This window comes from Salvelinus fontinalis, chromosome 19, assembly GCF_029448725.1.
Source record: "Salvelinus fontinalis isolate EN_2023a chromosome 19, ASM2944872v1, whole genome shotgun sequence".
In the NCBI taxonomy this organism is placed as follows: Eukaryota; Metazoa; Chordata; class Actinopteri; order Salmoniformes; family Salmonidae; genus Salvelinus; species Salvelinus fontinalis.
In genome coordinates, this window is record NC_074683.1 from 27,566,852 (window position 1) to 27,711,030 (window position 144,179).

Here is a 144,179-nt window from a genome sequence, read left to right on the forward strand (position 1 = left end):
TCACCCACAGACATAATTAAAACGGTTTTAGAAACTAGGCAGTGTTTTCTATCCAATATTAGTAAGGATATGCATATTGTACGATCAAGAATTGAGCAATAGGCCGTTTAATTTGGAGACCAAAATATGCTAATGCGGAACAGCACCCCCTATAGTTGCAAGAAGTTAAGATGGTGAGGAAATTACTTTTAAAGAACAACCAGGCAACCTCTCGGTCAAACGATCACCCTTCATCACTGTCAAACGCTCCCTGAAACACTTCTGCGAGCAGGCCTTTCTAATCGACCTGGCCCGGGTATCCTGGAAGGATATTGACCTCATCCCGTCAGTTGAGGATGCCTGGTTGTTCTTTAAAAGTAATTTCCTCACCATCTTAAATAAGCATTCACCTTTCAAAAAATGTAGAACTAAGAACAGATATAGCGCTTGGTTCACTCCAGACGTGACTGCCCTCGACCAGCACAAAAACATCCTGTGGAGTACTGCACCAGCATCGAATAGTCCCTGCGATATGACACTTTACAGGGAAATCAGGAACCAATACACACAGTCAGTTATGAAAGCAAAGGCTAGCTTTTTCAAACAGAAGTTTGCATCCTGTAGCTCTAACTCTAAAATGTTCTGTGACACTCTAAAGTCCATGGAGAATAAGAGCACCTCCTCCCAGCTGCCCACTGCACTGAGGCTAGGAAAAACTGTCACCACCGATAAATCTAAGATAAACGAGAATTTCACGAATAATTTCTCTACGGCTGGCCATGCTTTCCTCCTGGCTACACCAACCCTAGCCAACAGCTCTGCACCCCCCACGTTTCTCCTTCACTTATAACCAGATAGCAGATGTTCTGAAAAAGCTGCAAAACCTGGACCCGTACAAATCAGCTGGGCTAGACAATCTGGACCCTCTCTTTCTAAAATGATCCGCAGCCATTGTTGCAACCCCTATTACTAGTCTGTTCAACCTCTCTTTCATATCGTCCAAAATTCCTAAAGATTGGAAAGCTGTCATCCCCCTCTTCAAAGGGGGAGACACCCTAGACCCAAACTGTTACAGACCTATATCCATCCTGTCCTGCCTTTCTAAAGTCTTCGAAAGCCAAGTTAGCGAACAGATCACTGACCATTTCGAATCACACTGTACCTTCTCCGCTGTGCATTCCGGTTTCCGAGCTGGTCACGGTGCACCTCAGCCATGCTCAAGGTACTAAACGATATCATAACCGCCATCGATAAAAGACAGTACTGTCCAGCCGTCTTCATCAACCTGGCCAAGGCTTTTGACTCTGTCAATCACCATATTCTTATCAGCAGCCTCAACAGTCTTGGTTTCTCAAATGACTGCCTCGCCTGGTTCACCAACTACGTCTCAGATAGAGTTCAGTGTGTCAAATCGGAGGGCCTGTTGTCCGGGCCTCTGGCAGTCTCTATGGGGGTACCACAGGGTTTAATTCTCGGGCTGACTCTCTGTATATATCAATGATGTCACTCTTGCTGCGGGTGATTCCTTGATCCACCTTTACGCAGACAACACCATTCTGTATACATCTGGGTCTTTTTTGGACACTGTGTTAACAAACCTCCAAACAAGCTTCAATGCCATACAACACTCCTTCCATGGCCTCCAACTACTCTTAAATGCTAGTAAAACTAAATGCATACTCTTCAACCGATCGCTAAACTCACCCACCCGCCCTACTAGCGTCACTACCCTGGACGGTTCTGACTTAGAATATGTGGACAACTACAAATACCTAGGTGTCTGGCTAGACTGTAAACTCTCCTTCCAAACTCATATTAAGCATCTCCAATCCAAAATTAAATCTAGAATCGGCTTCCTATTTCGCAAACAAAGCCTCCTTCACTCACGCTGCCAAACATACAGTCGTAAAACTGAGTATCCTACCGATCCTCGACTTCGGTGATGTCATTTACAAAATAGCCTCCAACACTCTACTCAGTAAACTGGATGCAGTATATCACAGTGCCATCCGTTTTGTTACCAAAGCCCCATATACTACCCACCACTGCGACCTGTATACTCTCGTCGGCTGGTCCTCGCTTCATATTAGTCGCCAGACCCACTGGCTCCAGGTCATCTATAAGTCTTTGCTAGGTAAAGCTCCACCTTATATCAGCTCACTGGTCACCATAACAACACCCACCCATAGCACGCGCTCCAGCAGGTATATCTCACTTGTCATCCCCAAAGCCAACACCCACTTTGGCCGCCTTTCCTTCCAGTTCTCTGCTGCCAATGACTGGAACGAATTGCAAAAATCGCTGAAGTTGGAGACTTATATCTAACTAACTTTAAGCATCAGCTATCTGAGCAGCTTACCGATCGCTGCAGCTGTACACAGCCCATCTGTAAAAAGCCCACCCAACTACCTACTTCATCCCCACATTGTTTTTATTTACCTTTTTCTCCTTTGCACACCAGTATTTCTACTTACACATCTTCATCTGCACGTCTATCACTTCAGTGTTAATTTGCTAAATTGTAATTACTTTGCTACTATGGCCTATTTATTGCCTTCCTCCTTACTCTATTTGCACACACTGTATATAGATGTTTCTATTGTGTTATTGACTGTATGTTTGTTTATCCTATGTGTAACTCTGTGTTGTTTTTTGTCACTCTTCTGTGCTTTATCTATACCAGGTCGCAGTTGTAAATGAGAACCTGTTCTCAACTGGTCTAACTGGTTAAATAAAGGTGAAATAAAAAATAAAAATGCATGCTTATTCTCAACGTCACCACCAGGGGGCATAGTTGCTTCAGCATTTTACAATTGATTCCCTGACATTATTAACCATGGTCCATGTCAGGAGGATATTACATTGAAACACTTTGCACTCTCTCTATGTCTTCATAGAACAGTTATTGGTTGAAATTCCAAATGATTTTCCAGTCTCCACATGGCGTGTTACCCCTGATGTTTGTACAGATCTTGTGTCAAATGATCTTGTATTAGAGTGGTTCTTTCTTTGACTTCTGTATCTCACTATCTGCCCAGTGATTGTTTCTTGTTGCTATGATACAACAGGATCTGGAGAGAAATTATTTGTGGTCTCTTTGAGAAGACAATACAAAGCAATTAGTTATGACCATGCTGTACACAACATGTCGCACCCAAAAACAACAACACAGAACAGAACCAAAGGATGAACGACCCCATACTGTGATTCTAAATAGTGCCAATCCAACAACGTGGTGAGCTTTCAACAACACAACACGCTAACACATGAACTATTATCATCTTCTTGGCAGACTAACAAACAAGCAAAACGGAGTGGGGAGCCTAGTGAGAAGAAGGGAAGATCAGACAGAAGAGGAGGACAAATAGAGCTAACTGGAAAGGGACAGATGTCATTGTAGCCCACTACTCAACCCGTAAACGAGAAGAAAATGAAACAAAAATGGAGTGGGGAACCTATAGAGAAAGACAAGAAAGAAGTGAGATGAAGATGATAGAGAGAGAGGGGTACAATGTCGCTAGCTCCACTAGTACACTGCTCAAAAAAATAAAGGGAACACTTAAACAACACAATGTAACTCCAAGTCAATCACACTTCTGTGAAATCAAACTGTCCACTTAGGAAGCAACACTGATTGACAATAAATTTCACATGCTGTTGTGCAAATGGAATAGACAAAAGGTGGAAATTATAGGCAATTAGCAAGACACCCCCAATAAAGGAATGGTTCTGCAGGTGGTGACCACAGACCTCTTCTCAGTTCCTATGCTTCCTGGATGATGTTTTGGTCACTTTTGAATGCTGGCAGTGCTTTCACTCTAGTGGTAGCATGAGACGGAGTCTACAACCCACACAAGTGGCTCAGGTAGTGCAGCTCATCCAGGATGGCACATCAATGCGAGCTGTGGCAAGAAGGTTTGCTGTGTCTGTCAGCGTAGTGTCCAGAGCATGGAGGCGCTACCAGGAGACAGGCCAGTACATCAGGAGACGTGGAGGAGGCCGTAGGAGGGCAACAACCCAGCAGCAGGACCGCTACCTCCGCCTTTGTTCAAGGAGGAGCATTGCCAGAGCCCTGCAAAATGACCTCCAGCAGGCCACAAATGTGCATGTGTCTGCTCAAACGGTCAGAAACAGACTCCATGAGGGTGGTATGAGGGCCCGACATCCACAGGTGGGGGTTGTGCTTACAGCCCAACACCGTGCAGGACGTTTGGCATTTGCCAGAGAACACCAAGATTGGCAAATTTGCCACTGCCGCCCTGTGCTCTTCACAGATGAAAGCAGGTTCACACTGAGCACATGAGCACATGTGACAGACGTGACAGAGTCTGGAGACGCCGTGGAGAACGTTCTGCTGCCTGCAACATCCTCCAGCATGACCGGTTTGGCGGTGGGTCATTCATGGTGTGGGGTGGCATTTCTTTGTGGGGCCGCACAGCCCTCCATGTGCTCGCCAGAGGTAGCCTGACTGCCATTAGGTACCGAGATGAGATCCTCAGAGCCCTTGTGAGACGATATGCTGACACATGCACATTTGTGGCCTGCTGGAGGTCATTTCGCAGGGCTCTGGCAGTGCTCCTCCTTGCACAAAGGCGGAGGTAGCGGTCCTGCTGCTGGGTTGTTGCCCTCCTACGGCCTCCACGTCTCCTGATGTACTGGCCTGTCTCCTGGTAGCGCCTCCATGCTCTGGACACTACGCTGACAGACACAGCAAACCTTCTTGCCACAGCTCGCATTGATGTGCCATCCTGGATGAGCTGCACTACCTGAGCCACTTGTGTGGGTTGTAGACTCCGTCTCATGCTACCACTAGAGTGAGAGCACCGCCAAAATTCAAAAGTGACTAAAACATCATCCAGGAAGCATAGGAACTGAGAAGTGGTCTGTGGTCACCACCTGCAGAATCACTCCTTTATTGGGGGTGTCTTGCTAATTGCCTATAATTTACACCTTTTGTCTATTCCATTTGCACAACAGCATGTGAAATGTATTGTCAATCAGTGTTGCTTCCACAGAAGTGTGATTGACTTGGAGTTACATTGTGTTGTTTAAGTGTTCCCTTTATTTTTTTGAGCAGTGTATATGCATAGTCACTTTAACTTTACATTCATGTACATACTACTACCTCAATTGGCCCGACCAACCAGTGCACCCGCATATTGGCTAACCGGGCTATCTGCATTGTGTCCCACCACCCGCCAACCCCTCTTTTTACGCTACTGCTACTCTCTGTTCATCATATATGCATAGTCAGTTTAACCATACCTACATGTACATACTACCTCAATAAGCCCGACTAACCGGTGTCTGTATATAGCCTTGCTACTGTTATTTTCAAATGTATTTTTACTGTTGTTTTATTTCTTTTCTTACCGACACACACACACACCTTTTTTTCGCACTATTGGTTAGAGCCTGTAAGTAAGCATTTCACTGATGTATTCGGCGCACGTGACAAATAAACTTTGATTTGATTTGATTTTACTTTATACTTTGTCCCCATCAATACACACTCAAACGAGGTGCTATATCCACCCACCCCCCTCATGTCACTAATGTTTGAGTTTGTTCCATATATTCCTTTCCAGCCATTACAATGAGCCCATCCTTATATAGCTCCTTTCAACAGCCTCCTCTGCCCCCAACATACACCAATCAGTCACCCACACCATCCAATCCTTACTAATACCTATTTTTCTCCAATTTAGACTTCAAGCCTTGCATGAACAATCAACTAAACCTCCATAATACAAAACATGTAGCCTTGTAAACACACCAACTATGACAACAAGACACGACATGTTAATGCCTAGCTCCAGTATATTTATTTGCTCGTCTTGGAGTCATGGTAAGTTTAGTAGATTCTAGTAAGATTCCAGAAGCTGACTAACACTAGTTCCTGGTGCTGAGCTTGATGTTGATGCCACAGCAGATGTTGATGGGAGCGGACTCTAACTGGAACACATAACGTTAGTCACGTTAGCCTCTGCGGTAGCGATTTAGCTAGCTAACGTTAGCTTGCTAAGTTACAAATCAAATCGCCAGATAGCAGCTGGATAATTACATTGATATGCTTTGGAATGTCTAGCCAGCGTATTATGAAAGCTAGCTAGACTAGATTTTGGTTTAGATAAACATATGTAGTTCGCTAGCTAGCTAGTTAGCTAAGTAACGTGTCTATAGCTAGGTTTCCATCCAATTGGCGACAGATTTATGCGAATAATCTGTTAAAACAATATGCTCATGAAATGTTCTTGTTGCAGATAAGTCTGTGCGTAAAGATGTAGTGCACATAAAAATAACTAAAATAATACATGATGTTTGCCTCCTGAGTGGTGCAGCGGTCTAATGCATTGCAGTGTTGAGACGTCACTACAGTCTGGGATTCGAAAGGGCGGCGCACAATTGGCTCAGCATCGTCCGGGTTAGGGGAGGGATTGACCGGGGGGCTTCCCTTGGCTCATCATACTCTAGCGACTCCTTGTTGTGGGCCGGGCGCCTGCAAGTTGTCGTCAGTTGAACAGTGTTTCCTCCGACACATTGGTACGGCTGGTTTCTGGGTTATAAGAGCGGATGTTAATGTGTGAAAGTTAAATATAAAAAAAAAATAGATTTTGAATTTCGCGCCCTGCACTTTGAGCTGGATGTTGTCATAAGTGTACCGGTGTCGGGCTGCCCCCGTAAAAGGTTAATAAAAAGCCATGAGTCATGTTTTGGATGGCGCATGACTTGACCTTCGCCTCTCCCGAGCCTGTTGGGGAGTTGCAGCGATGAGACAAGATTCGATCGCAGTTGGATATCATGAAATTGGTGAGAAAAAGGGGGTACAATTACAAAAAAATATAATAAGAAAAGGTTACACGGGTTTCCATTGCTTTTTCAACTCTAGGCCTACTGATGGTTTTGTCACAAAACATTTTGAGAAGGTATAGCGAATGTGCTCACTCTGGTATTGGCACGTGAGTTCTAGTCAACTGCTCGCAGATACAGTGCAGGTAAAGTCTAAATGATGAGTTTTTATGGATAAAAGTGTGAGATTAAGCATTATCATCATCATGTCACCAGAATAAGGCCCTCAATATTTATTAAAAGGAGCATCAAACTCCTCACCGTGCACTTTCAGCACACTTTGAAGATCATCAGAATTTATTTAAACTGTATCCTAATAAACTACATCTTTCCTATGATGTCGTGACATTTTTTTATCCAACATACTTTACTTGCATAAAAAGGTTGGATGGAAACCTGGTTAATGTCAAGCCATTTTGAGGAAGCTGGGAATATATTTTGGACTAATGTTCCTGAGTCTACAGGACATTGTTGAAGCAACCGAACCAAATTAAAACATTGTGAATGGTTGTCTTTTCTCCACATATAAAAGGTTATAAACTCAGCAAAAAAAGAAATGTCCTTTATCAGGACCCTGTCTTTCAAAGATAATTCGTAAAAATCCAAATAACTTCACAGATCTTCATTGTAAAGGGTTTAACCTTTGTAGCGCAAGGCGTTCCGCTAGCGGAACCCCTCGACAACATTCCGCTGAAAAGGAAGCGTGGGAAATTCAAAAATATTTTTTTGAAATATGTAACTTTCACACATGAACAAGTCCAATACAGCAAATGAAATATAAGCATCTTGTTAATCTACCCATCGTGTCCGATTTCAAAAAGGATTTACAGCGAAAACACAACATATGATTATGTTAGTTCAGAGCCAAGTCAAAAAAACACAGCCATTATCCAGCCAAAGATAGGAGTCACAAAAAGCAGAAATATAGATAAAATGAACCACTAACCTTTGATGATCTTCATCAGATGACACTCATAGGACATCAAGTTACACAATACATGTATGTTTTGTTCGATAATGTGCATATTTATATCCAGAAATCTCAGTTTATATTGACGCGTTACGTGCAGTAATGTTTTGATTCCAAAACATCCGGTGATCTTGCAGAAATCCCAGAAATGCTCATAATAAACATCGATAAAAGAAACAAGTGTTATTCACAGAACTAAAGATAGACTTCTCCTTAATGCAACCGCTGTGTCAGATTTCAAAATAACTTTACGGAAAAAGCATAATCTGAGTACGGCGCTCAGAGCCCAATCCAGCGAAAGAAATATCCGCCATGTTGGAGTCAACAGAGGTTAGAAATAACATTATAAATATTCACTTATCTTTGATGATCTTCATCAGAATGCACTCCCAGGAATCCCAGTTTGACAATAAAATGACAGATTTGTTCCATAAAGTCCATCATTTATGTCCAAATAGCCACTAGCTGTTAGCGTGTTCAGCCCAGTAATCCATCTTCATGAGCCGTACGTCCAGACAAAAACTAGAAAAGATCCGTTACAGGTCGTAGAAACATGTCAAACGATGTATGGAATCAATCTTTAGGATGTTTTTAACATAAATCATCAATAATGTTCCACCCGGAGAATTCCATTGGCTGTAGCAAAGCACTGGAACGAGAGCTAACTCCATCGGGTGCGCACATCACGAGCCTGAGCCACTCTGCCAGACCCATGACTCATTCAGCTCCCATTCCCCCCTCCTTTATAGCAGAAGCCTGAAAAAAGTTTCCAAAGACGGTTGACATCTAGTGGAAGCCTTAGGAAGTGCAACTTGACCCCATAGACCACAGGTGTCAAACTCATTCCACGGAGGGCCGAGTGTCTGCGGGTTTTCGTTCCTCCCTTGTACTTGATTGATGAATTAACATCACTAATTAGTTAGGAACTCCCCACACCTGGTTGTCTAGGGCTTTATTGAAAGGAAAAACCAAAAACCTGCAGACACAAGGCCCTCCGTGGAATGAGTTTGACACCCCTGCCATAGACACTGTGTATTCGGTAGGCCAAGCTGTGAAAAACTACAAACCTCAGATTTCCCACTTCCTGGTTGGATTTTTCTCAGGTTTTCGCCTGCCATATGAGTTCTGTTATACTCACAGACATCATTCAAACAGTTTTAGAAACTTCAGAGTGTCTTCTATCCAGTACTACTAATAATATGCATATATTAGCATCTGGGACAGAGTAGCAGGCAGTTTACTCTGGGCACGCATTTCATGCAAAAGTGAAAATGCTACCCCTGTAATAAATACCATTTAAAATAACACAAGCATATTGCTATTACATTGTTATAACTAACTTCTTTCTAAGCAGGGTTTCTCACACACCCAAAGACAGATGGCTGGCACAGACCTTTCATAAACACTGATAAGGAAAGGCCTTGATCAAAAGAGTGCTTGGGTCCGCATTTCACGAGATAATGAGACACACACACATACTCAAGGGCAGAGGGCTGACTACGCACACACAAAATCTCCTGTTTTAGCTGAACATTTGATAACAAAGAACTTTTGCTATAAGACTCAGAAGGATGACGCCCAGCTCATCAGGACCAATCTGAGAAGACAACAACCTGTCCAGAACAAACCAAAGGACCAGAACTTCCAGACTCAACCTACTTTCTGTGTTGTATGAAATGTCTATGCATTCTGTCATCTGGGCTTTTTCTGGAGGTTCTCTATGAGCCGAAGGAACGAGACCGTATACGCTTGTACCAGATATCTTTACTCATAATTAAACTGTCGCTTGTCATACAATTTATCACCTTGTCTGAATCGATCCTTGACCGGCTCGCCCTTCTCCATATCCAATTATCAACACCCCCTATCCCAAACAGGTTATTAAACACTGTTTCCTATGCTTGTTCAATTAACCATAAACAATGAATGAACATGCACCTGTGGAACGGTAGCTAAGACACTAACAGCTTACAGACGGTAGGCAATTAAGGTCACAGTTATGAAAACTTAGGACACTAAACAGGCCTTTCTAGTGATTCTGAAAAACACCAAAAGAAAGATGCTCAGGGTCCCTGCTCATCTGCGTGAACGTGCCTTAGGCATGCTGCAAAGAGGAATGAGGACTGCAGATGTGGCCAGGGCAATAAATATGAGACGCCGAAGACAGGGAGACAGGACGGACAGCTGATCGTCCTCGCCGTGGCAGACCACGTGTAACAACACCTGCACAGAATCGGTACATCCGAACATCACACCTGCCGTACAGGTACAGGATGGCAACAACAACTGCCCGAGTTACACCAGGAATGCACAATTCTCCATCAGTGCTCAGACTGTCTGCAATAGGCTGAGAGAGGCTGGACTGTGGGATTGTAGGCCTGTTGTAAGGCAGGTCCTCACCAGACATCACCAGCAACAACTTGCCTATGGGCACAAACCCACCATCGCTGGACCAGACAGGACTGGCAAAAAGTGCTCTTCACTGACGAGTTGCGGTTTTGTCTCACCGGTGGTCGGATTAGCATTTATCATCGAAGGAATGAGCGTTACACCGAGGCCTGTACTCTGGAGCGGGATCGATTTGGAGGTCGAGGGTCCGTCATTGTCTGGGGTGGTGTGTCACAGCATCATCGGACTGAGCTTGTTGGCATTGCAGGCAATCTCAACGCTGTGCGTTACAGGGAATACATCCTCCTCCCTCATGTGGTACCCTTCCTTTTTATTTATCCTTTATTTTACCAGGTAAGTTGACTGAGAACACATTCTCATTTGCAGCAACGACCTGGGGAATAGTTACTGGGGAGAGGAGGGGGAAAAATGAGCCAATTGTAAACTAGGGTTTATTAGGTGACCGTGATGGTTTGAGGGCCAGATTGGGAATTTAGCCAGGACACCGGGGTTAACACCCCTAGCTCACGTCCTGACCATACTAAACAAAAACAAAATAAAGGAAATAAGATCAGGAACGTGACAGTACCCCCCCCCCTCAAGCTGCGGACTCCGGCCACAAAACCTGAACCTATAGGGGAGGGTCTGGGTGGGCATCTGTCCACGATGGCGGCACTGGATCAGGACGTTGTCCCCACCCCACCTTAGTCAATCCCCGCTTCCGTAGCCTCCTCCCAATGGCCACCCTCCAAATTAACCCACCTGGATTAAGGGGCAACACTGGGATGAGGGGCAGCACCGGACTGAGGGGCAGCACTGGGATGAGGGGCTCTGGCTGGTCATGGCTGGCTGACGGCTCTGGCTGCTCATGGCTGGTTGACGGCTCTGGCTGCTCATGGCTGGTTGACGGCTCTGGCTGCTCATGGCTGGCTGACGGCTCTGGCTGCTCATGGCTGGCTGACGGCTCTGGCTGCTCATGGCTGGCTGACGGCCCTGGCTGCTCATGGCTGGCTGACGGCCCTGGCTGCTCATGGCTGGCTGACGGCCCTGGCTGCTCATGGCTGGCTGACGGCCCTGGCTGCTCATGGCTGGCTGACGGCTCTGGCTGCTCATGGCTGGCTGACGGCTCTGGCTGCTCATGGCTGGCTGAAGGCTCTGGCTGCTCATGGCTGGCTGAAGGCTCTGGCTGCTCATGGCTGGCTGAAGGCTCTGGCTGAGCATGGCTGGATGACGGCTCTGGCTGACCATGGCTGGATGACGGCGCTGGCTGACCATGGCTGGATGACGGCTCTGGCTGAGCATGGCTGGATGACGGCTCTGGCTGGTCATGGCTGGATGACGGCTCTGGCTGGTCATGGCTGGATGACGGCTCTGGCTGGTCATGGCTGGCGGACGGCTCTGGCTGCTCCTGTCTGGCGGACGGCTCTGGCTGCTCCTGTCTGGCGGACGGCTCTCGCTGCTCCTGTCTGGCGGACGGCTCTGGCTGCTCCTGTCTGGCGGACGGCTCTGGCTGCTCCTGTCTGGTGGACGGCTCTGACGGCTCGGGACAGACGGGCAGCTCTGACGGCTCGGGACAGACGGGCAGCTCTGACGGCTCGGGACAGACGGGCAGCGCAGGCGGCTCTGGGCAGACAGGCAGGACAGGCGGCACTGGGCAGACGGGCACACCTGTAGGGAGGACGGAGAGACAGCCTGGTGCTGGGGCAGCCACAGGACCCACCAGGCTGGAGAGACCTACAGGAGGCTTGATGTTAAGAGGAGGCGCCTGAAGGACCGGGCTGTGGGGGAGCACTGGAGCTCTGGTGCGCAGCCTTGGCACCACTCCCCCAGGCTGGAATAATACTCCAGCCCGGACCCTCCAGAGTGCAGGCACAGGTTGAACCGGGCTGTGGATGAGCACTGGAGATCTGGTGCCTACTACGCGCACCTCTCCCTTAGGCTCCACTCCCACATTTGCCCGGTACGAGCGGAGCGTAGGCATAGGACACACTGCACAATCCCAGCGCCCTGGAGACACAGCACGCAGAGCCGGCGCCGGATACCCTGGACCGAAACTGCGTACCGGAGACCAGACGTGCTGAGCAGGCACAATACGCCCCGGCTGGAAGCCCACACTCACATGATACTTTCGGGGGACTGCCCTATAGCGCACCGGGCTATGGGTCGCACTGGCGACACCGTGCGCTTAACCGCATGACACGGTGCCTGACCAGTAACGCGTTGCTTATGATAAGCACGAGGAGTGCGCTCAGGTCTGCTACCTGGTTTAGCCACACTCCTCTCTAGCCACCCCCCAAAAATTTTCTGGGGCTGCCTCTCGTACCTGTCGTGCTGCCGTGCTGCCTCCTCATATCGCCGCCGCTCAGCTTTCGCTTCCTCCAGCTCAGCTTTGGGTTGGCGATATTCCCCAGCCTGTGCCCAGGGTGCTTCTCCGTTCAAAATCTCCTCCCATGTCCAGGAGTCCTGGGATTTCTGCCGCTGCTTTCTCCCACGCCGCTTGGTCCTTGGTGGGTGGGTGATTCTGTAACGGTTGTTCTCCTCCTCGTCTGAGGAGGAGCATGGATCGGACCAAAACGCAGCTTGTGTGGAATACATGATGAATTTATTTAAACAAGACGAACACGAAACACACTTGATAAATTACAAAATAACAAAACGACGTAGACCGACCTGAACATGAGAACTTACAGAACATGAAGAACGCACGAACAGGAACAGACTAGACAAACGAAACAGTCCCGTGTGGTAAAAAACACTGACACGGAAGACAATCACCCAACAACAAACGTTGTGAACAGCCTACCTTAATATGGTTCTCAATCAGAGAACCATATAAGGCTAAATAACAATGAACCCAACATAGAAACACATAACATAGAATGCCCACCCAGCTCACGTCCTGACCATACTAAACAAAGACAAAATAAAGGAAATAAGGTCAGGAACGTGACAGCAGGGTGGTATACTGCTGGTGCAGCTGGTGGCCACACCAGATACTGACTGTTACTTTTAATTTTGACCCCTCCTTTGTTCCGGGACACATTAACCTATTTCTGCTAGTCACATGTCTGTGGAACTTGTTCAGTTTGTGTCTCAGTTGTTGAATCTTATGTTCATACAAATAGTTACACATGTTAAATTTGCTGAAAATAAATGCAGTTGACAGTGAGAGGAAGTTTCTTTTTTTGCTGAGTTCACATTTTATAAGTTAAAATACCAAATTTTTGTCTATATTGAAGCGTCAGGTTCTAGATGCATAAGGCATAGCCCGCTTGGAGAGGAGGCAGAGCGCTTTTCTGAATAACTGGGCCTGCAGGGAGCATATGTGGCCACATCATTACTTGGGAGAATGATAATCTGCAACAGAAAGCACATCTCAGTATCAGAAGTAAGAATACAGCCAGACTGGCCTGCTACTGTGCATTTCCAGACCTTATAAACTGTACAGAGTAGTGTTGTGGATATTCAGTACTGAGAGAGACTTGGTCATTTCTTCAAACAATGATCTATATTTAGTATTGATTAATTATTGCAATAATGTAACCATTCAGCCGTACAGTCTTGACTGTTTAGCTGAGCAGCCTAAATGAAAATGAAAAAAACGGATATTATGTAGGACCTAAAAATGCTTAGTCAGACTGGTTCCATCTCCCATAAGCCACCTTGGTTATCTACACAGCATGGTGTTTTACCCCCAACCCGGCTTAGTTTCCCAGATGCCAGGAAGATGAGACAATGAGGCATTGTTCTAAACTCTTCCAGGCTATCTCTATCTCGGGTCACACACACCACATCTTGTCTATGGAATGCCAGCTTTTAGATTTTTATCACCATTGTCAGCTCTGTCATTGTCAGCTCAAGCTCTCTCTAGCAGACTAACTGCAGGAAACTAGAGCGGAAACCATCTCTTTACAGAAACACAGAATTAAACTGAACCGAAATGTCTTGCTATTAATTGCTAACTATTAATACCAAACAAACCAGGTAATATGTAATTTCTCTAATATCTATCACAGTAGACCCACAACTGATCCAAATGAAATGAAACATTCAAATCCCAGTGCTTTTGATTCGTTATTCAAAGGCCATTTTCACTGCAGCCAAGAGTAGAATTTTGTACTCACTTGAAATATTAATGCAATTATTCATTGGATTGTGGTGTTGTAGGCTAGTCTAGGTAGGATACTTGTATTGTCCCCTAAACAACTTCAATATAGGAGCTCTTTGAGCTGTGTCTTCACTGTTGCATGCGCAATGATGCATCTGGTCTCAGATCTGGACAAATACCACTGTTGTCACTATGAATGGTGGATAGAGGGCAGGACAGAGTTAGACTGGTAGACTTTATTGACCTGTGGCGTAGTAAAAGTTAACACGCGGAAAAGCCTAGTGCATAAGGGAAGAACCAAAACAATGGAGGCACATGCAAGTAACTTAGGATATTTGGCTAGGAAGGCAGAAATTATAGTAAAACCTGCAATAGAGTGTAAACAATGGAAAAAACACACTACCCTCCCCTGTGTCCAATAAAAAACCACACAACCCTCCCCAAAGCAAAAAGAAAAAGTTAAACAAACCTACCCTACTTTGGACCACCCACCTCCACCCTTAGATGACGTGAGTGTCCGATCCCTATTCTATAGTTAAACACTTTGAGGCAGACCAAATCAATCACCATCTGTACGGGGAAACATGTAAGTAATGGACGCAGGAATGAAGTTGAAATTATGCAAGCTAGACCTCTGATTATTTGGGATGAATCGCCACTCAGCCCTTTCCTTTATATTTTACATACAGAGGAAGCACGAAATCAAGTGTGTTTTGAACATACTTCCTCTCTAAAAATGCCTCTCTTTTATTTTCAGAACCTGTACTAAAAATGGATGGCAATACTGTGGTTTTAATCCATTTCGCATTCTATTTTAAATGAAGATCACAGTGGGTTTTATTCTAAATCAAGATTACAGTAGGTGATATGATATTCTTTTTTTTACAATAAAAAAAGCAATACAACCACACATGGATACAATGCATTTAAAAATTATACAAAAATGTTTAGAAACGTATTTCCATTGTGGTCCTCTTGTTAACAAAATACATCATTCATCAACGAACAACACATTTGATATGGAAAAGGAATGGAGTTGGGCGCATTGATGGTACTTTACAGCCAGGGAGAAGGTCAGGAACTCTTCATCAGGGCCCATCTATTTGTCCGACGTTCCCAGTTCTTCAATAGTAACCGCTCTTCCATAGGTAACTGATCCTCCATTGCCAACAGTGTAGCACCCAACTGAGTGAAGCATCGGCTGCAGTAAAGTGGCAGAAATTCAACCACACATCAGCAGTGGTCAGGAACAGTTCCTTTGCGTCTCTGGCGTCTTAGACACAGCAGTCTCCACCTTCTAACCGGCAGGTCAAACAAAAAAGCCGGAGCTGCTGCTGCATTATTGAAATTAAATAATTTGCCATCCAGCTAGCGGCCTAGCCAAGGCAAACACACAGATTTAACAGCAAAGTTTTGTAACTTTGACATTGAAGACCACCATATTTGTATGTGATCAAAAAATAGATGTGTATATCTTTTTTTTTAAATAACAATATAATTATTCAATATTTACAAAATGGACCTAACGGCACCATGGCTTTTGAATATAATCAAAATTATCTTTGACTGGGTGGCTTGAAGGTCATTGTAAAGCATTTCCAACTGTGTTACTGGGAAAATAGTTCAGCAATGTGAATAATGTGTTTGGAATGAATTAATAATATCACAGTTGGTATTCGAATTCATAGCCTAAATGTTAAAGTTCTGCCTAAATGTATTCTCCTCAGGTCTAGGCTGAATACATCCTTTCTGGACCTGCATTTACTTGAGGTGGTTAGATCAATTCCACATGGACACACAATCCTCACATTCTATTTGTTCAGTGCCAGGAGTGCGTGTTCCTTCAAGTCTCTCAATCATTTAAAGCTGCTTCCTTGTCCATGAGACAGTTTCTACCTCCGCCATTGAGATTTCCTCTTCTCTCTCTCTCTCTCTGAATGTTTTGCTCAGTCTGGCCTGTTGGCCGGTAACACACTCTGCATTAGAAAATAGTTGTTCATTATGCTCTCCATGAGATGGAATCAGATAAAGTGTCTTCCCTGCAATTCATTTGTGATTATTGTACATGTTGAATCATACATGTATTACTGGTCCCTCGGGACTGATGTTTAAAGACTGTCAAAAGCTCTCTACTCTGTGATTTGATAATTAGGTCCAAAGTAGCACACACATTAGTGGTCAGAGCGTTGGGCCAGGAACAGAAAGGTAGCTGGATCGAATCCTAGAGGTGACGAGGTAAAAATCTGTCATTCTGCCCCTGAGCATGGCAGTTAACCCACTGTTCCCCAGGTGCCGAAGACAGGGATGTTGATTAAGGCAGCCCCCCGCACCTCTCTGATTCAGAGACAGTACATCACATGACATCCCTATGCCACCACATGTCCACAACACAAAATGTTCAATACCAACATAAACAATATCACATTGTGTGTGTGTGAATGTGTTTGTACCTTTGTGTGTGTCTCTTCACAGTCCCTGTTGTTCTATAAGGTGTATTTTACCTGCTTTTGAAATCTAATTCAACTGCAAGCATTAGTTACCTGATGTGGAATAGAGTTCCATGTAGTCATGGCTCTATGTAGTACTGTGCACCTCCCATTGTCTGTACAGGACATGGGGACTGTGACGAGACCTCTGGTGGCATGCCTTGAGGGGTATGCATGGGTGTCCGAGCTGTGTGCTAGTATTTTAAACAGACAGCTTGGTACATTCAGCTTGCCAACACCTCTCACAAAAACAAGTAATGGTTAAGTCAAACTCTCTTCCACTTGGAGCCATGAGAGATTGACATGCATGTAATTAATTATACATAGTAGACTTGCATATCTGGGGGAATAGAATGTGTTGAAAAAAACGAGGCCGGGCCTGAGGAGGTATTTGGCGTAGCAGCTAGCCTAGCTGCTAGCTAGCTGCCTATCAAGCTAGCAAGGTTTTCTTGAGGACTTGAACACAGCTCGTGACGCGGTTAGCCATTGTGGCCGGGACCATGGATTGTACCGGGTTTGTTGCTGTCTAGATCCCTGCTGTTTGTTTTTTTCAATCTTCTCTGAGACCTGCCCTTTCTGGAACGGCAAGGGGTAACAGCAAAACCTACGTTGCTAGCTACCATGACAAAGACCTGTCACGACTTCCGCCGAAGTCGGTCCCTCTCCTTGTTCGGGCGGTGTTCGGCGGTCGCCGTCACCGACCTTAGCCATCACTGATCCACTTTAAATTTTCCATTGGTTTTGTCTTGTCTTCCATCACACCTGGTTCCAATCCCATCAATTAGATGTTGTGTATTTAACCCAACAAAGTTGCGATTGTTTGTGAGAATGCCAACAGGTGTGGTTCCCGTTGGGGAAAGGTTCCTGTGGGGGTTGCCATGGAAGCCAAGAAGAGGACTGAGGTGTGTGTGTGTGTGTGTGTGTGTGTGTGTGTGTGTGTGTGTGTGTGTGTGTGTGTGTGTGTGCTCAAACACATGCATGTGGGGGTCTGGGAGAGGAAGTGTGTCCATCTGATGAATGGGCATGTGCCTGAACTCAATTTTATACACTAATTGTAGATTCACCCATTCATTTCTAATGACCGGTCATTTTTGACTGGGAACACCACAGGTGTACAAAAGTTAAATAAAACATCCAACATTTTATGAAAATCATCAAAATGTTTTTTGTGTGTTCAGATGCCGTGTGGACAAAGTCATGGAACCTTATGACAATCAGATTAAATTAACTACATTTTTCAGAGAGAACTTGTATATCGGTCTAATTCGACCGGAACACAGCAGGAGGGTTAAAAGAAACATTAAGGTTTTGAAAATCGCAAACTGTTTGCATAGTCAACTTACACACAGCTCTGACACACAAACTTACCATACCCCAAATCCAGGACAAATTCAAGTGTACTGTGCTACAGTGCCTTGCAAATCTATTCACCCCCATTGGCGTTTTTCCTATTTTATTGCATTAAAACCTGTCATTTAAATTGATTTTTATTTGGATTTCATGTAATGCACATACACAAATAGTCCAAACTGGTGAAGTGAAATAAAAAAAATAAAAAGTGGTGCATGCATATGTCTTCACCCCCGTTGATATGAAGCCCCTAAATAAGATCTGGTGCAACTAATTACCTTCAGAAGTCACATAATTAGTTGTGTGCAATCTCAGTGTCACATAATCTGTCACATGATCTCAGTATATATACACCTGTTCTGAAAGGCCCCATAGTCTGCAACACCACTAAGCAAGGGGCACCGTGAAGACCAGAAGCTCTCCAAACAGGTCAGGGACAATGTTGTTGAAGTACAGATCAGGATTGGGTTATAAAAATATCCAAAACTTTGAATATCCCACGGAGCACCATTAAATCCATTATTAAAAAATGGAAAGAATATGGCACCACAACCATCCTGCCAAGAGAGGGCCGCTCACCAAAACTCACAGACCAGGCAAGCAGGGCATTAATCAGAGAGGCAACAAAGAGACAATACTAAAGGAGCTGCAAAGCTCCACAGCGGAGATTGGAGTATCTGTCCATAGGACAATTTTAAGCCGTACACTCCACAGAGCTGGGCTTTACAGAAGAGTGGCCAGAAAAAAAGTAATTGCTGAAAGAAAAAAATAGGCAAACCCGTTTGGTGTTCGCCAAAAGGCATTTGGGAGACTACCCAGATATATGGAAGAAGGTACTCTGGTCAGATGAGACTAAAATTGAGCTTTTTGGTCATCAAGGAAAACGCCATGTCTAGTGCAAACACAACACCTCTCATCACCCCGAGAACAGCATCCCCACACTGAAGCATGGTGGTGGCAGCATCATGCTGTGGGGATGTTTTTCATCGGCAGGGACTGAGAAACTGGTCAGAATCTAAGAAATTATGGATGGCGCTAAAAACAGGGAAATTCTTGAGGAACACCTGTTTTGTCTTCCAGAGATTTAAGCTGGGATGGAGGTTCACCTTCCAGCAGGACAACGACCCTAAGAATACTGCTAAAGCAACACTTGACTGGTTTAAGGGGAAACATTTAAATGTCTTGGAATGGCCTAGTCAAAGCCCAGACATCAATCCAATTGAGAATCTGTGGTATGACTGAAAGAGTGCTGTACACCAGCAGAACCCATCCATCTTGAAGGAGGTGGAGCAGTTTTGCCTTTAAGAATGGACAAAAATCTCAGTGGCTAGATGTGCCAAGCTTATAGAGGCATGCCCCAAGAGACTTGCAGCTGTAATTGCTATATAAGGTGGCTCTATAAAGTATTGACTTTGGGGGGTGAATAGTTATGCACACTCAAGTTCTGTTTTTTTGTCTTATTTCTTGTTTGTTTCACAATAAAAAATATTTTGTTTCTTCAAAGTGGCAGGCATGTTGTGTAAATCAAATGATACAAACCCCCCAAAAATGTATTTTAATTCCAGGTTGTAAAGCAAAAAATTTGAAAAATGCCAATGGGGTGAATACTTTCGCATGCCACTGTATATGTGTGAGTGTGTGTGCTCATGTCTGTGTCTGTCTGTATGGGGGTTTGCACCTAGTGGTGATCCATCACAAACAGAACAAAAGATATAGCCATAAAATACAGATTACAATGAACACATTCAATTGGTCAAAGACAATCAGAAAGTAGAATTCTTGGAAGCCATGAAAAGGAAAGGCGCCATTGTTCTTCCTTTTCAGATTTGTGTGACCGACCAGTCGTCTAAACTTCATGTTGGCATTAAGATACATGTCCTTATTTCCCTGCGTCAATAGTCGTGGATACAATGTGCTGCTTCTCTGGCATCGGTCTTGTTTTACTTAGATACTGTTTTTGCATAACCTTAATCCCAATTCTAGTAAGGAAGCATATGCTTGATTCCAGTCTGTTTGATATGCAGGCTAGGACACATGAGTCTGTCATGATCCAATTCTCTCATTGGATCATAGTGTCTGTACAAGTATGTGAGTGTAACGATAGTCCTCCTCCTCTTCAACCGAAAAGGAGGAGTATTGAGGGAACCAAGGCGCAGCGGATTGTGAAGACATAATGATTTATTAAAGACAAGACGAAAACACGAACTTCACTATAAACTAACAAAATAACAAAACGAAAGTAGACAGTCCTGAACGACGAACTTACATACAACGTGAAGAACGAAATGAACAGACTACATGAAATGAACAAACCGTATACAGTCCCGTATGGTGCAAACATTGACACGGACACAGGAGACAACCACCCACAAACAAACAGTGAGAATGCCCTACCTAAATATGACTCTTAATTAGAGACAAACGCAAACCACCTGCCTCTAATCAAGAGCCATACCAGGCAAACCAAAACCAACATAGAAACAGATAACATAGAATGCCCACCCAACCTCACGTCCTGACCAACTAACACACAAAAACTAACATAAATAGGTCAGGAACGTGACAGTACCCCCCCCACAAGGTGCGAACTCCGGACGCACCAGCACAAAGTCTAGGGGAGGGTCTGGGTGGGCATCTAACCACGGTGGTGGCTCAGGCTCCGGGCGCGGTTCCCACCCCACCATAATCCATCCTAACTTCCTCCCACAAAGAATGTCCACCCTCTTTTTTCCCCCACACAATTCTCTTAATAATATATTTAATAAGGATAACACCAGGACAGAGAGATAAATCAAGATAGAGGGATAGATAAGACTATAGAGATAGATGAAGATAGAGAGGGAGATTAGGATAGAGGGGCAACTCCGGACTGAAAGGCAGCTCCGGACAGAGAGACAGCTCTGGAATGATGGGCAGTTCTGGGTATCCAGCTTTTTCAGGCTGAAGGGCAGCTCATGGCTGACTGACGACTCTCGATGCTCATGGCAGGCTGACGGCTCTCGACGCTCATGGCAGGCTGACGGCTCTCGACGCTCATGGCAGGCTGACGGCTCTCGACGCTCATGGCAGGCTGACGGCTCTCGACGCTCATGGCAGGCTGACGGCTCTCGACGCTCATGGCAGGCTGACGGCTCTCGACGCTCATGGCAGGCTGACGGCTCACGACGCTCATGGCGCTCTGACGGCTCTGGCTGCTCATGGCTCTCTGACGGCTCTGGCTGCTCATGGCTCACTGACGGCTCTGGCTGCTCATGGCTCTTTGACGGCTCTGGCTGCTCATGGCGCTCTGACGGCTCTGGCTGCTCATGGCTCGCTGGCGGCTCTGGCAGATCCTGTCTGGTTGGCGGCTCTGGCAGATCCTGTCTGGTTGGCGGCTCTGGCAGATCCTGTCTGGTTGGCGGCTCTGGCAGATCCTGTCTGGTTGGCGGCTCTGGCAGATCCTGTCTGGTTGGCGGCTCTGGCAGATCCTGTCTGGTTGGCGGCTCTGGCAGATCCTGTCTGGTTGGCGGCTCTGGCAGATCCTGTCTGGTTGGCGGCTCTGGCAGATCCTGTCTGGCTGACGGCTCTAGCGGCTCCTGTCTGGCTGATGGCTCTAGCGGCTCCTGTCTGGCTGACGGCTCTGTAGGCTCATGGCAGACGGGCGGCTTTGCAGGCTCATGGCAGACGGGCGGCTTTGCAGGCTCCTGGCAGACGGATGGCTCAGATGGCGCTGGGGAGACGGATGGCTCAGATGGCGCTGAGGAGACGGATGGCTCAGATGGCGCTGGGGAGACGGATGGCTCAGATGGCGCTGGGGAGACGGATGGCTCTGGCCGGATATGGCGCACTGTAGACCTGGTGCGTGGTGCCGGAACTGGAGGCACCGTGCTAATGATAAGCACCTTCCTACTAGTGCGGGGAGCAGGGACAGGGCACACTGTATCCTCAAAGCCTACTCTACCCCTGATGCGTGGTACCGGCACTGGTGACGCCGGGCTGAGGACAAGCACATCAGGATTAGTAGGGGGAGAATATATAGTGTGTACAGGGCTCTGGAGACGCACTGGTAGCTTAGTGCGTGGGGCCGGAACTGGAGGCACCGGGCTAGATGCACGCACTACAGGGAGAGTGCGTGGAGGAGGGACAGGGCTCTGGAAATGCACTGGTAGCCTAGTGCGTAATGTAGGCACTGTAGGTACTAGGCTGGGGCGGGGAGGTGGCGCCGGAAATACCGGACCGTGCAGGCGTACTGGCTCTCTTGAGCATTGAGCCTGCCCAACCTTACCTGGTTGAATGCTCCCGGTCGCCCTGCCAGTGCGGCGAGGTGGAATAGCCCGCACTGGGCTATGCAGGCGAACCGGGGAAACCATGCGTAAGGCAGGTGCCATGTATGCCGGCCCGAGGAGACGCACTGGAGACCAGACGCGTTGAGCCGGCCTCATGACACCTGGCTCAATGCCCAATCTCGCCCTACCAGTGCGGGGAGGTGGAATAACCCGCACTGGGCTATGCACACGTACAGGAGACACCGTGCGCTCTACTGCGTAACACGGTGTCTGCCCGTACTCCCGCTCTCCACGGTTAGCCTGGGAAGTGGGCGCAGGTCTCCTACCTGCCCTTGGCCCACAACCCCTTAGCCCCCCCCCCAAGAAATTTTTGGGAATTACTCACGGGCTTTTCGGGCTTCCGTGCAAGACGCGTCCCCTCATAACTCCGGTTCTTCACTCCAGTAGCCTCTGCTCTCCTCAGTGCCTCCACCTGTTCCCATGGGAGGCGATCCCTTCCAGCCAGGATCTCCTCCCATGTGTAGCAACCTTTACCGTCCAATACATCGTCCCAAGTCCATTCCTCCTTCTTGCGCTGTCCCTTACTCCGTTTAAACCGCTGCTTGGCTCTGGATTGGTGGGTGGTTCTGTAACGATAGTCCTCCTCCTCTTCAACCGAAAAGGAGGAGTATTGAGGGAACCAAGGCGCAGCGGATTGTGAAGACATAATGATTTATTAAAGACAAGACGAAAACACGAACTTCACTATAAACTAACAAAATAACAAAACGAAAGTAGACAGTCCTGAACGACGAACTTACATACAACGTGAAGAACGAAATGAACAGACTACATGAAATGAACAAACCGTATACAGTCCCGTATGGTGCAAACATTGACACGGACACAGGAGACAACCACCCACAAACAAACAGTGAGAATGCCCTACCTAAATATGACTCTTAATTAGAGACAAACGCAAACCACCTGCCTCTAATCAAGAGCCATACCAGGCAAACCAAAACCAACATAGAAACAGATAACATAGAATGCCCACCCAACCTCACGTCCTGACCAACTAACACACAAAAACTAACATAAATAGGTCAGGAACGTGACAGTGAGAGTGTGTATATGTGTTTGTGTGTGTGTGCAGACGTGTGCGTGTGTACATTATCCAATTCTCTCTCCCCTGATGCTCGCTAGACTGTTATTCCTAGTTCTACAGTATGAGACAGAATATGCCAGATTGCCTCAGATTGGACCTGGTCACTCAAGAGCATGACAATAATGAGATTCAAATCAATCAAGTTTATTTTATATAGCCCTTCGTACATCAGCTAATATCTCGAAGTGCTGTACAGAGACCCAGCCTAAAACCCCAAACAGCTAGAATGCAGGTGTCAAAGCACGGTGGCTAGGAAAAACTCCCTAGAAAGGCCAAAACCTAGGAAGAAACCTAGAGAGGAACCAGGCTATGAGGGGTGGCCAGTCCTCTTCTGGCTGTGCTGGGTGGAGATTATAACAGAACTATGCCAAGATGTTCAAAAATGTTCATAAGTGACAAGCATGGTCAAATAATAATCATGAATACATTTCAGTTGGCTTTCATAGCCGATCATTAAGAGTTAAAAAACAACAGGTCTGGGACAGGTGGCGGTTCCATAACCGCAGGCAGAACAGCTGAAACCGGAACAGCAGCAAGGCCAGGCGGACTGGGGACAGCAAGGAGCCACCACGCCCGGCAGTCCCGACGTATGGTCCCAGGGCTCAGGTCCTCCGAGAGAAAGAAAGAGAGAAGGAGAAAATTAGAGAGAGCCAAGATTTTCAAAATGTTCATAAATGACAAGCATGGTCAAATAATAATCAGGAATAAATCTGTTGGCTTTTCATAGCCGATCATTAAGAGTTGAAAACAGCAGGTCTGGGACAGGAAGGGGTTCCGTAACCTTATCTTTTTAAAATCTATTGCATATATCAATATCCTGTATTGATTTCAGTGTGTAAAGGTTTTCTTCCAGGGGTGAAGGAGAGGACCAAAGTGCAGCGCGGCTAGTGTTAAACATGTTTAATACAAACACAAGTGAAACACTACAAACAACCTACAAAATAACAAATGTGCAAAACCGATACAGACCTATCTGGTGCAGAACACAAACACAGAGACAGGTAACAAACACCCACAAAATCCCAACACAAAACAAACCTCCTATATATGAGTCTCAATCAGAGACAACGACTACCATCTGTCTCTGATTGAGAACCCACACTAGACTGACATAGAAACAGACAAACTAGACACACAACATAGAATTCCCACCCAGCTCACGTCCTGACCAACTAAACACATACAAAACAACAGAAAACAGGTCAGGAACGTGACACAGTGGCCTTAAATCTTATCTAGTACTACACCCTTTGACTGATTGATTGAGCGAGTGAGTGTAGAAATATTGTTGTGATTTATGGACAGTGGTATTACATGATTATGTTGGATACTGAACAAATGCGTTATTCTTAGGTTTATGTGGTTTTGTGAATTTTCTGATTTGTTTACTGTGGCCTGTAAGTTAGGTATGTAGATGCTGTTTGTTAGTATATGCTTGGCCTGCACATATTTATATTGAGTTGTTTATCGATTTCTACTTTTTAGTATGGACCATCTACTCTAGGATACCATTGCAGTCAGGGCACCATTCATTGTCATTTTTACACACCCAGTCAGTTAGCCATTCACTGTGGAGTCATATCCACTACCTAGACACCCACAACTTTTATCTATGTATTCCCTATCGCTTTCACACACAAGGTTCAACTGTCACTGGCAGGTTTCAATATCAGAGCCTGAACCCTGACATGTCTTCACGTCTTCCTTTGCATGTTTGTTTGTTGCTTTGTAAGTATCATACTATAACCTTGACATTCTCTCCTGGAACAAGATAGAATTCAAAATTATATGTTACCAATGTAGTCATAAACACTATGATTGCATTTTTGTAGATCATGCCGCTACCATATTGAATGATAAAAATATGTTTCAAGTTTTATTAGTCGTTTGGCAGGATACACATGGCATACACCGTCCAACAAAATGCTTACTTGCAGATTCCTTAAATAAATGACTAAACAGGATGTCCAAGATTTATTCCACTTTCGGAGATATAAATCTGATCACATAATATATCACATGTTCTTATTGAGGGGCATGACCACAGCCCAGAGCCTATGGGGAAAGGTTATATATATACAAGCCTAACTGCCCTGGGCTATAACAAGAAACATGTTGCTCAGCAACATTAGTTTATCAGCCAAGTGTAGCTGGTCAGTATTGTTAGGCACCAGCATATCTCATTCCTTGACCTCAGCAGACGTTCCAAATGAAGAAAGGGAAGTAATAGGAAGTAGGAAATATGGGGCTATGACACAGTAAGAGATTTATAGATGTAGATTAGAACAATAAATACTAGTCCAGAGAGAGGGAGAGGACAGATGGATGAGGCTACTTTAATCCACGTTGATAATTATTGAGAGGCTGGTGATGCCAGGAGCAAGGTTTATATACTGTATGGTGTTCTAGGGCTGAATTAAGGGATTATATGTCATATGTCATCTAAACTGACTGTACACACAAAAATGCTGTGTTGTTTGGTTGACTCAACTGCTGGGTTGCAAGCGTTGGGTTGTTTTCTTTAACCTGTCTAGGATCAGCGTGGCGCTAGCGGCACACCCCCCCCCCCCCCACTGAAAAACCAGTGCCGCGAAATTCAAAAAAAATATTTTTTTAAAATATTTAACTTTCACACATTAAAGTCCAATACAGCTAATGAAAGACACAGATCTTGTGAATCCAGTCAACATTTCCGATTTTTAAAATGTTTTACAGGGAAGACACAATATGTAAAGATGTACATCTATTACCTAAAAACACATTAGCATAATCCACCATCTTTTATTTGTCCACCAACACCAGTAGCCATCACCAATTCGGCGAAACTAAGATATTTATAGCCCCTAACCAACAAAAAAACTCATTAGATGACAGTCTGATAACATATTTATGGTATGGGATAGGTTTTGTTAGAAAAAAGTGCATATTTCAGGTATATGGCATAGTTTACAATTGCACCCACCATCACAAATGGACTAGAATAATTACAATGAGCAACGTGTTTACCTAACTACTAATCATCAAACATTTCGTAAAAATACACAGCATACACGAATCGAAAGACACAGATCCTGTGAATACAGACAATATTTCAGATTTTCTAAGTGTCTTACAGCGAAAACACAATAAATCGTTATATTAGCTTAGCACATAGCAATTAGCAGCCCAGCATTGATTCTAGCCAAAGTGAGCGATAAAAGTCAACATCGCCAAAAGATATTAATTTTTTCACTAACCTTCTCAGAATTCTTCCGATGACACTCCTGTAACATCACATTACAACATGCATATACAGTTTGATCGAAAATGTTTATATTTAGCCACCAAAATCATGGTTAGACAATGTGAAATGTAGCTCAGCTGGTCAGAAAATGTCCTTGCACCACTTAGACAGTGATCTACTCTTATACATAAATACTCATAAACGTGACTAAAAAATATAGGGTGGACAGGGATTGATAGACAATTTAATTCTTAATACAATTGCGTTATTACATTTTTTAATTTATCCTTACTTTTCAATACAGTTTGCGCCAAGCGAAGCTACGTCAAAAAACATGGCGTCCTAAGCCACTAAAATGTTTCGACAGAAACACGATTTATCATAATAAAAATGTCCTACCTTGAGCTGTTCTTCCATCAGTATCTTGGGCAAAGGATCCTTTCTTGGGAGAAATCGTCTTTTGGTGGAAAGCTGTCCTCTTGCCATGTGGAAATGTCAACTGCGTTCGGGATGAACTGAAAAGCGTGCCCAACTTTTCACATCGTTGCAAAAATAAATGTCCCAAAATCGCACTAAACGGATATAAATTGCTATAAAACGCTTTAAATTAACTACTTTATGATGTTTGTAACTCCTATAACGAGTGAAAAGATGACCGGAGAAATATAACAGGCTAAACTAACGCTTGGAACAGGAGAGGGTCGGTGTCTTCCACGCGCGTTACGCAGCAAGAAAAGACTTGCTAGCTAAAGGTTTTTTTCATTTGTAGGGCCTGTGAACGCGCAATCGACCCCGTTGGAATCGTCATCACGTAAAGGCATCCAGGGGAAGACGTAAGAAGTGTCCGTATAGTCATAGCAACGACAGTGCCCTTTTAACCTGTCTAGGATCAGCGTGGCGCTAGCGGCACACCCCCCCCCCCCCCACTGAAAAACCAGTGCCGCGAAATTCAAAAAAAATATTTTTTTAAAATATTTAACTTTCACACATTAAAGTCCAATACAGCTAATGAAAGACACAGATCTTATGAATCCAGTCAACATTTCCGATTTTTAAAATGTTTTACAGGGAAGACACAATATGTAAAGATGTACATCTATTACCTAAAAACACATTAGCATAATCCACCATCTTTTATTTGTCCACCAACACCAGTAGCCATCACCAATTCGGCTAAACTAAGATATTTATAGCCCCTAACCAACAAAAAAACTCATTAGATGACAGTCTGATAACATATTTATGGTATGGGATAGGTTTTGTTAGAAAAAAGTGCATATTTCAGGTATATGGCATAGTTTACAATTGCACCCACCATCACAAATGGACTAGAATAATTACAATGAGCAACGTGTTTACCTAACTACTAATCATCAAACATTTGTAAAAATACACAGCATACACGAATCGAAAGACACAGATCCTGTGAATACAGACAATATTTCAGATTTTCTAAGTGTCTTACAGCGAAAACACAATAAATCGTTATATTAGCTTAGCACATAGCAATTAGCAGCCCAGCATTGATTCTAGCCAAAGTGAGCGATAAAAGTCAACATCGCCAAAAGATATTAATTTTTTCACTAACCTTCTCAGAATTCTTCCGATGACACTCCTGTAACATCACATTACAACATGCATATACAGTTTGATCGAAAATGTTTATATTTAGCCACCAAAATCATGGTTAGACAATGTGAAATGTAGACAAGCTGGTAAAGAAAACGTCCTTGCGCCACTTAGACAGTGATCTACTCTTATACATAAATACTCATAAACGTGACTAAAAAATATAGGGTGGACAGGGATTGATAGACAATTTAATTCTTAATACAATTGCGTTATTACATTTTTTAATTTATCCTTACTTTTCAATACAGTTTGCGCCAAGCGAAGCTACGTCAAAAAACATGGCGTCCTAAGCCACTAAAATGTTTCGACAGAAACACGATTTATCATAATAAAAATGTCCTACCTTGAGCTGTTCTTCCATCAGTATCTTGGGCAAAGGATCCTTTCTTGGGAGAAATCGTCTTTTGGTGGAAAGCTGTCCTCTTGCCATGTGGAAATGTCAACTACGTTCGGGATGAACTGAAAAGCGTGCCCAACTTTTCACATCGTTGCAAAAATAAATGTCCCAAAATCGCACTAAACGGATATAAATTGCTATAAAACGCTTTAAATTAACTACTTTGTGATGTTTGTAACTCCTATAACGAGTGAAAAGATGACCGGAGAAATATAACAGGCTAAACTAACGCTTGGAACAGGAGAGGGTCGGTGTCTTCCACGCGCGTTACGCAGCAAGAAAAGACTTGCTAGCTAAAGGTTTTTTTCATTTGTAGGGCCTGTGAACGAGCAATCGAGCCCGTTGGAATCGTCATCACGTAAAGGCATCCAGGGGAAGACGTAAGAAGTGTCCGTATAGTCATAGCAACGACAGTGCCCTTTTAAATGACTTCAGAAAAGTGGCCAACGTTTCTCAAATCTGACTCCATGTCAGGGAAATTGCTGTAGAATGGGCTCTGTTCCACTTAGAGACAAAATTTCAACTCCTATAGAAACTATAGACTGTTTTCTATCCAATAATAATAATAATATGCATATTGTACGATCAAGGATTTTGTGGGAAGCCGTTTAAAAAATTAGCCACATTAGCATAAATAGTCTAAACAACGCCCCCATCCCCAACAGGTTAACTGACTTCAGAAAAGTGGCCAACATTTCTCAAATCTGACTCCATGTCAGGGAAATTGCTGTAGAATGGGCTCTGTTCCACTTAGAGACAAAATTTCAACTCCTATAGAAACTATAGACTGTTTTCTATCCAATAATAATAATAATATGCATATTGTACGATCAAGGATTTTGTGGGAAGCCGTTTAAAAAATTAGCCACATTAGCATAAATAGTCTAAACAGCGCCCCCATCCCCAACAGGTTAAAAAGAAACCTCTCTAGGGTACGTGAGACGGTAGCGTCACACCTCTTCAACAGCCAGTGAAACTGCAGGGCGCCAAATTCAAAACAACAGAAATCCCATAATTAAAATTCTTCAAAACATACATGTATTTTACACCATTTTAAAGATACATTTGTTGTAAATTCAGCCACAGTGTCCGATTTTTAAAAGGTTTTACGCTGAAAGCAAACCAAACGATTATGTTAGGTGAGTGCCTATTCACAGAATAACATAATAATTTTTCCAGCCAAAGAGAGGATTCACAAAAAGCTGAAATATAGATACAATTAATCACTAACCTTGGATGATCTTCATCAGATGGACCTCATAGGACTTCATGTTACACAATACATGTATGTTTTGTTCGGTAAAGTTCATATTTATATCCAAAAATCGGAGTTTACACTGGCGCGTTACGTTCACAAGTTCCAAAACATCCTTTGATTTTGCAGAGAGCCACATCAATTTACATGAATACTCATAATAAACATTGCTAAAAGATACAACTGTTATGCATGGAATTTTAGATGCACTTCTCCTTAATGCAACCGCTGCGTCAGATTTCAAAAAATCTTTACGAAAAAAGCAAACCATGCAATAATCTCAGTCGGTCGCTCAGAGCCCAATCAAGACACAAATATATCCGCCATATTATGCAGTCAACAGAAGTCAGAAGTAACATTATAAACATTCACTTACCTTTGATGAACTTCATCAGAATGCACTCCCAGGAATCCCAGTTCCACAATAAATGTTTGTTTTGTTCGATAATGTCCGTCATTTATGTCCAAATTCTTCCTTTCAGTACACTTTCTAAACTCACAACGCGCGGGCAGGTCCAGCGGAAAGTACGGACGAAAAGTTAAAAAAGTTATATTACAGTCCGTAAAAACATGACAAAGTATTGAATCAATCTTTAGGATGTTTTTAACATAATTCTTCAATAATGTTCCAACTGGAGTATTCCATTGTCTTCAGAAGTGCGATGGAACTGAGCTCGCTCTCACGTGAACGTGCTTGGTCAGGGCATGTTCAGGTCATGATAGACCTGACTCATTCCTCTCTCCTTCGGCCCCACTTCACAGTAGAGGCATCAGACAAGGTTCTAATGACTGTTGACATCTAGTGAAAGCCTTAGGAAGTGGAACATTACCAATATCCCACTGTATCTTCAATAGGAGCTGAGTTGAAAATCGACCAACCTCAGATTCCCACTTCCTGGTGGATTTTGTCCCAGGTTTTTGCCTGCCATATGAGTTCTGTTAACTTTTTATGGCTGCAGGGGCAGTATTGAGTAGCTCTGATAAAAGGTGCCCATTTAAAACGGCCTCGTACTCAATTCTTGCTCGTACAATATGCATATTATTATTACGATTGGATAGAAAACACTCTCTAGTTTCTAAAACCATTTGAATTATATCTGTGAGTCAAACAGAACTCATTTGGCACAAACTTCCTGACCAGGAAGTGGAAAGTCTGAAATCGAGGCTCTGTTCTACTTCCTGCCTATAAATGGGCATGATACGTTTTGGTATACGTGCACTTCATACACCTTCCCCTAGATGTCAAGAGGCGGTGAGAGAAGAAATTTAGTGTCTATCTTGGTCTGAAGTGGAATACAAGCTCTTTGTATGACGTCTCCGCCAATTTCCTGTTTTCTGGAGAGCGCGAAGGGGTACTTGGATTTGCCTTCTGTTTAGCTGCCGTTATAGGCGACTGTCACGCGGGACTAGGTTGGTGAAAGAACCAGACGCAGAGAGAGAGAGCAGCTTGGAAAAATATTCCTTATATTTTTACTTAACAAAACTGAAATAAGCCCGAACATCCAGGGCGCAGAGAGAACACTTGCCAAACACCCAAAAATCACACACGTAACAAAAAAACAATCCCGCACAAAACAAGGGCGGGTTAAACTCCTAATTATAGGGAAGCTAATTACGAAACAAAAAACAGGTGCAACTAATAAGACAAAACAAACAGACAAACGAAAAAGGGATCGGTGGCGGCTAGTAGGACGGTGACGACGACCGCCGAGCACCGCCCGAACAGGCAGGGGAGTCAACTTCGGCGGAAGTCGTGACAGCGACTAATATCTCCGGCTTTGATTTTATTTGATACATGTGACCATATCATCGTAAAGTATGTTTTTTCAATATAGTTTCATCAGATTATTGAAAAATCTTCGGGAGTTTTGCCGTGTTCCGTTCTCTTCCGTTTGTTGACATGGAGAGCTTCGAGCCACTTGGCTAGTGTGCTTGCTAAATCGAGAGGGAAAATGGACGTTCTAAATCCAAACAACGATTGTTCTTGACAAAGGACACCTTGTCCAACATTCTGATGGAAGATCACCAAAAGTAAGAAACATTTTATGATGCTATTTCATATATCTGTCGTGCATGTGAACTAGTCGCCGGCGCCCAACTTTGAGGTACTCTAGATATACCGAAGCTGGATGTCGTAATGAAGTTATTTTTTAGAATTCTAACACTGCGATTTCATTAACCTGTCTAGGATCAGCGTGGCGCTAGCGGCACACCCCCCCCCCCCCCCCACTGAAAAACCAGTGCCGCGAAATTCAAAAAAAATATTTTTTTTAAATATTTAACTTTCACACATTAAAGTCCAATACAGCTAATGAAAGACACAGATCTTGTGAATCCAGTCAACATGTCCGATTTTTAAAATGTTTTACAGGGAAGACAATATGTAAAGATGTACATCTATTACCTAAAAACACATTAGCATAATCCACCATCTTTTATTTGTCCACCAACACCAGTAGCCATCACCAATTCGGCGAAACTAAGATATTTATAGCCCCTAACCAACAAAAAAACTCATTAGATGACAGTCTGATAACATATTTATGGTATGGGATAGGTTTTGTTAGAAAAAAGTGCATATTTCAGGTAGATGGCATAGGTTACAATTGCACCCACCGTCACAAATGGAATAGAAAAACTACTTAGAGCAACGTGTTTACCTACTTACTAATCATCAAACATTTCGTAAAAATACACAGCATACACGAATCGAAAGACACAGATCCTGTGAATACAGACAATATTTCAGATTTTCTAAGTGTCTTACAGCGAAAACACAATAAATCGTTATATTAGCATAGCACATAGCACATAGCAGCCCAGCATTGATTCTAGCCAAAGTGAGCGATAAAAGTCAACATCGCCAAAAGATATTAATTTTTTCACTAACCTTCTCAGAATTCTTCCGATGACACTCCTGTAACATCATATTACACAATCCATATAGAGTTTGATCGCAAATGTTTATATTTAGCCACCAAAATCATGGTTAGACAATGTGAAATGTGGACAAGCTGGTCAGAAAATGTCCCCGCGCCACTTAGACAGTGATCTACTCTTATACATAAATACTCATAAACGTGACTAAAAAATATAGGGTGGACAGGGATTGATAGACAATTTAATTCTTAATACAATTGCGGAATTACATTTTTTAATTTATCCTTACTTTTCAATACAGTTTGCGCCAAGCGAAGCTACGTCCAAAAACATGGCGTCCTAAGCCACTAAAATGTTTCGACAGAAACACGATTTATCATAATAAAAATGTCCTACCTTGAGCTGTTCTTCCATCAGTATCTTGGGCAAAGGATCCTTTCTTGGGAGTAAACGTCTTTTGGTGGAAAGCTGTCCTCTTGCCATGTGGAAATGCCAACTGCGTTCGGGATGAACTGAAAAGCGTGCCCAACTATTCACATCGTTTCAAAAATAAATGTCCCAAAATCGCACTAAACGGATATAAATTGCTATAAAACGCTTTAAATTAACTACCTTATGATGTTTTTAACTCCTATAACGAGTGAAAAGATGACCGGAGAAATATAACAGGCTAAACTAACGCTTGGAACAGGAGAGGGTCGGTGTCCTCCACGCGCGTGACGCACCAAGAAAAGACTTGCTAGCCTCAGGGTTTTTTGATTTATAGGGCCTGTGAACGCGCAATCGACCCCATTGGAATCGTCATCACGTAAAGGCATCCAGGGGAAGACGTAAGAAGTGTCCGTATAGTCATAGCAATATCAGTGCCCTTTTAACTGACTTCAGAACAGTGGCCAACATTTCTGAAATCTGAATCCATGTCAGGGAAATTGCTGTAGAATGGGCTCTGTTCCACTTAGAGACAAAATTTCAACTCCTATAGAAACTATAGACTGTTTTCTATCCAATAATAATAATAATATGCATATTGTACGATCAAGGATTTTGTGGGAAGCCGTTTCAAAAATTACCCAATTAGCATAAATAGTCTAAACAGCGCCCCCATCCCCAACAGGTTAAGAACTAATGGATCTATCATTTCCTATACAACATGTATGTTTTAGTTATGTTTACGAATAGCTATTTGGTCAGAATATGTGTGTCAGAAAAAGTGTCCGAAAAATATCGTTGCTGTTTAAACGTTGTGGAAAAAGTAGCTAAGATAGCAACATGTATAACCACTGATTTCAGCTCTAAATATGCACATTTTCGAACAAAACATAAGTGTATGTATAACCTGATGTTATAGGACTGTCATCTGATAAAGAATATCAAGGTTAGTCAAAAATTATATATCTTTTACTGGTTTGTTACGATCGCTATCTTTTACTGCTGGGAAATGGCATGTGTTTCTGGCTATTGTGGTGAGCTAATATAACACTATATTGTGTTTTCGCTGTAAAACACTTAATAAATCGGAAATATTGGCTGGAATCACATGATGCCTGTCTTTCATTTGCTGTACACTATGTATTTTTCAGAAATGTTTTATGATGAGTAATTAGGTATTTGACGTTGGTGTCTGTAATTATTCTGTCTGCTTTCGGTGCAATTTCTGATTGTAGCTGCAATGTAAACTATGATTTATACCTGAAATATGCACATTTTTCGAACAAAACATAGATTTATTGTATAACATGTTATAAGAATGTCATCTGATGAAGTTGTTTGTTGGTTAGTTTGGTTGGTTCTTGGTTAGTTAGGTTGGCTTTGTGCATGCTACCTGTGCTGTGAAAAATGTCTGTCCTTTTTTTGTATTTGGTGGTGAGCTAACTTAAATATACGTGCTGTTTTCGCTGTAAAACATTTTAAAAATCGGACATTTTGGCTGGATTCACAAGATGTGTACCTTTCATTTGCTGTATTGGACTTGTTAATGTGTGAAAGTTAAATATTAAAAAAATATATATTTTGAATTTCGCGCCCTGCACTTGAGCTGGCTGTTGTCATAAGTGTACCGACGTCAGGCTTGCAGCCATAAGAAGTACTAACAGACATCATTCAAACAGTTTTAGAAACTTCAGAGTGTTTCCTATCTAATACTAATAATAATATGCATATATTAGCATCTGGGACTGAGTAGAAGGCAATTCACTCTGGGCACGCTATTCATCCAAAAGTGAATATGCTGCCCCCTATCCCAAATAGACCTGGCCACTAGCAGCGCCGCTTTTGGATGAGCATTTTCTTGTTTTCTTATGGGCTTTTACAGCTCGTTGAGTGCAGTCTTAGTATCAGCATCAGTTTGTGGGGGTAAATAGATGGCTATGAATGATATAGATGAGAAATCTCTTGGTAAATAGTGTGGTTTACAGCTTATCATGAGGTACTCTACCTCAGGCAAGCAATACCTTGAGACTTCTTTATCATTAGAAATTGTGCAACAGCTGTTATTGACAAATAGACACACCATCCCCCGCCCCTCGTCTTACCACGTTGTGACTGCTCTGTCCTGCCAATGCAAAGAAAACCCAGTCAGCTCTATATTAGAGTTGGTGAAACATAAGATATTAGAGTTTTTGATGTCCTGTTGGTAGGATAGTCTCGACCGTAGATCATCCAGTTTGTTTTCCAGTGATTTCACATTGGCCAGTAGAACCGATGGTATTGGCAATTTACTCACTCGCCTACGAATCCTTACATTGCACCTGACATATCTCTGTCTTTTCTTCAAGCGATTGATGGGGATTTGAGGCCTATTCTCTGGGAAGCAATATATCCTTTGCGTCAGACTCATTAAATAAAAAATATTTGGCCAGTTCGAGGTGAGCATTCGCTGTTCTGATGTCCAGAAGCTCTTTTCGGTCATAAGCGACAGTAGCAGCAAATTTATGTAAAAAATAAGTTACAAACAATGCAAAAACAAACAAAATAGCAAAGTTGGTTAGGAGCCCGTGAAACGGCAGCCATCCCATCTGGCACCATTATATTATTGGTATTATATTGGTGATGAGCTGTGCCCGGTTTTCTCCAGACATAGTGCTTTGCATTGAAGCCACAGAGTTACATTTTTGTCTCATCAGACCACAGAATCTTTTTCCTTATCTCTCTTTCACAAGCCTTTTAGCAAACTACAGGCGTGCTGTCATGTGCCTTTTTATCAGCACTGGCTTCCGTCTGGCCACTCTCCCATAAAGCCCAGATTGGGGAAATGCAGTCAAGAAATTCAATAGTTCTGTCAGAGTGGTCATTGGGTTCTTGGTCACTTCCCTGACCAAGGACCTTATTGCCCATTGCTCAGTTTGGTTGGAGGGCCAGCTCCAGGCAGAGTCTGGGTAGTTCTATATTTTTTCAATTTCCCAATAAAGGAGATCACTGTGCTTTTGGAAACTTTCAACACTCTAGAAATTGTTTTATGCCCTCCCCATATACATGCCTCATCACACATCTCGGAGATCTACGGACAGTTCCTTGGACCTCATTGTATAGATTCTGCTCTAGCATGCACTGTCAACTTTTGAACCTTATATAGACCGGCGTTTATTTCTAAATCTTGTCCAAACTATTGAATTGGCCACAGGTGGACTCTAATCAACTTGTAGTGATATCTCAAGGATGATCAAAAGAAATTGGATGCACCTGAGCTCATTTTGGAGTGTCATAGCAAAGGGGTGTGAATAATTATGTAAATGAGATATTTCTGTATTTCATGTTCAATAAATGTGCAACAATTTCTAAAAACTTATTTTCACTCTGTCATTATGGGGTATTATGTGCAGATGGGTGAGAAAAAAATCGATTTAATCCATGAATTCAGGCTGTAACGCAACAACATGTAGAGTAAGAGGTGTAAATACTTTCTGAAGGCACTGTAGTTGGCCGAAATAGCTGCATGTAACTCCCCTTCTGAAAGAATAATTGGGAGACACCTTGTTTGTTTCTTGCCTCTGTTTGCAATAGCCTACTGTAACAATATACACAACTATGTTCGTACAAACTGTTTTGTGTACAAGCGGCAGCGGAGTCCGGAGCAGCTGAAAGGAGATAGGCTAGTGATCCCGCATGCGCAGAAATCTCTGTATTTTTAGCAACAGTAAGTTGGGTTCAAGAAAATCCAGAACCGTAGCCACTCCATTGTGATGTGAGGAGCACAATGGCTGACAGAGCAAGAAGAAATTGTCAAGAAATTTGAGTTGTGATTGCATGGCAGATGTCTGTAACAGGGTCTACACTGTGATTGATGAGGTGGGCCTCAAGAGAAAATATTCAATGTCTCTGACAGTCCAATTGCCGTGGCTATAAATCTATATAGAGAAAGGTTGGATGGATCTCTGGGTGTGTTCCAGATGGCACCCTATTGCCATTAGGTCCTTGTCAAAAGTAGTGCACTAAAAAAGAATAAGGGGCCATTTGGGAATTTGGATGCATTCTGTCTGTCCGTGGTGTTGTGGACTGTCTAGTAATGGTAAAGAATACTTCTCAGAAGGGTGAGAAGAGGGAGAGTAGAGGTGGAGCTTTGGGAGAGGAGAGGGGGAGAAGAGGGAGAGGAGAGGGGGAGAAGAGGGGGAGTAGAGGTGGAGCTTAGAGGGAGCTTAGGGGGAGTAGAGGTGGAGTTTAGGGGGAGGAGAGGGGGAGTAGAGGTGGCGCTTAGGGGGAGGAGAGGGGGAGTAGAGGTGGCGCTTAGGGGGAGGAGAGTTGGAGCTTAGGGGTAGGACAGGGGGAGAAGAGGTGGAGCTTAGGGGGAGGAGAGTGGGAGTAGAGGGGGAGGAGAGGTGGTGCTTAGGGGGAGGAGAGGGGGAGTAGAGGAGGAGCTTAGGGGAGAAGCATTATTGTACCCTACTCTGCCTGGGTAAGGAGATGCACCTCAATGTACTGTACCCCATCAATCTTTCACAGTGCCAACCTGGCATCATCCACTCAATCCCATTCCCTTTTAACCTCTACAGAGTACCTAACCCGGATCCGGGAGCACCCCCCACACCCCCCACACTGATTAGCATCGCTAGCATAGCGTCACAATTAAATAGTAGCATCTAAATATCATTAAATCACAAGTCCAAGACACCCAATGAAAGACACAGATCTTGTGAATAAAACCACCATTTCAGATTTTTTAAATGTTTTACAGGGAAGACACAATATGTAAATCTATTAGCTAAACACGTTAGCAAAATGACACCATTTTCTTACTCCAACAGTTTCTTACTCCATCAGGTGCTATCACCAATTCGGCTAAACTAAGATATTGATAGCCACTAACCAACAAAAAAATTCTTAAGATGACAGTCTGATAACATATTTATGGTATAGCATAGTTTTTTTTTTTAAATGTGCATTTTTCAGGTATAAATCACAGTTCTACATTGCAGCTGCAATCTGATATAGTGCTGATGCAGCTAGAACAATTACAGAGACCAACGTTATATAACTAATTACTTGTCTTAAAACATTTCAGAAAAAATACACAGCGTACAGACATTGAAAGCCCAACATCTGGTGAATCCAAACAATATTTCAGATTTTTTAAATGTTTTATAGCGAAAACAAAATGTATCGCTAATTAGCATAACCAGGCCAGCCAGAACCGGCTGGACGCGCGCGACCAGTTCACATGCACGACAGATATATGAAATAACATCGTAAATTGGGTCTTACTATTGCTGATCTTTCATCAGAATGTTGATCAAGGTGTCCTTAGTCCTGATGAGTCGTTCAATCCATTCACAATGGCAACTTTCCCTCTTCATTTAGCCTGGGTATTGGTCGACTAGCACGGCTCTGTCCAAAGTTAAAAAACTCACAGAACGGAACACGGCAAAACTCCCGAAAAAATTCTAATAATCTGATTAAACTATATTGAAAAAACATACATTACGGTGATATGGTCACATGTATGAAACAAACTTCGACACGGAGCTAGTTTTCATCCGTAACGTCAGCATAACAAAAGACAATGCCACCTCTGAAAACGCGCATCTCAGAAACCGGAAGTTGTCGGTCACGCTAAAGAAATAAGTCTTATTTCACGTCAGTACAAGATAAACAAAAAATTTCTCCTCTGACGTCTTCCAGACACCCAGAGGAAGAAGAAGGAAGTGTCATTCGGGTCATAGGTGGCGTGACCATATATAGGCAGAGCTTTGAAGCGAGCATACACATCTTGCAATCTTTTTCAGGCTCAGGGAAAGTGCTGTGAAATGACCTGTGTTTGACTCAGAGACTCAATTGGAACGGTTTTAGAAACCATAGCTTGTTTTCTATCCAATGCTATATGGTTATATGCATATAGTAACAGCAATAATTGAATAAGAGGCAGTTTAGTCTGTAGAGGCAATTATGCTAATGCGAAATAGCACCCCCTGTATTCTCAAGAAGTTTTAAAGTGTCTTTGTGAAGGACAACAGCAAGTCAAGCAAACCTTAGCTTGACTGTACAGTGGGTTTCTGTCTGTCTCTGGGGCTGCATTCCAAATGGCACCCTATTCCATTTATAGTGCACAACTTTTGACCAGGGAAAACAGGGCTCAGGTCTGAACTACTGCACTATATAGGGAATAGGTCGTCATTTGGGATGCAAACTGGGCGTCTGCTATACATATGCCTGCTCGACAATAGCCGTCACCTCCACAATGCAAGGTTGACAGGACCTGTCAATGACGGTGATATGAGGGTTCTAATGATGATTGATCAACCTTTTAGAGAGAAGAGCTGCTGCTGAGTGAAAGGAACATTCTGAATGAGCTGAAATTGTATACATTTCAAATTGAAATACTTTGGCAATCATTTGGTGTTATAGAAGCTCAATGACAGACAGAAATCCACCCACATGTGTGGCATGGTAGCCAACTTGATACAAAAAACCTTGAGAACATTGTAACACCAAAATGTTACAGCCTTATTCTAATTTATTTTTATCCCTAATCAATCTACACACAATATCCCATAATGACAATTTTGGTGTATATGTATTATGTATATGTATTAAAAATAAAAACATAAATACCTTATTTGAACTCAGGTGCATCCTGTTTCCATTGATCATCCTTGAGATGTTTCTACAACTTGATTGGATTCCACCTGTGGTAAATTCAATTGATTGGACATTACTTGGAAAGGCACACACCTGTCTATATACTGCAAAACCAAGCCATGAGGTCGAAGGAACTGTCCGCAGAGCCCCGAGACAGGATTGTGTCGAGGAACAGATATGGGGAAGGGTACCAAAACATTTCTGCAGCATTGAAGGTCCCCAAGAACACAGTGGCCTCCGTCATTCTTTAATGGAAGAAGTTTGGAACCACCAGAACTCTTCCTAGAGCTGACCGCCTGGCCAAACTGAGGAATCGGGAGAAGGAACCCTATGGTCATTCTGATAGTTCCTCTGTGAAGATGGTCGAACATTTCAGAAGGACAACCATCTCTGCAGCACTCCACCAATTAGACCGTTATGGTAGATTGGCCAAACGGAAGCCACTCCTTAGTAAAAGGCACATGAGAGCCCGCTTGGAGTTTGCCAAAAGTTTGCCTAAATGACTCTCAGAAATAAAATGATCTTGTCTGATGAACCCAAGATTGAACTCTTTGTCCTGAATTCCAAGTGTCCCGTCTGCACAGCTCATCACTTGGCCAATACCATCCCTACGGTGAAGCGTGGTGGCGGCAGCATCATGCTTTGGTGATGTTTTTCAGCAGCAGGGCCTGGGAGACTAGGCAGGATTGAGGGAAAGATGAACGGAGCAAAGTACACAGAGATCCTTGATGAAAACCTGCTCCAGAGCGCTGGGGCAAAGGTTGACCTTCCAACAGGACAACGACCCTAAGCACACAGCCAAGACAACGCATGAGCGGCTTCGGGACATGTCTGTGAATGTCCTTGAGTGGCCCAGTCAGAGTTTAAACCCTATCGAACATCTCTGGAGAGTCCTGAAAATAGATGTGCAGCGACACTCCCCATCAAACTTGACAGAGCTTGAGAGGATCTGCAGAGAACAATGGGAGAAACTCCCCAATTACAGGTGTGAAGCCTGTTGCGTCATACCCCAGAAGACTCAAGGCTGTAATCTCTGCCAAAGGTGCTTCAACAAAGTACTGTGTAATGGGTCTGAATACTTACCTAAAAATTACATTTCAGTTTTTTTAAACCAGTTTTTTTTGCTTTTTCATTACGGCGTATTGCGTGTAGATTGATGAGGGGGAAAAAGATTTAATAGTAATGCTGTAACAAACATTTTGTGGAAAAAGTGAAGGGGTCTGTGCACTGTACATATAACCCATCATGATTTTTCTCATTCAATAACACCTTCAGGCGGTGGCGGGGTTATAATGACAGAAATATGGAAATTACGACATCATAATCCCAATCAGATTGCGTTCTGTCTGCTCTTTGGTTTATTGAGTGCATGAGGCTTGGAAATCTCTCAGTAATTGCATACTGCACATCTGTTAATTCCTGCTCTATATACCGACAAATCCTCAGGCCCCTGTTGTTTTCACCAAGAGTTTATGTCTCTCTCGCTCTCTCTAAGAGGAAACAGGATTCTGGGTGCCTTTCTGTGGCATTTCTCTGGCATTTTTTATTACCTCATCCCCATACTGTATTTTTTTTAAATGTATCTTGCTCCTTTGCACCCCTGTATCTCTACTTGCACATTCATATTCTGCACATCAATCACTCGTGTCTCTAATTGGTATATTGCAATTACTTCGCCACCATGGCCTATTTATTGCCTTACCTCCCTTTTCTTACATCATTTGCACACACTGTATATAGATTTTCTTCAACTGTATTATTTGCTGTATGTTTTGTTTATTCCATGTGTAACTCTGTGGTGTTGTATGTGTCGAACTGCTTTGCTTTATTCTTGGCCAAGTCGCAGTTGTAAATGAGAACTTGTTCTCAACTTACCTACCTGGCTAAATAAAGGTGAAATTATTTAATTAATTCATAAAAGACGCTCTCTCAAACAATGAAGTGGAACTGCAATATGTTTACCGAAATAAGGGAGGGTATTTCAGGTAGGATAGAACGAAGGGTCCTTCAAAATATGAAGACCTTTCCATCACTGTCGATAACTCCATGGTGTCCCCCTTCCAGAGTGCAAAGAACCCTGTTGTTCTCTGCAAACATCAAAGCTCCTGCTGGTTTTGCTCTACAACGTCCGTACAGTACAACCCTACCTCACACAGGAAGCGGCACAGATCCTAATCCAGGCACTCGTCATATCCCGTCTGGACTACTGAAAATCTCTGTTGGCTGGGCACCCCACTTGTGCCATGTAACGCCACCCCATTTGGGAGGTCTGTTAGTAAGAGGTACTACATTGACGTATTAAGGGAACGCCATTCCCTTAGTAAATGTGATGTTTCATTCAGCCATCCTGCTACTCAGAGAGAGAGAGAGAGAGATTCAGTCATCTGTGACTCAATTACAACAGGAAAACAATGGAACAGGGAATCTGTCTGACTGGAATCAGCAAAGCATTCATATTTGCTGCTTTGTTGAATTGAACTATGGACCCTGGTCAAAGGTAGTGCACTGTATAATTAATAGGTATAATTTGGGATGCAGACAGAGTTCAAGCTGCTATGATCAACGGGCTGTGTTCTCTGAGCTGCTCATCAGTCTGCAACCTTTCTGCACTACTGACTCACTCCACTCACTGCTCTCTGTAACATAAGTGTGTCCCAAATGGCACCCTATTTCCTACCTTTGACCAGGATGCCATTTGGGGTGCAACCAGGGCTGAGACTAGCTGCATGGCAGAACCAACACTTTGGGTCTTCATGGAATACCATACTTGTAAGCAAAGGCATCTACATACTAGGCATATGATATGACTTTTGTTTGTATTACCGCATATGCTGTACCTCATGCCAATATCAGTGCAACATATGAACAAAACCACTGTCGGACTGTACTTATCCAACACAAGCCTGTGCACGTGACAAATACATTTTGAAACTTGAAACACAACTTCACACCACCACCAAAAACAAGGCCATAATATGCATACAACATAGAGGAAGTATCCCAATGGCACCCTATTCCCTATATATTGCACTACTGGCCTTGGTCAAAAGTAGTGTACTTTAAATGGAGTAGGGTGCTATTGGGATTTTCAACACAAAAGTAATAAAATAGAGGGTGCCTCCTACTGCCCCTGAGGCAGATAATTGAGCTAAACTTAGATTGCCAACGCAGACAGGACTGGAGATGCCTAAACTCAATGATCGTAGAGCTGAGCTAAACTTAGATTGCCATGGCAGACAGGACTGGAGCTGAGCTAAACTCAATGATCGTAGAGCTGAGCTAAACTTAGATTGCCATAGCAGACAGGACTGGAGCTGAGCTTAACTCAATGACCGTAGAGCTGAGCTGAACTAAGTTAAACTGAACCTCTTACCATTGCCTCTAGATCGGTGTCAGTCCCAATGATATTTTAATCTATTTGTAATCTCACCAGATAATATTAGTTTACTGTTTATCTTTCTTCACCGTTTGTTTTAGTTTAATTGTTTGGGACATGCAGTTATTGTTGATTATAGTTTTTTTTCATCCACTTCTCTCTTTCAGTTTGTATACTGTATACCTACAGTTGTATATCTGATACGATACCTTACATGCAAAAATGTATATTTGTTTTGCTCTGCAAGCACCGAAAATAGTAAAGTTAATAACATGACAGTGAGAGATAAGGTGCTTAGTGGTAAATACCTGGTTAAATTCCACAAAGATGACAGTCAACGATTATTTAGAGCTCCCTTTATCTTCTCCCGGTTTCCAAGAAATAAACATTTCTTTTGAAATGCCTTCAACATGGTCTGATATCCCTGCTTGTAGATGTGCTAGCTACGTTAGATTCCAAGAATTTTGTAGAACCTTCCAAAGACTTCAAAGTTCCGCTGGAAAAGGAAAAGTTCTGAAGATTTTCATTATGCCTATGTTACTGTTCACTCTGTATTCCCAGTGGGAAGACCATATCAATTCTTCATGCACTGTCTATGTTAGCCTTATTGGTATATTTCTTACCTGTCTTTTTAACTATTGTATGGCATCACATTTGATGTGTGTTTCACATAAATACAATGATGTTAAATAAACATGAGCTTTAACCTTAAAGATTCATACAGGGTTCTGAGAAGAGCTTCAATATGTTTTAAATTATATATTATATGTACTGTATTTATTGATCTGTTGACCTCCACTTAAACCAACAAAGGCTTATTCTCACTCTTCTAAATTTCCGTGGTTCCGTCCTCTTCACCCTCCCTCTTACGGTCATGACTTTTCCTGGTAGGACAGGTGTCGGTAACACTTAACTTGACACCCAGCGTCATAACACGTTATGACATGGTCATTACCATGTCATAATATGTCAATACAGCTGATATATGATCCTGTCATGACACATATATTTACACCTGTTTTGACATACTGTATATTAACATTATTTTTGTTGTGGTTCTGACAACTACATAAGATTGTAAAAAAAACACAAAACCTACCAACACTAGGCAAAACATGGCAAGGCAACATAGCCTACGTGTCAACAGTAGGTTTATGTTATATATTTTTAAAATTGACCATATTAAATTATCATTGTAATTGCGCACACATTGATGTCAGACATGCACCTTTCCCAATGCTCTGTTGCTGATGACTGGGATGAATGCAGGAACTTATTTCAAGAGCAGGACAAGACACCCTCTTTTTGACTGATGACTGACATAAGAGCATGTATGTGATAAGCCTATCTGGCTTATATGCTCTTTAATAGTCCTTTGTAGCTCAGTTGGTAGTGCATGGTGCTATTAATGCCAGGATAGTTGGTTCAATTCCCGTTACCACCCATATGTAAAAATGTATGCACACATAAGTCCCTTTGGATAAAAGTGTCTGCTCAATGGAATATATTACATATGTACAGTACCAGTCAAAAGTGTGGACACACCTACTCATTCAAGGGTTTTTCTTTATTTGTACTATTTTATACATTGTAGAATAATAGTGAAAACATCAAAACTATGAAATAACACATGATGTAGTAACAAATGATGTAGTAACCAAAAAAGTGTTAAACAAATCAAAACAAATATTTTAGATTCTTCAAAGTAGCCACCCTTTGCCTTGATGACGTCTTTGCACACTCTTGGCATTCTCCCAACCATCTTCACCTGGAATGTGTCATATTTATGATTTGGAGAAAAGACCAGGCAGGAGACGGAAGTACAGTTAGTCTCGTTTAGTCAACCTCTCGTGCTCCACAGCCCCCGGCCGCATGTGCATTTCCTAATAGGTGTTGTAACATAACACTGCCATAATACATTAATGCTTAGTAACAGCACAGTACCTAATATAAACAGATGTAGATCACAGATACTACAGAACGATTTTTCAACAGTCGTGAAGGAGTTCCCACATATGCTGAGCACTTGTTGGCTGCTTTTCCTCCACTCTGCTGTTCAACTCATCCCAAAACATCTCAATTGGGTTGAGGTCAGGGGATTGTGGAGGCCAGGTCATCTGATGCAGCACTTCATCACTCCTCTTCTTGGAGGTGTGTTGGGTAATTGTTCTGTTGAAAAACAAATGATAGTCTCACTAAGCGCAAATGCTGTGGTAGCCGTTCTGGTTAAGTATGCCTTGATTTCTAAATAAATCACAGTGTCACCAGTAAAGCACCCCCACACTATCACACCTCCTACATGCTTCATGGTGGGAACTACACATGCGGAGATCATCCATTTACCTACTCTGCGTCTCACATAGACACAGCGTTTGGAACCAAAAATCTCAAATTTGGACTCGTCAGACCAAAGCACAGATTTCCACCAGTCTAATGTCCATTGCTCGAGTTTCTTGGCCCAAGCAAGTCTCTTCTTGTCATTGGTGTCCTTTAGTAGTGGTTTCTTTACAGAAATTGGACCGTGAAGGCCTTATTCCCTCCGTCTCCTCTGAAAAGTTGATGTGTCTGTTACTTGAACTCTGTAATTTGGGCTGCAATTTCTGAGACTTGTAACTCTAATGAACTTATCCTCTGCAGCAGAGGTAACTCTGGGTCTTCCTTTCCTGTGGCAGTCCTCATAAGAGCTAGTTCCATCCTAGCGCTTGATGGTTTTTGCGACTGCTCTTGAAATGTTCCAGATTGACTAACCTTCATGTCTTAAAGTAATGATCGACTGGCATTTCTCTTTGCTTACTTGAGCAGTTCTTGTCATTAAATGGACTTGGTCCGGGATGCTGGCCATCTAGGCATAGTTTCTCTGTCCAGTGTCTGTGTTCTTTCGCCCATCTTAAGCTTTTATTTTTATTGGCCAGTCTGAGATATGGCTTTTTTTCGCAACTCTGCCCAGAAGGCCAGCCTCCCGGAGTCGCCTCTTCACTGTTCACATTGAGAATGGTGTTTTGCGGGTACTATTTAATGAAGCTGCCAGTTGAGGACTTGTGAGAAGTCTGTTTCTCAAACTAGACACTCTTATTTACTTGTCCTCTTGCTCAGTTGTGCACCTGGGTCTCCCACTTCTCTTTCTTGTCTGCTAACCTACAAAGTATTACATGGGCCTGCTCCTACCTATCTTTCCAATTTGGTCCTGCCGTACATACCTACACGTACGCTACGGTCCCAAGACACAAGCCTCCTAATTGTCCCTAGAATTTCTAAGCAAACAGCTGGAGGCAGGGCTTTCTCCTATAGAGCTCCATTTTTATGGAATGGTCTGCCTACCCATGTGAGAGACGCAGACTCGGTCTCAACTTTTCAGTCTTTACTGAAGACTCATCTCTTCAGTGGGTCATAAGATTGAGTGGTCTGGCCCAGGAGTGTGAAGGTGAACGGAAAGGCTCTGGAGCAACGAACCGCCCTTGCTGTCTCTGCCTGGCCGGTTCCCCTCTCTCCACTGGGATTCTCTGCCTCTAACCCTATTACAGGGGCTGTTTAACTGGCGTACTGGTGCTCTTTCATGCCGCCCCTAGGAGGGGTGCGTCACTTGAGTGGGTTGAGTCACTGACATGATCTTACTGTCTGGGTCCCCCCCCCTTGGGTTGTGCCGTGGCGGAGATCTTTGTGGGCTATACTCGGCCTTGTCTCAGGATGGTAAGTTGGTGGTTGAAGATATCCCTCTAGTGGTGTGGGGGCTGTGCTTTGCAAAGTGCGTGGGGTTATATACTTCCTGTTTGGCCCTGTCCGGGGGTATCATCGGATGGGGCCACAGTGTCTCCTGACCCCTTCTGTCTCAGCCTCCAGTATTTATGCTGCAGTAGTTTATGTGTCGGGGGGCTAGGGTCAGTTTGTTATATCTGGAGTACTTCTCCTGTCTTATCCGGTGTCCTGTGTGAATTTAAGTATGCTCTCTCTAATTCTCTCTTTCTTTCTCTCTCTCGGAGGACCTGAGCCCTAGGACCATGCATCAGGACTACCTGGCATGATGACACCTTGCTGTCCCCAGTCTGTGATTATTATTATTTGACCATGCTGGTCATTTATGAACATCTTGGCCATGTTCTGTTATAATCTCCATCCGGCACAGCCAGAAGAGGACTGGTCAACCCTCATAGCCTGGTTCCTCTCTAGGTTTGTTCCTAGGTTTTGGCCTTTCTAGGGAGTTTTTCCTAGCCACCGTTCTTCTACACCTGCATTGCTTGCTGTTTGGGGTTTTAGGCTGGGTTTCTGTACAGCACTTTGAGATATCAGCTGATGTAAGAAGGGCTATATGAATAAATTTGATTTGATTTGATTTGGTTACAGCCAGTTTGAGCTGTTCTGTGAAGGGAGTAGTACAAGGCGTTGTATGAGATCTACAGTTTCTTGGCAATTTCTCACGTTTTAGAAGAAAGTCAGTTGTTTCTGGACATTTTGAGCCTGTAATCAAACCCACAAATGCTGATGCTCCAGATAGTCAACTAGTCTAAAGAAGGACAGTTCTATTGCTTCATTAATCAGCACAACAGTTTTCAGCTCTGCTAACATACAGTTGAAGTCGGAAGTTCACATACACCTCAGCCAAATACATTTAAACTCAGTTTTTCCGCAATTCCTGACATTTAATCCTAGTAAAAATTCCCTGTCTTACGTCAGTTAGGATCACCTCTTTATTTAAAGAATGTGAAATGTCAGAATAATAGTAGAGAGAATGATTTATTTCAGCTTTTTTTTATTTCATCACATTCCCAGTGGGTCAGAAGTTTACATACACTCAATTTGTATTTGTTAGCATTGCCTTGTATGGACATGGCGCCTCTTGGCGCCTCGCACGCAGCAGCGCCTCTTCAACCTCAGGAGGCTGAAGAAATTCGGCTTGTCACCAAAAGCACTCACAAACTTCTACAGATGCACAATCGAGAGCATCCTGTCGGGCTGTATCACCGCCTGGTACGGCAACTGCTCCGCCCACAACCGTAAGGCTCTCCAGAGGGTAGTGAGGTCTGCAGAACGCATCACCGGGGGCAAACTACCTGCCCTCCAGGACACCTACACCACCCGATGTCACAGGAAGGCCATAAAGATCATCAAGGACAACAACCACCCAAGCCACTGCCTGTTCACCCCGCTATCATCCAGAAGGCGAGGTCAGTACAGGTGCATCAAAGCAGGAACCGAGAGACTGAAAAACAGCTTCTATCTCAAGGCCATCAGACTGTTAAACAGCCACCACTAACATTTAGCGGCCGCTGCCAACATACTGACTCAACTCCAGCCACTTTAAAAATGGGAATTGATGGAAATTATGTAAAAATGTACCACTAGCCACTTTAAACAATGCCACTTAATATAATGTTTACATACCCTACATTACCCATCTCATATGTATATACTGTACTCTATATCATCTACTGCATCTTGCCATCTTTATGTAATACATGTACCACTAGCCACTTTAAACTATGCCACTTTATGTTTGCATACCCTACAGTACTCATCTCATATGTATATACCGTACTCTATACCATCTACTGCATCTTGCCTATGCCGTTCTGTACCACCACTCATTCATATATCTTTATGTACATATTCTTTATCCCTTTACACTTGTGTGTGTATAAGGTAGTAGTTGTGGAATTGTTAGGTTAGATTACTTGTTAGATATTACTGCATGGTCGGAACTAGAAGCACAAGCATTTCGCTACACTCGCATTAACATCTGCTAACCATGTGTATGTGACTAATAAAATTTGATTTGATTTGATTTAAATTGTTTAACTTGGGTCAAACGTTTCGGGTAGCCTTCCACAAGCTTCCCACAATGAGTTGGTGAATTTTGGCCCATTCCTCCTGACAGAGCTGGTGTAACTAAGTTAGGTTTGTAGGCCTCCTTGCTCGCACATGCTTTTTCAGTTCTGCCCACAAATGTTCTAAATGATTGAGGTCAGGGCTTTGTGATGGCCACTCCAATACCTTGACTTTGTTGTCCTTAAGCCATTTTGCCACAACTTTGGAAGTATGCTTGGGGTCATTGTCCATTTGGAAGAGCCATTTGCGACCAAGCTTTAACTTCCTCACTTTTCTTGACGTTTTACTGTGGATATAGATACTTTGGTACCTGTTTCCTCCAGAATCTTCACAAGGTCTTTTGCTGTTGTTCTGGGATTGATTTTCACTTTTCGCACCAAAGTACGTTCCTTGCTAGGAGACAGAACGCGTCTCCTTCCTGAGCGGTATGACGGCCTTGTGGTCCCATGGTGTTTATACTTTAGTACTGTTGTTTGGACAGATGAAAGTGGTACCTTCAGGCATTTGGAAATTGCTCCCAAGTATGAACCAGACTTGTGGAGGTTTACAAGTTTTTTTCTGAGCACTTGGCTGATTTCTTTTGATTTTCCTATGCTGTCAAGCAAAGAGGCACTGCGTTTGAAGGTAGGCCTTGAAATAAATCCACAGGTACATCTCCAATTGACTCAAATTATGTAAATTAGCCTTTCAGATGCTTCTAAAGCCATGACATGATTTTCTGCAATTTTCCAAGCTGTTTAAAGGCACAGTCAACTTAATGTATGTAAACTTCTGACCCACTGGAATTGAGATACAGTGAATTATAAGAGAAATAATCTGTCTCTAAACAATTGTTGGAAAAATTACTTGTGTCACGCACGGTAGATGTCCTAACCGACTTGTTAAAACTAGTTTGTTAACAAGAAATGAGTGGAGTGGTTGAAAAACGAGTTTTAATGACTTCAACCTAAGTGTATGTAAACTTCTGACTTCAACTGTATTTATAACGCGTCTTGATAGTTTCATAAAGTGTATTTTCTTAGTCCAAGTAAGGTGACACAGGATGGTCATAATGCTTAATGACAGTGTCATAAAGTGTATGTTCTATAAGTTATTTAAAATAGGATGAAAATAAAAATCATTATAACAAGAACAAAGGGTTTCAGAAACAAACTTTCAAACAAAAGTATTCTTCTTGGCAAGTAAAAAAACGAAATTGAATCAATGTGGGTTTTGATACTCTTATGTATTTGTCATAACCAGCCATTAACAGGTGTAAATATATTAGTCATGACAGTGTTATGACCATATTATGACAGGTTATCCTGTTTGGGCTGCACGCTGAATATTGAAAAAACTGGAAAATGTGTGCACATTTTCAAACGGCCTCCTAAGAAACTTTTTATTTTCCAATATGCATATATTTACTACTGTTGGATAGATAACAGTCTGTAGTTTCTAAAAAGGTTTGAATTGTTTCTCTAAGTCGAACAGAAATATTTTTACAGCCATTTTCCCAGCCGAATTGAGTTTCCCAAAATGCGATGTGTCTCTTTAAGACCTTCTCTATAAAAGGCCATTTGACTTATGACCATAGGGACACGTCAGAGGCGTTCGCCAGACTGTAATGCGGAAGTGAGAATTGAAAGGAGTCGAATATCTCTTCCCTGGACTGAATAACAGAACTTCTTGTGAGACCTGCGCAGTTAAAATAAAAATCCGGGCGCGAAGGATAATTTGATCTCGGCTTCTGGAACAAGGTAGATAACGTTGAATATGATGCCTGACTACGATATTATTTGCTACATGTCACAAAATCATCCTAAAGTGTGTTTTTTCAATATACTTTAATTATATTATTGCAATTTATTCTGGACTTTAGATGTGAAACGACGGAAGAATTTTTTGAAGAAACGCTTTCTGGCGCAGCAATGCTACCGTGCTAGCTAACCAAAGAGGGAAATCATTCGTTCTGGAACCCAACTAAAGACTCTACTGGACATTGGACCCCGTTACAACATTCTGATGGAGTACCAAGAAAGATAAGACCCAATTTGGGATGCTTTTTCATATATATGTCGAACTGTTGAATGCTAACTCTGCTAACTATGCTAGGCTAGCGCTTGACTAGAATCAATGCTGCCTTATGCTAGCTTATGATGTTAGCTAATATAACGATATATTGTGTTTTCGCTGTAAAACACTTCAAAAATCGGAAATGTTGTCTGTATTCACAAGATATCTGTCTTTCATTAGTTATCCACCATATGTTTTTCTGAAATGTTTTATGAGGTGTAATTAGTAGCCGACGTTGGTGTATGTATTTTCTCTGGCTACTCCCGGCTGGATTCAGACTGTAGCTATGTATTAGCATTTTTGGGTAGCATCAATGTAAAACTGATTTATAGCTAAAATATGCACTTTTTATGAACAAAACATAGATTTATTGTGTAACATGTTATATGACTGTCATCTGAGGTCGTTTTTTCTGGGCTCTTTAGGTTGGTTTTAGTTTATTTCGGTTGGTTGTGCATGCTACTTCAATCATAATTCATACTTCATAATCATAATTCATACGTGTCTGTCCACTTTTGTATTTGGTGGTGAGCTAACATAAATATATGTGGTGTTTTCTCTGTAAAACATTTAAAAAATCGGACATGTTGGCTGGATTGACAAGATGTTTATCTTTCAAATGCTGTATTGGACTTGTTAATGTGTAAAAGTTAAATATTTTTAAAAAATAGATTTTGAATTTCGCGCTCTGCAGGGGTGTCATTTTCGGTCCGAGGTCGGGCTTGCACCCCAAACAGGTTAAGTCAGTTGTTTTGACATTATGATATGGTTATGACCATGTCATAGCATATTATGACACTGGGTGTCAAGTAAAGTGTTACTCAAGTGTCTATATTCAAGGCAAACCCTGGTAGCTTTATTAAAGGGAGTGATAACTAGATGTTTGGACAGCACTGTGCTGATAAAAGAGCACGGTTCTCTCTCTGTGGAACGAGTCAATGTCATCCAGTGTCTCTGATCTCCACACTCTGCATTCAGGCCACGTTATGGTATGCTTGATCGCTAGGGAAATAAATAAATGATTAAAGTCAGTGAGAGACTGGGGATAGGAGATGTGAAGTGGGTAGAGCCTGAAATAAAAGTACAATGGCATATTTGCAACAGTGCTTTGCCTCTCTTTTAAATAGTGGCTTTTTTATAAATATCATGCATGTAAATACAACATTTTGCCAGGGCCAGGCGTTTGGGATTTAGACTGGTACAGTGGGACCACTCTCCTGGCTACTTCAGTGATCTCTGAACTGGCAAAAATCACATCAGATGCACTTAGCCTCCACACAGGGAGGGAGGCAACAAAGTGAAGAGAAGTCTTATTCTGTACTCAGGCAGGAAGGAAGCAGAGCACTGCTTGTTCCAAGTGGATCATACAGTAGTGTAGGACTTAAGGCATAATGCAGTGGCAAGGCAAGCAGCCCCGCAGGCATATGTTCTCCTTGGAGAATTTGTACACTGTTGGTTCACTGAGGCATTTCAATGCTAAAGTGGAGAGCTTACCACTCATGTGAGTAGTACAGATCAGAAGACTTAACATGATGGTGATCATGCAGAACAAACATACTTTAACTAAGCACGTTCTAGTGTACAGTAGGGACCTTTGCTACACTAGGTATACATACACTGAGTGTACAAAACATTATGAACACCTGCTCTTTCCATGACATAGAATGATCAGGTTAATCCAGTTGAAAGCTATGATCCTTTATTGATGTAATTTGTTAAATCCACTTCAATCAGGGGAGGAGACAGGTTAGAGAAGGATTTTTAAGCCTTGAGACATGGATTGTGTATGTGTGCCATTCAACGTGCAAGACAAAATATTGAAGTGCCTTTAAACAGGGTATGGCAGTAGGTGCCAGGCATACCAGTTTGTGTCAAGAACTGCAACACTGCTGGGTTTTTGACACTCAAAGGTTTCCCATGTGTATTAAGAATGGTCCACCACACAAAGGACATCCAGCCAACGTGACACAACTGAGGGAAGCACTGGAGTCAACATAGGCCAGCATCTCTGTGGGAGGTTTTGGTCACCTTGTAGAGTCCATGTCCCGACGAATTGAGGCTGTTCTGAGGGCAAAGGGGGGATGGGGGAGTCCAACTCACTATTAGGAAGGTGTTCCTAATGTTTTCTACACTCAATGTACATATTTAGGCCTGCGGTAAATGCATCTAGGGAGGAGATGAAAGTATATATCTGTGAAACCAATGCATGCACTGACGTCATTGAATCTGTGAAATCAGTGGAAAACAGCAGACCAACAGCAGAAAAATCTTCATTTTTGTGTTCCTTTGTATCGAAAGGAAAGGGTGTTTGTCTATTCATAATGCTTTTAACTGCATGACTCAACACACGACTACAATTATGTTGTTGTGCTTTTTGGTCTATAGTTGGATGGAGCCATCAAGGTCCTAATTTGCCCTCCTGATTTCATAAGTGCACTGAAAGATGGGGGGGTTTGGAGTAGGAGTATTTCTTTCACTAAAATAAAATGTAGGAGCGAAGGGATGGAGGGACGGAGGGATGGAGGGGGGCTCTTGTCTGTGTCCCAAATGGCATCCTAATTCCTACATAGTGCACTACTTTTGACCAGAATCATATGGGCCCTGATAAAAAGTAGGGAATAGAGTGCTATTTGGGATGCAGGCTTGGAAGACAGTGTTGTATGAAGAAAAAAAAACAGTCTGGGCTGGTCCTGGTGGCCTCTTCTGAGAATGACAGTGTGAATCCTATAGGATTCCTGATGTGCTTGTCTGAGTGAAATGCATTTTATAACCCCTGCTCAGCTCTCTCTCCACCACTCAGATCTCTCTCCAATCCGTATCCGAGGTCAAATTAATTTTGGAATATTTTGTTCTATGGCCTTTATATATAGTGACTTACAAGGTTTGAGGGGTTTCCCACTGGCCTTCATATACATACACTACATGACCAAAGGTATGTGGACACCTGCTTGTTGAACATCTCATTCCAAAATCATGGGCATTAATATGGAGTTAGTCCCCCCTTGGCTGCTTTAAGAGCCTCCACTCTTCTGGGAAGGCTTTTCACTAGATGTTGGAACATTCCTGTGGGGATTTGCTTCCATTCAGCCACAAGAGCATTAGTAAGGTCGGGCACTGATGTTGGCGATTAGGCCCGGCTCCCAATCGGCGTTCCAATTCATCCCAAATGTGTTCGATGGGGTTGAGGTCAGGGCTCTGTGCAGGCCAGTCAAGTTCTTCCACACCGACCTTGACAAACCATTTGTATTGACATCGCTTTGTGCACAGGGGCATTGTCATGCTGAAACAAGAAAGGGACTTCCCCAAACTGTTGCCACAAAGTTGGAAGCACAGAAATGTCTAGAATGTAATTTTTCCTCCTCCACCAGACTTTACAGTTGGCACTATGCCTTGGGGCAGATAGCGTTCTGCCGGCATCCACTGATCTCAGATTCATCCGTCGTACTGCCAGATGGTGAAATATCATTCATCACTCCAGAGAACGCTTTTCCACTACTCCAGAGTCCAATGGCGGTGAGCTTTACACCACTCCACCTGATACTTGGCATTGCACATGGTTCCATTGCGGCTGCTCAGCCATGAAGCTCCCGACAAACAGTTATTGTGCTGATGTTGCTTTCAGAGGTAGTTTGAAACTCAGTAGTGAGTGTTGCAACCGAGGACAGATGATTTTTATGCACTTCAGCACTCGCAGGTCCTGTTCTGTGAGCTTGTGTGGCCAACCACTTTTGCAGCTGAGCCGTTGATGCTCCTAGATGTTTCCACTTCACAATCACAGCACTTACAGTTGACCGGGGCAGCTCCAACAGGGCAGAAATTGGACAAACTGAGTTGTTGGAATTGTTTTATTTTTAATTTAAATTTAACCTTTATTTAACTAGGCAAGTCAGTTAAGAACAAACCTCTCTGGGATCGCGGGACGCTTGCGTCCCAACAGCCTGTTAAAATGTAGAGCGCCAGATTCAAAAAAATTATATAAAATTATACTTGATTAAATCACACATATAAGATACCAAATTAAAGCTACACTCGTTGTGAATCCAGCCAACATGTCAGATTTCAAAAAGGCTTTTCGGAGAAAGCATAAGATGCTATTATCTGATGATAGCCCAATGTAAACAAGAGAGTGTAGCCTATTTCAACCATGCTGGAGCTACTCAAAACGCAGAAATAAAATATAAAACATGCATTACCTTTGACAAGATTCTTTTGTTGGCACTCCAATATGACCCATAAACAACACGATTAATTCCGTCCATATATATCCAAATTGTCCATTTATTTGGCGCCGTTGTATCAGAAAAAGCATCGTCCAATTTGCACAAAGTCACGACAAAATATCTAAAAAAATTACCTCAACTTTGCCAAAACATTTCAAAGTACTTTTGTAATACAACTGTAGGTATTTGTAAACGTTAATAATTGATCAAATTGAAGACGGGTCAATCTGTTTTCAATACAGGATATCAACAAACTCACGGTACTTTTCAAGTCTTGCTCAACTCTCAAACATAAATACAAGACGTCACTCCACTTCCGGGTCAATATCTTTCTCAGTTCTCTAATGAAAAAACTTAACCTTTTTCCATACAATGGCGACATCCAGTGGAAGCAGTAGAAACTGCGTGGATAGTGATTAGAATTCTGGTTTGCCCATGAGAACCCATTGAACACACAATGACTTTAAAAAAAAAAGGTTGGTCCTCAGGGTTTTGACTGCTATATAAGTTCTGTTATACTTACAGATATGATTCCAACACTTTTAGAAACTTCAGAGTGTTTTCTATCCAAATATACTAATGATATGCATATCTTATATTCTGGGGATGAGTAGAACGAAGATGAAATTGTGCACGCTATTTTTCCATATGTGAAAACTCTGCCCCCTATCCCCAAGAAGTTTTAACTCTTAAGTTAAAATCTTTATTTACAATGATGGCCTACACCGGCCAAACCCGGACGACGCTGGGCCAATTGTGCGCCGCCCTATTGGACTCCCAATCACGGCCAGTTGTGATAAAGCCTGGATTCGAATCAGGGTGCTTGTAGTGATGCCTCTGCACTGAGATGCAGTGCCTTAGACCACTGCACCACTCGGGAAAGGTTGCATCCGATGACGGTGCCACGTTGAAATTCACTGAGCTCTTCAGTAAGGCCATTCTGTGTTTGTCTGTGGAGATTGCGGTGCAGTGTGCTCGATTTTATATACCTGTCAGCAACGCGTGTGGCTGAAATAACCGAATCCACTCATTTGAAGGGGTGTCCACATACTTATGTTTTATAGTGTTTGTTCTACAAAATAAACCCAAAGATGGAGGAGTTTGTTCTGTCGCTGGCCTACATGTAGTGACTTTGAAAGAGACAAAGATGGGGAGTTTTTTCCCCTGGCCTTTATACGCAACTTACTAACAAGACCCAAAGATGGAGAGATGCCCTAACCTTGAGGACCTCTGTCTCTGGAACGGAGGGATCAGTGTGGTCCATATCATTCTATAACCCTTCTCTAGTGAGCCACTGTTCCATTCCATTCTATAACCATTCTCTAGTGTGTTCCACTGATCCTTTCCATTTCATAGCCCTCTCTAGTGTGTTCCATTCCATTCTCTAACCCTTCTCTAGTGCAGGGTTTCCCAAACTCGGTCCTGGGACCACTGGGTGCACGTTTTGGTGTTTGCCCAGCACTACACAGCTGATTCAAATAACCAACTCATCATCAACCTTTGATTATTTGAGTCAGCTGTGTAGTGCTAGGGCAAACCCAAAATGTGCACCCTGGTGGGACCTCAGGACCATGTTTGGGAAACCCTGCTCTAGTGTATTCCATTGATCCATTCTATTCTATAACCCTTCTCTAGTGTATTCCATTGATCCATTCTATTCTATAACCCTTCTCTAGTGTGTTCCATTGTACCTATTAGGTATGAAGGTAATACCCAGATGCAGACCACGTTGAATAAACAATAGTTTAACCTGTTTGGGCTGCAAGCCCGAAATCGGACGAAAATGACAACAGCTGCAGGGCGCGAAATTCAAAATCTATTTTTTAAAAATATTTAACTTTTACACATTAACAAGTCCAATACAGCATTTGAAAGATAAACATCTTGTCAATCCAGCCAACATGTCCGATTTTTTTAATGTTTTACAGAGAAAACACCACATATATTTATGTTAGCTCACCACCAAATACAAAAGTGGACAGACACGTATGGATATGATTATGAAGTATGAATTATGATTCAAGTAGCATGCACAAGCCAACCGAAATAAACTAAAACCAACCTAAAGAGCCCAGAAAAAACTACCTCAGATGACAGTCATATAACATGTTACACAATAAATCTTTGTTTTGTTCATAAAAAGTGCATATTTTAGCTATAAATCAGTTTTACATTGATGCTACCCAAAAATGCTAACACATAGCTAGAGTCTGAATCCAGACGGGAGTAGCCAGAGAAAATACATACACCAACGTCGGCTACTAATTACACCTCATAAAACATTTCAGAAAAACATATGGTGGATAGCTAATGAAAGACAGATATCGTGTGAATAAAGCCAACATTTCCGATTTTTGAAGTGTTTTACAGCGAAAACACAATATATCGTTATATTAGCTAACAACATAAGCTAGCATAAGTCAGCACTAGCATTGGTCAAGCGCTAGCCTAGCACAGTTAGCCCACTTAGCACAGCACAGCTCAACAGATATATGAAAAAGCATCCCAAATTGGGTCTTATCTTCTTGAGAATACAGGGGGTTTTCACATTAGCATAATTGCCTCTACAGATAAAACTGCCTCTTATTCAATTATTGCTGTTACTATATGCATATAACCATATCCCATTGGATAGAAAACAAGCTATGGTTTCTAAAACCGTTCCAATTTTGTCTCTGAGTCAAACACAGGTCATTTCACAGCACTTTCCCTGAGCCAGAAGAAGATTGCAAGATGTGTATGCTCGCTTCAAAGCTCTGCCTATATATGGTCACGCGACCTATGACCCGAAACACACTTCCTTCTTCTTCCTCTGGGTGTCTGGAAGACGTCAGAGGAGAAATTTTTTGTTCATCTTGTACTGACGTGAAATAAGACCTATTTCTTTAGCGTGACCGACAACTTCCGGTTTCTGAGATGCGCGTTTTCAGAGGTGCCATTGTCTTTTGTTATGCTGACGTTACGGATGAAAACTATCTCCGTCTCGAAGTTTGTTTGATACATGTGACCATATCACCGTAATGTATGTTTTTTCAATATAGTTTAATCAGATTATTAGAATTTTTTCGGGAGTTTTGCCGTGTTCCGTTCTTTGAGTTTTTTAACTTTGGACAGGGGCCGTGCCAGTCGACCAGTACCCAGGCTAAATGAAGAGGGGAAGTTGCCATTGTGAATGGATTGAACGACTCATCAGGACTAAGGACACCTTGATCAACATTCTGATGAAAGACCAGCAATAGTAAGACCCAATTTACGATGTTATTTCATATATCTGTCGTGCATGTGAACTGGTCGCGCGCGTCCAGCTGGTTCTGGCTGGCCTGGTTATGCTAATTTAGCGCTACATTTTGTTTTCGCTATAAAACATTTAAAAAATCTGAAATATTGTTTGGATTCACCAGATGTTGGGCTTTCAATGTCTGTACGCTGTGTATTTTTTCTGAAATGTTTTAAGACAAGTAATTAGTTATATAACGTTGGTCTCTGTAATTGTTCTAGCTGCATCAGCACTATATCAGATTGCAGCTGCAATGTAGAACTGTGATTTATACCTGAAAAATGCACATTTAAAAAAAAAAAACTATGCTATACCATAAATATGTTATCAGACTGTCATCTTAAGAATTTTTTTGTTGGTTAGTGGCTATCAATATCTTAGTTTAGCCGAATTGGTGATAGCACCTGATGGAGTAAGAAACTGTTGGAGTAAGAAAATGGTGTCATTTTGCTAACGTGTTTAGCTAATAGATTTACATATTGTGTCTTCCCTGTAAAACATTTAAAAAATCTGAAATGGTGGTTTTATTCACAAGATCTGTGTCTTTCATTGGGTGTCTTGGACTTGTGATTTAATGATATTTAGATGCTACTATTTAATTGTGACGCTATGCTAGCGATGCTAATCAGTGTGGGGGGTGTGGGGGGTGCTCCCGGATCCGGGTTAGGTACTCTGTAGAGGTTAACTTTGTTGATATTCCATCAGAATGTTGTAACGGGGTCCAATGTCCAGTAGAGTCTTTAGTTGGGTTCCAGAACGAATTATTTCCCTCTTTGGTTAGCAAGCACAATAGCATTGCGGCGCTACACAGCGTTTCTTCAAAAAATTCTTCCGTCGTATCACATCTAAAGTCCAGAATAAATTGCAATAATATAATTAAAGTATATTGAAAAAACATACTTTAGGATGATTTTGTGACATGTATCAAATAATATCGTAGTCAGACATATTCACCGTTATCTACCTTGTTCCAGAAGCCGAGACCAAATTATGCTTCGCGCCCGGAATTTTTTTTTAACTGCGCAGGTCTCACAAGAAGGTGTGTTATTCAGTCCATGGACGAGATATTCGACTCCTTTCAATTCTCACTTCCGCATTACAGCCTGACGAAGGCGTATGACGTGTTCCTATGGTCCCAAGTCAAAGGGCCTTTTATAGAGAAGGTCTTAAAGAGACACATCGCATTTTGGAAATCTCAATTCGGCTGGGAAAATGGCTGTAAAAATATTTCTGTTCGACTTAGAGAAACAATTCAAACCTTTTTAGAAACTATAGACTGTTATCTATCCAACAGTAGTAAATATATGCATATTGGAAAATAAAAAGTTTCTTAGGAGGCCGTTTGAAAATGTGCACACATTTTCCAGTTTTTTCAATATTCAGCTTGCAGCCCAAACAGGTTAATATCCCAACAGGGGCAGGCAATAGACAGGTCAAGGCAGGCAGGGGACAGTAAAACAGAGGTGGGGCAACAGTACCAGGCAGCAGCCAGGCTCAGGGTAAGGCAGCGGTCGGTAATCCAGAGGGGGGCAAAGGTACAGGTTGGCAGGCAGGCTCAGGGTCAGGCAGAGTGGTCAGGCAGGAGGGCTTGGAGTCAGGACAGGCAAGGGTCAAAAGCAGGAGGGTGAGAAAAGAGAAACTGGAAAAAGCATGAGCTGGATGGCTTGAACAAACAAGACGAACTGGCAACAGAGAGGACACAGGTCTAAATACACAGGGGATAATGGGGAAGATGGGTGTCACCTGGAGGGGGGTGGAGACAATCACAAAGACAGGTGAAACAGATCAGGTTGTGACATTTCCATTCCATAACCCTTCTCTAGTGTGTTCCATTCCATTCTATAACCCTTCTCTAGTGTGTTCCATTCCATTCTATAACCCTTCTCTAGTGTGTTCCATTCCATTCTATAACCCTTCTCTAGTGTGTTCCATTCCATTCTATAACCCTTCTCTTGTGTGTTCCATTCCATTCTATAACCCTTCTCTTGTGTGTTCCATTCCATTATATAACCCTTCTCTAGTGTGTTCCATTCCATTCTACAACCCTTCTCTTGTGTGTTCCATTCCATTCTATAACCCTTCTCTAGTGTGTTCCATTCCATTCTACAACCCTTCTCTTGTGTGTTCCATTCTTCCTATCTATTCTATAACCAGTGGATGAACTGCATATAATGTGCACCCTGCTGATGTCATAGGAAGCGATAAAGAAGAAGAATACGGATGTGGCCCCTCCACTTTAAGATACGGTGAAGGAGTAATATAGAACAGTGTTAGATTACCCACCTAAAATATGACCCTTAGTTATATTAGAATGTACTGATGCCTGATAGATGGATGGCTGGCCAGAGTTGATTGAATTGGCCTATACATCTCAAATAAGAGGAGACTAGCTGCCATGATAAATTATATCATTTATTTCATTTTGGAGATATTACTGTTGGCTCTGTCAGGATATAGAAATGGATAGAGTTCCACAATCGTATTTCAGCTCCAAGACCAATACCTTTTGTCTGACGTCAGGCTGGATTGTCAAAGGCAGATGCTTTGCAGCATATAAAGAGCAATGTGTGTGAGTGTGTGTGTGTGTGTGTGTGTGTGTGTGTGTGTGGGGGGGGGGGGGGGGGTAAATCTTTGACTGTTTAGATGTGTGCAGCGATATATCGATTTACAAATACAAATCAAAAGGTGTTTGTTTGTGAATAGTAAACTGCATTTGTGGATAGCAATTCACATTTGTAGATTGGGGATTTACATTTGTAGATTGGTGATTTACATTTGTGGAAAGTGGTTTACATTTGTAGATTGGTGATTTACATTTGTGGAAAGTGATTTACATTTGTGGAAAGTGGTTTACATTTGTAGATTGGTGGTTTACATTTGTGGATTGGCGATTTACATTTCTGAATACATTTGGCATGATATTGATCCCATACACTTCCCTCATAACCACTGGATCTATTATGTGTTGCCTCGCTGTTTTGTAGCATTTGAAATTTGTGGGGCATAAATTACAAATGATAAACATCCTTCACAGAATGCCATAGAAGGTATTTACAGTTTGTTATAGTTTCCCCAATAATTTGTATTTTGTTTTACAAAAATGATGTAACGATCTTTCGTTGGGAGAAAGAGAGGAGGACCAAAGCGCAGCGTTGTAAGTATTCATGATGAATATTTAATGGAACAAACTGAACACTGAAATACAAAACAATAAAGAACGAAAACCGAAACAGTTCCGTGTGGAACACACAGACACAGAAAACAACCACCCACAAAACCCATGTGAAAAAAGGCTACCTAAGTATGATTCTCAATCAGAGACAACTAACGACACCTGCCCCTGATTGAGAATCATACCAGGCCAAACGAAAAAAACAACATAGAAAAACCAACATAGATAACTCACCCAACTCATGCCCTGACCATACTAAAACAAAGAAATAACAAAAGAACTAAGGTCAGAACGTGACAAATGAACATCATAAAAATGGCAAGAATGTTGTAGCATGTCTTACATAAATTTGCACTCCCAAGACCTTCATGCATATCTGCCATTTCTATCCGTTATTGTCCAAATTATTCAGTTCCAGATGAAAAGACAAGTACAGTTTAATCATGAGTATTATGTACTGTTATACACATAAAAATGTGAATTCAAATGAGCTTGAGTGTAACGATACTCTAAATCCTCCTCCTCCTCAGACGAGGAGAGGAGAGAGGGATCTGAAGACCAATATGCAGCGAGGTATGATGACATGATTTATTGATTTAAACAAGACACGACATAGACAGAAAACGAACTATACTTGAATAACTACAAAACAACGTAGACGCACCTGAACATAAGAACTTACGTATAACGAAGAACGCATGAAAACAGGAACAGACTACATAAACCGAACAAACAAAACCGAAACAGTCCCATGTGGCGTAACATCACACAGACACAGGAGACAACCACCCACAAACAAACAGTGTGAAAACACCTACCTTAATATGGCTCTCAATCAGAGGAAATGAAAACCACCTGCCTCTAATTGAGAGCCATATCAGGTCACCCTTAAACCAACATAGAAACAGAAAACATAGACTGCCCACCCAAACTCACGTCCTGACCAGCTAACACATACACAAACTAACAGAAAACAGGTCAGGAACGTGACATTGAGGCCATCAAGTTAAAAATAATCCACCAACAATTTGTTCTCCTTTCTGTGACTGTCTAACTAACAGTATTGTCTGTAAAGATGCCTACATCAGCGGGAAACCGTGAGTCATAAGCTACTAAATAACCCTTACGGAAAAACCATACAAATTTCACATGAACACATGATTTAATGTAAAGTTAATGTGACAACATGTGACACAACATATCACAACATAAAACTACACATGACATGTGAAATAAATGTGTAAACATGGGGATGCAACATTTCAACATGTGATATCATATGAGTACATGTGAAAATATGGTGTCAAATTAAATTTAGAAGATTTCACTTTGAAAGGCATAATTGATATTCAATCAATTTAAACAGTCATGGTCCCATGCAGGTTTTGTCTAGTGCCCAGTTTCTTCCAGAGATTTTTTTCAGATGTTCTTAGAACATTGTGTCATGGTTCTCTGGAGGTTTTTGTCTGGTTGTGGTGAAAATTAGGTAAATCTACAACAACTTACTGTGTGTGTCTAAACACTGGGGTTAATAGACAGTATGCAGAATACTTGGGACTAAACCTAACTTCAGATTTGAACTCATAAACTGTTGGTAGCTAGCTAGCTGACCATCCTGCTGTGCCACCAGGTCCGTTGACACATCAGAGATTGGCAAGAATACATTTCTGCACTTTGCCTAAAGTTGCAGTAAAAATAAAGTCAATATATAGATGGGTTAGCTGACAACATCACACTATAAATGTGCATGCTTCAAATGGAGCAGAAGTCCGTCTGGTGTGATTCTGGATGACCAGACAGCTAGCAACAATGACAAGAAGCTACCATATGGGGAATCGTGTCTCGTTTGATCTTTTTGTATTTTGTATCCTGTTTTGAGGTGTTTTGACTGATGTCACGTCTATGGCAAAAATTTGCTAGCTAACTAACAACTGTAATGTATTAGAGTAATGTATTAGAGAGACAACAAGTGCACATAGTACAAATGTATTTGTTTTCAATGAACGGTTTACATGTTGTCAACAATCTAAGCAAACCCTGTCTGTTTCACCTCACAGTTACACATGTGTCGGTTCTGTTTCTAAACTATCAAGCCAGACGTCTATACAACAACTTTAAATATTTTTATTTAACTAGGCAAGTCAGTTACAAACAAATTCTTATTTACAATGACGGCCTACCCTGGCAACGCTGGGTCAATTGTGCACCGCCCTATGGGACTCTCAATCACAACCAGATGTGATACATTTACATTTAGTCATTTAGCAGACGCTCTTATCCAGAGCGACTTACAAATTGGAAAGTTCATACATATTCATCCTGGTCCCCCCGTGGGAAATGAACCCACAACCCTGGCATTGCAAGCGCCATGCTCTACCAACTGAGCCACATGGGACCCAGCCTGGATTGTGACCACCCTTGGGACCACCCTTGGGACTCTAGCAACCCGAAATGTCCTGCTATTACAGCTACACCACCAGATCTGTGTGCATGAAAGAGATATAGCCACAGATTTATAGGCAAGAATGCATTTCTGTACTTTTCTAAAAGCTGCCCAGAATCGAGTAAATAATTGTTCAATTATCACCACCAACGTAAAACTACCAGTGCTCAAGGACACTTGACATAGAGATTCATTATTTGGGAATTTGAACTTACAAACTCTTGGTTGGAAAGAGCATAGATGTTTCTGCCACCAGGTTCATACTAAACTGAACAAAAATAAAAACACAATATGGAACAATTTAAAATATTTTACTGTGTTACAGTTCATATAAGGAAATCAGTCAATTAAAATGAATTTATTAGGCCCTAAAATATGGATTCCACATGACTGGGAATACAGATATGCATCTCTAGGTCACAGATATCTTTTAAAAAAAGGTAGGGGAGTGGATCATAAAGCCAGTTGATTGTGACCTGTGGAATGTTGTCTCACTCCTCTTCAATGGCTGTGCGCAGTTGCTGGATATTGACAAGAACTGGAACACATTGTCATACACATCGATCCAGCGCATCCCAAATATGCTTAATAGTTGACATGTCTGGTGAGTATACAGGCCATGGAAGAAATGGGACATCAGCTTCCAGAAATTGTGTACAGATACTTGCAACATTATTATGCTGAAACATGAGTTGATAGTGTCTGATGAATGGCACCTTGGACCTCAGGATCTCATAACGGTATCTCTGTGCATTCAACTTTCCATAGATAAAATGCAATTGTGTTTGTTGTCCATAGCTTATGCCTGCGCATACCATAACCCCACCACCACCATGGGGCACACTGTTCACAATGTCGACATCAACAAGCCGCTCGCCCACACGAAAAACACCAATTCACATGGTCTGGAGTTGTGAGGCTGGTGGATGTACTACCAAATTCTCTAAAATGGTGTTGGAGGCAGCTTATGGTAGAGAAATAAACATTAAATTCTCTAGTAACAGCTCAGATGAACATTCCTGCATTTAGCATGCCAATTACACACTCCATTAGAACTTGAGACATCCGTGGCACTGTGTTCTGTGACAAAATTGCACATTTTAGAGTGTTCTTTTATTATCCCCAGCACAAGGTGCACTTGTGTAATGTTCATGCTGTTTAATCAGCTTCTTGATATGCCACGCCTGTCAGGTGGATGGATTGTTTTGACAAAGGAGAAGAACTTACTAACAGGGATGTAAACAAATTGGGCACAACTTTTGAGAGAAATGTGATCGATCGGCTCAAATTGGTCTTATGTAGCAAAAAGCAGAGACTCGGAGCGACAAAATGATTCTAAATAACAAACTGGCTTTATTTACAAATGAGTATGAATGTCTCACCCCATGTTCAAGAATTGCCTTTCCCCTTTATTCAGATTCCAATCGCTCATTTTCGGTTATTTGATACGAAACCATCTCCAAGATGTCATTATTTTTTAAACAAGCCATAGAAAGCTAGTTGCAATTTCAGTTTCGAAAACATGTAAGGATCTTGTCTGTCGGCACTGCATTAAAGACCAAAATTTGTTAAAGAAAATTGTGATAAATAAAAATATGTACCACCGTGTCTTGTGCATGTCATTTTCCTTTCATAATGCATCCTTATTTACACAGCGTTTATTCATATTATTATTCACCCTGCATTATAATTATATAAAAAACGCTTAGACGCTTAGATATTCTCACATACCAGATTTGCCCTTACTAAAAATGCCCCTTAGATATTCATTTAGAATCCTCCAATCTTCAAAATGTAGCTATTGGTGGAGAGTCACGTCATTGCTTTGAGAGTCAGGCGGCATTGGCGGAGTTGAAGAGGGCGTGGAACGAGATGGAGTCACAATCCATACCAGGCTAACATGCAGATGTTTATTTCAACTACACTTTAGTTGCAACAAGTTCGACCGGGTTTAAATCAGTAGACCTACATGTAGAGATGAAAAGCATTTGTATATATACTGTAGGCCTACCGTAGTAGACATGAGTCTCACTAGTGTTGAGTAATGTGCTGATAAAAAATAAAAATAATAATTCTATATTTTTATTTAACCTTTATTTTTACTTACTTACTCTGCTGGCGTCTTGATCCAGTTTATGCCCTCATTTACAATGAAAACCATAACAAAATATTATTGGAATAAAATGGAAGAGGCAAGTGGAAGGGGGAAAAAGTAAGGACCTTCTCTGTCTGCCCTGCATGGAGGCCTTTGAAAACATGTTTTTCACAAGGGCTATTAGTAGGACAATAGACATGATGTGGTCCCAAAAACACATCTCTGACATAGGGTCCAGCATATCTCTTGATGATGTCATTGAATTTCTCGACAGCTTTGATCCGTGCCTGGGCCTGCAGTATGCAAAGTTCTTTGTTTGTCAGACAAATTATTGGGTCGGAACTACAGAACAGTACAGAACAAGAGAACACACATGGTTAATGTTCTGAAAAAATATATATATAATAATAATTATATATATATAATGTCTTACAGAGCCTTTCCATAAGTCCATTCAAGTTTCTTCAACTGTCTTCTGACTGTGATTAGAGCGATGTTGATTGCCTTTGCCGATCGCTCATCATCTTCAACCATCAGAGTCCATCTTACCGAGTGCACCGACATGTTGCGGTTCATCAGAGGAAGGTGCACATTGGTTGGAGATTATAAGACTACATGGCCATAAAAGCTAGATTATTTTCCAAAATTTCATAGATGACCAGCATGGTCAAATGATATAAACAGTGGGTAAAGAGTGTGCAACTGGTCAGCAACTTAGGAGTAAATGTCAGTTGGCTTTTCATAGCCGAGCATTCAGAAGTCAAGACAGCAAGTGCTTGCGAGAAAGAGAGAGAATCTAAACACAAACAGCAACGTGTTAATGAGTTCCGAGAGCCAATCTGTTATCCAACGATTAGTTTAATAGCCTGGCTACTGTAGGTGTGAAAATCCCCCCAACAAGCTACCCATGTGTGGTCAACTATTTCAGCACCGTTTCACACTGCTCTGAGACAAGCAAGACTACATATACATTTTAAAACGTTGCATTGTAATTTTATAAAAACTAATACTTTTGAATCCTTTAAATTTAATTAGATCTGCTACTGTACAAGGAAATGTTATGGATCTGCCAGTATTTTCATTTAGAAAGTCCGGTAAACTCTTTGATGTTTCCTTTTATATCTCATACCAATTATTATTGGATTATTCACCATGGCAACCAACGAAATGTATTTCTTAGTTAGGTTGGCTTTTGTGGAGATCAGACTGTAAGTCAGAACAAATACTTATATCACTTATATCACTTTCACGTATAATATTCCTGTTGCTATTGTTATACGTAAATACAAGAAATATGTATGTAGAGGGGTAACTTTATTCACCAATTCTCTTACAATTTTCTACAATTGTGTGATTAGCCTACCAGTTGGTATCACTGTAATGTTCATTCTCTTAAGAGGAATTTCGCTATGAAGCATGGGTAAACGGCAGGAGAATCTATGACTCTCTGAGGACTGGGTAGGGTAGAGGGCCCATGCCCTCCTCTTCTCCCTTTCTGTGGCGTGGGTTTCTGGGTCAGGAGGTTAGGGGGGTGGCTTCGGTTCTCGCCCGAGCTCGGTTCCCCGCATCTCCATGTCGCCTGTGGTCTGCCCGACCCGATCCATCCCCCCTTTCCTCGTTAGGCACGGCCGGATAGCGCACCCCCATTACCCATTAGGCACGGCCGCGTGTCGCACCCCCTTTCCCTGTTAGGCACGGCCGCGTCCGATCGAGAGTTGCTGGTGAACTGGGTATTTTCTCACCTCCGTCTCCAATATCAAGGTCCACATGGGCCTATTTATATAATGAAAATGAAAATTATTAAATATTAAATCATTAGACCTCTCACTAAAGTGTCTGTCATACAAAAGTTATTCTTAAATCTTAACTGGTTCTCCAGCAAATTAGTAAGAATGTCTCACCCAAAGGCCAAGAATGGCCTTTTTTCCCTCTATTCAGATTACAACCGCTCACTTTCAGTTATTTTAAATATTGTGGTAAAACTCAAATATACTAATTGATAAAAAAGCTCTAATTAAAAAAATATTTATAAAAAAAAATAGGTATAATCTTTCAAAATTATATCATCATTTGGGGTGGCAGGTAGCCTAATGGTAGGACCGTTGGACCAGTAACCGAAAGGTTGCTGGGTTGAATCCCCGAGCTGACAAGATAAAAATCTGTCATTCTGCCAGTGAACAAGGCAGTTAACCCACTGTTCCTAGGCTGTCATTGTACCTGGTCATGATGATTTAAGATTATATTTTCCAAAATGTTACAGCGCGCTGACAGAAAGAGGAATCTTATGGCTAACTCCTCAGCTAGCAATGCTCAGGCATCATCCAATGTCGTTACACAGGAGGCACATGCTTTGATTGACAACTGCACAACTATACTGGTCTGACAGACTATAACACTTTCCGTGTCAGACGAGGATTTTCCTTCTTTGCCTACAACGCCAAGCAAACCTCCAGCTTCCAAGAAAGGCAGGTTTGAACTGGGCCCAGATGCCACTGCCAATAATGATGTTATCGTCACTCTTTCTAGGCTCATTAATGCAAGGTGCGATGCCTTAGAGAAAATGGTTGGTGACAACGCAATGAAAATCGAGGGCTTAAAAAACACTGTTGACTTTGCATGCATGGAAATCAAGGATGTTAAGAAGAAGGTCGCCCACATCGAAAAGCGTGTCGAAAAGGAGGAGGGAAAGATGGACTTGTGCCAAAAAAGAATTGCGGAACTCGACAGCTACTCCAGACGGTGGAATCTGAGACTGTACGGAGTTCCCGAAGCAGATGGGGAGAACGTGCAGCAAGAGACCATCAAAGTCTGCCAAGCTATCCTACCTGTGGAGACGGCTAAGCTAGCAGATGTTGTCGACACTGTACATCGCCTTGGCACGAGAAGGCAGGGTGACTCCAAGCCTAGAGGTGTCATTCTCCAGTTCACATCACGGATCTACAGGGATGCCATTTGGAAAGCAGCCAAGAAATCTACTTTCCTATGCGATAAAACTCTGTGGTTTGCTGAAGACCTCTCGAAAGCAGACAGAGAAAGGAGAGAGAAACTGTGGCCAGCTGTTGAAAAAGCACGAAAATAAGGGAAAACGGCTTACTTCATCTGAGGGCGCCCATTCATCAACGGATCCGAAATCAACCTTCCTCCTTGAGGACTGTCATAGACTGTGCCTGGTGGTCAACATAGGCTATTTAGATAGCTACCTCTGATGTGAGCAGATCCCACTCTCGGGTCTAAGGTGATTTAACCTTTGTTCTAACTGCGCAGGACTACTGGAGTAATGGATATTTGCTATTTTATTTTCTCTCTCACTTCTGATATTTTTTACCTGCAGTATAGGCAGTGAGCAAGCTCTTTGTTGTTTCTTGTTCTGGGAGTTAGCTTTGTTATGCTAAACTATTCTCACTCAATATTTATATCTATATGGTATGCAACGCTGGTTTCCTAATATTCTTTTTCGATTGTTGTTTAGCTCATGGTACTTTGTTCTATATTCCACTTTGTCGTTGTCTATTGTGTCACTCAATGCTAGAGGGTTAACAAATAATATAAAGCCCAAAGCATTATTTTTATTTGCCAAACAGCTTAAAACAGATTTGTGTTTTTTTCAAGTCTCATTCAGTTGCTACCGACGTCAACTTCTGGAGATCTCAGTGGGGTAATGATGTATGTCTCTCTCATGGTTCTGAACGCTCTGCTGGAGTTATCACTCTAAAGAATAATTTCAATGGAAGTATTTTGCACTCCGACTGTGACCCTTCAGGTCACTGTCTTTGTCTTGTTATCAACTGTAACAACATCATCATTATTATTAGCAACATTTATGGTTACAATTCCAAACTTGAAAATGATCACTTAGTTGAATCTTTAGAAAAGCATATTCTCCCTTGGCTAACCAAGTTCCCGAATGCTTTACTTATTTTAGGTGGGGATTTTATTATTTCTCTGAATACTTTAATTGATAGATGTCCTCCGGGTCAGTCCACTTCTATGAATACAAGTTTGAGGCAGTTTATGGAAAGGTTTGATATTATAGATATTTGGAGAGTAAAGTTTCCTAATGACAAGTCTTTCACATGGATTAATAAGGCATGCTCCTGACAATCATGAATAGATTTTTGGCTGGTGTCTAAATGTTCTGATAAACAGGGTATTTCTGTTAACATCCTGGCCACTTCCCTTACTGAGCATAGAGCTATTTATATTGACATTAAACTTTTTATCTCTGATAATGGCCTTGGCAGAGCATCCTACTGGAAGCTTAATAGCTCTATATTAAAACATGAGTTGGTCAAGATGGAGATAAACAATTTAATTACACACTTTTGGAACAAAGCTATAAATGACAATTCATACAGTAATAACTGGGAGCTTTTTAAATATGAAGCTGGAAAATATTTCAGAAAATATGGGAGTATTCTTGCCAAGACAAGGAGAGCTGAAGAAGAAAGTGAAATTACAAAGATCACCTCTCTTGTTCAAAAGCCTGTTGAAAGTCTCTCAGAGGAGGACAAATCTGTTCTGTTTGAGCTACAAAACAAGTTGGATGGTATGTATAAACTGAAAGCAGAGGGAGCCTTTGTCAGATCTAGGAAGAAGTGACTTGAGGAGGGTGAACAAAATTCATCTTATTTTATCAGGTTAGAAAAAAATAATACAATTCAACAATCAAATATGAATGGCCTCATCACAGATGATCGCACATTAATCTCAAACTTTAGCTGCAATTTCTACAGGAATTTCTATAGTTCTAAGTATTGTGAGGTTTCCCCAACACTTTTTTGACTCTCTGAGGGATGTGAAATGAATTGGGGAGGCTGAAAGAGAACAGTGTGATGACCCTATTATAGTTGAAGTTTATTCTATTGAACAACTTAAAAATAATAAGTCTCCTGGGACTGATGGTATATCTGCTGAGTTTTACAAAACTTTTTCTCAACAGTTGGCCATTTTTCTGTTGGGGGTCTTTTCTGAAAGCATTGTAAATAATGCTCTCCCTCCCAGTTTGACTGAAGGTCTGATTACATTAACCCCTAAGCCCAAGAAAGACTTGCTTCTACTCGATAATTGGCGTCCAATCTGTCTGCTCAACAATGACTACAAAATATTAGCCTCTATATTTGCAAAATGAATGAAGGCAGTATTGGACTCAGTTATAGAAGAGACCCATTCTGGCTTTATGAGGAATAGACATATATCTAATAACATCCGACTGGTGTTAGACCTTATTGACTATTCTGATTTAATCTTCGAAAGATAGTTTTATTGTCTTAGACTTTTATAAAGCCTTCGATACAGTGGAACATTCATTTCTATTTCTCTCTTGAGAAATTTGGTTTTGGGGAATTATTTAGTAGTACTATTAAAACCCTTTATATGAATGGGAACAGGTCAATTAAATGAAAGCATGGCACTTCTCCTAGATTTGATTTGAAAAGAGGAATTAGTCAAGGTCGCCCAATTTCGGCTTACCTCTTCCTGCTTGCAACCCAACCTCTTACAAGTTTTGTTAAATCCAGTGATATAAAAGGGATCTCTATTGCGGACAGAGATATTATCATAAGTCAACTTGCAGATGACACAACCCTCTTTTTGAAAGATGCTGACCAAATTCCTAGAGCAGTCGATGTGATAAATATATTTTCCAGAGCATCTGGTCTTTGCCTAAACCTTAATAAGTGTGAATTGTTTGCTGTTAAAGACTGTGTGATACCCTCTATATGCAATATTCCAGTCAAGGAAAAAGTAACATACCTTGGGATTACCACATCTAAGGATCAACAGGAAAGATGCTCATAAAATGTTATACCTATTATTGAAAAAAAATAAAAGAAGTTGAACCATTGGTTGCAGAGGGATTTATCCTTTAAAGGTCGAGTATTGCTCGAGGTATCTCCAGACCTACATATGCAACCTAGTACCTATATCTTGATAACAAAATAGCTAAAGCGGTTGACCAGGTGCTTTTCAACTTCATCTGGAAAAATTTTACACATTATATTAGGAAATCTGTCGTTATGAACTCATATGAATATGGTGGACTCAATTGTTTTGACTTTCCTACTTTGAACAATACTTTTAAGATAAATTGGGCTAAACATTTTTTAAAGAATCCTACTTCAATTTGGAATTTCATCCCTCATTATATCTTCTCCCGTTTTGGTGGCCTCAATTTTATGTTACTTTGTAACTATAACATTGATAAGATTACTGCAAAATGATTTGCTTTTCATAGACAAGTATTCTTAGCGTGGTCGATAATATATAAATATAATTTTCCCCGCATAGGTATTTCATTTGGAACAATAAGGCCATTTTGTATAGAAACAAGTCTTTATTTTTTAAAGAACTGGTTCAATAATCTCGTTACAATATCCCTGTAACACCTAGAGAGTTCGCCATAGTCTTTGATGGTATTCCATCTGGAACTATCATGTTATTTAGAGGTGTAGCCAAACCTCACCTTCTTGACCTACCCTCGCTTAATCCAGTTGACTCTCCAATAGGGAAAATATGTTTCTCCTTGCTCCCTCAGAACAATAGGTCTATACGTGCTTCATTTCAAAGGGATATTGTATCCATTCCTTATGTCACAAGTTACTGGAATACATTGGTCACTAATATCTTTTGGATAAAGTCTGGTTATTACCACTCAAATACTTGCTTGTTAACAAGGTCAAAGAGGTCTCTTTCAGAATGATCCATAAGTATTACCCTGTGAATGATTACCTGAAGAAACTTAAAAAAGACATTAACATTGATTGTACTTTTTGTGTTGAGCATCCAGAAACAGTTTCACATTTATTTTGGAATTGTCTACATGTAAAACAATTATGGAAAGATATTCACAGTTTTATAACTGTTAATATTCTTGATGACTTTTGTTTTTTATGGGATAATGTGCTGCTCGGTTTCCTTAACCATAATAAAGTTAAAGAAAAACAAATGTACCGTATAAGTCTAATTGTGCTAATGGAAAAATGTCATATTCATATATGTAAATTCACTAATAAAAAAAACACACTTCGGTGTTTTCTATAAGGAATTTGAGCAGTACATTAACCTGTTTGGGATAGGGGGCTGCATTTTCATTTTTGGATGAATTGGTGCCCAAATTGAACGGCCTCCTACTCTGTCCCAGATGATAATATATGCATATTATTATTAATATTGGATAGAAAACACTCTGAAGTTTCTAAAACTGTTTGCACTATGTCTGTGAGTATAACAGAACTCATATGGCAGGCAAACTTCAAAACAGGAAGTGAGAATTCTGAGAAGGGACGATGTGAAAGTCATCGCCTATTCAATTCCCTGTAATATATGGATCTGTTTGCACTTCCTACACCTTCCACTAGATGTCAACAGTCAGGAGAATGTGGAATGAAGCCTCTAGTGTGATGTGGGACCGGATGGGAGGGGAATGAGTCAGTGGTCTGGCAGAATGCTAGTTCCTAGTCACGCGCGCTAGTCATGGAATGGCCATGTGTGCCATTACTTATACAGACATGAAGAAATGCTCCGGTTGGAACGTTATTGGATATATATGATAACAACATCCTGAAGATTGATTCTCTACTAAGTTTGACCAGTTTATTCGACTTGTAATATAACTTTTTGAAGTTTTCGTCCGAGTTCACCGGCGCCAGCGTTTGGACATGTGAACTACACATGCTAGCAAAAGTTGCTAATTCGATTCGGCGTTTTGGTAAGTTTATCGATCGCTCGACAAAACATTAAGTACACTTAGGTAACTTGGTCACGAAAATCAGAAAAGCAATCAAATTAATTGTTTACCTTTGATGATTTTCGGATGTTTTCACTCAGGAGACTCCCAGTTAGAGAACAAATGTTCCTTTTGTTCCATAAAGATATTTTTATATCCAAATACCTCCGTTCATTTTGCGCGTTATGCTGAGAAATCCACAAGAAAAAGCATTCAAGACAACGCAGACAAAAATTCCAGATAATGTCCACAGAAACATGTCAAACGTTTTTTATAATCCATCTTCAGGTTGTTTTTCAAATATCTATTCGATAATATATCAACCGGGAGTGTTGGTCTTTCACTAGGACCGGGAGTAACAATGGCTGCCTTTCTCTGTTGCGCACAACTCACTCTGAGAGCCCCTACCTATCCACTTACGCAATGTGGTCGTTCTCGCTCATTTTTTTAAATAAAAGCCTGAAACTATGTCTAAAGGCTGTTGACACCTTTGGGAAGCCATATAAAACAGAATCTGGTTGATATCCCTTTAAATGGGTAATAGGGATGCATAAGAACAGAGAAGTTTCAAAAACAAAGGCACTTCCTGATTGGATTTTCCTCAGATTTTAGCCTGCAATATCAGTTCTGTTAAACTCACAGACAAAATTTAGACCGTTTTGGAAACTTTAGAGTGTTTTCTATCCTAATATGCATATTCTAGTTTCGGGGGCTGAGAAATAGGCAGTTTCAAATGGGTATGTTTTTTAGCCAAAAACGAAAATACTGCCCCCTAGCCTTAAGAAGTTGTTTAAGAACCAGTGTATCTTTAATTATATGTAAAACATGTATCTTTCATCAAAGTTTATGATGAGTATTTCTGTTATTTGACGTGGCTCTCTGTAATTACTCCGGATATTTTGGAGGCATTTCTGAACATGGCGCCAATGTAAACCGATATTTGTGGATATAAATATGCATATTATCGAACAAAACATAAATGTATTGTGTAACATAATAGAACTTATGTAGCAGGCAAAACCCCGAGGACAAACCATTCAGAATTTTTATTTTTTTGAGGTCACTGTCTTTTCAATGTGATTTCATTGGGACACCAGATTTCTAAGGGACTTGTTTGCAGTTCCTACCGCTTCCACTGGATGTCACCAGTCTTTGGAAATTGGTTCAGGTTATTCCTTTGCGTAATGAAGAAGTACGGTCATCGTAAAGGAGGGTCGCTTGAAGTAAATTGTTTGAGAGAGGCACATAACTAAAAAAGTTGCTTCAGTTTGTTTTCTTTTTGTATTGAACACAGATCATCCCGTCTTCAAATTTATCGATTATTAACATTTAAAAATACCTAACGTTGTATTACAAAAGTAGTTTGAAAAGTTTTGGTAAAGTTTACATGTAACTTTTGTTAGATTTTGTACTGACGTTGCGCAAGTTGGAAGCTGTGTTTTTCTGGATGAAACGCGCCAAATAAATTCACATTTTGATATATATCGACGGAATTAATCGAACAAAAGGACCATTTGTGATGTTTATGGGACATATTGGAGTGCCAACAAAATAATTTCGTCAAAGGCATGAATTATATTTTTATTTCTGCGTTTTGTGTCGTGCCTGCAGTGTTGAAATATGCTACTATCTTTGTTTACTGTTTGCTATCATCAGATAATAGCATCTTATGCTTTCACCAACAAGCCTTTCTGAAATCTGACACGTTGGCTGGATTCACAACGAGTGTAGCTTTAATTTGGTATCTTACATGTGTGATTTAATGAAAGTTAGATTTTTATATCATTTTATTTGAACATGGTGCTCTGTATTTTCCCTGGCTATTGGCCAGGTGGGACGATTGCGTCCCACCTACCCCAGAGAGGTTAAAACCTGTTGAGGCTAGGGGGTGCTGTTGTCACTATTTATGGAAATCGTGTAATTTTTGAAACGGCTTCCTGATAAATTCTTGATCGTACAATATGCATATTATTATTATTATTGGATAGAAAACAGTCTCTAGTTTCTATAGCCGTTGGAATTTTGTCTCTGAGTGGAACAGAACTCATTCTACAGCAATTTCCCTGACATGGAGTCAGATTTCACACATTTTGGCCCCTGATCTGGAGTCAGTTTAAAGGCCACTGTGAATGCTATAAGGATACGGACACTGCTTACGTCTTCCCCTGGATGCCTTTACGTGATGACGCTTTGAATGGTATCGATTGCCCAATCACAGCCACTATAAAACAAAAACACGTGTAGGTAGGAACTCCTTTCCAGCTGCGCCGGACGCACGGTGGACACCGACCCGTTCTTTTTCCAAGCATTAGTGGAGCCAGTAATATTTCTCAGGTCATGTTTTTACTCGTTATAGGAGTTAAAAACATCATAAGGTAGTTAATTTAAACCGTTTTATAGCAATTTATATCCGTTTAGTGCGCATTTTGGGACATTTATTTCTGAGACTTTTTGAAGAGCCGGGCAGGTTTCCAGTTCATGCCGAACGCAGTTGGCATTTCCACATGGCAAGAGGACAGCTTTCGACCAAAAGACGATTAGACCCAAGAAAGGATTCTTTGCCCAAGATTCTGATGGAAGAACAGCTCAAAGTAAGAACTATTTATTATGATAAATCGTGTTTCTGTCGAGAAATGTTAATCGCTTATGACGCCATTTTGTTTGACGTAGCTTCGCTTGGCGCAAACTGTATTGAAAAGTAAGGATAATTTAAAAAATGTAAATCAGCGATTGTATTAAGAATTAAATTGTCTATCAATCGCTGTCCACCCTATATTTTTTAGTCATGTTTATGAGTATTTATGTATACGACTAGATCACTGTCTAATATGGCGCACGACATTGTCTGACCAGCTGGGCAACTTTTGTCATTATCTAACCATGATTTTGGTGGCTAAATATGCACATTTTCGAACAAACTGTATATGTATGTTGTAATATGATGTTACAGGAGTGTCATCGGAAAGAATTCTGAGAAGGTTAGTGAAAAAATTAATATATTTTGGCGATGATATGATATCGCTATCTTTGGCTAGAATCAGTGCTCGGGTAACGTTTGCGTATGTGGTATGCTAATATAACGATTTATTGTGTTTTCGCTGTAAGACACTTAGGAAATCTGAAATATTGTCTGTATTCACAGGATCTGTGTCTTTCGATTAGTGTATGCTGTGTATTTTTACGAAATGTTTGATGATTAGTAATTAGGTAAACACGTTGCTCTATGTATTTATTCTAGTCCATTTGTGACGGTGGGTGCAATTGTAAACTATGATATCTACCTGAAATATGCAAATTTTTCTAACAAAACCTATCCTATACCATAAATATGTTATCAGACTGTCATCTGATGAGGTTTTTTCTTGGTTAGTGGCTATCAATATCTTAGTTTAGCCGAATTGGTGATAGCACCTGATGGAGTAAGAAACTGATGGAGTTAGAAAAGTGGTGTCTTTTGCTAACGTGGTTAGCTAATAGATTTACATATTTTGTCTTCCCTATAAAACATTAAAAAAATCTGAAATGGTGGCTTTATTCACAGGATCTGTATCTTTCATTAGGTGTCTTGGATTTGTGATTTAATGATATTTAGATGCTACTATCTAATTGTGACGCTATGCTAGCGATGCTAATCAGTGTGGGGGGAGGGGGGTGGGGGGTGCTCCCAGATCCGGGGTAGATGCTCGTTAGAGGTTAATATCTGAACATGTAGTTATCTTACCAGTAGACATCATTCAAGGTTGGACACGTTTCTTGTCGGATGACATGGATGCCCTTAGTTTGAAGATGTAATCCAGAGTGTTTTCTCCATTTCCTTCGCTATCATACTCGAATTGCACTGATTTCGAAACTCAGTCCTCCAGGAAGTGGAGAACAACACTTATCCAGTTTTAATACAGGATAAAAACATTTTAAAGCCACATTAGACAGGATTACCTAGACATACTGACCATTGTATTCATATTTAAATATGGCATATACATTTGTATTAAGGCACATGAAAGTTCACATGTTCGAAAAGGCATTTCTAAAAAAAAACTCATTTTGATTAATTAAAACCTCTAGAGGATTGGTGGGTCCCCCGCGGGATGGTTGAGCGAACATAGACAAGTGTATTTATTATGGATCCCCATTAGCTGCTGCCATAGCTGGGGTCCAGCAAAATTAAGGCAGTTTATACAATTTTAAAAACATTCCCATTCACAGATTTCACAACTGTGTGCCCTCAGGCCCTTACTCCACCACTACCACATATCTACAGTACTAATTCCATGTGTATGTATAGTGCGTATGTTATCGTGTGTGTGTGTGTGTGTGTGTATATGTGTATGCATGTGTCTGTGCCAATGTTTGTGTTGCTTCACAGTCCATGCTGTCCCATTTTTAAATCAAATTTTACTGCTTGCATCAGTTACTTGATGCGGAATAGAGTTCCATGTAGTCATGGTTCTATGTAGTACTGTGTGCCTCCCATAGTCTGTTCTGGACTTGGGGACTGTGAAGAGACCTCTTGTGACATGTCTTGTGGGGTATGCATGGGTGTCCGAGCTGTGTGCCAGTAGTTTAGACAGACAGTTCGGTGCATTCAACATGACAATACCTCTCATCAAATCAAAATCAAATGTTTTTATATAGCCCTTCTTACATCAGCTGAAATATCAAAGTGCTGTACAGAAACCCAGCCTAAAACCCCAAACAACAAGCAATGCAGGTGTAGAAGCATGGTGGCTAGGAAAAACTCCCTAGAAAGGACAAAACCTAGGAAGAAACCTAGAGAGGAACCAGGCTATGAGGGGTGGCCAGTCCTCTTCTGGCTGTGCCGGGTGGAGATTATAACAGAACATGGCCAAGATGTTCAAATGTTCATAAATGACCAGCATGGTCAAATAAATAAAAGTTGTGATGAAGTCAACCTCTCCTCCACTTTCAGCCAGGAGAGATTGACATGCATATTATTAATTAGCTCTCTGTGTACATCCAAGGGCCAGCCGTTCTGCCCTGTTCTGAGCCAATTTCAATTTTCCTATGTCATTTTATGTGGCACCAGACCACATGACTGAACAGTAGTCAAGGTGCGACAAAACTAGGGCCTGTAGGACCTGCCATGTTGATAGTGTTGTTAAGAAAGCAGAGCATCGCTTTATTATAGACAGACTTCTCCCCATCTTATCTACTACTGCATCAATATGTTCTGACCATGAAAGTTTACAATCTACAGTTACTCCAAGCAGTTGAGTCATCTCAACTCAACCGAATACAAACAGTGTAGCTATTCCCTCCGCAAGGCAATAAAACAAGCTATGCGTCAGTATAGAGACAAAGTAGTCGCAATTCAACGGCTCAAACACAACAGGTATGTGGCAAGGTCTACAGTCAATCACGGACTACAAAAGGAAAACCAGCCCCGTCGCGGACCACGATGTCTTGCTCCCAGACAAACTAAACAACTTATTTGCTCAATTTGAGGAAAATACAGTGCCACTGATACGGCCCGCTACCAAAACCTGCGGGCTCTCCTTCACTGCAGCCAACATGAGTAAAACATTTAAACGTGTTAACACTCGCAAGGCTGCCGGCCCAGGCGGCATCCCCAGCCGCGTTCTCAGAGTTTACGGACATATTCAATCAATCCTTATCTCAGTCTGCTGTTCCCACATGCTTCAAGAGGGCCACCATTGTTTCTGTTCCCAAGAAAGCTAAGGTATCTGAGCTAAATGACTATCACCCCGTAGCACTCACTTCTGTCATCATGAAGTGCTTTGAGAGAATAGTCAAGGACCATATCACCTCCACCCTACCTGACACCCTAGACCCACACCCTACCTGACACCCTAGACCCACTTTGCTTACTGCCCCAATAGGTCCACAGACGACGCAATCGCCATCACACTGCACACTGCCCTAACCCATCTGGACAAGAGAAATGCCCATGTAAGAATCTTGTTCATCGGCAACAGCTCAGCATTTAACACCATAGTACCCTCCAAACTCGTCTTTAAGCTTGAGACCCTGGGTCTCGACGCCACCCTGTGCAACTGGGTCCTGGACTTCCTGACGAGCCGCCCCCAGGTGGTGAGGGTAGGTAACATCTCCACCCCGCTGATCCTCAATACTGGGGCCCCACAAGGGTGCGTTCACAGCCCTCTCCTGTAATCCCTGTTCACCCATGACTGCGTGGCCATGCACGCCTCCAACACAATCATCAAGTTTGCAGACTACACTACAGTGGTAGGCTTGATTACCAACAACAACGAGACGGCCTACAGGGAGGAGGTGAGGGCCCTCGAAGTGTGGTGTCAGGAAAATAACCTCACACTCAATGTCAACAAAACAAAGGAGATGATCGTGGACTTCAGGAAACAGCAGAGGGAGCAGCCCCTTATCCACATCGACGGGACAGTAATGGTGGAATGTTTTAAGTTCCTCGGCGTTCCTCGGCGTACACATCACAGACAAACTGGTGAATAAGGCGTAGCTGTAACGGTTTTCTTCCTGAGATGAAGGAGAGGACCAAAACGCAGCGCGGCTAGTGTTCAATATGTTTAATAACAAAGAGACGATAACGTGAACACTATACAAAATACAAAATAACATACGTGAAAACCGAAACAGTCCTATCTGGTGCAGAACACAAAGACAGGAAACAACCACCCACAAACCCCAACACAAAACAAGCCACCTAAATATGGTTCCCAATCAGAGACAATGACAAACACCTGCCTCTGATTGAGAACCATATCAGGCATTACATAGAAATGGACAAACTAGACACACAACATAGAATGCCCACCCAGCTCACGTCCTGACCAACACTAAAACAAGAAAAACACACAAGAACTATGGTCAGAACGTGACAGTAGCAGCGCCTCTTCAACCTCAGGAGAATTTCGGCTTGTCACCAAAACACTCACAAACTTTTACAGATGCACAATCGAGAGCATCCTGTCGGCCTGTATCACCGACTGGTACGGCAACTGCTCCGCCCACAACTGTAAGGCTCTCCAGAGGGTAGTGAGGTCTGCAAAACGCATCACCATCACTACCTGCCCTCCAGGACACCTACACCACCCGATATCACAGGAAGGCCATCAGACTCTATCTCAAGGCCATCAGACTGTTTAACAGCCATCACTAACATTGAGTGGCTGCTGCCAACATACTGACTAATCTCTAGCCACTTTAATAATGAAAAATGTATGTAATAAATGCATCACTAGCCACTTTAAACAATTCCACGTTATATAATGTTTACATACCCTACATTACTCATCTCATATGTATAGACTGTACTCTATACAGACTGTACTCTATACCATCTACTGCATCTTGCCTATGCCGTTCGGCCATCGCTCATTCATATATTTGTATGTACATATTCTTATTCATTCCTTTACACTTGCGTGTATAAGGTAGTTGTTGTGAAATTGTTAGGTTAGATTACTTGTTAGATATACTGCATGGTCGGAACTAGAAGCACAAGCATTTCGCTACACTCCATTTAACATCTGCTAACCATGTGTATGTGAAAAATTTAATTTGATCCTTTTAAATTTCCACAGTATTTATTACAAGTTGAGGGTTTAGTGAGTGTTTTGTTCCAAATACAATGCTTTTAGTTTTCGAAATACTTAGGGCTAACTTATTCCTTGCCTCCCACTCTGAAACTAACTGCAGCTCTTTTTTGGAGTGTTGCAGTCATTTCAGTCGCTGTAGTAGCTGACGTGTATAGTGTTGAGTCATCATCATACATAGACACTCTGGCTTTACTCAAAGTCAGTGGCATGTCGTTAGTAAAAATGTAAAGGGGCCTAAACATCTACCCTGGGGAATTCCTGATTCTAACCTGATTATTTTTGAGGCATCCATTAAAGAACACCCTCTGTGTGCTGTTAGACAAGTAACTCTTTATCCACATTATAGCAAAGGGTGTAAAGCCATAAGACATACGTTTTTCCAGCAGCAGACTATGATTGATAATGTCAAAAGCTGCACTGAAGTCTAACAAGACAGCCCCCACAATCATTTTATCATATTTTTCTCTCAGTCAATCATCAGTCATTTGTGTAAGTGCTGTGGTTGTTGAATGTCCTTCCCTATAAGCACGCTGAAATTCTGTTGTCAATTTGTTTATTGTGAAATAGCATTGTATCTGGTCAAACACTATTTTTTCCAGAAGTTTACTAAGGGTTGGTAACAGGTTGATTGGTCGGCTATTTGAGCCAGTAAAGGGGGCTTTACTATTCTTGTGTAGCGGAATAACTTTAGATTCCCTCCAGGCCTGAGGGCACACACTTTCTAGTAGGCTTAAATTGAATATGTGGCAAATAGGAGTGGCAATGTGTCACGACTTCCGCCGAAGTTGGCTCCCCTGCCTGCTCGGCGGTCGTCGTCACCGCCCTATCCCTTTTTCGTTTGTCCGTTTGTGTTTTCTGATTATTTGCACCTGTGGTTTTTTGTTACGTAATGAGCTTCCCTATATTTAGGAGTTTGACCCGCCCTTGTTTTGTGCGGGATTGTTTTTTGTTACGTGCGTTGTATGTTGGGTTGTTGCAGGTGTTTTTCTCTGCCCTGTATGTTCGGGCTTCATATTTTGTTAAGCAGTAAAAGGAATAGTTTTTTCCAAGCGGCTCTCTCTCTGCGTCTGATTCTTCTCACACCCTTTGGCGATCGTGACAGAATCCCGCACCAAAACATATGGAATCAGCAGGAGCAGCCGCGTCTCCTCTCCCATCAATGGAGGAACGAGTCCTCCATCACACCAGTGTTCTCCACAGAATTGGGTCAGCGATGGACCAAATGATGGAGAGGATGGATCGATGGGAGAGGAGTGGCCTTCCTACCTTATCTCCAGCACCCCCTCCTCCAACACCTCCTGTTCCTGTTACCACATCCGGCTCCGGGGCTCTTCGGCTGGCGCTTCCACGGGAGTATGATGGAACGGCGGCCGGGTGCCAGGGTTTCCTTCTCCAGCTGGAGCTTTACCTGGCGACCGTTCGTCCTACTCCCTCCGGAGAGGAGAGCGTGAGCGCCCTCGTCTCCTGTTTGACTGGACGAGCTCTCGAGTGGGCCAACGCAGTGTGGAATGGCCCAGACTCGGCGAGGGATCATTACCCTGAGTTCACCCGCCGATTCCGAGCTGTTTTTGACCACCCACCAGAGGGTCGTGCGGCGGGTGAACGGCTGTTCCACCTGCGTCAGGAGACGAGGAGCGTACAGGACTTCGCCCTGGAGTTCAGGACCTTGGCCGCAAGAGCAGGGTGGAACGACAGGGCCTTAATAGACCATTTCCGATGTAGCCTTAGGGAGGACGTCCGCAGGGAGCTAGCGTGTCGGGACACCATACTCACGCTGGATGAGCTCATTGACATGGCCATCCGTCTCGACAACCTGCTGGCTGCCCGCGGACGTTCGGAACAGGTCCTGTCGTTTCCATCCCCTAGCCCTCCTGCTCCTATCCCTATGGAGTTAGGGGGGGCAGCGTCCAGGGGGGGCAGAGGAGGAGGTTTCTCCTGCACCAGTTGTGGTCGACGAGGGCACACGGCCGACCGGTGCTGGAGGAACTCTTCTGGGAGTCGGGAGGGTAGGTGGAACACTACTCGATCACCCCAGGTGAGTCAGCACCAGACTTACCCAGAGCTTCCTGTCAGTCATATGTATGTGTTAACCTCTTTCCCCGGGTTTTTTCCCTCTCTACAGCATAAGGCGCTAGTCGATTCAGGCGCAGCTGGGAATTTTATAGATCGGGGGCTCGCATTAAGACTAGGGATTCCTCTTGTGTCGTTAGACCTACCTTTCCCCGTGCACTCCTTAGATAGCCGACCATTAGGGTCAGGGATGGTCAGGGAGGCCACGGTACCACTGGACATGGTAATACAGGGTAGTCATAAGGAGCAGATTAGTCTGTTCCTTATCGACTCACCTGCGTTTCCAGTGGTGTTGGGAATTCCCTGGTTAGCCCAGCACAACCCGGTGATTTCCTGGCAACAGGGGGCTCTTAAGGGGTGGTCCGAGGAGTGTTCAGGCAGGTGTATAGGAGTTGCCGTCGGTGCGACTACGGTGGAGAGTCCAGACCAGGTTTCCACCGTGCGCATTCCCCCTGAATATGCCGATTTGGCTATCGCCTTCAGTAAAAAGAAGGCGACCCAATTACCACCCCATCGTGGAGGGGACTGCGCGATAAACCTCCTGGAGAACGCTGCACTTCCTAGGAGTCACGTGTATCCTTTATCTCAGGCGGAGACAGCGGCTATGGAAACATATGTTACTGAATCACTGGGACAGGGATGCATTCGGCCCTCCGCATCACCTGTCTCCTCGAGTTTCTTTTTTGTGAAGAAGAAGGATGGCGGTTTACGCCCGTGCATTGATTATCGAGGTCTAAATTCCATCACAGTGGGGTTTAGTTACCCACTACCTCTCATCGCTACGGCGGTGGAATAATTTCACGGGGCACGCTTCTTCACAAAATTGGACCTGAGGAGTGCGTATAATCTGGTGCGTATCCGGGGAGGAGATGAGTGGAAAACCGCATTTAGTACTACATCTGGCCATTATGAGTACCGCGTCATGCCATATGGGTTGAAAAATGCTCCAGCTGTCTTTCAATCCTTCGTAGATGAGATTCTCCGAGACCTGCTCGGGCAGGGAGTGGTAGTGTACATTGATGACATCTTGATCTACTCTGCCACACGCGCGGCGCATGTGTCTCTGGTGCGTAAGGTACTTGGGCGACTGCTGGAGCATGACCTGTATTGCAAGGCGGAGAAATGTGAGTTCTTCAAACAGGCTGTTTCCTTCCTGGGTTATCGTATTTCCACCTACGGGGTGGTGATGGAGGATGACCGCGTTACAGCCGTGCGTAATTGGCCGACTCCGACCACGGTGAAAGAGGTGCAGCGGTTTTTAGGGTTTGCCAATTACTACCGGAGGTTTATCCGGGGTTTTGGTCAGGTGGCTGCTCCCATTACCTCACTGCTGAGGGGAGGACCGGTGCGCTTGCGTTGGTCAGCAGAGGCGGACAGAGCTTTCAGTCGTCTGAAGGAGCTGTTCACCAATGCGCCCGTGTTGGCGCATCCGGCCCCCTCTTTAGCGTTCATAGTGGAGGTGTACGCGTCCGAGGCGGGGGTCGGGGCCGTGCTGTCCCAGCGCTCGGGCGTACCACCCAAGCTCCGCCCTTTCGCCTTCTTTTCGAGGAAGCTCGGTACGGCGGAGCGAAACTATGACGTGGGGGACCGGGAGTTGTTAGCTGTAGTCAAGGCTCTGAAGGTGTGGAGACATTGGCTTGAGGGGGCGAAACACCCTTTTCTCATCTGGACTGATCATCGTAATCTCGAGTACATCCGGGAAGCGAGGAGACTAAATCCGCGTCAGGCTAGATGGGCCATGTTTTTCACCCGTTTCCAGTTCACCATCTCGTATCGACCAGGCTCCCAAAACACCAAGGCCGACGCGCTGTCCCGTCTCTATGATACCGAGGAGCGGTCCGTTGAGCCAACTCCCATCATTCCACCTTCATGTCTCGTGGCACCGGTGGTATGGGAGGTGGACGCGGAGATAGAGAGAGCCTCACGGTTAGAGCAGACCCCTCCTAACTGTCCAGCGGGGGTTCAGTACGTGCCAGGAGGGGTCCGGGATAAGCTAATCCGTTGGGCTCATACTCTCCCCTCCTCGGGTCATCCTGGCATCGAGAGGACAGTGCGGAGTCTAAGAGGGAGATACTGGTGGCCCACGTTGGCTAAGGACGTGAGATTTTATGTCTCCTCCTGCTCGGTGTGCGCTCAGAGCAAGGCTCCTCGGCACTTGCCTAGAGGGAAGTTACAGCCCCTCCCCGTTCCACAACGGCCGTGGACACACTTATTGGTGGACTTTCTTACCGATCTTCCCCCGTCCCAGGGAAGCACTACGATTTTGGTCGTTGTGGATCGGTTTTCTAAGTCCTGCCGTCTCATCCCGTTGCCCGGTCTCCCTACGGCCCTGCAGACTGCGGAAGCCTTGTTTACCCATGTCTTCCGGCACTATGGGGTGCCTGAGGACATCGTTTCTGATCGGGGCCCCCAATTCACGTCCAGAGTTTGGAGGGCGTTTATGGAAAGACTGGGGGTCTCGGTCAGCTTGACCTCGGGTTTTCACCCCGAGAGTAATGGGCAGGTGGAGCGCGTAAACCAGGATGTGGGCAGGTTTCTGCGGTCATATTGCCGTGACCGGCCTGGTGAGTGGGCGAGGTATGTTCCTTGGGCTGAGCTCGCTCAGAACTCCCTCCGCCACTCCTCAACGAACATGTCCCCGTTTGAGTGTGTGTTAGGTTACCAGCCGGTCCTGGCCCCACGGCATCAGAGTCAGACCGAGGCTCCTGTGGTAGAGGAATGGGTACAGCGCTCCAAGGACACCTGGAAAGCCGTCCAGGAATCGCTAAGGTTAGCAGGACAACGGCAGAAGAGGAGCGCTGACCATCACCGCAGTGAGGCCCCCGTGTTCACACCGGGGGACAGGGTCTGGCTCTCGACCCGAAACCTGCCTCTCCGCCTGCCCTGTCGGAAGCTGGGGCCGCAGTGTGTGGGGCCGTTTAAAGTCCTGAGGAGAATAAACAAGGTGTGTTATAGGTTACAACTTCCTAGGTATTACCGTATTAACCCCTCGTTTCATGTGTCTCTCCTCAGGCCGGTGGTGGCTGGTCCCCTGCAAGAAAGTGAGGTGCCTGAGGTCCCTCCACCCCCTCTGGAGATCGAGGGGTCCCCGGCGTACACAGTACGTGCCATTCTGGACTCGAGACGCCGGGTGAGGGGCCTACAGTACCTCGTGGACTGGGAGGGGTACGGTCCGGAGGAGAGATGCTGGGTTCCGGTGGGGGACATTTTAGATCCTTCTCTTCTGAGAGATTTCCACCGCCTCCACCCGGATCGCCCGGCACCTCGCCCTCCGGGTCGTCCTCGAGGACGGTGGCGGCGCGCTGCGGGAGCCGCGCGTCAGGAGGGGGATAATGTCACGACTTCCGCCGAAGTTGGCTCCCCTGCCTGTTCGGGCGGTGCTCGGCGGTCGTCGTCACCGTCCTACTAGCCGCCACCGATCCCTTTTTCGTTTGTCTGTTTGCGTTTTCTGATTATATGCACCTGTGGTTTTTTGTTACATAATGAGCTTCCCTATATTTAGGAGTTTGACCCGCCCTTGTTTTGTGCGGGATTGTTTTATGTTACGTGCGTTGTATGTTGGGTTGTTGCAAGTGTTTTTCTGCGCCCTGTATGTTCGGGATTCATATTTTGTTAAGCAGTAAAAGGAATAGTTTTTTCCAAGCGGCTCTCTCTCTGCGTCTGATTCTTCTCACACCCTTTGACGATCGTGACACATTGTCGTCTGCTATTATCTTCAGTAATTTTCCATTCAGATTGTCAGACCCCGGTGGCTTGTCATTGTTGATAGACAACAACAAAAAATTCCCCTCTTCCACACTGACTTTATGGAATTCAATAGTACAATTCTTGTCTTTCATAATTTGATCCAATATACTTAGATGTGTAGTGTCAGTGTTTGATGCTGGCATGTCATACCTAAGTTTGTTTATCTTGCCAATGAAAAAGTAATTAAAGTAGTTTGCAATATCAGTGGACATTGTGATGAATGAGCCATCTGATCCAATGAATGAAGGAGCCGAGTTGGCTTTTTTTCCCAAAATGTAATTTAAGGTGCCTCAAAGCTTTTTACTATCATTCTTTATATGATTTATATTTGTTTCATAGTGTAGTTCCTTTTTCTTTAGTTTAGTCACATAATTTTTTTTATTTGCAGTACGTTTGCCAATCAGTTGGGCTGCTAGACTTAATTGCCATACCTTTTTTGCCTCATCCCTCTCAACCATACAATTTTTTAATTTCTCATCAATCCAAGGGTATGTAACAGTTTTTACAGTAATTTTCTTAATGGGTGCATGCTTATTAGTAACTGGAATAAGTAGTTTCATAAATGCGTCAAGTGCAGCGTCTGGATGCTCCTCATTACACACCACAGACCAGCAAATATTCTTTACATCATCAACATATGAATCACTACAAAACTTATTGTATGACCTCTTATACACTATATTAGACCCAGCCTTAGGCACTTTGGTTTTCCTAGATATGGTTATTATATTGGGCTCCTATGGATTTGGATACTGCTTTAAAACTTCTTCGGGATCGGTGTCCATTCCACGGGATGGTTGAGCTAACGTAGGCTAATGTGATTAGCATGAGGTGGTAAGTAACAAGAACATTTCCCAGGACATAGACATATCTGGCATTGGCAGAAAGCTTAATTTCTTGTTATTCTAACTGCACTGTCCAATTTACAGAAGCTAGTACAGTGAAATAATACCAAGCTGTTGTTTGAGGAGAGTGCACAGTTTTGAACATGACAAGTTATTAATAAACGAATTGGGCACATTTGGGCAGTCTTGAATTTTGAACAGAAATGCAATGGTTCTTTGGATCAGTCTAAAACGTTGCTCATACACTGATGCCATCTAGTGGCCAAAATCTAAATTGTACCTGGGATGGAATAATACATTATGGCCTTTGTCTTGCATTTCAAAGATTATGCTACAAAAAAATACAAAAGAACGGTTGGTTCTTTCTTTGTATTATCTTTTACCAGATCTATTGTGTTATGTTATCCTACATTCCTTTCACATTTCCACAAACTTCAAAGTGTTTCCTTTCAAATGGTACCAAGAATATGCATATCGTTGCTTCAGGGCCTGAGCTACAGGCAGTTAGATTTGGGTGTGTCATTTTAGGCGAAAATTGAAAACAGGTGCGGATCCCAGTGCAGCTCTTAATTGTAGGGAAGTCAAATGTTCAGCCTGTTGTACAGACCCTATTGATGCTCTACTCTAGTGTGCTTGGAATTTTTAAACTCTCCATGTTTAAAGTAGGAAGAAATAGATCTTATTGTTGTAAAAATGTGTGTGTGCTACATTTACTTTCATCATACATATTAAAATATTGAATTAATTGGACTTATTCAATTAAGCTATATTACGCACATTTCCCTATGGTGGAAAGAACGTGTTACTACATTACACAGACTAACATTTGCACCACACAAGAATTACAGGATATACACATCCTTTTTAACTCAGATTGGTGATGTTAGCATTAAAGTTTGTTGTCATGACCATCTCATGAAATCTATTGCTTAAAACAGATCAATATCTTTGGTTTAGAACCAGTGTTCATGTCATAAGTGCACGTCCATAGAACATAGCTGTGATTTGTAGACCACAGTGGTAAAGAAAATGGTTACTCCTCCCATAAAAGTCTCTGGCCTCACATGAATTAATGGATTTGTGAGTTAAGCTATCATTCAAATAAAAGCCAACCCCTTTCACTATTTATAAACCGATCTGAGGTGGTGATTCGTTGAAACTGTCCCCAAATATATTAATGAGCCCCCACCAGCACACTGACCCCACCTACATTTCAAATTGCACTAATGAGTGTAACTAGTGCTGCGTTAGTGACAAAGTGGGAAGTGGGAATGTACCTCATACGACTGGAAAAAATCCACTTGAACGGCCCTCCATCTGGTTATTACTAGTGGGAAACGTGTCTATTGTCGCTGAGCTTCAGGCTCTCCCACATGCTAACCTATTAGGTCACCCACTAAGGAAATTACCTCTAACATTATTTGCGGCAGTTAAATGTAATAACAAAACATTATTTATAAAAATCCATCTATTCATAGTTTTTCTTTTACTCTATAATTTGTTTGCAGTCATGATGATAACTGTACTTTTAGTTTATAGTTGATGCAGCTTGTGAGCCATTAGCCAGTTAAGTTTCCCAATGATATCAAAGCACGTGAATGCATCCAACTGGTATTTACAACTTCACAACTGGTTAATTTTCACCTCCTACATGGTTATGATCGCAGCTTTATGTTTAATATATTGGGTAGACAACTGTACGATTATACTAGATTATCTAGACATGTATCCTAAAAGGTACGGACCAATACCATGTGAGTTCCTATGTGTACCTCTGAAGGTACCTTATGTGTACCTTTTGGCCATTTTGTACACCAAGGAACAACACTCTACCGTAATCATACTCATATTTTTGAGAGTGTGTATATACTGTATGTTCTTGGTAACAAATAACCATTTGTTGGCACTGCTGAGACATTAATGTGTTAAAAAAAATAATGAGAGGATTTCTACAAACTGAGGGCTAGATTATATCAGATCCACAGTAGTGGACACCTGCATAATTATTGTTTTGGAGGTGGAACTACGTTAGGGTTATCAAATCCACAAGCATCTCCCAGCATTATATCTGAAGTGGAAATTGCCATTGGCTGCACGGAGCTACATTTCCAGAAATTGGACACTGGAATGTGATCCACACCACAATAAGGCTGATGGAAATCCTCATGATTTTCAATTTGAAAGTCATTATTTCTATATAGCTTACACTTTTTGTTCTGAACTTCTAACTCAAGTAGAATTGGTGTGGCTTTGTGACAATGACCATACGAGCAGTCACTCACCGATTTGACAGCTCTAATGCAGTTATACCTCAAACTTGCCAAAACACCAGCTATGCGCGTGTCAGCTATCATGTGTTCATGCTTGATCTGATTAAATATAGGCCTGAGCACTGCTACTTTTTAGTTGGTGTTGTCAGATAATCTGATAAATATTGACTTGATTCCGGGAAACCTTCAGGAAAGTGCAGAAATGTATTCTTGCCAAAAAATATGTGGCCGATCTCTGTCATGGTCACAGACCTGGTGGCGAAGTAGGAAATTCAGGTTACAATCATCTACAAAGTTGTGAGTTCAACTCCCAGGTGTGGTTTCATCCCAACTATGCTAAATTAACGTTGAGGTCAATTCCATTTATGTTCCAGTCAATTCAGAAAGTAAACCCAATTCCACATTTTCTGGTATTGTGTACTTCCTGAATACAGTTTGTTGTGTATTTACTGACAAAATAAATGCAGTTCAGCTGTAGAAATACATTAAAAGATGTTCACTTCAACTCAGTAGCCAGTAATTTAATATAAAATTACAGGATTTTTATAAACAGTTTGTTCCATAACCACATTTAATGTATCCTATAAGTTCAAATTAAATTGCAAGTTATGCATGCCAAGGTAATTTCCAGGATGGGCCAAAAAGTACCCAAGTGCATTATGATTGACAGTAAATATGGAAAAGTCAAGGGGTCTGGATACTTTCCAAAGGCACTGTATATAGTGCACTAATTTTGACCAGAGCCCCACAGACAGTCAACTCTGGATAATGTAATGATCAGCTCCACGATGTTAAGTCACCTGAAATAATGATCTAACTGTGTGTGTGCATGTGTGACAGCGGGATATTGCTCTGTTAATCTGGAGAGAGAGATCATTGCTTCTGGGGCTTACTGTAATTTTGCATTGGCATTTTAATGAGCAATAAAATAATTTTAAACAATGAAGCATCAACATGGAAACACGTTGACAGAGTTCCTATAATGATTGTGCTCTGTTGAACAGGCTTAAATGAAGATGAACACTTTAGTAACATGCTACCAGAACATGCCTTTTTAAAAGCATTATAGAGAACTTTAAGTAATATAATATCATACTGTCAAGTGAATGCCCTGCAAAGTCTGTACACATTAACCTAGAATAAAAATAATGATTTATTAATCCATACAAGAAGTGAGCCTGTTTCTGATAGAGCGGACGAGGTCAGGACAAAAACCTATTGAATCAATGTAGCTTTCTGGACTGAGAAAGAAAGGTATTTTTGATTAAAGAGGCTTTATCTCATTCATTTTGTTCACTGGCAATTTGAACTGTAATGTACATTCAGAAAACAATTACCCTGCTACCACTGTTGCCATTACTCTCAGTCTGAAAGTTTAGTTGGATGGCAATATGGCATCCTGAGGCACATTTTGGGTAGGCTACGTCTGGCAGGTGTGGCAACCTTACATGGTTGGCAAGGAGGCTAGTATGTGAAATGATATACTCCTTTATCATGTGTAAATGTTCAGTTTTATATATATATATATACATATCTTTAGTATATACACTGAGTGTACAAAACTTTAAGGACACCTGCTCATTCCATGACATAGACTGACCAGGTGAATCCAGCTGAAAGCTATAATCCCTTATTGATGCCACTTGTTAAATTCACTTCAATCAGCGTAGATGAAGGGGAGGAGACAGGTTAAAGAAGGATTTTTAAGCTTTGAGACAATTGAGAAATGGATTGTGTATGTACGTCATTCAGAGGGTGAATGGGCAAGTGTACAGTGTATGGTAGTAGGTGCCAGACACACCGGTTTGCGTCAAGAACTGCAACGCTGCTGGGTTTTTCAGGCTGTTCTGAGGTCAAAAGGGACAGGTGGGGGTAAACCTAAATTAGGAAGGTGTCCGTAATGTTTTGTACAATCAGTGTGTATACAGTGCATTCGGAAAGTTTTCATACCCCTTGACTTTTTCCAAATTTTTTGACAGCCTTATTTTGTTACAGCCTTATTCTAAAATAGACTAAATAGTTTTTTCCCGTCATCAATCTCCCTACAATACCCCATAATGACGGAGCAAAAACAGGTTTTTAGAAATGTTTGCAAATGTATAAAATAAACTGAAACATCACATTGACATAAGTATTCAGACCCTTTACTCAGTACTTTGTTGATGCACCTTTGGCAGTGATTACAGCATCGAGTCTTCTTGGGTATGACGCTGTAAGCTTGGGAGCATCACTGCTCAGCTATTTTCAGCTCTCTCCAGAGATGTTCGATCAGGTTCAAGTCTGGTCTCTGGCTGGGCCACTCAAGGACATTCAGAGACTTGTCCTGTTGGAAGGTGAATCTTCACCCCAGTCTGAGGTCCTGAGTGCTCTGGAGCTGGTTTCCATCAAAAATGTCTTTGTACTTTGATCCGTTCATCTTTGAACCGATCCTGACTAGTCTCCCAGACCCTGCCACTGAAAAATATCTCCACAGCATGATGCTGCCACCACCGTGCTTCACTGTAGGGATGGTGCCAGGTTTCTCCCAAACGTGAAGCATGGCATTCAGGCTAAAGAGTTCAATCATGGTTTCTTTAGACCAGAGAATATTCTTTCCCATGGTCTCAGCGTCTTTAGGTGCCTTTTGGCAAACTCCAAGTGGACTGTCATGTGCCTTTTATTGAGGAGTGGCTTCTATCTGGCCACTCCACCATAAAGGCGTGATTGGTGGAGTGCTGCAGAGATGGTTGTCCTTCTGGAAGGTTCTCCCATCTCCAAAGAGGAACTTTCGAGCTCTGTCAGAGTGACCATTGGGTTCTTGGTCACCTCACTGACCAAGACCAATGCCATTCTCCCCTGATTGGTCAGTTTGGACGGGCGCCCAGCTCTAGGAAGCGTCTTGGTGGTTCCAAACTTCTTCCGTTTAAGAATAATGGAGGCCACTGCGTTCTTGGGGACCTTCAATGCTGCAGAAATGTTTTGGTACCCTTCCCCAGATCTGTGCCTCGACACAACCCTGTCCCAAAGCTCTACGTACAATTCCTTTGTTTTTTGCTCTGACATGCACTGTCAACTGTAGGACCAAATATAGACAGGTGTGTGCCTTTCCAAATCATGTCCAATCAATTGAATTTACCACAGGTGGACTCCAATCAAGTTGTAGAAACATCTCAAGGATGATAAATGGAAACAGGATGCACCTGAGATCAATTTTGATTCTCATAGCAAAGGATCTGAACGCTTACGTAAATAAGGTATTTCTGTTTTTTATTGTTAATACATTTGCAAAAAAATTCAAAAAATCAGTTTTCAATGTTTTCCCTGCCTCATCATAGGGTATTGTGTGTAGATTGCTGATTTTTAAAAAAAACAGTTACAGCCTTATTTTACATTGGGTGAAAATATTTGTTCCCTCAATCTACACACAGCACGCCGTAATGACAAAGCCAAAACAGGTTTTTCGAATTTTTTGCACTTCAACAAATTACTGAGTAAAGTGTCTGAATACTATTTCAATTTTGTATTTTGAACCTTTTTTGCAAAAAAGTCTACAACTGTTTTTTGCTTTGCCATTATGGGGTATTGTGTGTAGATTGATGAGGGAAAAATGCCAAGAGTGTGCAAAGCTGTCATCAAGGCAAAGGGTCAGAAGCATAACTAAAGGTTAAAAGTCAAAGAAGGGGAAGTAATCCAAGGGTCTAAGATGTCACTCATCATTCCATCCTAAGGTTTGCCCTCATAAGTTTACTGCCAATGGGATATTTTCTAATGAGTTCAGTGACCTTTTTCCCATAGCCTGCATAAGAGATGTTAAACTACTGTACAGCACCTTGCTCACGCATTATTACAGAGACATTTCTGAGCAATTCGTTTTTTTCTGAATTGAGTGACTGGTGGGTTTTGTCAACTATCACTGACTCAGATCAGGCCCCTTAATTGTTTTATTTCCCTTTTTAACTCTGTTGCAGATAAACATGCACCATACAAAAAGCTAAGGTGAAAAGCTAAGGTCTAAAGGATGGATAGAAATGTACAGCATGGTTACCTGAAGGACAACCCCTCATCTCTGATCCTCCGCTGGGAATGTAATATCAACAGTGTCTTCAGTGTGGCACAGCGGTCTAAGGCACTGCATTGAAGTGCTAGAGGTGTCACTATAGACCCTGGTTCGTTCCCAGGCTGTGTCCCATGATCTGGAGTCCCATAAGGCGCCGCACAATTGGCCCAGCGTCATCCGGGTTTGGCCAGGGGGGTAGGCCTTCATTGTAAATAAGATTTTGTTCTTAACTGACTTGCATAGTAAAATGAAGGTCAATAAATGAAAAATTAAGTGTGCCTATAGGCTATTTAGTGTGGTCTCAATCAAATTATCCATAGCCTAGGCAACGAAGTGCATACTCAGAGAAGCACTGAGCAAAGTTATTTTTCTAAGATAGCTGCTGGGATGGTGTAAATGAAACTAGGCTGCATTACACACGGCAATGGATATTCCAACCCTGTGCCCCGACCTGCTCTGCTCTTGCTGATAAAACAAAAAAAAATGTGTGTGCTGCCTAACCAATGGTTGTGCTGAATAATTGCTGAATCAGAAGGGATAGTGTTCCCCTGTGCAGTGTAGAGCCAGTGGAGGTAATTGGGATGGGAAGGAAGCCTGCTGACAGCGCAGCGGAACGTTTACACAGACTAATGGGCAGCATGGAATGTCACTAACACTGTTTGGAAAAGACAAAACTAGAGACAGAGAAAAGGGTCAAATGGTACCCTATTCCTTATGTAGTGCACTTTCTTTGGTCAAAGGTAGTGCACTAAATATGGAATGGGTGTCATTTGGGAAGATACAGAGTGTGATGTTTGGTTGTAATAACGTAGGAAGGAGGTAGACTGGGGAGACTGGCCATGTCACTCGGAGGTAGAGAGGTATAGGTGAGGGAGAGATTTAGTTTTTTGTGCCTGACTAGCATTACCACGCTACTCTGGAAAAAAGTATCTATATGCTTTGGGGAAGAATGGGGAATTTAACTCCAACAGCAAACACACACTTTGATCAGCTTGATTTTCTAGCTGGTAGAATCCTGTAGTAAACTTTCCTGCTCTCCGTGGCACAATATCGACTGTCTGTATCTACGTCCCAAATGACACCCTATCCCTTGTGAATGTACTGGGGACTTTTATGGCTGCAGGGGCAGTATTGAGTAGCTTGGATGAAAGGTGCCCATTTCAAACGTCCTGCTCCTTAGTCATAGTTCCTAATATTTGCATATTATTATTAATATTGGATAGAAAACACTCCAAAGTTTCTAAAACTGTTTGAATTATTTCTCTGAGATTAACAGAACTCATATTGGCAGGCAAAATCCTGAGTTGAAATCAAACCGGAAGTCAGAAATCTGAGATTCTCTGTATTCAACATTGTCCCAAAAGAATTCCAAATAACTTATGGCAGGGGTTGCACTGCCTAGGGGTTCCACTAGATGTCAGCAATAATTAGAAATTCCAGTGAGACTTCTATGGCGTTCTGGGAGAGAATGAGAGCAGAATCAGTCAGGTGTCCATCAAGCGGCTACTCGCGTAACATCCCTCTTCCGCATGCAAGCCACTGCCGTTCCATGGCTCACGCAGACAGAAGGAATATTCCGGTTGGAACTTTATTGAAGCTATATGTTAAAAACATCCTAATGATTGATTCAGTACTTAGTTTGAAATGTTTCTCCGATTGGTAATATCACATTTTGAAGTTTTTGTCCGATATGAAGCTGACCAGAATTAGTGTTTGGCTATGTTTACCAAGCGCGCTAACAATTGGACATAAATAACGGATTTTTTCGAACAAAACAAACATTTATTGTGGACCTGGAGTTTCTGCAAAGCCGTCTGATCGAAACCAACAAAGGTAATGAAATATTTATAATATATTTTGTTGTTTATAGTTGTTTATATCTTTGCAGCTGTGATATGCTAATTTGAGCGCCGTCTCAGATTATAGCATGCAGTTATTTTTCCTTAAAGTTTTTTTAAAATCTGACATTGCGGTTGCATTAAGGAGAGGTATATCTATAACTCAATGTGTATAACTTGTATTATCATCTATATCTATGATGAGTATTCATGTTGAAACGACAGGCTATGCAAAGTCACTTGATGTTTTTGCATTTAGTGATTCTTGTAGCCTCAATGTAAACTCAGATTTTTTGATATAAATATGAATTGAATCAAACAAAACACGCATGTATTGTGTAACATGAAGTCCTATGAGTGTCATCTGATGAAAATAATCGAAGGTTAGTGAGTCATTTTATCTCTATTCTGGTTTTTGTGGTGCTATCATTAGCTGGGAAAAATGCTATGATTATTTTTAGTTTTGTGGTGACCTAACAATCGTTTGTAGGGCTTTCGCTGAAAAGCCTATTTTAAATCGGACACTTTGGTGGGATTAACAACAAGATTACCTTTAAAATGATATTAGACACATGTATGTTTAAGGAATTTTAATTATGAGATTTATGGTTTTTGAATTTGGCGCCCTGCACTTGGCCTGGCTGTTGTCATATTGATCCCGACTTAGGGCTTGCAGCCATAAGAAGTTTTAAGTAGCAATCACCTAGCAGACCAGGTATGGTAACTGCTGGTGGTGAAGGAGACCAGACTACAGAGGTAAAGAGGGAGTTTGTAGATGAACACATAAAATTGTATATTTCTGTGCATACAAAGTGAGGTTCAACCTACCATATGGTACAAGGTGCAATTGTGGGTGAGTGACTTAGCATTTGTAATAAAGTGCAAAAATGGGCCAGTCATACCTAGTGTTGATTTTTCAGTGTAACATTTATAGTGTTGATTCAGGTGTAAATCAACTCTGCTGTAAAATAACCCCAGTGTTGGTGTTAATAGCCCGTATTGAACCAAAACTAACATTAACATATATCCCCGCATGCTCTACTGCAGGTTGGTTTTGCATATGCATTGATTGATTAATCTTGTACTACTCAAATATAAATAACATACATTTTTCTAAACCAATCTGTTACTTGGATTAATTATGCCTGTTACTGAAATCTTTTTTTCTAGTTTAGATGGTTTAGTTATTCTCATATCTTAGTCTTCCCAACCCGCAGTCATTCTGAAGAGAGGTTGCGTGTGAGTAAAATAACTAAATGTTGGATATCCCCACTCTGGCTGAATTCCAATAGGAATTACACATCCCTTTGCAAGCCACAATAAATTGACTTGAGGGCCTGATGTCTCTAAACCATGAGTTTCAGGCCACTGACTAGCACAGGAAGCTGCTGAGGGGAGAACGGCTCAATAATGGACGGAATGGCACAAATGTAATGGCATCAAATACCTGGAAACCATGTGTTTGATACTCTTCCACTGATTCGGCTTGAGTCATTACCATGAGCCCGTTCTCCCCAATTAAGGTGCCACCAACCTTCTGTGCTGTATAGGGAAAAGCCCTCAAAATAAGGCCTTATGAAGTAGGTATTGTGTTCAATAATGGAATTTTAATGATATTTTTGCTTAGGATCTCACTTGGTGAAAGCCACAGAACAGAAACAATGAATGAATGCAAAAACCATGTCTGTGTCACTAACAAATAGAGTCATGGCTGGTAACTCTGCAATTCACTCAAAAGACAAGACACTCTGGGAATTATGCTAATAATAATAATAATTGGAATGTGAGATGTAATCTACACCTCGATTATTTTGTGTAATGGTTTTCAATTTGAACATTCTGAAATGTGGGTGCCCATGTGGGTGCCAACTGAAAGTTGGCAAAGCCACTAGTAAGCACCTGGGCCAATACAGCTGAAACACCTTCCCACTAATGACATGGCAACCAGCACAGGTGTAAAACATAATGATTGACGAGGTGACACCAATCTGTGCGCTCTACGTGCTAAAGTCCAACCTCCAAACATAAAGTGAAAAAGCAAAACCTGTAACAATAGCCTACACTTTCTCATTCTGAACTTCTAACACAAATGTGATGGGAAGAATGTGATGGGTGTGACTTCTAGACAATAATAACAAGAGCAGCTGCTTACTGATTTGACAGTTCCACCTCCGACAAAACATCAGCTAAGCAGGTGTCGACAATCGCTGGTTAACGCTTAATCTGCTTGAATCCAGGCCTCATTGTATATTTAACACTGGAGAATGTGCTGTGTAGTAACATACACCCAAAAAATAGTTACAATGGAATTCAGAGAAAAGGTGGAAAAATTCCCAGAGCAGATTCGCAGACCTGCCGTGTTCATTGTCCACAATGTGTGGCTCAGTCACAGTTGGACAGAAAACAACAGTCAAAACACTAATACAATTCATGGGTGCTCTTTTCCATTCACTCACAAATCAACTGGAACAGCAAAACTTAATGCAGATGTATCATCCCTCCAGCATGTTTGTGTGTGTTGCAGAACCAGCAGCATCCAGGACCCTCCTCAGTCAGAAAGCCTGGGCTCTATATGGGAACAGTATCGTCATCAGCATCAACCTTCCCCTTGCAGCTTTATATGATGATGGAGGCAGTTGTTAATGCGTTGATGTCTCTGTTTTCTTCCTTTTTTAACCAAATTGAATATGTAAGGCAATCATTACTTTCATTATGATTGTCAAATAAATCTGTAAATGTATTTGTCCTTTTGAAATCAACTATAGGCAAATGTAATACAGTTTGTTTGTAATAATATGCAATGTCCTTTGACAGCGGTGACTACTTAGTGACTACTTCCTGCCCATTAGTCTGTGTAAACGTTCCACTGCGCTGTCAGCAGGCTTCCTTCTCATCCCAATTACCTCCACTGGCTCTACACTGCACAGAGGAACACTATCCCTTCTGATTCAGCAATTATCTCTGTGAAAATGTCTCCAGAGACTCCTGTCCTGAGGCTCCTTCTCTTCTGCAACCTCGTCGTCTTTCTCTTCCTCCTCCTGCTGCCTCTTCCTCCTGCTCCTTTTCCTTTACCTCCTGCTTGGCTGTCTATATACTGACCAAAAATATAAACGCAACATGTAAAGTGTTGGTCCCATGTTTCAAAAGCTGAAGTAAAAGATCCCAGAAATGTTTCTAGACGCACAAAAAGCTTATTTCTTTCAAAAGTTGTGCACAAATGTGTTAACATCCCTCTTAGTGAGGATTTCTTCTTTGCCAAGATAATGCATCCACCTGACAGGTGTGGCATATAAAAAAGCTGATTAAACAGCATGATTATTACACAGGTGCAACTCATGCTTGGGACAAAGTTTTGAGGGAGCGTGCAATTGAATGCAGGAATGTCCACCAGAGCTGTTGCAGGATAATTTTATGTTAATTTCTCTACACCATAAGCCACCTCCAATATTATTTTTGAGAATTTGGCAGTACGTCCAACCGGCCTCACAACCGGAGACCACATCAGCCCAGGACCTCCACATCCGGCTTCTTCACCTGCGGGATAATCTGAAACCAGCCACCTGGACAGCTGATGAAACTGAGGAGTATTTATGTCTGTAAAAAAGCCCTTTTGTGGTAAAAAACTCATTCTGATTGGCTGGGCCTGGGTCCTCAGTGTGTCGGCCTGTCACCCATTTGGGTGGGCCTGTGTCCTCCCATAGCTGCACCCCTGCCCAGTCATGTGAAATTGACTGATTTTCCTTATATAAACTTTAACTCAGTAAAATCTTTAAAATTGATTCATGTTGTGTTTATAGTTTTGTTCAGTATATATGAGGGGTCTTTAACATTCACCTCCTTCTCCGGAGGCTCCTTCACTAGCGCCTCTTCCTCCTGCTCTCTTATCTTTCTGGAGGGTACTTCATTAGCTCCTTCTCCTCCTGCTGTCTATCTTCCAAAGGCTCCTTCACTAGCGCCTCCTCCTCCTGCTCTCTGTTATCTTTCTGGGGGGTACTTCATTAGCTCCTTCTCCTCCTGCTGCTGTCTATCTTTCCAAAGGCTCCTTCACCAGCGCCTCCTCCTCCTGCTCTCTGTTATCTTTCTGGACGGTACTTCATTAGCTCCTTCTCCTCCTGCTGTCTATCTTTCCAAAGGCTCCTTCACTAGCGCCTCCTCCTCCTGTTCTCTGTTATCTTTCCGGAGGGTACTTCAGTTGGAGTGGTAGTTGGACAGAGGCTAGGTTTGGAGAAAATTCTAATTTTATTAATCACATGCTTTGTAAATATCAGGTGTAGACTAACAGTCAAATGCTTACTTACGTGCATTTCTCAACAATGCAGAGAGAGAGAAAATAAAGAAATAATCGAAAAATAATAACACATAATAATAGAAGTAATAATAAATACACTGAGCAATGTATCAATTGTTTTCAGGGTCCTGGGGATGAAATGCTGACCATAAAATCCAGTTTTTGTTTAGAGGGGGAGCAAGAGTTGGACAAGGTGGATGACGGATGGGATTCTACTGCATTTTAAAACTTAACTATATATACAGTATATAGTGTATTAGTTCTTCGGTCTAAAGTAGTGCCCTATATGGGGAATATTGTACCACTTGGTACATAGTGTTGTTAGATACAGAACTTGGTGCAAAGTGGTTGAAGTGACGTCATTATACAAGCACAAACTGGTTCAAATAACGTAATTAGTGCATTATATTTTTTTAAATTACCAATTCTGCCTGCTGGATACTACCCCACCAGTATCCTTGTTGTAGATGTATTCCTCTTATGACTTACCATGTATCAAAGGGAGAAGGATTGTTGATTGAAAGATCATAAATATATCTTGACACGACAGGAGGTTGGTGGCACCTTCATTTGTGAGGACGGGCTTGTGTTAATGGCTGGAGTGGAATGAGTGGAATGGTATCAAATACATCAAACGCATGGGTTGATGCCATTCCATTAGCTCCGTTCCAGCCATTATTATGAGCCGTCCTCCTCTCAGCAGCCTCCACTGCTTGACACCTCTCATTAATTGTAATGGGAAAATGAAGGAGAGGATAGAGGAAGAAATACTGTGCACTTTTCAAATGTCTTTCAGCACTTGTCATAATCAAAGCTTCTTTTCAGACAGACGACACCAAACCCACATTTAATCCAATTTACGGATCCACAGATACTAATCCATCATCTCAGAGAGCTGTAGCCATTGACATTGTTGATGGTTAGGGAAACGGTTGTTGTGCTATTTAAAGAAGGTTATAGGGGGAAATTGTTCAGCCAGGCAATTGACAGTTTCTGAGGTTAGCTGACAACAGAATGGAACAATACGTAGCCATACCATGCATCAACAGATTCTTATTGGGTTGGGAACAATGGCCACAAAATGTGCAGTATGTAGTAGACATGTACATCTGTTTATCTGTTCCTTTAAAGTGTTTTTTGGAAAGCATAAATTACAAATTTGGCTAGATGTACTTTATTTGGTGCTATCTGTTAGCATAGGACTAAACCTTGTTAAGCTCGAAACTGGTTTCATAAATAAGCTAATGATTACGCAGTATTTTGGAGCACAGTAGACGTTTTCATTTCTCCAAACTCCCTATCCCATTCCGGTAATACTTTATTTGGATAATCCATTATTCTGTAGATGCAACAGGTCGCTACTGTACCATTGCAGCCCACCTATGAGTATCTCACCAAATTATTCTGAAAGTATATGCAATTTTCATATGTTCCAACGCAAACTGTCAAACAAATCTAACAAGTATCAGACATGGCAAGCTCCCAGCTACTACCTAATCGACTCAACTTGACATTATCCCACCTCTGGTAAGCCACTGTTTACTGGCTTAAAAAGCCAAATATCTGCCCCTGTCTGTCTGTGTGCTGCGTGCATTTGACTATTACTTTGTGTGTAGCCAGTTGACGTGATAACCGTCTTGTGAGTAGACAGACTTTCCCCCAAAACCTCAATTAAATGTTTACTGCAAAGTAGGCTTAACTGACAGAACTACAGTACCAGTCAAAGTTTTGACACACCGACTCTTTGCAAAGCCCCACCTATTTTGAGCTTGCCTGTTTAGCATATTATTTTTTGCATTAGTAAGGGTCCCATATCGGTTTGCAAACAATGTGGAAATAAGATATCTCATTGAGTTAATAAAGCCTCATACAAACATGGTCTCTTTTTGCTTTCTTGAGTAAGGCAGCTCCAAAAGGCAGGCGTTTCAGAACTAGCTCAGTCCTTTCTGTGGTGGTGGGGGAAGCCAGCAGAAAATACGACGGGTTGCGCCATGTTGGCTCAGTGTTCTGTCACTCATGGGGACACCATGTCACCACAAAGTCTAAGAGGAGACCTCAAATTCTAGCCCTTTGGGTGGTGCCATAGAGTTACATCAGTGCCCATCCAAGAAGGCCCACTGGGAATGTGATGAAAGAAATAAAAGCTGAAATAAATCATTCTCTCTACTATTATTCTGACATTTCACATTCTTAAAATAAAGTAGTGATCCTATCTGACCAAAAACAGGGAATTTTTACTTGGATTAAATGTCAGGAATTGTGAAAAACTGAGTTTAAATGTATTTGGCTAAAGTGTATGTAAACATCCGACAACTGTATATGCCCACTTTATTTATCCTACGGTTCTGACATGGTATACAGGGTGAACACTGTAAGATGCCCATGTTCTGGCCCATGTTCTGAATTTTGTTGCTGTACCTTTCAAAGGTGCTCAACAAATAGTTATATTGACTAACGTTATGTCCATCCTAGCTCGCTCATTAATATCTTTATCGAAATTACAGATGGCCTCTTATCCGCTTGTTGTCCCCTTATGCCATAGTTTGTACATCTCAATTGTCGTGAGAAACCACATTTGTTTAAGAAAGTAAGCCATATCAGCTATGTTTTTTTAAAGGCAGTAAATGAGGCTGAATGAACTGCTTTGCTTCCAGACAAGGCTCCCCTGATAGCCAGGTGTAGCAGTGGTAAGATGTTGGGTCTGCTGTTGGGACAGCTTTATGTAGGCCCTAACAGTTTGTGGGCACTGATTGTCACCGTTATAGTGCAATTAATGTATTGGTTAGTATTGTGTTGTGTAGTGGCTTTGCTGGCAATACATGCCAATATCACCACTGGAAATAATACATATGGAATTAAGTAGTAACCAAAAAAGTATTAAACATATCAAAATCTATTTTATATTTGAGATTCTTCAAAGTAGCCGCCCTTTCCATTGATGACAGATTTGCACACTGTTGGCATTCTCTCAACCATCTTCACCTTGAATGGTTTTCCAATAGTCTTGAAGTCAATTTGTCAAAGACTTCAGCCACCCTAGTCATAGACTGTTCTCTCTGCTACTGCACGGCAAGCACCAAGTCTTGGTCCAAGAGGCTTCTAAACATCTTCTATCCCCAAGCCATAAGACTCCTGAACAGCTAATCAAATGGCTACCTAGACTATTTGCACTGCCCCCCCTTCTACGCTACTGCTACTCTCTGTTATCTCTGTTATTATCTATGCATAGACACTTTAATAACTCTACCTACATGTACATATTACCTCAATTACCGGTGCCCTCGCACATTGTACCCGTACCCCCTGTATATAGCCCCACTATTGTTATTTACTGCTGTTCTTTAATTATTTGTTACTCTTATCTTTTACTTTTTGTGGGGTATTTTCTTAAAACTGCATTGTTGGTTAAAGACTTGTAAGTAAGCATTTCACTACATGTGACAAATAACATTTGATTTGATTTGATGAAATTCCCACATATTGAATGCCTTACACAGGCGAAAGTGGTGGATTGAGACGCATCCAATGCAAAACAGCAGCGCCTCTTCAACCTCAGGAGGCTGAAGAAATTTGGCTTGTCACCAAAAGCACTCACAAACTTCTACAGATGCACAATCGAGAGCATCCTGTCGGGCTGTATCACCGCCTGGTACGGCAACTGCTCCACCCACAACCGTAAAGCTCTCCAGAGGGTAGTGAGGTCTGCACAACGCATCACCGGGGGCAAACTACCTGCCCTCCAGGACACCTACACCACCCGATGTCACAGGAAGGCCATAAAGATCATCAAGGACAACAACCACCCGAGCCACTGCCTGTTCACCCCGCTATTATCCAGAAGGCGAGGTCAGTACAGGTGCATCAAAGCAGGGACCGAGAGACTGAAAAACAGCTTCTATCTCAAGGCCATCAGACTGTTAAACAGCCACCACTAACATTTAGCGGCCGCTGCCAACATACTGACTCAACTCCAGCCACTTTAATAATGGGAATTGATGGAAATTATGTACCACTAGCCACTTTAAACAATGCCACTTAATATAATGTTTACATACCCTACATTACTCATCTCATCTCATATGTATATGTATATACTGTACTCTATCATCTACTGCATCTTGCCATCTTTATGTAATACATGTATCACTAGCCACTTTAAACTATGCCGCTTTGTTTACATACCCTACATTACTCATCTCATATGTATAAACTGTACACTATACCATCTTGCCTTTGCCGTTCTGTACCATCACTCATTCATATATCTTTATGTACATATTCTTTATCCCTTTACACTTGTGTGTATAAGGTAGTAGTTGTGGAATTGTTAGGTTAGATTTCTTGTTGGTTATTACTGCATTGTCGGAACTAGAAGCACAAGCATTTCGCTAGAATCGCATTAACATCTGCTAACCATGTGTATGTGACAAATAAAATTTGATTTGATATCACTAGTTTAAACTGAGATTTTGATGGGGATTTTTTTATTTATATTTCAGCGCAGGTGGAAATTACACAACTCCCCATACCAAATATGATTTCATGGGGACCCCATAAAGATGTTTAACTTGTATTATACCAGGAATATTGACAGAAAACAAATCTCTTGAACACCAACGACTCGTAGAAGAGTTGCATGGTAAAAGAGATGAATGTACCAACATTTCATTTTTTGAAAGTTACTCTCATGCTAGAATAAGGTTAGAGACCCCTGATCTACAGACTATATACTAACCCTATCCCTAACCTTAACCTCTAAACTTAACCCTTACCCTAACCCTAAACCTCGTTCTAAACCTAGTCCTAAACGTAGCCTTATAAAGCAATTGCATATCAATAGATATTTTGTTGCTAGAATTAGATGCTCTATAGATGGACAATTCTGACTATTTGTACTTCCGGCGCCGACAGAGATGGCCGCCTCGCTTCACGTTCCTAGGAAGGTGTTATTTCTTAGAATGTTACCCCAAAAAATCTTAGGTTTTATTACATACAGTTGGTAGGAACTATTGGATATAAGAGCAACGTCAACTCACCAACATTACGATCAGGAACACGACTTTCCCGAAGCGGATCCTCTGTTTGGCCTACCACCCAGGACAATGGATCGGATCCCAAAACAACGGCGCCGTAGAAGGGGCAGACGGAGCGGTATTCTGGTCAGACTCCGTAGACGGGCGCACCGCTCCCGAGCATACTACTCGCCAATGTCCAGTCTCTTGACAACAAGGTAGACAAAATCCAAGAAAGGGGAGCATTCCAGAGAGACATCAGGGACTGTAACGTTCTTTGTTTCAAGGAAACATGGCTCACTCAAGACACGCTATCTGAGTCGGTACAGCCACCTGGTTTCTTCATGCATCGCGCCAACAGAAACAAGCACCTCTCTGGTAAGAAGAAGTATGCCTTATGATTAACGAGACGTGGTGTGATCATAACAACATACAGGAACTCAAGTCCTTTTGTTCACCTGACTTAGAATTCCTCACAATCAAATACCGACCACATTATCTACCAAGAGAATTCTCTTCGATCATAATCACAGTCGTGTATATTCCCCCCAAAGCAGACACATCGATGGCCCTGAAAGAACTTCATTCAACTCTATGTAAACTGGAAACCACATATCCTGAGGCTGCATTTATTGTAGCTGGGGATTTTAACAAGGCTAATCTGAAAACAAGGTTCCCCAAATTCTATCAGCATATCGATTGCGCTACCAGGGCTGGCAAAACCCTAGACCATTGTTATTCTAACTTCCGCGACGCGTATAAGGCCCTCCCCCGCCCTCCCTTTGGAAAAGCTGACCACGACTCCATTTTGATGGTCCCAGCCTATAGTCAGAAACTAAAACAAGAAGGACCCGCGCTCAGGTCTGTTCAATGATGGTCCGACCAATCGGATTCCACACTTCAAGGCTGCTTCGATCACGTGGACTGGTATATGTTCCGAAATTGCTGCGAAAAACAACATTGACGAATACACTGATTCGGTGAGCAAGTTTATTAGCAAGTGCATCGGTGATGTTGTACCCGCAGCGTCTATTAAAACATTCCCCAACCAGAAACCGTGGATTGATAGCAGCATTCGCACAAAACTGAAAGCCCGAACCACTGCTTTTAATCAAGGTAAGGTGACATGACCGAATACAAACAGTGTAGCTATTCCCTCCGCAAGGCAATCAAAAAAGCTAAGCGTCAGTATAGAGACAAAGTGGAGTCGCAATTCAACGGCTCAGACACGAGAGGTATGTGGCAGGGTCTACAGTCAATCACGGACGACAAAAGAAAAACCAGCCCCGTCGCGGACCACGTCTTGCTCCCAGACAGACTAAACAACTTTTTTGCTCGCTTTGGGGACAATACAGTGTCACTGACATGGCCCGCTACCAAAACCTGCGGGCTCTCCTTCACTGTAGCCAATGTGAGTAAAACATTTAAACATGTTAACCCTCACAAGGCTGCAGGCCCAGAGGGCATCCCCGGCCGCGTCCTCAGAGCATGAGCAAACCAGCTGGCTGGTGTGTTTACAGACATATTCAATCAATCCTTATCCCAGTTTGCTGTTCCCACATGCTTCAAGAGGGCCACCATTGTTCCTGTTCCCAAGAAAGCTAAGGTAACTGAGCTAAACGACTACCGCCCCATAGCACTCACTTCCGTCATCATGAAGTGCTTTGAGAGACTAGTCAAGGACCATATCACCTCCACCCTACCTGACACCTTAGACCCACTCCAATATGATTACCACCCCAATAGGTCCACAGACGACGCAATCGCCATCACACTGCACACTGCCCTAACCCATCTAGACAAGAGGAATACCTATGTAAGAATGCTGTTCATCGATTACGGCTCACTATTTAACACCATAGTACTCGTCATAAAGCTTGAGACCCTGGGTCTCGACCCTGCCTTGTGCAACTGGGTCCTGGACTTCCTGACGGGCTGCCCCCAGGTGATGAGGGTAGGTAACAACATCTCCACCCCGCTGATCCTCAACACTGGGGCCCCACAAGGGTGCGTTCTGAGCCCTCTCCTGTACACCCTGTTCACCCACGACTGCGTTGCCATGCACACCTCCAACTCAATCATCAAGTTTGCAGAAGACACTACAGTGGTGGGCTTGATTAGCAACAACGGCTAGACGGCCTACAGGGAGGAGGTGAGGGCCCTCAGAGTGTGGTGTCAGGAAAATAACCTCACACTCAATGTCAACAAAAACAAAGGCGATGATCGTGTACTTCAGGAAACAGCAGAGGGAGGAGCCCCTACATTTACATTTACTCCAATCTACATTTACGGGACAGTAGTGGAAAGGGGGGAAAGTTTTAAGTTCCTCGGCGTACACATCACGGACAAACTGAATTGGTCCACCCACATAGACAGCGTGGTGAAGAAGGCGCAGCAGCGCCTCTTCAACCTCAGGAGGCTGAAGAAAATCGGCTTGTCACCAAAAACACTCACAAACTTTTACAGATGCACAATCGAGAGCGTCCTGTCGGGCTTTATCGCCACCTGGTACGGCAACTGCTCCGCCCATGACCGTAAGGCTCTCCAGAGGGTAGTGAGGTCTGCACAACGCATCACCGGGGGCAAACTACCTACCTCCAGGACACCTACACCACCCGAAGTCACAGGAAGGCCAGAAAGATCCTCAAGGACAACAACCACCTGAGCCACTGTGTGTTCACACCGCTATCATCCAGAAGGCGAGGTCAGTACAGGTGCATCAAAGCGGGGACCGAGAGACTGAAAAACAGCTTCTATCTCAAGGCCATCAGACTGTTAAACAGCCATCACTAACATTGAGTGGCTGCTGCCAACATACTGACTCGACTCTAGCCACTTTAACAATGGACAAATTGATGTAATCAATTTATCACTAGCCACTTTATATAATGCTTACATACCCTACATTACTCACCGCATATACTGTATGCTATACAATCTACTGCATCTTGCCATCTTGATGTAATTAAATGTATCACTAGCCACTTTCAACAATACCACTCTACACTTCAGTGTTGTGATGCAATAATCCTAGCAAAATGCTTGGCGCATAGAATTATAAAAGTATTGTCAGATATTATTCATCCTAATCAGACAGCTTTTTTACATGGACGATACATTGGAGATAATATAAGACAAGTACTGAAAACAATAGAATACTATGAAATATCAGGGACTCCAGGCCTGGTTTTCATAGCTGCTTTTGATAAAGTACGATTGGAGTTTATATATAAATGTCTAGAATATTTCAATTTTGGGGAATCTCTTAGTAAATAATGGCTACATCTCAGAAAGTTTTAAACTATCTAGAGGAGTGAAACAAGGTTGTCCACTATCGGCATATCTATTTATTATTGCCATCGAAATGTTAGTTAAGATTAGATCAAACAATAATATTAAGGGATTAGAAATAGGGGGCAGCATTTTCGCATTTTCACTTTTGGATGAAAAGCGTGCCCAGAGTAAACTGCCTCCTACTCAGTCCCAGATGCTAATATATGCATATTATTATTAGTATTGGATAGAAAACTCTCTGACGTTTCTAAAACTGTTTGAATGATGTCTGTGAGTTTAACAGAACTCATATGGCAGGCAAAAACCTGAGAAAAAATCCAAACAGGAAGTGGGAAATCTGAGGTTTGTAGTTTTTGAACTCAGCCCCTATCGAATTCACAATGGGATATGGGTTATGTTGCACTTCCTAAGGCTACTCATGTGAAGGGGGGCCGTTTGACTAATGTTGACGGCGTAACATGGCGGATATTTATTTTGGCTGGTTTGGGCTCTGAGCGCCGTTCTCAGATTATGCTTTTTCCATTAAGTTTTTTTGAAATCTGACACAGCGTTTGCATTAAGGAGAAGTGTATCTAAAGTTCCATGCATAACACTTGAATTTTCATCAACATTTATAATGAGTATTTCTGTGAATTCATGTGGCTCTCTGCAAAATCATAGCATGTTTTTGAACTACTGAACATAACACACCAATGTAAAATGAGATTTTTGGATATAAATATGCACTTTATCGAACAAAACATACATGTATTGTGTAACATGAAGTCCTACGAGTGTCATCTGATGAAGATCATCAAAGGTTAGTGATTAATTTTATCTCTATTTGTGCTTTTTGTGAGTCCTCTCTTTGGCGGGAAAATGGCTGGGTTTTTCTGTGACTTGGTGGTGACCTAACATAATGGTTTGTGGAGCTTTCGCTGTAAATCAGACACTGTGGCTGGATTAACGAGAATTTTATCTTTAAAATTGTGCTTAATATTTGTATGTTTGAGAAATTAGATTTATGAGATTTCTGTTGATTTGTATTTGGCTCCCTGCAATTTCATTGGCTGTTGGCGAGACAGGTTTTAAAAACTAAGGTGTCATTGTACGCTGAGGATTCATGTTTTCTTTTAAAACCACAGTTACAGTCTTTCCAAGGCCTCTAAGAGGATCTAGATACTTTTGCTATCCTCTCTGGATTAAAACCAAATTATGATAAGTAAAAATCATCCTGATTAACTCTTTAGTCATATCACAGTTTATCTATTTGCTTATGGTTTTGCCTACACTTTGTGATCTGTTTTTTAAAATTATATGAACAAAAAATATTCAATTTTATTTGGAACGGCAAGCCAGATCAAATTAAAAGGGCCTATTTATATAACGAATATGAATTCCGATGGCAGAAATGATTAAATATTAAAGCATTAGACCTCTCACTAAAGGCATCAGTCATGCAAAAGTTATACTTATATCCAAACTGGTTCTATAGTAAATTGGTACGAATGTCTCATCCTATGTTCAAGAAGGGCCTTTTTCCCTTTATTCAGATTACACCTACCAACTTTCGGTTGTTTGAAAAGGAAATAATGTCCAAAATATCTTTTTTTTTAAACAAGCCTTTCGAAAGTTGGTTGCAATTTCAGTTTAATCCACCTGAAAAGACAGAACAAATAATACAACAAATATTGTGGTTAAATTCAAATATACTAATTGATAAAAAACCGTATTTTTCAAAGAAAAAAAAAGAAAAAAAGTATAATTTTAGTGAATGGTATCATAAATAGGACTGGTGGAGTTGTCACACATGCAGCTAACACAGACATATGGAAATGTCTGCTCTACCCAAAATTACAACAAATTAATTGCAGTATTACCACAAAAATGGAAGAGGCAAGTAGAAGGGGTAAAAAGTAAGGAACTTGTATGTCGACCCTGTATTAAAGAACATAAAGAAAAGTTGTGATAAATAAAAACATATCCCAATTTCATTCAAGGACCAAAAAACTGACACCTATGCCATATAAATTGCAATATAGTTGGGAAGAGATTTTCGATGTACCCATTCCATGGCACATGGTTTATGAATTGATACACAAAACAATGCCGGATTCAAAACTTCTAATTCCCATACGATACAAAATTCTTGCAACTAATAGAATGTTATATATATGGGGGATACAACACTACAGATAGCGATACTGGGTAATTTCGTCATATAGGTTGAGAGGGGTGTATCTTGGCTATAAAATATATTTGTAATTTTCTGTAGTCACTTCCAATGGTTCATTAGAAATGGTGCCTCATTGAAAGTCAAATTGCTATTGCAAAGCTCTTATTATTAAATATGTAGTTTAAGTATAACTCTGACTGGTGTGTGAAGTTTGTAACTCTCCTCATTTGGTAAAGCAGAAATATTCCACCACAATATATAGGTATGTATATATGTATATGTATGTATGCGTGTATGGATATATATATATATATATATATATATATATATATTTACCCCAAAAAATATATGGGGGAGTGGAAATGATGCAGACAATTACATTGATGGAAGCAACATTCTTTCTGCAATATTAAGCTGATCTACCCCTTAAAAACAAAAAAACAATGCCACTCTATATAATGTTTTGATACCCTACATTACTCATCTCATATGTATATACTATACTCTATACCATCTACTGCATCTTGATGTAATGTATCACTAGCCACTTTAAATAATGCCACTTTATATAATGTTTTCATACCCTACATTACTCATCTCATATGTATATACTGTACTCTATACCATCTACTGCATCTTGCCTATGCCGTTCGGGCATCACTAATTCATATTTTTATATACATATTCGTATTCATTCCTTTACACTTGTGTGTAAAAGGTAGTTAGGTTATAGATATTACTGCATGGTCGGAACTAGAAGCACAAGCATTTCGCTACACTCGCATTAACATCTGCTAACCATGTGTATGTGACAAATACATTTGATTTGACCATCCAAATAAAGTGTGACTCCCATTTCCCTACTGTGTTTGTTTGGAAGTTACATTTTTAGAATATAGGCCAAATACTGTATATCTGGTTCTTGTATCAGAAATAACTGGTTGAAGTTGTTCAGTCACCTGTCTTCTTGCAGTATTTTGTAAGCACAGTTAACATTTGTCACTTCTCCAAACTGTTCTCCTTATCCATTTCCCATTCTGAATCTATTGTGTTGAAGTGAGATTGTCTGAAAGTAAACTGCGAATCCTCAGCAAACCTGCTGTGTATACCTGTCTCAGCTCTCTCTTTCTCTCTCTCTCTCTGCACAATGTTCCTACACATTGTGCACTAGACTACATATCCTTTGTTTGCATCTAACATTTCAATTCCCTCAGAAAATTGCTGCAACAATTTAAAATATGAACACTGAAAAAAATCTATCTTCAATTCCGATAATTTTCCTCTAAAAGCATTTTGGCTTTGTGTTACCTTCTGTTAAACTGAAATAGAACATTGGATAATTCAGTTCAATAGAAAAGCAGGGGAAATAATAGGTTGGCTCCAGCTTGAAATAATCTATTCAGTCATCCATTTTAGTTAAAGAAGTTTCTTACTCCAATGGCATTACTGTAGGAGGAATGCAGTGTCGATGGAGAGAAACAGAGAAAGAAAGAGCGAGAGAGTGAAAAATATGTGAAAAGGGGAACCAGTTTTTTATACATTTTTTTTACTTCACCTTTATTTAACCAGGTAGGCTAGTTGAGAACAAGTTCTCATTTACAATTGCGATCTTGCTAAGATAAAGCAAAGCAGTGAGACAAAAACAACAACACAGTGTTACATGGAATAAACAAGCGTACAGTCAATAACACAATAGGAAAAATAAAGTCTATATACAGTGTCTGCAAATGGCATGAGGAGGTATGGCAACAACTAGGCCATAGTAGCAAAGTAATTACAATTTAGCAGATTAACACGGTAGTGATTGATGAGCAGATGATGATGATGATGGTGAGTAAGTAGAGATACTGGTGTGCAAAAGAGCAGCAAAGTAAATAAAAACAATATGGGGATGAGGTTGGTAGATTGGGTGGGCATTTACAGATGGACTATGTACAGCTGCAGCGATCGGTTAGCTGCTCAGATAGCTGATGTTTAAAGTTAGTGAGGTAAATGTAAGTCTCCAGCTTCAGCAATTTTTGCAATTCGTTCCAGTCACTGGCAGCAGAGAACTGGAAGGAAAGGCGGCCAAAAGAGGTGTTGGCTTTGGGGATGACCAGTGAGATATACCTGCTGGAGCGCGTGCTACGGGTGGGTGTTGTTATCGTGACCAGTGAGCTGAGAAAAGGCGAAGCTTTACCTAGCATAGACTTGTAGATGACCTGGAGCCAGTGGGTCTGGCAACGAATATGTAGCGAAATAGAAAGCCGATTCTAGATTTGTTTTTGGATTGGAGATGTTTGATATGAGTCTGGAAGGAGAGTTTACAGTCCACCCAGACACCTAGGTATTTGTAGTTGTCCACATATTCTATGTCAGAACCGTCCAGAGTACTGATGCTAGTCGGGCGGGCAGGTGCGGGCAGCGAACGGTTGAAAAGCATGCATTTTGTTTTGCTAGCGTTTAAGAGCAGTTGGAGGCCACCGAAGGAGTGTTGTATGGCATTGAATCTCGTTTTGAGGTTTGTTAATACAGTGTCCAAAGAAGGGCCAGATGTATACAGAATGGTGTCGTCTGCGTAGAGGTGGATCAGGGAATCACCCGCAGCAAGAGCGACATCGTTGATATATACAGAGAAAAGAGTCGGCCCGAGAATTGAACCCTGTGATACCCCCATAGAGACTGCCAGAGGTCCGGACAACAGGCCCTCCGATTTGACACACTGAATTCTATCTGCGAAGTAGTTGGTGAACCAGGCGAGGCAGTCATTTGAGAAACGAAGGCTATTGAGTCTGCCAATAAGAATACAGTGATTGACAGAGTCGAAAGCCTTGGCCAGGTCGATGAAGACGGATGCACAGTACTGTCTTTTATCGATGGAGGTTATGATATCGTTTAGTACCTTGAGCGTGGCTGAGGTGCGCCCGTGACCAGCTCGGAAACCGGATTGCACAGCGGAGAAGGTACAGTGGGATTCGAAATGGTGAGTGATCTGTTTATTAACTTGGCTTTTAAAGACTTAAGAAAGGCAGGGCAGGATGGATATAGGTCTGTAACAGTTTGGGTCTAGAGTGTCACCCCCTTTGAAGAGGGGGATGACCACGGCAGCTTTCCAATCGTTAGGGATCTCGGACGAAATGAGAGGTTGAACATACAGGTAATAGGGGTTACAACAATGGTGGTGGATAATTTTTGAAAGAATGTCTAGCCCAGCTGATTTGTACGGGTCCAGGTTTTGCACCTCTTTCAGAACATCTGCAATCCGCTAACGGAACCCCTAGCCTTATTAGCTGGAATCTACAGGGAGATATCTTTCTAACAAAATAATCACCTTTATCGTGCTATCCCCATTTAGCATGCACTCTGCCAAGTAGGCTTTAATCCCAAATGGCACCCCACTCCTTATTGGGCTCTTGTCAAAAGTAGTGCACTATAAAAAGGGAATAGGGTGCCATTTGGGATGAACATTTAGAGTCTAAGCTCTGTAGGTTCTGGGCCATCAGAGTGCACTGATGCATGTACCACACAAGGCATTTGACTATCTGTCAGTCCCTTAGCTTATGATGCATGAGCAGAGAGGGAGTTCAATTCCATCATGGGAAGAGGACCCTGGTGAAACTGTAAGATCCCTATGGGCCTGGTCAACAATAGGGAACTATAAAGGGAATAGGGTGCCATTTGGGATTCACCCAGGCAGTTCAATTCTATTATGGAAGGATAACCTTCCACTTATGGGGAATTACAAATGGTAAAACTGAAAAAGATAAAGTGGAGCAGATTAATCTTCTCCAGTCAGTCCAAGACTGTACCAATCATAGAAATAGAAGGAATCATTATTTTTCTATGGTACGAAGGAGGGACAGAGTAAATAGGACCTTGATTATTCAATGCATGTTCTAAATGTGTTCTAAATTTCCTCCCAAAAAAGCTGCTTCAATGTTAATTTCGACCACATTAACAGAAAATATTTGTTAATAACAACCTATAATGAAAACTAATGACTATAACGAGGTGCCATGAAAAAAACTATAACTGTTGTCACGCCCTGATCTGTTTCACCTGTCCCCAGTGATTGTCTCCACTCCCTCCAGGTGTCGCTTATTTTCCCAGTGTATTTATCCCTGTTTTTCCTGTCTCTCTGTGCCAGCTCGTTTTGTATGTTTCCAAGTCAACCAGTGGTTTTCCTGTTCTTCTGCTTTTTGCATTTCTCCTTTTTCTAGTCCTCCCAGTGTTGACCCTTGCTTGTTTCTGGACTTTATACCTGCCTGCCTGACCATTCTGCCTGCCTTGATCACGAGCCTGTCTGCCACTCTGTACCTCCTGGACTCTGATCTGGTTTTGAGCTTTTGCCTGTCAACGACAATTCCATTGCCTACTCCTTTTGGATTAATAAACATTGTAAGACTCCAACCATCTGCCTCCTGTGTCTGCATCTGGGTCTCGCCTTGTGTCATAACTATAACAAATTAGTTTTCATTTTAGTTGACTAAAATGTGACGACACAAGAATTCCACGTGAGACTAATGGATATTCCATGTGAAGTTCCTTTTCATCTGTTTTGTCCAATCATATGCATGCATACCTTCCAATATTGATTGCAGAATAAACATATTTCAGTTGTGCGGCCTGATTGAGCTGATCTGTCCCGGCTCTTCCATACAGCTCCTGGGTGGTCACTCCAGTCACTCGTCAATATTTTGAACTGATTGGCAAGCCAGGGCACTTCAATTGTAATTACGCTCTAAAAAAATCCTGTATTTTACCATAAATCCTCAATGTTGGTTTAACAGTATATTACTGTAAAGTTTGCAGTAAAGCTTTTTTCTCAAGTGTATCAGCTTTCATAGGAACATTACTTTCTCCAATTGTAGTGTATGATATTTCATTTAAGCTCTGAGTCTGTCTTTTTATGAACTGTAAAGAACAGTTTGTAAAAATTACAATAAGCCTAGGATCGTGTAAACAGTCACATTTACCATGTCTGCATTAATATGGAGGATTGAAAAATAGCTCTCTTTCATGTACTAGTGGTACGTGGCTAAGCTGAACATGTTGACTCAATAGTAGACTTTGTGATTTTGGCACAGAGGTAGATAGATGCATACATTCTGAAATATATAGATACGGAGCCACCCCAGATTTGGCCCCTGGGGGTGTGGCTCAGTCAATGTCTCATCTTTCAGTGTCAATTGGAACTGATTTGGTAACCCATATCGTTCCAAAGTTAGAGCTAAAAGTCTGACACAGGCCTCCACCATATTGCCTGTATCTCCCATATCGGTTGCCATCTTACGTCGTACCGATATGTCAAAGTTGCTCAAACGCCAATGTCTCAGCCTCTGAATATCAAAGAAACACAACATTTGGAATAAATAAGACAATTATTCATAAGTTGCTATGGTTGAAATTGATTAAAAATATCTGAACAAAACATTAAACATATATATGGCAAATGTGCCTATAAATGTGTGATTCAAAAAAATCTAATAATATACTGTACATATACGGTACCAGTCAAAAGTTTGGACACACCTACTAATTCAAGGGTTTTTCTTTGTTTTCTACATCAAAACTATGAAATAACACAATTGGAATCACGTAGTTACCAAAAAAGTGTTAAACAAATCAATATATTTGAAATTCTTCATAGTAGCCACAATTTGCCTTGATGACAGCTTTGCACAAACTTTTCAGTTCTGCCCACAACTTTTCTATAGGATTGAGGTCAGGGCTTTGTGATGGCCAATCCAATACCTTGACTTTGTTGTCCTTAACTTTAGGATAGGGGGTGCTGTTGTCACTTTTTCTGGAAATCGTGTAATTTTTAAACGGCGTCCTACTCAATTCTTGCTCTTACAATATGCATATTATTATTATTATTGGATAGAAAACAGTCTCTAGTTTCTATAGCCGTTGAAATTTTGTCTCTGAGTGGAACAGAACTCATTCTACAGCAATTTCCCTGACATGGAGTCAGATTTCACACATCTTGGCCCCTGATCTGGAGTCAGTTTAAAGGTCGCTGTGAATGCTATGAGGATACTAACACTGCTTACGTCTTCCCCTGGATGTCTTTACGTTATGACGATTTGAATGGAGTCGATTGCGCAATCACAGCCTCTATAAATCAGATCAACGTGTAGGTAGTAACTCTTTTCCAGCTGCGGTGGACACCGACCTGCTCTTTTTCCAAGCTTTAGTGTAGCCAGTAATATTTCTCCGGTCATGTTTTTACTTGTAATAGGTGTTAAAGACATCATAAGGTAGTTAATTTAAACCGTTTTCTAACAATTTATATCCGTTTAGTGCGATTTTGGGACATTTATTTCTGAGACACTTTGAATCTCTGGGCACGTTTCCAGTTCATGCCGAACGCAGTGGGCATTTCCACATGGCAAGAGGACAGCTTTCGACCAAAAGACGATTAGACCCAAGAAAGGATTCTTTGCCCAAGATTCTGATGGAAGAACAGCTCAAAGTAAGAACTATTTATTATGATAAATCGTGTTTCTGTCAAAATGTTAATCGCTTATGACGCCATTTTGTTAGACGTAGCTTCGCTTGGCGCAAACTGTATTGAAAAGTAAGGATAATTAAAAAAATGTAAATCAGCGATTGTATTAAGAATTAAATTGTCTATCAATCGCTGTCCACCCTATATTTTTTAGTCACGTTTATGAGTATTTATGTATACGACTAGATCACTGTCTAATATGGCGCACGACATTGTCTGACCAGCTGGGCAACTTTTGTCATTGTCTAACCATGATTTTGGTGGCTAAATATGCACATTTTCGAACAAAACTCTATATGTATGTTGTAATATGATGTTACAGGAGTGTCATCTGAAGAATTCTGAGAAGGTTAGTGAAAAAATTTATATATTTTGGCGATGTTGACGTTATCGCTCTCTTTGGCTAGAATCAATGCTCTGGTAATGTTTGCACATGTGGTATGCTAATATAACGATTTATTGTGTTTTCGCTGTAAGACACTTAGAAAATCTGAAATATTGTCTGTATTCACAGGATCTGTGTCTTTCGATTAGTGTATGCTGTGTATTTTTACGAAATGTTTGATGATTAGTAATTAGGTAATACACGTTGCTCTATGTATTTATTCTAGTCAATTTGTGACGGTGGGTGCAATTGTAAACTATGATATCTACCTGAAATATGCACATTTTTCTAACAAAACCTATCCTATACCATAAATATGTTATCAGACTGTCATCTGATGAGGTTTTTTCTTGGTTAGTGGCTATCAATATCTTAGTTTAGCCGAATTGGTGATAGCTACTGGTGTTGGTGGACAAAGAAAAGATGGTGTCTTTTGCTAAGGTGTTTAGCTAATAGATTTACATATTGTGTCTTCCCTGTAAAACATTTTAAAAATCGGACATGTTGGCTGGATTCACACGATCTGTGTCTTTCATTAGCTGTATTGGACTTGTTAATGTGTGAAAGTTAAATATTTAAAAAAAAAAAAAATTTTGAATTTCGCGCTCTGCCTTTTCAGTGGAATGTGGGAGGAGTGCCGCTAGCGGCACCCCCGTCCTAGACAGGTTAAGCTATTTTGCCACAACTTTGGAAGTATGCTTGGGGTTATTGTCCATTTGGAAGACCCATTTGCGACCCGTGCTTTAACTTCCTGACGGATGTCTTGAGATGTTGCTTCAAAATATCCACAATTTTCCTGCCTCGTGATGCCATTTATTTGGTGAAGTCCACCAGTCCCTCCTGCAGCAAAGCACCCCCACAACATGATGCTGCCACCCCAGTGCTTCACGGTTGGGATGGTGTTCATTGGCTCGCAAGCCACCCCCTTTTTCCTCCAAACATAACAATGGTCAAACAATTCTCTTTTTGTTTCATCAGACCAGAGGACATTTCTCAAAAAAGTACAATCTTTGTCCCCATGTGCAGTTGCAAACCGTAGTCTGGCTTTTTTTATGGCGGTTTTGGAGCAGTGGCTTCTTCCTTGCTGAGAGGCCTTTCAGGTTATGTGGATATAGATACTTTTGTATCTGTTTCCTCCAGCATCTGCACAAGGTCATTTGCTGTTGTTCTGGGATTGATTTGCACTTTTCGCACCAAAGTACGTTCATCTCTAGGAGACAGAATGTGTCTCCTTCCTTAGATGAATGATGGCTGTGTGGTCCCATGGTGTTAATTGTTTGTACAGATGAACGTGGTACCTTCAGCCATTTGGAAATTGCTCCCAAGGATGAACCAGACTTGTGGAAGTCTACTTTTTTTTTCTGAGGTCTTTGCTGATTTCTTTTGATTTTCCCATGATGTCAAGTAAAGGGGCACTGAGTGTGAAGGTAGGCCTTGAAATACATCCACAGGTACACCTCCAATTGACTCAAATGATGTCAATTAGCTTATCAGAAGCTTCTAAAGCCATGACATCATTTTTTGGAATTTTCCAAGCTGTTTAAAGGCATAGTCAACTTAGTGTATGTAAACTTCTGACCCACTGCAATTGTGATACGATCAGTCTGTAAACAATTGTTGGAAAAAAATTACTTGTGTAATGCACACAGTAGATGTCTTAACCGACTTGCCAAAACTATAGTTTGTTGACAAGAAATTTGTGGAGTGGTTGAAAACGAGGTTTAATGAATGTAAACTTCCGAATTCAAACGGTGTATATATAAATAATGACCCGTTTTAGGACGCTAGGCATATTTCGCACGTCACTATTTCACAGGAGAGCCATTTGAAAGTATTGTTACAATTTTTTTATCAAAATATATTTTGGGGCAGAAATGCCTTCTGGAACATGTGCACTTTCATGTGCCTTAATAACAAAATGATATGCCACGGAAAACGACCGGAGCCTTCCCGCTAGCCATGATTGGCTAAGATAATGGATGGGCTGGACATGTTGAGAGATGAGTTTGGATTGGTCTGCCATGTAGAATGCTTCTGTCTATAACGTGAGCTGCTCAGTATGTGTATATAATCATTGCTACCGCATCTTTTTGAAAGATATAACAATAGCCATGGAGAAAGGAAAAAGTGTTGCTTTCTGCACATGGTCAGTGAGAACCGGAGTGAATTGACACAACACATGCCAAACAAGCTGTATAAACAAAACAGAGTTAAAGGGGTTCCAGTCCAGTTCTAGAGTTTTCCCTGTTAACACTATCAATGTTTTCTTTACTGTGGCAAATGTGATCAAATCAACGCAATTTTAGCCACTTTCAATGCAACATACCGAACAAAACAAACTATGCAAGAGATGTTTTTGTAGGCAGAATGCATTGGAGAAGGATTCTATTGCATTGACCTGCACTACTCAGCCCGTACTTTACATAAACCGTCGTGGCATAAAAAATTCTGAGCTTCAGTAGGCCTATATGCAAATAGACCATTGCCATATATGGATCTGTGCCGTCTAGAGCATGAGTGGTCATGAGTAGATGCTTTTGTTTTGAGATTTTGTTCATATCCTTTGATAGTTTTTTATACATTTTTTATTTCACCTTTATTTAAGCAGGTAGGCCAGTTGAGAACAAGTTCTCATTTACAACTGCGACCTGGCCAAGATAAAGCAAAGCAGTGCGACAAAAACAACAACACAGAGTTACAGATAAACAAACGTACAGTCAATAACACAATAGATGTGCATATGATGATGTACAAGTAGAGATACTGGGTTGCAAAAGAGCAAGAAGATAAATAACGATATGGGGATGAGGTAGTTGGGTATGCTATTTACAGATTGGCTGTGTACAGTTAGTGAGTTATTAGCCCAGTTATAGATAATTTGTAGTCAGCAATAGGGGATTGATTGCTTCCAACAAGAGCACAAAACTTGTACATTTGTAGACATCTTTGATGTCACAGGAAAATAACTTTTGTTTGTCTTAAAGGGGCAGTGTTGTATTTTGAGACAGGCTTGAGTAAGCTAAGTAGCGAATAGTCAGAGTGTAGCATAATTAGTTTTATTCTCTGTAATAATGGTATGGGAATATAATTAATTTTTCTTGCATCAAACAACACAACAACATGGATAAACAGGTCAATGTCAAGCACTGCATGTTTTTTTTTTTTAAGTCTCATGGAATGTATGACATGATAGAACAGCTATTTTCATATTACAATGTTATAAATCAAATCAAATGTATTAATATAGCCCTTCTTACATCAGCTGATATATTAAAGTGCTGTACAGAAACCCAGCCTAAAACCCCAAACAGTAAGCAATGCAGGTGTAGAAGCACGGTGGTTAGGGAAAAACTCCCTAGAAAGGCCAGAACCTAGGAAGAAACCTAGAGAGGAACAAGGCTATGAGGGGTTGCCAGTCCTCTTCTGGCTATGCCGGTTGGAGATTATAACAGAACATGGCCAAGATGTTCAAATGTTCATAAATGACCTGCATGGTCAAATAATAGTAATCACAGTGAACAGGTCAGGGTTCCATAGCCGCAGGCAGAACAGTTGAAACTGGAGCAGCAGCACGGCCAGGTGGACTGGGGACAGCAAGGAGTCATCATGCCAGGTAGTCCTGAGGCATGGTCCTAGGGCTCAGGTCCTCCTCCGAGAGAACGAAAGAGCACACTTAAATTCAAACAGGACACCGGATAAGACAGGAGAAATACTCCAGATATAACAGACTGACCCTAGCCCCCCAACACAAACTACTGCAGCATAAATACTGGAGGCTGAGACAGGAGGGATCAGGAGACACTGTGGCCCCATCCAATGATAACCCCACTCACTTTGCCAAAGCACAGCCCCCACACCACTAGAGGGTTATCTTCAACCACCAACTTACCAGCCTGAGACAAGGCCGAGTATAGCCCACAAAGATCTCCGCCACGGCACAACCCAAGAGGGGGCGCCAACCCAGACAGGAAGACCACGTCAGTGACTCAACCTACTCAAGTGACGCACGCCTCCTAGAGATGGCATGGAAGAGCACCAGTAAGCCAGTAACCCAGCCTGTAATAGGGTTAGAGGCAGAGAATCCCAGTGGAGAGAGGGGAACCGGCCAGACAGAGACAGGAAAGGCGGTTCGTTGCTCCAGTGCCTTTCCATTCACCTTCACACTCCTGGGCCAGACTACACTCATTAATAGGACCTACTGAAGATATGAGTCTTCAATAAAGACTTAAAGGTTGAGACAGAGTCTGCGTCTCTCACATGTGTAGGCAGACCATTCCATAAAAATGGAGCTCTATAGGAGAAAGCCCTGCCTCCAGCTTTTTGCTAAAAATTCTAGGGACAATTAGGAGGCCTGCGTTTTGTGACCGTAGCGTACATGTAGGTATGTACGCAGGACCAAACCGGAAAGATAGGTAGGAGCAAGCCCATGTAATGCTTTGTAGGTTAGCAGTAAAACCTTGAAATCAGCCCTTGCAGGGAGGCTAGCACTGGAGTAATATGATATATTTTTTGGGGTTCTAGTCAGGATTCTAGCAGCCGTATTTAGAACCAACTGAAGTTTATTTAGTGCTTTATCCGGGTAGCCGGGAAAGTAGAACATTGCAGTAGTCTAACCTAGTAACAAAAAGCATGGTTTCATTTTTCTGCATCATTTTTGGACAGAAAGTTTCGGATTTTTGCAATGTTACATAGACGGAAAAAAGCTGTCCTTAAAACAGTCTTGATATGTTCATCAAAAGAGATCAGGGTATAGAGTAACGCCGAGGTCCTTCACAGTTTTATTTGAGACGACTGTACAACCATCAACATTAATTGTCAGATTCAAGAGAAGATCTCTTTGTTTCTTGGGACCTAGAACAAGCATCTCTGTTTTGCCCGAGTTTAAAAGTAGAAAGTTTGCAGCCATCCACTTCCTTATGTCTGAAACACAGGCTTCTAGCGAGGGAAATTTGTGGGCTTCACCATGTTTCATTAAAATGTACATCTGTGTGTCATCCGCATAGCAGTGAAAGTTAACATTATGTTTTCGAATGACATCCCAAAGAGGTAAAATATATAGTGAAAACAATAGTGGTCCTAAAACGGAACCTTGAGGAACACTGAAATTTACAGTTGATTTGTCAGAGGACAAACCATTCACAAACTGATATCTTTCCGACAGAGGAGATATAAACCAGGCCAGAACTTGTCCGTGTAGAACAATTTGGGTTTCCAATCTCTCCAAAAGAATGTGGTGATCGATGGTATCAAAAGCAGCACTAAGGTCTAGGAGCACAAGGACAGATGCAGAGCCTCGGTCTGACGCCATTAAAAGGTCATTTACCACCTCCACAAGTGCAATCTCAGTGCAATGATGGGGTCAAAAACCAGACTGAATCTTGGGGCCTCCCGGGTGGCGCAGTGGTCTAGCTAGCTGCGCCACCAGAGTCTCTGGGTTCGCGCCCAGGCTCTGTCGCAGCAGGCCGCGACCGGGAGGTCCGTGGGGCGACGCACAATTGGCTTAGCGTCGTCCGGGTTAGGGAGGGTTTGGCGGGTGGGTAGGGATATCCTTGTCTCATCGCGCTCCAGCGACTCCTGTGGCGGGCCAGGCGCAGTGCGCGCTAACCGAGGGGGGCGGGTGCACGGTGTTTCCTCCGACACATTGGTGCGGCTGGCTTCCGGGTTGGAGGCGCGCTGTGTTAAGAAGCAGTGCGGCTTGGTTGGGTTGTGCTTCGGAGGACGCATGGCTTTCGACCTTCGTCTCTCCCGAGCCCGTACGGGAGTTGTAGCGATGAGACAAGATAGTAATTACTAGCGATTGGATACCACGAAAATTGGGGATAAAATAAAAAATAAAATAAAAAAACAGACTGAATCATTTCGTATACATTGTTTGTCGTCAGGAAGGCAGTGAGTTTCTGCGCAACAGCTTTTTCTAAATGTTTTGAGAGGAATGGGAGATTCGATATAGGCCGATAGTTTTTTATATTTTCTGGGTCAAGGTTTGGCTTTTTCAAGAGAGGCTTTATTACTGCCTGAGTTTGGTACACATCCGGTGGATAAAGAGACATTTATTATGTTCAACATAGGAGGGCCAAGCACAGGAAGCAGCTCTTTCAGTAGTTTAGTTGGAATAGGGTCCAGTATGCAGCTTGAATGTTTAGAGGCCATGATTATTTTCATCATTGTGTCAAGAGATATAGTACTAAAACACTTGAGTGTCTCCCTTGATCCTAGGTCCTGGCAGAGTTGTGCAGACTCAGGACAACTGAGCTTTGGAGGAATACGCAGATTTAAAGAGGAGTCCGTAATTTGCTTTCTAATGATCATGATCTTTTCCTCAAAGAAGTTCATGAATTTATTACTGCTGAAGTGAAAGCCATCCTCTCTTGGGGAATGCTGCTTTTTAGTTAGCTTTTCGACAGTATCAAAATTACATTTCAGATTGTTCTCATTTTCCTCAATTAAGTTGGAAAAATAGGATGATCGAGCAACAGTGAGAGCTCGTCGATACTGCACTGTACTGTCTTTCCAAGTCTGAGCAGATTATTTGTTGCAATTGCAAACGTAATAAAATGGTGGTCCGATTGTCCAGGATTATGAGGAAAAACATTAAGATCCACAACATTTCAGTCGATGATGGCTCCGAAAGCCTTTTGGAGTGGGTGTGTGGACTTTTCCATGTGAATATTATCTTTTATGACTACAAGGTCCGATAGGAATTCAGTGAGGAACGCTGTATATGGTCCAGGAGGCCTGTAAACAGTAGCTACAAAAAGTGATTGAGTAGGCTGCATAGATTTCATGACTAGAAGCTCAAAAGACAAAAAGGTTGTTTGTTTTTTGTAAATTGAAATTTGCTATCGTAACTGTTAGCAAAACCTCCGCCTTTGCGGGATGCGCGGGGGATATGGCCACTAGTGTAACCAGGAGGTGAGGTCTTATTTAAAATAGTAAATTCATCAGGCTTAAGCCATGTTTCAGTCAGGTCAATCACATCAAGATTATGATCAGTTCATTGACTATAACTGCCTTGGAAGTGAGAGATCTAACATTAAGTAGCCCTATTTTGAGATGTGAGGTATCACGATCTCTTTCAATAATGTCAGGAATGGAGGATTGGAGGATTTATTCTAGTGAGATTGCTAAGGCGAACACCGCCATGTTTAGTTTTGACCAACCTAGGTCGAGGCACAGACACAGTGTCAATAGGGATAGCTGAGCTGACTACACTGACTGTGCTAATGGCAGGCTCCACTAAGCTGGCAGGGTGGCTAACAGCCTGCTGCCTGGCCTGCACCCTATTTCATTGTGGAGCTAGGGGAGTCTATGTTCGTAGATAAGATGAGAGCACCCCTCCAGCTAGGATGGAGTCCGTTACTCCTGTTGTTACTCCTACAAATTCTATCTTTTGGGAGGGGCAGAAAACAGTTTTCAACCAGCAATTGAGTTGTGAGACTCTGCTGTAGAGCTCATCACTCCCCCTAACTGGGAGGGGGCCAGAGACAATTACTCGATGCCGACATCTTTCTAGCTGATTTGCACGCTGAAGCTATGTTGCGCTTGGTGACCTCTGACTGTTTAATCCTAACATTGTTGGTGCCGACGTGGATAACAGTATCCCTATACTCTCTACACTCGCCAATTTTAGCTTTAGCCAGCACCATCTTCAGCTTAGCCTTAACGTCGGTAGCCCGGCCCCCTGGTAAGCAGTGTATGATCGCTGGATGATTCGTTTTTAGTCTAATACTGCGGGTAATGGAGTCGCCAATGACTAGAGATTTTAATTTGCCAGAGCTAATGGTAGGAGGCTGCGGCGTCTCAGACCCCGTAACAGGAGGAGTAGAGACCAGAGAAGGCTTGGCCTCTGACTCCGACGCGCTGCTTAATGGGGAGAACTGGTTGAAAGTTTCTGTTGGCTGAATGAGCGACACTGGTTGAGCATTCCTACAGCATTTCCCTCCAGAAGCCATGAGAAAGTTGTCCGGCTGCGGGGACCGTGCCGGGGGGGATTTATACTACTATCTGTACTTACTGGTGGCACAGACGCTGTTTCATCCTTTCCTACACTGAAATTACCCTTGCCTAATGATTGCGTCTGAAGCTGGGCTTGCGGCACAGCTATCCTCGGCGTAAGGCGATCGTTCTCCTGTATATTATGAGTACAGCGACTGCAATTAGAAGGCATCATGTTAATGTTACTACTTAGTTTCGGCTGTTAGAGGTCCTGATGAACCATGTCCAGATAAAAAGTTGAGTGAGGGAAAAACTAAAAACTAAAAAGTAAAGTTGTCAGGTAGCAAAATAAGGTTAGCAGAAAACGCACAGCAGCACGTAAACAAGTCTTTAAGTTGTGACCGGAAATTACACGTTCAGTAGTGTGGTCAGGTGCCACCCTGACCATGGGATGCATGTTTTCCATTGTTTTTGATGGTAGGCCACTCTGGCACTGTAGTGCTACATTAGGATGAAATAGCCTACATGGTCACTGTTAACTGTTACTTAAAACAGGTACAGCCTCAGCGTTCACAGTACACGCACAGAATTTTCACAACATTCAAGTTTGCAGTCAGCAGAACTGAAATTTGCTCAGTGCCAAACATTTTTGGAGGGAATATTGGTTACAACTTTCAAAGAGAATGACTTTCCCATTGTTCCTCAACTGTAGTGTGTGGTATAACATGTTGTAGCTCTGAGTCTCTACTTTCATCCAATGTAAAAAACACATGTTCAAATTTTGCAACATAACACTGAATCGAGGTCGTCGGTCACAAATGTGTACAAAACATTATGAACACCTGCTCTTTCCATAACATGGAGTGACTAGGTGAATCCACGTGAAAGCTATGATCCCTTATTGATGTCACTTGTTAAATCCACTTCAATCAGTGAATATGAAGGGAAGGAGACAGGTTAAAGAAGGATTCTAAGCTTTGAGACATGGATTGTGTATGTTTGCCATTCAGCTGAATGGGCAGGACAAAATATTTAAGTGCCTTTGAACAGGGTATGGTAGTAGGTGCCAGGCGCACCGGTTTGAATCTGTCATGAAGTGCAACACACACACTCAATTTATGGGGCATGTGAAAGAAACCACGCAACATCATATACGCAACATCTAGCTAAGTGGATGGGTCACTTGCAATGTATAATGTCTGAAAATGTAGCTGGACTGGAACCCCTTTAGCTAACTCTATTTTGTTTCTGTAGCTTGTTTGGCCTGCGTTGTGTCAAGTTACTCCAGTTCACACTGAACTTGTGCAGAAATTAATCCATCCCAACTTTTTCCCACTGATCTTTGTCGATAGCGCTTGCTAAATTCAGAAATATTGTTGAGAGCAGTAGCAACACTTTTCCATTCTCCATGGCTAACATTATAGCTTTCAAAAAGCAGCGGTCACAAGGATTATCTACGCATACTGAGCAGCTCACGGAAGAATGCTATATGGCAGACCAATCCGAACTTCTCTATCGGCATGTCCAGTCCATTCATCTCAGCCAATCATGGCTAGCGGAAAGGTTTCTGTATTTTTCCGTGGCTCAACCAATTAGGCTCATAATTTAACAGTTGTATTTATATTTACAGGTATCATACAAGTCAGCTATTAAGGCACATGAAAGTTCACAAGTTTGAGAAGGCATTTATACCCCCCCAAAAAAACATTCAAATTCCTCTTCTGTAACGTAGTAACGTGCGATGTATGGGTAGCTTCCTGAAACGGGTCTCATTTGTCCAAATAGTCTATTCCTAATCCATTCCATGAGCAAATGATTGAAAAACAACAAGGCTAACTTCGAACGGTCCTAATGATACCATTAGGACACCGCTAATGTATTCACAGCCATAAAGAACTTTCGCCATGCCAGCCACATCCCTTTTGCTCTCTTTAGTTTTGTCTCTCTCTTTGTCTCTTCTCCACCCCTGCTCCGCTACCCTTTTTATGCCAGTGTCCTCAGGCAAATTGATTGTTGGTTTGGGCATTATCATCTATGAATATCAAAACACAAATGTTTGTTGAGTGAGCCAGAGTAGGATAGTGCCTGAGGCCATGCACCTGCTCTGTAAGATGACAAGGGAGAAGACCCCCATTCAGAACCCTTCATTTTCAGCTATTTATTTGGATCAAGAAGGCTCAGGTCCCAATTGGCATCGCTGTCTATTATAGCAAATATTTATCTGATTAGTTATTATTATCAACTGTAAAATTCATACAATCATACAGTAACCAAAAAAGTGTTAATCAAAATCTATTTTATATTTGAGATTCCTGAAAGTAAGAATCCCTTTGCAAACGCTTGGCATTCTCTCAACCAGCTTCATGGGGTAGTCACCTGGATTGTGGCTACTTTCAAGAATCTCAAATATATCAAATATTGTTGTTTAACACTTTGTTTGGTTACTACATGATTCCATATGTGTTATTTCATAGTTTTGATGTCTTCACTATTATTCTACAATGTAGAAAATAAAGAAAAAGCCCTTGATCGAGTACGTGTGTCTAAACTTTTAACTGGTACTGTATGTGGCCGACTCAGGTACACATAACAAAGCAATGAATAGCGCTAGCATTGTTCTCACCATTTTTGTAATGAAAGTGACCAAAAAGAAGGTTCCTTTTTTAATGGAAGGATTTGTATTGAAAATCAAGTTGAAGCCAACAGATGACATCCTCATAATAGCCGCACATGATTTTACAGCAACAGAGTAGCATTACACCCTTCAGTTGAAGCGCCGGGTAACAAACATAAGTGGCAACATCTCTCACAAAAACGGATGAAAAATGAGTTTTCAAGCACCAAATTGTGTCGTTTTTTCACTACCAGATCATATTGTGAATGTCATTTTGTTATTATATCCAGAGGTGATGACGTGTGAAAATATCACGGCATAACTAAAAACCAAATACGAATCACGTTAATGACAGTATCAATGTAGGTTTTAAGTATCAAGGGAAGGTAACTCTCTTACAGGCATTTTCTTTTGCAATCGCATACATAGTTTGTTTTCATAAGGAGACAGTGAATGTTACGTAGTTACACTGCATTTGTGAGATCTCTACACAAAAAACTATCCATCAGCTAGATCCAGGAATCTTGCAGGGTTCAAGATCAATGTTTATATAATGACAACTTACACTGCCATAAATGAAGGACAGAAAAGTAATGTTTTATGTCACACGATTTTGGACAAATCCGTTATGATAAAGGTTTAAACGTATGTGTTAAATAAACTTGTGAATTGTATTGAATATAGCTATGATCCTCCCTACCATGGATGTCTCATGGTATGGTGGGGTATGCAAAATGGGTCAACTTTAGGCACCTCTATCTCCTGAATGTTTTGGCATTCAGGTCCAAAATGTTATGTTCTGTCCAAATCTACCATGTGCAAATATTTATGGAAAGTTTTCTTCAAATCAAAAGGGGTGAGGTCAAAACATGATTGAAATTAAATGGAATGACTGTACAGCTAAGGGAGAAAGCAATAGTAAGTAAAAAATAAACTGCTATTGGAAAAGCACAAGGACACTAGGTGTATGTCATGTCATGGGGCTGGCATTAAAATAGACACACACGCACACTAGGAAGTCCACAGTAACACAGGGTGGATGTAATATGAGGGGCTATTAGTAGTGGAGATGGTGGGAAGTTATAAGCTCCTCGGCGTACACATCACGTACAAACTGAATTGGTTCACCCACACAGACAGCGTGGTGAAGAAGTTGCAGCAGCGCCTCTTCAACCTCAGGAGGCTGAAGAAATTCGGCTTGTCACCAAAAACACTCACAAACTTTTACAGATGCACAATCGAGAGTATCCTGTTGGGCTGTATCACCGCCTGGTACGGCAACTGCTCCACCCACAACCGCAAGGCTCTCCAGAGGGTATTGAGGTCTGCACAACGCATCCCCGGGGGCAAACTACCTGCCCACCGGGACACCTACACCACCCGATTTCACAGGAAGGCCAAAAAGATCATCAAGGAGAACATCGACCCGAGGCACTGCCTGTTCACCCCGCAATCATCCAGAAGGCGAGGTCAGTACAGGTGCATCAAAGCTGGGATCGAGAGACTGAAAAACAGCTTCTATCTCAAGGCCGTGAGACTGTTAAACAGCCATCACTAACGTTGAGGGGCTGCTGCCAACATACTGACTCGACTCTAGCCACTTGAAAAATGTATGTAATAAATGTATCACTTGCCACTTTAAACAATGACACTTTATATAATGTTTACATACCCTACATTACTCATCTCATATGTATATACTGTACTCTATACCCTCTACCGCATCTTGCCTATGCCGTTCGGCCATCACTCATTCATATATTCTAATTCATTCCTTTACACTTGTGTGTATAAGGTAGTTGTTGTGAAATTGTTAGGTTTCTTGTTAGATCTTACTGCATGGTCGGAACTAGAAGCACAAGCATTTCGCTACACTCGCATTAACATCTGCTAACCATGTGTATGTGACAAATACATTTTGATTTGATGATTTTTAGCGTTACAGAGTAATGACTTGTGGCTCTTCCTGTCACATGGCTCCACCAGGTCCTACCACCGATGATTAAAGACTCATTGTTTACCACAAACACAGGCACCCTTTAAAGCTAACTATTATTTGGACACACATGGGCCCATGGGCTCTGTTTATTAACACCCCAACCCCATTATGGCCTATCAGAACTCCAAAGACAGATGGTCCTCTATTAGACAGCAACACACCGTTAATGAGAGGAGAGAGGCTAACATATAACTGTGGTCATGAACACCTTGCAATGGGCATGTTGGTATTTCGTTATTTGTAGTATATTTATACATAGTTACAACCAGTATGTTTCATTGCTGATTATCAAATTCTTTTTCTAAACTCAACGGGTGATTCTTTTATGAGTTTAAGATTTATTGAAACCTTGGGTGATTGAATAAACAAACAATTCCCCAGATTTCGATATGGGTGACTTTGACTAAATTGATTTTTGCTCCCAATTTACAAAACTGAAGAAATGCAGAATTTACAATTACATATAAAGTAGCATTAAAACACATTATACGAGACATAAAAACAAACATGATACAGCTATTTATTTTCTTGATTAGAAAAATGTATTATTGAACATTTATTTTAATTATCACTTTGAAAAGGAAAAGGGGCAACACTTGCTCACCATTAAAAACTCAAAGTTTAATTTAAGTTAAGTTAAAAAGCTTCTTTAAAAATAAAATATGTATTTTTTTAATGGTAAGCGTGTGTTGCACCTTTTACTTTTCAATGATGATCACATTTTTTGGATAAGCGCCCTTGACTTCTTTCCATAAAATGATTTAAAAAACATTTGAGAGCTAACGTCGGACAGAAGTGCGTAGAGTAACGTTTCTCAGGCAGTTTGTGCGGTGTTGATAGAGAACAGTTCATTACTTACTAAGGAACCTGTTGGTTCAGTCCCTTATTTTCTTAAAGTTGCACATAAAAATAATGTGACTATCACAAATGCAGGTAAAACTATGGCCTATATCCAATCAGATTTTTTATTTTAAAAAATGTATTTAACCTTTATTAAACTAGACGTATTTACAATAATGGCCTACTAAAAGGCAAAAGGCTTCCTGCAGGGACAGGATGTCACGTTCCTGACCTATTTCTGTTAGTTTGTTGTATGTGTGAGTTTGGGTGGGCATTCTATGTTTTCTGTTTCTATGTTGGTTTAGGGTTGCCTGGTATGGCTCTCAATTAGAGGCAGGTGTTTGGCGTTTCCTCTAATTGAGAGTCATATTTAGGTAGGTTGTTTCACAGTGTTCGTTGTGGGTGGTTGTCTCCTGTGTTAGTGTTTGTTGCACCATACGGGACTGTTTTGTGCGTTCTTCGTTTTATGTAGTCATTTTTCCTGTTGTGCGTTCTTCGTGTTTTATGTAAGTTCGTATGTTCAGGTTTGTCTACATTCGTTTTGTTATTTTGTTAATTATTTCAAGTGGTTTCGTTTCGTGTTTTTCCCGTCTTGTTTAATTAAAATTATGTCATTTCAAAACGCTGCGCCTTGGTTCAATCCATGCTCCTCCTCTTCGGATGAAGAGGAGGAGGAACACCGTTACACAGGAGCTGAGATTAAAAATACAAAATAAAATTATTGGACAAAACACACATCACGACACCACAACACTACATAATGAGAAACTTAAGACAACAACATAGCACGGTAGCAAAACAACATGACACCAAGATGGTAGATCAAGCGTTAACCAGCGATAAATGACACCCACGTAGCTGATGTTTTCACTGTGTTGGATGTTTTCAAAGCTGCTCTTGTGATAATTGTCAAAAAGCCATATCCGTCCCACTCATTAGAAGTTCAAACTGTGAAAGTGTAGGCTTTATAGACATAATGACACTCAAATTGAAAAGCATGATCAAGGTGTATATTTCATCTCACATTCCAGTGTTTAAACTGCAGAGGATTTATCTTTATGCGATATAGTGCAGCCAATGGGAATGTTCGCTTTAGGTATAATGCCGGGAGCCACTTGTGGATGTGAAAGCTGTAACGCAGTTCCACATCTGACACCGGCAAAACATGCAGATGATGGCTAAAGCAGATCTGAATGAATTGGGCCCTAAGTCTTTCACTATGGCCCTGTTAAGGGAGTCATTTCCGGGGTTTCGATGGAGGTTATGTGAGGAAAATCGCACAACAGGAATACCAGGTGTGGTTTGTGCCTGTCGCTTGACTCACATGGTGGATGGAAGAAAATGTGTTGGTTCCATTGCTTCTTTTATGATGAGCACCTTCCTACACATGAAAAGCTGGGGTATATGGGGTTTGACCCCAAACCATTACAGTGTAAACATTTTAAAGGATTTGGCCATGTTTCAAGTGTGTGCAGATGGATAAAGTATACAGAAGATCGGAGTGAAGAACAGCCGAGTTGCAATTGTGGTGGGGATCATGACCCAGAGTGTTTGAGGTGCCTTGTAAGGGTAAAGTAGTTTGAGGTGGCAAAAGTTATGGCAGTCCATCGGATCTCTTATGTAGAGGAAATCAAAATAATTGAGAGAGCAAGTGATGTTGAAGAAATGGTAGTGGATGCACCAATGCCCAAAGTGAATAGACCAAGAGAACCGGACATGCTGTATGTTAAGAAAGTGCATTTTGTGGCATTCATTGCAACTGTGATAAACTGCCCTGCTCAATTAGAAAGGAAATCAAAGAAATTGGACATCATTGTGGCTGTGGCAGGAAAGTATCCAGGGCTTCAGGAATTCACAGCGGATTTAGAAGGGTTATTGGCGACAGAAGATACGCCACCCTCCCAGGCTCCTGAGCCTGTGTTTGGATCAGATTTTTAACAGATGATCCAAGGAGCATGTTGATTGAGTTTCAGGCAGTCAATATGTGTATTTTTAGCCACATAGATTGTCTTTTGGTATCTTTTATTTTCATCCTGCCCAGTTGGTGGCGACATTACACCTTTTTGCTTGTAGTTCACCATAAAACCCAAAGAAGGCGGCGGCGTTGATCAGTGTAACGTTGTCTTCAAACAATGTTGTAGATTTTTTCACTCACTCACTGAAGTCAATAACTATTGGGAGCCACAGTAGTTCTATCACACAAGCACACAGGCACACACACAGTAGATCCTTTCACCTCTCAAGCGTTTATGATTAGGACAGACCACAGTGGTTAATCATCATCAATATTACAGCTTTGGGAACTTGGCCTTATGACTAAGAGCTTATCATCACACAGAAAGTTATTTTCAGACTGGAATGAGAGCAAGAAATGACTGTATGTCTTACAGGACTTCATGAGAGAGCTGCTGCTATAATCAGAGGCAGCGTTCTTGTTCCTGGTCATCAGTGTATAACCTCTTTGAACCACTGACTCTTCTCTGTCCAGCAGGAATGATTGAAGGGCAGAATGGGTCTTATACTGGGTCTCAGCATGGGCTTAGTTCTCCCTTTAAACCCCTTCTGTGCAGAGTAATGTCAGAGTAATGTGCAGAGTAATGTCGCTGACACTACAGTTAGAGTAACGTGTGATGTTGCTCTACTGCACCTTTAACTCTCTCACACGTTCATGTAGCACACATACAGTACTGTATCTAAACTGTTGTTTACTGTACAACATTTAACAAAGACATTGTGTGAATGAGAGATATGTTTAGAGACAGGTTTACATAAAGAAGCTTGCATTAATGCTCTGTATACTGTAGAGGGTGTTGTTTAAAAAATATATTTTTATTTTATTTCACCAGGTAGGCTAGTTGAGAACAAGTTCTCATTTACAACTGCGACCTGGCCAAGATAAAGCAAAGCAGTGCGACACAAACAACAACACAGAGTTACACATGGAATAAACAAGCGTACAGTCAAAAACACAATAGAAAAAAAGAAAGTCTATATACAGTGTGTGCAAATGGCATAAGGAGGAAGGCAATAAATAGGCCATACTAGCGAAGTAATTACAATTTAGCAGATTAACACTGGAGTGATAAATGAGCAGATGATGATGTGCAAGTAGAGATACTGGTGTGCAAAAGAGCAGAAAAGTAAATAAAAACAATATGGGGATGAGGTAGGTAGATTGGGTGGGCTATTTACAGATGGACTATGTACAGCTGCAGCGATCGGTTAGATGCTCAGATAGCTGATGTTTAAAGTTAGTGAGGGAAAAGTCTCCTGCAATTCTTTTTTTTTTTGCGCAATTCGTTCCAGTCACTGGCAGCAGAGAACTGGAAAGAAAGGCGGCCAAAGAGGTGTTGGTTTTGGGGATAACCAGTGACATATACCTGCTGGAGCGAGTGCTACAGGTGGGTGTTGTTATCTTGATCAGTGAGCTGAGATAAGGCGGCGCTTTACCAAGCATAGACTTATAGATGACCTGGAGCCAGTGGGTCTGGCAACGAATATGTAGCGAGGGCCAGCCGATTAGAGCATACAGGTCGCAGTGGTGGGTGGTCTGAGGGGACAAAGTCGAGGATCGGTAGGATAGTCAGTTTGGCGGCATGAGGGAAGGAGGCTTTGTTGCGAAATTGAAAGCCGATTCTAGATTTGTTTTTGGATTGGAGATGTTTAATATGAGTCTGGAAGGAGAGTTTACAGTCTAGCCAGTCACCTAGGTATTTATAGTTGTCCAGGGTAGTGATGCTAGTCGGGCAGAGCTGGAACAACCCGTTCTGGCTGGATGCCCACTTCCACCCGGCAACACACCGGCCTGTGAATGCTCACTCGAGACACCGTGCGCATCACCCCATAACACGGTGCCTGACCAGTCACATGCTCCCCACGGTAAGCACGGGGAGTTTTTTTTTTCTTTTTTCTTTTTTCTTTGGGGGGTTGGCTCAGGTCTAAACTCAGACTCCGCCAATCTCCCTCGGGCTTCCGTGACCGTGTCTTGTCCTCTGCCATTATCTCCTCCCTGGTTCAACTCGTCCTCCAGGTTGGCGCACGCTGCTTGGTCTTCTTGTGGTGGGTAATTCTGTCACGCTCGCTATCCTCAAACTCCCTGTCATAAATCAACCAAGGCGCAGCACGCATGTCGTTCCACATCTTTTAATTGGAGCGAAACCTAAACAAACAAAAACAGGTAAACAGCAAAGAACGTGATGCAACCGAGGTGCACACTAACACACACGGAAAATAATAATTACCCACATATTAGGTGGGAAAAAAGGCTGCCTAAGTATGATTCTCAATCAGAGACAACGATAGACAGCTGTCCCTCATTGAGAATCATACCCGGCCAAAACATAGAAATACAGAAAACAAAACATAGAATGCCCACCCCACATCACACCCTGACCTAACCAAATAAAACGTCTCTCTACGGTCAGGGCGTGACAATATCCCAGTTTAGGTCACCTAACAGAACAAAATTTTCTTGAGAAACTTTACGTAATTCTTAACTATTATTATTAAAGGGAATGGGAGAGATATCCCTGACAAAGAAAGTGTGTAAAGGGAAAGGGATAAATATTCTCGAGTGTCTCTCTGACTCACTGCTGTCTCACCTCATTAAACATAAGTAATTACTCCTTGAAGACAGTTGCAGACCAGGAGACAGTCCTTTCCTTTTCAGACTCTCCTCCTCCTCCTCTCTACCCAACAGCCTACCACTCTACTCTTTGAGTGCTCATCTACTTTCAAATACATTTTCTAAGCAGCACACGATGGATTTACCTCATGAATAAAATGCCAATGTTTAAAATGTCCTTCTCTCACTTTTCTGTCTCCTTCCAATCCATGCTCTATGAAGTATTCTTAAAGAGAGGGGACTATTCCTAGCTTTCTGATGGGGGAAGATTTATCTCAGATACTGAAGATGTGACTACTGCCACTTTATTGAGCAGCGATTGCTTTTTTGGGGGGCCTTGGTTACCCCCCACTACTCACCACTTCATGCCGTTTGAAATTGCAAATGTTTTTCCATATAATTTCAAAGTTGAATCTGTCAAACTGATTTAAATGATCCAGTATTCCCAGTCCTACTGAAGCAGGAGATTAAAAAGCATATTGAGAATAATAGAGCAAACCCTTAGAGAAACACTCGGCACATTGAAGCAATATTACATTACATCTGATCAGCGTTGCCTGCGTGGCCTGCTGGAGGTCATTTTGCAGGGCTCTGGCAGTGCACCTCCTTGCACAAAGGCGGAGGTAGCGGTCCTGCTGCTAGGTTGTTGCCCTCCTACGGCCTCCTCCACGTCTCCTGATGTACTGGCCTGTCTCCTGGTAGCGCCTCCATGCTCTGGACACTACGCTGACAGACACAGCAAACCTTTTTGCCACAGCTCGCATTGATGTGCCATCCTGGATGAACTGCACTTCCTGAGCCTCTTGTGTGGGTTGTAGACTCCGTCTCATGCTACCACTAGAGTGAGAGCACCGCCAGCATTCAAAAGTGACCAAAACATCAGCCAGGAAGCATAGAAACTGAGAAGTGGTCGGTGGTCACCACCTGCAGAATCACTCCTTTATTGGGGGTGTCTTGCTAATTGCCTATAATTTCCACCTTTTGTCTATTCCATTTGCACAACAGCATGTGAAATTTATTGTCAATCAGTGTTGCTTCCTAAGTGGACAGTTTGATTTCACAGAAGTGTGATTGACTTGGAGTTACATTGTGTTGTTTAAGTGTTCCCTTTATTTTTTGGAGCAGTGTATTTCTGTGGAGGTTTCATGTTTTATGGTCTTTGTGATACAGACCGGTCACAGCTAGGCTTCCAATTCCGCCATATCTATAAATAGCAGAATGGGTAAACAAATCAATCTCTTGTCTGTCTGATATTGTTTTAGTGGTAATCCTTTTAAAAATGTATTTTTGCACTTGTGATGAATACACATTTCATCTCCGCACTCTGTTATTAGTGTGAAAGTGAAACAATATAACTTGTCAATAATTTTAGAGGTATACTGTAGAACTGAAGACATTTGCTAATTATTTATTGAGCACTACTACCTAGATACTGTGTGTGACTGACGTGATTTCATCTAACTTCTACTACTTCAATTCAAGGGCGTACACACATTGATTTTCAGCATTGACCTTCAAGTTCTGGGCATGTGTAGACATGCTGATTAATAAGGGAGGTAAGCAGGGTCACTGTAAGCCAGGCCTGGAGTCAGTTTCTGCTATGTCTAATTAGTACCACTACAGGACCTCAGGCTTTTTACAGGTAACACTTCAGATCTGTCTGGTCTAATTTACAGGACTACTGACACCTGGGTCACCCATGAGACTTCTCTCTCTGCCATTGCCTTTGCTGCTGTTTCACATAAGTCAAAACCTTTGCTGAGTAAGGTTTGATACATGCAACAATGTAACATTTCCAATTATACAACGGGTGGGTCTAATCCTGGATGCTGATTGGTGTCTATTCCACAGGTTACCACCGGCTAAAGCTATGACGTTGAAATGCCTATTTACTCTGTTCCATCTGACTGCGGAATCCACTGTCTCATCAGCCCAACCAGGCAGTTTATCAACTTGATATCCACCACAAAAAGCATCTAGACATTATCTCACATTTCTTTTAGACTAACATTTAGTTTTCAACAGCAGAGATTTGTATAAACTTGCTGTCTGTCTCTCTGACATTTGCAACATTGTTTCAATATTCAAATTCAATCTCCAGCTGTCCCATAGTAATGAACGTGTGGGGAGTCGGGACGAGACAGACAGGCAAGCCGTTATTATCAGCCAATTGAAATCATGAATCAGCTGGCATCATTTTAATGGATATACTGTACTGTTTACAAAGAAATGTAAATAGAAAACAGGTCAAACGAAAGAATGCAGCTAGTTTAAAGCCCTTGGGCCTTAGTGTGTGTAATGTTTGTCCCCTCTGGAAAAGCCCAGCGTGTGCATTAAAATACTCCCAGTCTGGCTTTACGTGTCGTAACACTTTGACACAGTCATAATACTACATAACTTGTCATAATATGGTCATAACACTCTCATAACCCATATTGTGTTATTTTTTGACTGGTTATGAACCCTATATAAGAGTGTCAAAACCCATATTTATTCAAAAAAATAATAATCCCCTGCCAAGAAGTTTCCTTTAATTTGAAAGTTTGTTCGTTAAATTCTTTGATGTTGTAATAATTTCTTTACAGTCAAGTTAAAATGTTTATCTTATTTTCAATAACATGTAGAAAAAACATTATGACCATCCTGGGTCACTTTACTTGGACTAAGAAAATACACTTTATGACATTTATTTATAATTTTTTATATACCCCTTTTTCTCCCCAAACTCGTGGTATCCAATTGGTAGTTAGTCTTATCTCATCGCTGTAACTCCCGTACGGACAAAGGAGAGGCAATGGTCGAGAGCCAGGCGTCCTCCGAAACACAACCCAGCCAAGCCGCCCTGCTTCTTGACACAATGCCCGCTTAACCCGGAAGCCAGCCGCACCAACGTGTCCGAGGGAGCACAGTGGTGCTTCCTGGTGAACATGTCAGTGTGCATTGCGCCCGGCCTGCCACAGGAGTTGCTAGTGTGCGATGGGACAATAACAACCCTGCTGGACAAACTCTCCCCTAACCTGGACGATGGGTCTCCCGGTCCCGGCCGGTTGCGACCGAGCCTGGACTCGAACCAGGATCTCTAGAGGCACAGCTAGCACTGCGATGCAGTTCCTTAGACCGCTGCACCACACGAGGGGCCTGAAAAAGCACTTTATGACCATCATAATGATATAAACCAGATAGGCCTATCATGTAAATGCGCTTATATCAATCATCATTCAAAAAGTGGGCGTCTTGTCCGGCTCCTGAAATCTGCTCCGGCATTCATCCCAGTCATTAGCAACAGAGCATTGGTGTAGGTGTATGTCTGACATCAGTGTGTGCACAATTACAACAATCATTTAATATGGTGCACTTCTAAAAAATGTATACAACATAAACATTCTGTTGACATGCAGGCTATGGTGTAATGGAATGTTTTTCCTTGTGTGGTGGGTTTTCATACTCTTATGTAGATGTCACAGCAGGTCTAAACATAAATCAAATAAAATGTATTTGTCACATACACATGGTTAGCAGATGTTAATGTCAGTGTACCGAAATGCTTGTGCTTCTAGTTCCGACCATGAAGTAATATCTATAACCTAACAACTTCACAACAACTACCTTATACACAAAGTGTAAAGGAATGAATACGAATATGTACATAAAAATATATGAATGAGTGATGCCCGAACGGCATAGGCAAGATGCAGTAGATGTTATAGAGTACAGTATATACATATGAGATGAATAATGTAGGGTATGAAAACATTATATAAAGTGGCTAGTGATTACATCAATTTTTCGATTATTAAAGTGGCTAGAGTTGAGTCAGTATGTTGGCAGCAGCCACTCAATCGTAGTGATGGCTGTTTAACAGTCTGAGGGTTCAATACCCACGGGGGAACAGGATGAATATGTATGAACTTTCCAATTTGTAAGTCGCTCTGGATAAGAGCGTCTGCTAAATGACTTAAATGTAAATGTAAATGATGGCCTTGAGATAGAAGCTGTTTTTCAGTCTCTCGGTCCCCGCTTTGATGCACCTGTACTGACCTCGCCTTCTGGATGATAGCGGGGTGAACAGGCAGTGGCTCGTGTGGTTGTTGTCCTTAATGATCTTTTTGGCCTTCCTGTGACATCGGATGGTGTAGGTGTCCGGGAGGGCAGGTAGTTTGCCCCCGGTGATGCGTTGTACAGACCTCAATACCCTCTGGAAAGCGTTATGGTTATGGGCGGAGCAGTTGCTGTACCAGGCGGTGATACAGCCCGACAAGATGCTCTCGATTTTGCATCTGTAAAAGTTTGTGAGTGTTTTTGGTGACAAGCTACATTTCTTCAGCCTCCTGAGGTTGAAGAGGCGCTGCTGCGCCTTCTTCACCACGCTGTCTGTGTGTGTGGACCATTTCAATTTGTCTGTGATGTATATGCCGAGGAACTTAACATTTTCCACCTTCTCCACTACTGTCCCATCGATGTGGATAGGGGGCTGCTCCCTCTGCTGTTTCCTGAAGTCCATGATCATCTCCTTTGTTTTGTTGACGTTGAGTGTGAGGTTATTTTCCTGACACCACACTCCAAGGGCCCTCACCTCCTCCTTGTAGGCTGTCTCGTCGTTGTTGGTAATCAAGCCTACCACTGTAGTGTCGTCTGCAAACTTGATGATTGAGTTGGAGGTGTGCATGGCCACGCAGTCATGGGTGAACAGGGAGTACAGGAGAGGGCTGAGAATGCACCCTTGTGGGGACCCAGTGTTGAGGATCAGCGGGGTGGAGATGTTCTTACCTACCCTCACCACCTGGGGGTGGCCCGTCAGGAAGTCCAGGACCCAGTTGCACAGGGCGGGGTCGAGACACAGGGTCTCGAGCTTAATGACGAGTTTGGAGGGTACTATGGTGTTAAATTCTGAGCTGTAATCGATGAACAGAATTCTTACATAGGTATTCCTCTTGTCCAGATGGGTTTGTGCAGTGTGGTTGCGATTGCGTCGTCTGTGGACCTATTGGGGCGGTAAGGAAATTGGAGTGGGTCTAGGGTGTCAGGTAAGGTGGTCCTTGACTAGTCTGTGTTGTCATAATTTTCCTTAAATTCACAAGAGGCTGAATGTATCTCACAGAAGAAAGCATCTGAGTGAGTGAAACAGCACCCCTCTTTCTATGTATGTATAGGCCATCTATCTGATGCGGTTTGGTCATAAAGAGTATGACATTGTTTCCGCCCATAGCATTGAATTCAAGGCAAGCCAGCATGCGTTTAGCTTCCCTTTATAAAATGTCAAATAATAGCCAATCAGTGTTGAGCTAAACTGAGTGAGCTCAACTGTAAATGGTCCTGGCGCACCAAAACAAAAGTGTCAAGGGAAGCCAGCTTGGATTTGGCTTAATTTCTATCACAGAAAAAAACGTCATCGACAGAAACAACTTGAACAGTTGCATCGCGTTGTGTTGTTGTCCTCCGGTGGCTAGCTAGCAAAAAGTTGCCCTTTCCTAAATTAGCCATGGATGGAGATAGGATTTTGGACTTGTGGTATTACTTAATTCTCCGTACTGACTGGCCAATGATTATTAAAGGTGATTCTGGTCCAACCTTAAAATACATTGTGCCCCTGGACTGAGAGGATGGAAGTTCAATATGCAGTTAGATGTAGAAGGCTAATGTTAACTAGATAATGTTCCCCATGAAAGGAAGTTAATATTTTAGCCAGGTAGCCTAGGACAACAAAAAATAAAAGTGTGTACTGTATGACAGCGTTATAGACCTTTCGTCAACATTAAAGAGAGGAGGATGACATTGGCTTTCCTCTACAACATGTTTTTTCTACTTGCACGAACGAACACACACACACACACACACACACACACACACAAATCAGAACCATAGACAGCCACATCATATTAAGTTTTTGGTATCTTTTAGTTGTCACCATATTAGACTAAGCATTGGTCAGTTGAGGTGTTGAAGTTGAAATGGTGCTGGAATAGTGGAGGCAGCTCCTGTTTTCTTTGGGTTGCAGCAACTCTCCAGTGGTTCTAAGTCTAGTAGTCAGAAAATCTCAGAAACATTAAAAAACATCTTAAAGGATCGAACCCTTTTTTCAATTTCCGCTTAAAATGAAATCTAACTACCTGTAGCTCAGGACTTGAAGCAAGGATATGCATATTCTTGATACCATTTGAAAGGAAAAACTTTGAAGTTTGTGGAAATGGAGAATATAGCACATTAGATCTGGTAAAAGATAACACATCATCTTTGAATTGCAAGAGAGTGATGTAGGATTCTAGGGGTAATTTAGATGTTGTACACAATATGGCAACTGTGTGTGTGCAAAGTTTCACACTGATCCAGTGAAGAATTACATCACTACACAATATTTTATATCAAGTCTGCCAGGAGTTTGCCCAAATGTGCTGAATTGGTCAATTTATACATTTTCAAGTACATAACTATAGAGAACATACAAAAATGCTATTGCAATAATAAAAAATGAGTTTACACACTCCCAGGAATGTCATACATGATGGATCATTTGCTTCTTTACAGAAAATACACTGACATTCACACATCTAGATAGCCGGGCAGGGTTGATGTGGAGCCAAAGACAGCAGTAGGGTCAAACTGTAGAACCCAGTTCATACATTTGAACATTTGTTCAAATTGGCATAGCGTCGTCCGGGTTAGGGAGGGTTTGGCTGGTAGGGATATCCTTGTCTCAGTATGTAAAATGTAATGAAATGTAAAAAATGTAATAAAATGTATGCACTCTACTGTAAGTCGCTCTGGATAAGAGCGTCTGCTAAATGACTAAAATGTAAAAATGTAATACATTTGAATATAAAAATGTATTTTCTCAAACAAAACTACACTACATTTTATCTCTGGGACCCTCAGGATGACAAATCAGAGCAAGAATACTGAATGTTAATACATTACCTTCAGAGGTGAATGTATCAAACCAGATGCAGCGATAAAAGTGTTTTGTTGTTGTGCACTCTCCTCAAACAACAGCATGGTATTTTTTGCCGTAATAGCTACTGTAAATTGGACACTGCAGTTAGATTAACAATAATTTAAGCTTTCTTCCCATATAAGACATACCTATGTCCTGGAAGGTTGGCTGTTGTTTACAACTGTCCCGGTTTATGGACACCGATCCAGTAGAGGTTTCACCTTTCTTGACCTTGCTGTAGGTCATGTACTGTAACTGTTGGTTACATGCAATATGCTTTGTGGACTTCACCGGACAGAGGTTGCTCTCCAGTTTTGTGATGAAACGAAGGTGTGATTGAGTTTATTCTGCCACTCTGTTTTCTTATTGTCCCGACCTTAGGCCTAAATATCCCAATCGCAAGGCATATGAACTAAAAGGTTATAGAGCAAACAATTCAATCCTCTCAACAGGTTTTAATGTTTTTTCTTTCTGGCTTGTCTTCCCCAGTGATTTTACCCACGCATCGCTTGTCACGTTCCTGACCTATTTATGTTAGTTTTTGTGTGTTAGTTGGTCAGGACGTGAGGTTGGGTGGGCATTCTATGTTATCTGTTTCTATGTTGGTTTTGGTTTGCCTGGTATGGCTCTTGATTAGAGGCAGGTGGTTTGCGTTTGCCTCTAATTAAGAGTCATATTTAGGTAGGGCATTCTCACTGTTTGTTTGTGGGTGATTGTCTCCTGTGTCAGTATGTTTGTTCGTACCACACTGGACTGTAGCGTTTGTTTGTTTCGTTTTCGTTTCGATGTCGTCTGTTTCCTGTACGTAAGTTTATGTTTAGTTATATAAGTTTATGTTCAGGTTTCGTCAACGTCGTTTTGTTATTTTGTAGTTTGGAAAGTGTTTTGTTTCGTTTCGTGTTTGCCATCATCGTTGTTAATAAAGATGGCTTATTTCCCTGAGCCTGCGTTTTGGTCTGAAGATCCTTCTCTCCTCACCTCATCCGAGGATGAGGAGAGCGTCACTCGTTACAGAATCACCCACCAAGCTAAGACCAAGCGGCAAGGGAAAAAT